The sequence below is a fragment of the Hypanus sabinus genome, unplaced genomic scaffold (genome assembly GCF_030144855.1).
Source record: "Hypanus sabinus isolate sHypSab1 unplaced genomic scaffold, sHypSab1.hap1 scaffold_93, whole genome shotgun sequence".
NCBI lineage: Eukaryota > Metazoa > Chordata > Chondrichthyes > Myliobatiformes > Dasyatidae > Hypanus > Hypanus sabinus.
In genome coordinates this window covers 717,791-861,969 of record NW_026781783.1, presented here as the reverse complement: position 1 = coordinate 861,969, position 144,179 = coordinate 717,791, and the positions used below count along the sequence as shown (strand labels likewise).

Here is a 144,179-nt window from a genome sequence, read left to right as displayed (position 1 = left end):
AAGGGAAGGTTTTTGATGAGGAAAAGACAAAGTGAGCTCTCTCAGGGTGCGGGATGGACGGTCTGAGGTGGGCAAAGTTCCAGTGGTCAGAGTCCACTGATGACAGGTTTGTTACAGGAAGGTATCAGAGCGAGAGTGATGGACTCTTGTCTGACGCAGAGGCAATGTCCAGTGTGGAGCCACAGGAAAGCAATGAACAACAGATGGAAACCAGTCTGAGGTGAGAGATGAAGCTGAGACAGGGAGGTGGGACATTCTGGTCTTACTCTCCTCTGAGATAATCCTGTCATTATTAATATGATTTATTGTGTCTCTCTCCTCTAGAGTTACATCATGGGACAGGGGAACACAGAACAGATCAGGAGCTTGACTGGGTCACCAGGCTTCTCAACCCTGGCCCACTTCTCAGATCGATCTGGGTGGTTTGCCCTGGCCTCAAGTCCTCTCCTAAGCTGGCTCCACAAAGCTCTCAAATTTCCATTCCTTCTCAGATTGATCCATCACGTTCAATAACTCCAGTGTTTACGATTCTGGATTTAACACAGTGAGAAGAAGTACTGATGTACATCACTTTTAAATGATCACACAACTTGTTTTTTGTCTCAAAAGACAATAGATGCAAGAGAAGCCATTCGGCCCTTTGAGCCAGCACCACCATTCAACGTGATCATAGCTGATCATCCACAATCAGTACCATGTTCCTGCCTTCTCCCCATGTCCCTTGACTCTGCTATCTGTAAGGGCCCTATTTAACTTTCCTGAAAGCATCTAGAGAAATGGCCTCCACTGCCTTCTGGGGCAGAGCATTCCATAGATCCACAAGATAGTGACACTTCACCTGTAAGTCTGTTGAGGTCATATACTGTGTTCAGCACACCCAGTATGACCCCCCTGTATATCGACGAGGCCTGGTCTATATTGGGAGACCGCTTCTCCAAGCATCGATGTTCCATCCGCCAGCACAAGCAGGATCTCCCAGTGACCACCCAATTGAATTTCACTTCCCATTCCCATTCTGATCTGTCCTTCCCAGGCCTTCTCCACTGTCGTGAAAAAGCCACAGTTTGGTTGGGGAGTGTTATGTACCCCTAGGGTTCACATTTTCTGTGGACAATCACTTTAAAAATGTCAGTAAAATGAGGCTGGCTTTTTGACACTGACCACCCCCCATGAACTGGTGCTGCTAACGAGACAGATGAAGAACAGAGGGGGAGGGGGAGTCATTCAACACAGATGGGAGAGAGAGAGAGAGAAGGATTAAAATGGATGATTTAGTATTATGGCTTCTTCACTAATTGTTGACTTTAATGCCAAGGACATTTGGCCTGTTTGTGTGGATCCCTGCTGACACAGCAGAGTGATGCCAGGTGCCTGCTGAGACAGGAGGGAGTGGCCAGTTTGATAGACATGGAGCTGATGGATGGCTGGTACCCCGTCAGGGGAGATAAAAGACGGGTCTGCTGACACACCGGCAGACACGCCACGAAACACTGTAAGAGTGTTGTGCACCCACAGGAAGGTGGAGGCTTGGAGGACCGAATTGGGAAATTGGTCACAAAGCTCACAGTGTGACGGCAGGACCGGTGGGGGCTTGTGGGTCTGTCCACTCATGCCAGAGTGACGAGCCCACCATGGAAGAACGGTCTAGCCGAGAACGGAGGGGTCATAACTGAATGACCACGTCAGTACAAGAAGACAATAGAAGGTTTGCCTGCTACAGCTGGTCACATCTAGCTCTCTCTCTCTCTCTCTCTCTCTCTCTCTCTCTCTCTCTCTCTCTCTCTCTCTCTCTCTCTCTCTCACTCTCACTCTCACTCTCACTCTCACTCTCACTCTCACTCTCTCTCTCTCTCTCTCTCTCTCTCTCTCTCTCTCTCTCTCTCTCTCTCTCTCTCTCTCTCTCTCTCTCTCTCTCTCTCTCTCTCTCTCTCTCTCTCTCTCTCTCACTCTCTCTCTCCCCCTCTCTCTCTCCCTCCCCGCTCTCTCTCTCCCTCTCTCTCTCTCTCCCTCTCTCTCCCCCTCTCTCTCTCTCTCCCTCTCTCTCTCTCTCTCTCTCTCTCTCTCTCTCTCTCTCTCTCTCTCTCTCACGTCACAACAGCAACTACCTCGCCTTAAACTGAACTGAACTCTGCATTATCTTAAGACTATCCATTTACCATTTACCCCTAGACTACTATAGAGCTTGGTTTTGATTCTTATTCCTACACTTCTGTATATATAATTGCTAACCTGTTTTATATGTATATTTGCATTTTTGTACTTTATTACTTAGTTTACTAATAAACACCTTTAGTCACAGTATCACCAGACTCCAACGTATCATTCCATTTCTGCTGGTTTGGTAACCCAGTTACAGGTAACAGGGAGAAAAATACTTTATATTCTGTTGGGTACCCTCCAAACTAATGGTATGAACATCGTTTTCTAAAATTCCCATAGTATCCCCTTCTCCCTTTCCCATCCCCTTTTTCCTCTCTCATGTAATTTCCTTGTCCACCCATCACCTCCAATTGGTGCTCCTCTCCCCTTTTTCTCTTTATTCCATGTAATGTCTCTTTCACCAAACAACTTCCTAGCTCTTTGACTCAACCCTCCCCTCCAAGTTTCAACTCTCCCCTGCCCCCACCTTTCTCCAGTCTAACAAAGCATTTCAGCCCAAAATGTTGACTGTGTTTATTTTGTCCTAAATGCTGCCTGGCCTCCTGCATTTTGAGTGTGTTGCTCAGAGATCCAGCCTCTGCAGGTTTTCTCTTGTTTGTGGTGTCAGTGTAATCTGTTCTATGTACAAAACACGAATGTCACTCAAGCACAAAGTAGTACAGCACAGGAACAGTCCATTTGACCCACAATATCTGTAATTACCACATTGCCAGTCTGATCTAATCCCAACTTCCTCTACAAAGTGCATATCTGACACTGTGCTGATGTGGAAGGATCAATCCTGCAGTCTGTCTCTCACTCTCTGTCCATTACAATCCTGTGTATGGTGTGACAGCATGGACACAGACATAGTTTGGGGCTGGATATATCCTGAGGAGGTAATTGATCATAGGTGAATTAAAGGTCTCAACCCAAAACATTAATTCTTCATTTCCCTCTGCAGATGCTGCCTGACCTGCTGAATGCCTCCACCATCTTGTATGTTGCTCCAGATTCCTGCCGTCCCTGGTGCCACATACTGATGTTGCGTTTGTGAATGGAAACCGACAGAGAATGAACGATGGACTTTCCATGTCAGACACAAAGACAACATCTGGTGAAAAACCACAGGACGACATTAATCAACAGTTGGAAACAAGGCCGAGGTGAGAGATGGAGCTGAGAAACAGAATCAGGTTTATTATCACTGACATCTGTTGTGAAAATAGCTTTGTGCTGACAGGAAAATGAAAGACATAATTTGCAAAATAAATAAATACTACCAGAGACAAATAATGAGGTAGTGGTCTTGAGACTGGGAGAAGGTTTAATTTCCTCTGATCTTACAGAGATATTTTTGTTCTCTCATTCCCCTCCACCCCCACCCCACTCTATGCTGCATTGAAATTCTCCAATGCAGTCCACCAAGACCCTCTGCTCTACAAAGACTTTACAAGACCCTTCCACCTCTACACACCAATAAAAATTAATAAGCAGAAAAGATGAAATATGGAAGTTAATTTGCCAGTAATATAAAACAGCATACCAAAAGCTTGTTCAGATATACAAATGTAAAAGGGAGGCAAGATTGGAAAATGACACTGGAGAGGTAGTAATGGGGGACAAAAAGAATAGAAAAACTCAATAAGTGTTTTGCATGAGTCTTCATTGTGAAAGACTCCATCAGTAGGTGAGAAATTGGTGTGCTGGGGCAGAAGTCCGTGTAGTTGCTATTTCTAAGGAGAAGGTGCTTGGGTAGCTGAAAGTAGATAAGTCACATGGACCAGTGGACTATGCCCCAGAGTTCTGAACGAGGTAGCTGAGAAGTTTGCAGAGGCATTGGTAGTGGTCCTTCAACAATCACTAGAATCTGGAATGGTTTCAGAGGAATGGTAAATTGCAAATGTCACTCCACTCTTTAAGAAGGGAGAGGGGCAAATGACAGTGAATTATAAGCTAGTTAGCCTGACTTCAATGTTCGGTAAAAAATTTCCAGTAATAAAAATAAAGTTTGGGGTACTAGGAGGCATGTGATAAATTAGGCTGCAGTTAGTAAGGTTTTCTTACCTGCTAAGTGTTAGAACTTAGTGAGGAAATGACAGGTAGGAAACACATAGGAGAGTCCATGGTTGTTGTTTCCTTACATTTTCAGAAGGCCCTTGACAAGGTGCTGCACAAGAGACTGCTTAACAAGATAAGAGCCCATGGTATTACAGGAAAGAGACCAGCATGAATGGAAGAATGCCTGACTGACAGGAATCAAGGGGGCCCTTTTCTGAATGCCAGCCAATGACTAGTTTTGCTTCACCCTGATCAGTGTTGAGATCATTTTTGTTTCACATAGCACTGTATCTCAATAGTCTGGATGACAGGATTGATAGATTCATGGATGATACAAAGATAAGTAGAGGGGAGATAGTGCCGAGCAAGCAGGGTGCCTGCAGAAGGACTTGCATAGGTCAGGAGACTGTGCAAAGTGTAGCAGATAGAATACGGTGTAGGGAAGTTTATAATCATGTTCTTTGGTAGAAGGATTAAAGGTGTAGACTGTTTTCTAAAAGAGAAAATTCAGAAGTCAGATTCAAAGGGATTTAAGAGTCCTCCTGCAGGATTCCCAAAGGTTAACCTGCTGTCTGAGTTGGTGGTCAGGAAGGCAAACGTGATGTTGGAATTCATTTTGAGAGGACGAGAATATAACAGCAAGGATGGAATGCTGAAGCTTTATAAGGCAGTTATCAGACTCCGTTTAGAGTATTGAGCAGCTTTGGAGCCCTTTTTGACGAAAGGGTGAGCTGGCATTGGAGAATATCCAGAGGAGGCTCACAGGAATGATCCTTTGAATGAAGGGGTTAATGTATGTAGAAAATTTGATGGTTCTGTGTAGGTATTTGCTGGAGTTTACCAGAATGAGAAGAATTTAATTGAAATCTATTGGCTACTGAAATCCCTGGACAGAGTGGACGTTGAGAGAATGTGTCCCATCGTGGTCAAGTCTAGGACTGAGGGTCATAGCCTCAGAATAGATGGGCGTCCATTTAAAACAGATGAAAAGGAATTTCATTAGCTAGTGAGGGGTCATTGGAATTCATTGCCAAAGATGGTTGTGGAGGCAAAGTCTGGCATATTTAAAAAAGAACTTTTTTTCCAAGTGACCTGTTTTTACAGATTCCTCCGAATTAATATAATATATCTCTGCAGTTACTGTATTTCAAATAGTAATACTGCATGTTTTAATCCAGTCTCTTTTTGACACCACATTTGCAACAGGAAACACACAGACTGAGAACAAGGGGCTGTTCATTTCACTCAGGCAGGTATCACATGTTGAAAACCACAAATGCAAATTCACCCACAGAGAGAGGTGATAGAGTTTCCTGGAAAATAGGGTGGTGATGTTGTACAGAGAGAGGTGACAGAGTTTCCTGGAAAATAGGGTGGTGATGTTGTACAGAGAGGGAAAGGGTCAGAGAGATACCATGCATTTTCTAGAGCTGAATATTCTATTTCCCTGCAAAACTTGCTAATTATTTACTCTTGCTTCTGTGGCCGATCCTGATCTAATAGGAATATCCCACTGGTTAATTCAGCCTGGTTCTGTTCTCCAGTTCGCCACTGAATGCAAACAGACTGAGAACAGACAGATTTCACATCATAGACATAGGTAACATTTGATGAAAGGTCACAGAACCTTTTATTTTTTGCTATAGAGCCCAAATTAGTGAGGAGATTAGTGGGGAGCAGTGGTGGACAGCCATCAAGAGATCTTGCCAGAGATGTTTAATCGGTTAAGGTCCAGAAACTGAATGGGATGAGGACATTAATTTTCTTCATTTGAAGCAACTTCATGATTGCTCTGGCATTGTACTTTGGGTTGTTGTCTCAATACAAGATGAACATTAAGCTTTCTGGCAGAGCTAGCAGGTTTTTACCCAGAATGCTGTGTTTAGCAGCATTCATCTTCCCAGCAATACTGACCAGATTTGCAGTCCCTGCTCTTGAAAATGATCCCCACAGCATGACGCTACCTCCACCAGTTTGTCTTTTGCACATTGGCTGTGTGTCAGTCTTTATTTGTATGTAGTTTTCATTGGTTCTATTGTATTTCTTTATAACACTATAAGCGTCTGCATGGAAATGAATCTCAGGGTTGTGTATGATGACACAGTATACTGTATGCATGTTGGTTATGAAATTACTTTGAACTTTGAAAACACTCTACTCATAAAACTGGTAGCACGTACAGGCCTTTTGGCCCTTCCAGACCACGCTGACCATCAAGTACCCATCTATACTAATCCCAACTGAAAACACTTCCTTCATCGCCTCCTACACCTTGTTGATTCCAGTGCTCATCTGGATTTGACGCTCTCAGGAGCTACATTCGAAACTCTGAAGAGCCCCTGGGTAACAACTGAATCCTGATATCCGCTGTGAACCTTTGACCACTGACTATGAAACTACACCCTCTGGTAATAACTATCTGGTCTGAGATGGCCACTGGTGACATCTGGGCATTGTGAAAGGTGAGGGAGATCAGCCAGAGATTATTGTTTAGCTTGGTCTTAATTTCACAGCAATGAGATGTTCCAGTGTCTGCTCTGCGAGTTGGGTTGATGATTAAAGAGCTGGATTTCCAAGTTTATGATCTCTGTTACATGCTCTGAATTTAGAAATATGAAGATTGGTCAGTGATTGCATGGCTAAAGTGATATTTCAGAGGAGCAGATCTCAATTCATGTTGCTTTTGGAAAAAGATATGGAGTTAGATTTTAAATTTGGAGGGGAGGGGTTGACATTGTATTATAATAAGACAGGAGCTAGCAAATCATAAACACGAGATTCTGCAGATGCTGGAATGCCAGAGAAATGTGTGTAAAATGCTCGAGAAACTCAACAGGTCAGGCAGCATCTATGGAAAGGAATAAACAGTTGACATTTCAGGCCTAAACCCGGGAGGGGGGGGGTGGGGGAGGGAAAAAATATCATTGCAGACAGGTTTTCTGGAGCTCTTGTAAAGGTTTAATGTACTTGGTCAGGGGAATGGAAACTCGAGTGATTGGGCTGAGGTGAGAAAGTTGATATACAAGTGTATGGCTGAGACAAAGGAAGGATAGTCAAATCATGTTTATTGTCATCAAAATACGTACATGTATACAGTCAAGGCAGACAAGATGACAAGATTTCTGTGGACCAGGGATAAAGCGCAGACGTACACATAACACACATACGAGGCACAATGACTTAGGAAAGTAAGAATAAAATCTCCAGATGAATCATGCATAAATACACAAAGTAAAATACATAAATTAAATATTGTTGGGTACAGAAACAATGAACTGGTGCCATTATGAATGTGAGGCTGCAGTGTTCAGAAAGCTAATGGCCCATGGGAAGACACTGTTTCCCATCCTGACTCTACTTGTTGTAATGCATCGGAGTCTCCTGCCTGGCAGTCGAAGGTCAAAGAGGATGCTGGATGGATGGGTGGGCTCCTAAGGGCTCGGTGTACACAGCACTTCTGATAAATGTCCCTGATGGATGGTAGTGAAACAGTCTATGATGATCTCCGCCATTCTCACTGCCTTTTGTAGAGATCTTGGATTCAATGCTCTGCTGCTCCCATACCAGACGGAGATGCAGCTTGTCAGGACTCCTGTAAAATGTCACTGATGCAGGGTGCTCACACACCTGAATATCCTTACAAAGTGGAGGCGCTGCTGTGCAGCCTCGTTCAGGGAGGTGATGTTGATGGACCAGGTGAGGTCATTCAGGATATGAACTCTCAGAAACTCGGTGCCCTTAAATCTCCAGAGAGGAGTCATGCTGCACAGGGAGGGATGGTCCATCTGCACCTTCCTAATATCCACAGCCATATCCTTGGTCTCATCCAAGTCAGAACTTGGGTCGCTGCTCTCACACTTCCACTCCACTTCATCTCTGTCCTCTGACTCATCATTACCATTAGCACTGTAGCATTATCCACAAACTGTATGACACAGTTTAAGCTGAATCCTGCGATACAGTGATGCATCAGCAGTGTGCTGAGCACACAGCCCTGGGGTGCACCAGTGTTCAGTGTAATGGAACTAGCAACGTTGCTGCCCACACGGACTGACTGTGACCTTACTGACATGAAGTCCAGGATCCAGTTGCAGATGGAGGTGTTCAGACCCAGCAAGGGCAGTTTCCCCACCTGTTTCTGGGATATAATGGTGTTAAATCAGTGGATTGATTCAAGTGATAAACAAGCTGGAAAGGGTCCAATGTAGCCAGAGAAAGGCTCTGATACAGTCTATGACCTGCCACTCAAATCATTCCATAATGGTTGATGGTAATGAAACTGGACGATAGTGATTTCGACTGGTTACTGTCACTTTCTTTTATCAGTGGGATGCCATTGCCATCTTAAAAACCGAGGGTAAAATGGACTGTTCCAGAGAAATGTTGAATATATCCTTCCGCACCTCAGTTAGCTGGGCTGCCCAGTCTTTCAGAACCCCACCTGGTATATTATCGGGCCCTGCAGATCTGGATGGGTTGACTCTGGCCAGGGTCGTCCTCACCTCAGCTTCAGCCAGACAGAGTATCTGCTCCCGTGGTGCCTTTCTCGACAGCACTCTGTACTGTGCATCAAACTGGACAAAAAGGCATTCTGCTTGACAGTGAGTGAAGCTTCCTTGTTATTGACGTGCTGGGTACATTTGCCTGTTCTCCTCTGAATTCCCTGCCACATGCAGTATCTCTGGTATCACAGGAGTGGTTCTATATACTCTGAGAATGCTCCTGTTTCACCTTCCTAATGGAGTGGGTAAGCACAGTTCTTATTTCCCTGAGAAGTGTCACGTCTCCAGATCTAAAAACAGAATCACAATCCCTCATACATTCACGTATATCTGCAGTAAGCCATGGCTTCAAATTTGCCCTCACATAGTTGTGATTTGTGATGGTAAAATTCTCAGAACATATCTCTGATCATAGAATCCACATATTCCTCGATGTGAATGTGGTTTCCCTGGGTAGCAGCCATTCTGAGCATACTCCAGTTCCTGTTTTCAAAGCCGTCCTGCAATGCTGAGATGACTCCCTCAGAACTGGTTTGTCCAGTTTGATCAGTGGTTTGAATGCTGCAATTAGCATAACAGATAAGTGATCTGGGAGCCCAGCCTGGGGCAGAGGTACTGCTGAATATGCACTTGGTATGTTAGTAGAAGCCAGGTTCAGTGGATTTTCACTACTGGTAGCAAACCAACATAGTACTTGAATTTAGGCAGGTGATAGGCTAAAATTGCAGTCAGTGGGATTGGATGAAGTTTGTCTTTGACCGAAATATTAGGTTTAACATTTTAACATTTTGGATGAGTGAGGATAAAGTAAAAAGGAAGGAGAGTGCAGGAGCGGTTACAAAAGTCTCCAGAATAAATAAAAAGACAGAAAAGCTTTTAAAGGGATATAAATTTAACTGATGCACAGTTACAAATTGACAGCTATGAATGACATGGTGGAACATACACAAAATGCTGGAGGAGCTCAGCAGGCCAGGCAGTAGCTATGGAAAAAAGTGCATTCAATGTTTTGAGCAGAAACCCTGTTCTTTCTAGCTGATGTTAGCAGTGAGAGAAGGGTTTTGCCTTAGTGATGAGGATTTTTGATGACTGATGTATTTCTCTACAGCCATGATTCATGCAGATGTGCTCAGTAGTTGTGTGGGTCTTACCCATGATCTCTTGGTGGAATTTTCTGCTCAAAGGCATTGATGTTCCCAGACCAGGCCGTAACGTAGCCAGTCAGGGCCTTTGAACCAAACGGCTACAGGACTTAACCAAGGATTTTGATAACATGCCAAATCTCTACAGACTCCTGAGGAAGTGGAGGTTCTGTCATGCTTCCTTCACAATTATCGTTCTATAATGGGTCCAGGACATGTCATCGAAGATAGAGACACACAGCAATTTAAAGTTACTGACGTGCTCCCCCTCTGATCCTCCGGTTAATTACTGGCTTATGGACCTCTGATTTCCCTCACCCGAAGTCTACTGTCAGTTCATTGGTCACGCTGACATGGTATGAGAGTTTGTTAGAACCATAGATCATTACAGCACAGAATCAGACCTTTTGGCCCTTCTTGGCTGTGCCGAACCATTTTTCTGTCTGGTCCCACTGACCTGCACCTGGGCCATATCCCTCCAAACCCCTGTCACCTGTCCAACCCGCATTCACCACTTTATCTGGCAGCTCATTCCACACTCCCACCACTTCCTGCACGAAGAAACCCCCACTTATTAATATCATTCCTGTAGTTAGGTGACCAAAACTGCTCAAAATACTCCAAATTCGGTCTCACCAATGTCTTATACAACCTCACCATTACATTCCAACTCTTATACTCAATACTTTGATTTATAAATGCCAATGTACCAAAAGCTCTCTTTACAACCCTATCTACTTGTGATGCCACTTTTAGGGAATTATGCATCTGTACTCCCAGATCCCTCTATTCTACTGCACTCCTCAGTGTCCCACCACTTACCTTGTATGTTCTACCTTGGTTTCACATTCCAAAGTGCAATACCTCACACTTGTCCACATTAAACTCCATCTGCCATTTTTCTGTCCACTACACCTCCAATCTTTGTATCATCAGCAAATTTGCTGATCCAATTTGCCACATTATCAACCAGATCATTGATATAGATGACAAATAACGATGGACCCAGCACTGATCCCTGTGGCACACCACTAGTCACAGGCTAGTGAAAGCAGGCTCAGAGAAGCAATCCTGCACCACCACTCTCTGGCTTCTTCCATTGAGCCAATTTCTAATCCAATTTGCTACCTCTCCATGTATACCTAGCGACTGAATCTTCCTAACTAACCTGCCATGCAGGACCTTGTCAAAGGGCTTACTGATTTCCATGTATACAACATCCACTGCCTTCCCTACATCCACTTTCCCGGTAACTTCCTTGCAAAACTCTAATGGATTGGTTAAACATGACCTACCACGCACAAAGCCATGCTGACTGTTTCTAATAAGTCCCTGTCTATCCCAAAACTTGTAAATCCTATCTCTTAGTATTCCTTCCAATAATTTACCTACTACCAATGTCAAACTTACTGGTCTATAATTTCCTGGCTTACTTTTTGAACCTTTTTTAAACAACGGAACTACATGAGCTATCCTCCAATCCTCCGCACCTAACCCATGGATATTGACCGGTGGTTATCTGACATCTAAACTTTATTCGCATACTATATCCAGGAAATATACTTCAGTACATTGCATTCTTTGCATTTATAACATTGTCCAAATAATAATCTCGTAGTTGCTTGGTTTTCACACAATCAGCGGTCACTGTATTAGGTAGAACTGTACATCTGTTCATTAATGCAAATATCTAAACAGCAAATCATGTGGCAGCAACTCAATGCAGACAAGGTTCATCGGTTCACTTGTTCAGACCAAACATCAGAATGGGGAAAAAAGTGATTGAAGTGATTTTGACCATGTAATGGTGCCGGATGGGGTGGTTTGAGTAAATCGGAAACTGCCAGGCCCTGAGATTTTTATGCACAACAATCATTTGAGTTTAGAGATAATGGTCTAAAAATAAAGTTCAGAGTACGTTTAATGTCAAAATGTGTATGTATTGTACATCCTTGGGATTCCTCCCCTAACAGGCAGCCCTGAAATAAAGTCCGAGCAGAACCTATAACAAAAGGTCATTGAACACCCGACGTTCAAAAAAACAAAAATCTTAAAAACAATAAACACAAGCAAACAGAGTTTTAACCTGACGTCCACAAAGAGTCCGTTCCCAGACCCTCAGTTCAGCACTGAGCAAAGTCAGTGTCGTGGAGCAGCAAGCTGAACAGGTCTGTTCCTCGCCTCAGGCCCCCAACCTTTTCAATCTGGCCTGGCGCCGAAGTCATCGTCTAAATCCTACGCCTCTCGTCAGCCTGTACCCAACTTTTCAAATAGGCATAGCACTTGAATTGTCATCCAAGCATCAGGTTTAGTCACCTCGTCCCATCGTGTGGCCTGGATCTGATACTTCCAACGAGCCCAGTACCTCTGTAGTTGTCTAAACTCTGGGTACTATCACCTTAATCTGCTCTGTGGTCTGGAAGCCACCGACTTAGAATCAATTTGTACCCCACCTTTCCAATGCAACCTGGTGCGAAAATCAATTGAATCTCAGGTCTGCTTCCCTTTTAATTCCTCTGTCTCCACCACTTCTGCTTTCTTGACGTGGCTTTTCATTCCAGAATGAAGGAGCTGTTCTTCTTCAAAGAAAGGGGCTTCCCTTCCTCCACTATCAATTCTGCCTTCAAATGTGTCTCTTCCGTTTCACACATGTCTACACTTAACCCATTCTCCTGACACCCTCCCAGGGATAGGGTTCCACTTGTCCTCACCTACCACCCCACTAGCCTTCATGTCCAGCACATAATGCTCTGAAACCTCTGCCACCTCGAAATGGATCCCACCACCAAACACATCTTTCCCTCTCACCACTTTCTGCTTTCCAAAGGGATTGCTCTCTGTATGACACCGTTGTCCATTTGTCCCTCCCTACTGATCTCCCTCCTGGCGCTTCTGCTTGCAAGCAGAACAAAAGCTACACCTGCTTCTACACTTCCTCCCTCACTACCATTCCAGGCCATTAACAGTCCTTCCAGGTGAGGCGACACTTCACCAGTCTACTGTGCTGTCTACTGTGTACAGTGCTCCCAGTGTGTCCTGCTGTATATCGATGAGACACGACCTAAATTGAGAGACTGCTTCTCCAAACGTGTATGCTCAGTCTGCCAGAACAAGCAGGATCTCCCCGAGGCCACCCAATTTAATTTCACTTCCCATTCACATTCCGATGTGTTCATCCATTACCTTTTCCAATGTCGTGATAAGGCCAAACTTCAGCAGGAGAAACAACAACTTATATTCTGTTTGGGTAGCGTCCAAACTGATGGGCTGAACATTGATTTCTCAAACTTCCAGTCATTCTAACCCTCTCCATTCCCAATCCCATTTCTCCTCTCTCATGTTATCTCCTTGCCTGCTTATCAGCTCCCTCTGTTGCTCCTTCCCACAACCCCCTTTCATACTTTCTTCCATGGCCTTCTGTCTATTTCACCAATCAACTTCCCAGCTCTTTGCTTCATCCCTCTCAGTCCAAGTTTCACCTCTCACCTTGTGTTTCTCTCTCTCTTACCCCACCTTTCAAATCTACTCCTCAGCTTTTTATCTCCAGTCCTGCCAAAGTGCTTTGGCCCAAAATGTTGACTGTGATTCCTCCTTAGATGCTGCCTGGTCTGCTTAGTTCCTTCAGCATTTTGTGCGCGTTGATCGGAAACCCAGCCTCTGCAGGTGTTCTCTTGTTTGTGGTGTCAGCATAATGCATTCTATGTACAAAGCATTAATGTCACTGAAGCACAAAGCAGTACAGTACAGCACAGGAACAGTCCATTTGGCCACAGTATCTGTAACTACCATGTTGCCAGTCTGATCTAATCCCACCTTCCTGCACAAAGTGCATATCTGACACTGTGCTGGTGTGGGAGGATCAATCCTGCAGTCTGTCTCTCACTCTCTGTCCATTACAATCCTGTGGACGGTGTGAGAGCATGGGCACAGACACAGTTTGGGGCAGGATTTATTCCGATAAGGTAATTGTTCATAGATAAGTTAAAGTTCTCGACCTGAAACATCGACTCTTCATTTCCCTCTGCAGAACACTTCCACCATCTTGTACATTGCTCTGGATTTCGGCCGAGTCTGATGCCACATACTGATGTTGTGTTTGTGATAGGAAACTGACAGAGGGAATGATGGACTCTCCGTGTCAGGCACAAAGACAACATCTGATGAAAATCCACAGGATGAAATTAAGCAACAGTTGGAAACAAGACCGAGGTAAGAGATTGACTGGGAAACAGAATCAGTTTTATTATCACTGGCATATGTTCTGAAAATTGTTTTGTGTGGCATAAAAATGCAAGACAGAGTGAGGTACCGGCCTTGAGACTGGAAAAAGGTTTAATTTCCTCTGATCTTACTGGGATATTTTTGTTCTTTCCTTCCTCCCCTCCCCAGCCTGCTCAATGCTGAATTGAAATCCTCCCATGTTGTCCACCAAGACCCTCTGCTCTACATGACTTCCCGGGACACATCTCTACACACCAATAAAAATCAAAGCAGGAAAGATGAAATATGAAAATCAAGTTGCCAGTAATATAAAAGAGCATACCAAAAGTTTGTTCAGATATACAAGTGTAAAAGGGAGGCAAGATTGGAAAATGACACTGGAGAGGTAGTAATGGGGGACAAAAAAAAATAGAAAAACTCAGTAAGTATTTTGCATCAGTCTTCATGCTGAAAGACACCATCAGTCGATCTGAAATTGGTGTGCTGGGGCAGAAATCAGTTTAGTTGCTATTTCTAAAGAGAAAGTGCTTGGGTAGCTGAAAGTAGATAAGTCACATGGACCAGTGGACTATACCCCAGAGTTCTGAAAGAGGTAGCTGAAAAGTTTGTAGAGGCATTGGTAGGGATCTTTTGACAATCACTAGAATGGATTCAGAGGAATGCAAAATTGCAAATGTCACTCCACTCTTTAAGAAGGGAGGGGGGAAAATTACAGTAAATTATAAGCTTCTTAGCCAATGGTTGGTAAGATTTCCAATATTAAATATTGTTTGGGGTACAGTACTAGGAGGCACATGATAAATTAGGCCATAGTCAGCAAGGTTTTCTTAACTGCCAAGTGTTGGAATTCATTGAGGAAATGACAGGTAGGGAACACAGAGGAGACTCCATGGTTGCTGTTTACTTGCATTTTCAGAAGGCCCTTGACAAGGTGCTGCACAAGAGGCTGCTTAACCAGATAAGAGCCCGTGGTATTACAGGAAAGTACCGGCATGAATGGAAGAATGCCTGTCTGACAGGAAGCTCAGAGCAGGAGTAAAGGGGCCCTTTTCTGAATGACTGCCAGTGACTAGTTGTCTTTCACCCTGATTGGTGCTGAGATAATTTCTTTTCACATAATACTGTATCTCAATAGTCCGGATGACAGGATTGATGGTTTTAAGGATGATACAAAGATAAGTAGATGGGAGGTAGCACTGAGCAAGCAAGGTGCCTAAAGAAGGACTTACATAGGTCAGGTGACTGTGCAAAGTTAAGCAGATAGAATACAGTGTGGGGAAATGACTGATCATGTACTTTGGTAGAAGGATTATAGGTGTAGACTGGTTTCTAAAAGAGGAGAAAATTCAGAAATCAGAAATTCAAAGGGATTTAGGAGTCCTCCTGCAGGATTCCCAAAGATGAACCTGCAGGCTGAGTTGTTCGTAAGGAAGGCAAATGCGATGTTAGAATTCACTTTGAGAGGACTAAAACTTACAATCAAGAATGGAAAGTTGCGGCTTTGTCAGGCAGTTGTTAGGCTGCCTATAGAGCACGGAGTAGTTTTGGTGCCCTTTTTGAATAAAGGGTGTGCTGGCATTAGAGAATGTCCAGAGGAGGCTCCACAGGAATGATCCTGCGAATGTAAGGGTTAATGTATGTAGAACATTTGCTGGTTCTGTAGATATTTACTGGAGCTTAACAGAATGAGGAGGATTTAATTGAGACCTATCAGAAACTGAAAGCCATGGACAGAGTGAATGTGTCCCATCATGGTGAAGTCTAGGACTGAGGGTCATAGCCTCAGAGTAGATGGACGTCTGTTTAAAATAGAGATGAAAAGGAATTTCTTTAGCAAGACAGCAGTAATTGGAATTCACCACCACAGATGGTTGTGAAGCCAAAGTCTGGTCTATTTAAAGAGAAACTTTTTTTCCAAGTGACTTGTTTTTGCAGATTCCTCCTATATATTTTAATGTCTCTGCAGTTACTGTATTTCAAATAGTAATACTGCATGTTTTAATCCTGTCTCTTTCTGACACCACATTTGCAACAGGAAACACACAGATTGAGAACAAAGGGTTGTTCATTTCACTCACGCAGGTATTACATGTTGAAAGCCACAAATGCAAATTCACCCACAGAGAGAGGTGACAGAGTTTCCTGGAAAATAGGGTGGTGATGTTGTACAGAGAGAGGAAGGGTCAGAGAGATACCATGCAGTTTCTAGAGCTGAATATTCTATTTCCCTGCAAAATTTACAAATTATTTACTCTTGCTTCTGTGGCCAATCCTGATCTAATAGGAATATCCCTCTGGTTAATTCAGCCTGGTTCTGTTCTCCAGTACACCACTGAATGCAAACAGACTGAGAACAGACGGATTTCACATCACAGACATAGGTAACACTTGACAAAAGGTCACAGAGCCTTTTATTTTTTGCTATAGAGCCCAAATCCAGGGAGAATTCGAAAGCATGAAAAACTAAAAACTCAAAAGTCAATAGTTTTCATTCCCATTTGCTCATTATTTAGTTGAATCTCTCAAAGCTATTACAGAGACTAATGTTTTAAATTAGTGTACTAAATTTGAACAATGTGATGGAGCAAGATTTGTTCATTCTTCCTTGCAAAATTGCTCAAGCTGTGCCGGATTAGTGGGGAGCAGTGGTGGACAGCCATCATGAGGTCTTGCCAGAGATGTTCGATCAGTTAAGGTCCAGAATCTGACTGGGACAGGGACATTTATTTTCTTCATTTGAAGCCACTTCATGATTGCTCTGGCATTGTGCTTTGGGTTGTTGTCTTCATACAAGATGAACATCAAGCTTTCTGGCAGAGTTAGCAGGTTTTTACCCAGATTCTCTGTGTTTAGCAGCATTCATCTTCCCAGCAATACTGACCAGATTTGCAGTCCCTGCTCATGATGCTACCTCCACCAGTTTGTCTTTTGCACAGTGGTTGTGTGTCGGTCTTTAGTTGTGCTTAGTTTTCATTGCTTCTATTGTATTTCTTTATAACACTATAAGCGTCTGCATGGAAATGAATCTCAGGGTTGTGTATGATGACGTACAGTATACTATATGCACGTTGGTTATGAAATTTGAAAACACTCTAGTCATAAAACTGGTAGCACGTACAGGCCTTTTAGCCCTTCTAGACCACGCTGACCATCAAGTACCCATCTATACTAATCCCAATTGAACACACTTCCTTCATCACCTCCTACACCTTGTTGATTCCAGTGCTCATCTGGATATGACACTCTCAGGAACTGCATTCCAAACTCTGAAGAGCCCCTGGGTAACAACTGAATCCTGATATCCGCTGTGAACCTTTGACCACTGACTGTGAAACTACACCCTCTGGTTATAACTATCTGGTCTGAGATGGCCACTGGTGACATCTGGGCATTGTGAAAGGTGAGGGAGATCAGCCAGAGATTATTGTTTAGCTTGGTCTTATTTCACAGCAATGAGATGTTGCGGTGTCTGCTCTGCGAGTTGAGTTGATGGTTAAAGAGCTGGATTTCCAAGTTTATGATCTCTGTTACATGCTTTGAGTTTAGAAATATGAGGATTGGTCAGTGATTGCATGGCTAAAATGATATTTCAGAGGAGCAGATCTTAATTCAAGTTGCTTTTGGAAAAAAAAGATTTCGATTTTAAATTTGGAGGAGAGGGCTAAGCATTGTGTTATAATAAGACTGGACCTGGCAAATCATAAACACGAGATTTGCAGATGCTGGAAAACCAAAGAAATGCATGTAAAATGCTGGAGGAACTCAACAGGTCAGGCAACATCTATAGAAAGGAATAAACTATTGACTTTTCAGACCTGAACCCAAGGGGGGACCAATATCATTGCAGATAGGTTTGCTGGAGCTCTTGTGGAGGTTTAAACTGCTTTGGCAGGGGAATGGAAACTCGAGTAATAGGGCTGAGGATAGGAAGTTGGTATACAAGTGAGTGGCTGAGTGTATGTCTGAGACAGTGAGGAAGGATAGTCAAAGCATGTTTATTGTCATCAAAATACATAGATGTATACCATCAAAGGAGACAAGATTTCTCTGGACCGGGGGTAATCCACGGATATGCACATAACACACATACGAGGCACAATAACTTGGGAAAGTAAGAAAAAATCTGCAAAGAATCATGCATAAATACACAAAGTAAAATGTATAAATTAAATACTGTTGGGTACAGAACCAATGAACTGGTGACATTATGAGTGTGATGCTGCAGTGAGTTCAGAAGGCTAATGGCCCAAGGGAAGAAATTGTTTCCATTCCTGACTCTACTAGTCTTATTGCATCGGAGTCTCCTGCCTGGCAGTAGAAAGTGAAAGCGGATGCTGGATGGATCCTAATGATGGGTGGGATCCTTAGGGCCCGGTGTACACAGCACTCCTGAAAAAATGTCCCTGATGGGTGGTAGGGAAACCGTCATTGATAATCTCCGCTGTACTCACAGTCATTTGTAGAGACCTTGGGTGCGATGCTCTGCTGCTCCCATACCAGATGGAGATGCCGCTTGTCAGGACTCCTGTAAAATATCACTGATGCAGGGTGCTCACGCACCTGAAAATCCTTACAAAGTGGAGGCGCTGCTGTGCAGCCTCACTCAGGGAGGTGAGGTTGATGGATCAGGTGAGGTCATTCAGGATATGAACTCTCAGAAACTCGGTGCACTTAAATCTCCACAGAGGAGCTATGTAGCACAAAGGGGGATGGTTCATCTCTACAATCCTAATATCCACAGCCATTCCCTTGGTCTTATCCAAGTTCAGACTTAGGTTGCTGTTCTCACACTTTTGCTCCACTTCCTTTCTGTACACTAACTTATCATCACCATAAGCATTGTAGTGTTATCCACAAACTGTATGACACAGTTTGAGATGAACCCTGCGATACAGTTGTGCATCAGCTGTGCGCAGAGCACAGAGCCCTGGGGTGCACCAGTGCTCAGTGTAATGGGACTAGAGATGTTGCTGCCCACACAGACTGACTGTGACCTTACCGTTATGAAGTCCAGCATCCAGTTACAGATGAGGTGTTCAGACCCAGTGAGGACAGTTTCCCCACCACTTTCCGGGGTATAATGGTGTTAAATCAGTGGATTGATTCAAGTGAAAAGCAGACTGATAATGCCACTTCATGACACTCATTTAGGTCCGTTATTCTCACTTTCTTAGGCATGAGATGACGTTGCCATCTTGAAAACCAAGGGTAAAATGGACTGATCCAGTGAGATGTTGAATATATCTGTCAGCAACTCAGTTAGCCCAATCTTTCAGAACCCCACCGGGTATATTATCGGGCCCTGCAGTTCTGGATGGGTTGACTCTGGCCAGGGTCTTCCTCACCTCAGCTTCAGCCAGACAGAGTATCTGCTCCCGTGGTGCCTTTCTCGACAGCACTCTGTTCCATGCATCAAACTGGGCAAAAAGGCATTCTGCTTGACAGTGAGTGAAGCGTCCTTGTTATTGACGTGCTGAGTACATTTGCCCGTTGTCCTCTGAATTCCCTGCCACATGCAGTATCTCTGGTATCACAGAAGTGGTTCTATGTACTCTGAGAATGCTCCTGTTTCACCTTCCTAATGGAGTGGGTAAGCACAGTTCTTATTTCCCTGAGAAGTGTCACGTCTCCAGATCTAAAAGCAGAATCACAAACCCTCATCCATGCACGTATATCTGCAGTAAGCCATGGCTTCTGATTTGTTCTCACATAGATGTGTTTTGTGATGGTACATTTCTCAGTACATGTCTCTGTGTTTGCTGGTCACAGAATCCACATATTCCTCGATGTGAATGTGGTTGCCCTGGGTAGCAGCCTTTCTGAGCATACTCCAGTTCGTGTTTTCAAAGCCATCCTGCAATGCTGAGATCACTCCCTCAGAACTGGTTTGTCCAGTTTGATCAGTGGTTTGAATGCTCAATTAGCATAACAGATAAGTGATCTGGGAGCCCAATGTGGGGCAGAGGAACTGCTGGATTTGCAGTTGGTATGTTAGTAGAAGCCAGGTTCAGTGGATTTTCATGACTGGTTGCAAAACCAACATAGTACTGGAATTTAGGCATGTGATAGGTTAAAATTGCAGTCAGTGGGATTGGATGAAGTTTGCCTTTGACCTATTTTGGATGAATGAGGATAAAGTTGTGGTGAATTACGTCTGCCTGTCTGGACATGCCTCTGCTGACTGCTCCTGTGGCTCCTCCCACAGGCCCCTGTATAAAGGCGATCTGAGGCCTGACGCTCGGCCTCAGTCTCCAGGACATAGTATGATGGTCACTCACTCCTGGTTCCTTCTTCCAGTCAATAAAAGCTGATATCTCGCCTTACGTCTCAGTGTGAGTTATTGATGGTGCATCAATTTTATTGACTGGAAGTATTAAAACATGGAAACCGTTTTGCGTCCGGAAAGGTTGGATTTGGACCCTCAAGACCCTGACGCAGCTCTCGCTTTTGAGCACTGGCTTGCATGCTTCCAATCGTACTTGGAGGAGGTTCGTGCAACTGAACCCGCCGTTATGCACAGAATTCTACTCTCGAGGGTCACCCGCAAAGTTTACTCCATTATCCGGGACCTGCCGACCTATGATGGGGCACTGGACGCCCTCAAAAGACAGTACCTGCGGCCGGTGAACACCGTCTACGCAAGACATCGTTTAGCTACCCGGCAACAGCGGCCTGGCGAATCGTGCGCTGGGTTTCTCCGAGCACTACAGACACTCGTCCGAGCTTGTGACTGCAAGACGCTCACGGCAGAACAGCATGCGGAGCTGCTGGTGTGAGACGCTTTTGTGACGGGACTGAGGTCAGTGTACGTGCGCCAGCGACTGCTGGAAAATGCCGACCTTACCTTAAGCTCGGCGATCGAGACGGGCAACGCTCTGGAAGCTGCTTTGCATATTGCTGACGCTGTCCAGTCGTGCGATTCCCCGCCGGTTCCGTGGACACATCAGACCCCACCGCCGGCTCCCGGGTGCGAATTCGCCAACGCCGCTGCCAGTCACGATTCCACGAGCTCCCCAACCCGACCAAAGCGGCAGCCCGTCAGAAGCCTGTGCTTTGTTATTTCTGTGGCCATAAAAAACACCCTCGACAACGCTGTCCAGCGCGAGAAGCGACCTGCTCCAGCTGTGGAAAGCGGGGCCATTTCGCCAAGGTCTGTAAGTCTCAACCTCGAGCGGAGTGCAGCGCTGCGGGTGAAACGTGGGGGCCGCCATCTTGCATGCCCGGATGTGAGCAGCCATCTTTGTCGGCGTCAGCACGCCCCGCCCCCGACCCGCCGATGCTTACCGGGTACCCCGGATGTGAGCAGCCATCTTTGTCGACGTCAGCATGCCCCGCCCCCGGCCCTCCGATGCTTACCGGGTACCCCGACAGCGACTCAACTCTGGCCACTGTAACTCTCGACCAAAGCGCCCCACACCAGCTTGCAAGGTCCATGATGGACATCCGGGTGGAGGGGCATAGGACTAGATGCCTGTTTGACCCGGGCAGCACTGGGAGTTTTATTCACCCGGACACAGTGCAACGCTGCGGACTTGCAACGCGGCCGGTAAGTCGGAGGTTCCATTTGGCTTCTGGGTCCGCAGACATCTGGGTGGGTTGTGTAGCGACATTGGTGGTGCAAGGCACAGAATATCGGAACTTTGAGCTACTGGTCATGCCTAATCTGTGCGCACCTGTGCTATTGGGGCTGGACTTCCAGAGCCACCTCGAAAGTGTGACTATGGTATATGACGGGCCCCTCCCACCACTCACTGTCCAGAATCCTCAGTTTTGTGCGACTTCTTCACATACCCCGCTACTGACCACACACACACACACACACGGGCACACACATCCCATCCAGAACCAGGCCGACAGCTGCGCTACCTACACCACTTGCAGCCTCTCCACACTCAAGGTCCCTCCCCCACCGCTGTTCGCCAACCTGACCCCTGACTGTAAGCCTGTGGCAACTAAAAGCAGGAGGTACAACGCGGGGGACAGGGCCTTCATTCAGTCGGAGGTGCAGCGGCTGCTCAGGGAGGGGATCATTGAGCCAAGCTCAAGCCCTTGGAGGGCCCAGGTGGTTGTTGTTCGGACTGTGCAGAAAAATAGGATGGTGGTGGACTATAGTCAAACCATCAATAGGTTCACGCAGCTTGACGCGTACCCCCTACCCCGCATCGCGGATATGGTCAACCAGATTGCTCAGTACAAGGTGTACTCGACAATAGATCTGAAATCCGCTTACCACCAGCTTCCCATCTGCCCAGAGGACCGCCCCTACACCGCCTTCGAGGCGGGTGGCAGGCTCGATCACTTCCTGCGCATCCCTTTCGGTGTCACGAATTGTGTCTCTGTCTTCCAGAGGGAAATGTACCGGATGGTGGACCAGTACAAACTGCAGGCCACATTTCCCTATCTGGATAACTTCACCATCTGTGGTCACGACAGGCCAGATCACGACACCAACCTCCAACGATTTCTCCAAGTGGCCGCAGCTCTGAACCTTACTTATAACAGGGACAAGTGTGTGTTCGGAACCACCCGCCTTGCTATCCTTGGGTATGTCGTGGAAAACGGGGTTATTGGCCCTGATCCTGACCGTATGCGCCCCCTGTTAGAACTCCCTCTTCCCACCACTCTCAAGGCCCTCAGACGGTGCCTGGGTTTTTTTTCCTATTACGCCCAATGGGTCCCCCATTACGCAGACAAGGCCCGCCCCCTGGTCAAGTCTACCACGTTTCCCTCTCTGCTGAGGCCCGGGCGGCTTTCAGCTGCATTAAAGAGGACATTGCTAAAGCTACGATGCATGCGGTGGACGAGACCATTCCCTTCCAAGTGGAGTGTGACGCCTCCGATTTTGCTCTGGCTGCTACCCTCAATCAGGAAGGCAGACCAGTAGCATTCTTTTCTCGCACCCTCCAAGGCTCCGAAATTCGGCACTCCGTGGTGGAGAAAGAAGCCCAGGCCATAGTGGAGGCTGTTAGGCACTGGAGGCACTACCTTGCTGGCAAAAGGTTCACCTTTCTGACCGACCAGCGCTCGGTTGTGTTCCTGTTCAGCAGCCAACAACGGGGCCATATCAAAAATGATAAGATTTTGCGGTGGAGAATAGAATTCTCCACCTACACCTATGATATCCTGTACCGGCCTGGCAGACTCAATGAGCCCCCTGATGCCATATCCCGGGGAACATGTGCTAGCACACAGCTTGACCAGCTGTACACCCTTCATGCACAACTTTGCCATCCGGGGGTCACCCGATTTTACCATTTTGTGAAAGCTTGGAACCTGCCATACTCCCTGGAGGACATCAGGACGATGGCCAGGGACTGCCAAATTTGCACTGAGTGCAAACTGCACTTCTACCGTCCTGACACGGCACAGCATGTCAAGGCCACCCGCCCTTTTGAACGACTGAGTGTTGACTTTAAGGGCCCCCTTCCCTCCACTGACCGCAATGTCTATTTTCTCAGTGTTATAGATGAGTACTCACGGTTCCCCTTTGCCATCCCCTGCCCCGACACCACTGCCACGTCCGTCATAAAAGCCCTGCGCCAGCTCTTCACTCTGTTCGGGTATCCCTGCTATATCCACAACGATAGAGGGTCCTCCTTTATGAGTGACGAGCTGCGCCAGTACCTGCTAGCTAGGGGCATTGCTACCAGTCGGACCACGAGTTATAATCCCCGGGGTAATGGCCAGGTGGAGCGGGAGAATGCCACAGTGTGGAAGGCCACACTTTTAGCCCTTAAGTCAAAAGGGTTGCCGGTCTCTCGATGGCAGGAGGTCCTCCCTGAGGCACTGCACTCTATCCGCTCTCTGTTATGTACGTCCTCCAATGCCACCCCTCACGAACGCCTATTCTCTTTTCCCAGGAAGTCTGTCACTGGGACCACCCTACCAGTTTGGCTGACGTCCCCGGGGCCAGTGCTGCTCCGGAAACATGTGAGGAGGAATAAATACTCCCCGCTGGTAGAGAGGGTTCACCTTCTACATGCGAACCCCCAGTATGCTTACATGGTCTTACCTGATGGGCGGGAGGACACGGTCTCCATCCGCGACCTGGCACCCGTAGGTGCAGCAGACCACTACCCTGAAGGCTCTCCGGTAACTATGAACCCTGCACCAGAGGTGACACCGTGCTCACCAGGCCCTACACAGACTCCTCACGACACTTATATACCGGGCGTTTCGTACGCATTTATACCAGGCGCCTCACACATGCGAGAGGGATCACCAGTGCCTAGTGGGCAGGAACAAGCGCAACCTCCGTCCCCTGTGCAATCACCAATGTCGCCGGCATCCATGCGATCACAGCCAGTGCTATGTAGATCGCAGCGACAGATTCGACCACCTGATAGACTTGACTTGTAAGAAACTTCGCCACATGGGGACACTTTTAAACAAAGGGGGGGTGAATGTGGTGAACTGCCTGTCTGGACATGCCCCCTGCTGACTGCTCCTGTGGCTCCTCCCACAGGCCCCTGTATAAAGGCGCTACCGTGGTCGGTGGTCGGAGGTCGGAGCGAAAACGCAGGTTTAGCAATCCTGCCCTTTAACTGGGACACCCCGACCTTCACATCAACTTCGTCCAGCCGTCTTTAAAGACAAACAAACATAATTCTTCTCAGCGATCAACTGACTGAATGGTTCCGGCTGCTAAGGGAAGGGTCGCCTCAACATTGTTAATTTATAGCCTGCAGGGTCGAGAGGTATTCTGTTGAAGAATAGACTGTGTATACACCCCGCTAGCAATTCTGTTATAGATTTGGATTCAGAATGAAAACCATGATTAATTGTGTTATACCGCTGAAATTATAAGGGATATCTATTAAGGTGTATTAAAACACAAGCTCTTCCCCCTCGTGACGTCACACCGGCACCCACACGCGCCTGACGTCATGCACACGGGCTCCCATAATCGGGATCTGTCACGTCTGCCGCCGTCACATGCGCCACACACGCGCTGAGACGGTTTAACGGCTGAGCAAACGATCACCTGACACTCCCGGGGGTCACCAGAGGATTTCGGATCTACGCTATTCCCATTAGCCCGAGGCGATGTCAGTCACTGGTTACATCCAATAACTGAGCCAGACCAGCCGAGAGGGCGTTATCTCCGTTGATTGTTCTTCTGCCCCACGAGCTAAAAGCTCCACAAACCCGAAAAAAAATCCGAAGGTATATGTCCGATTTATTTCCATTTTCCTCTGAGGAAAGTTGGGGGCGTTTGAGAAGTGTCTCCTGTGATCAGATTCTGATGTATCACAGAGAGGTGGGACAGACCAATCGGCCCATCTGCTTGATTCTGGCTCCCCGGGGACGGAGGGATCCCGGCAGACGAAAGAGGGAAAGGAGGGATTTTATTGAAAGCACAAAGATGGCATGAGAGGGGGCGGACAGAATGTGTGTCCCGGTCGGGACAGGAGGGTCACATCTCTGGAAGTGTCTAAACCCACGGTGATGGCGAGCAGAGGGATTTACCACATTGTGGGGCAAACACCAGCAGACTGTTGACCTGCTGCAATGGTCATGGCAAAGTGGGGATAAGAGGGATGTTGGGGGTCAACGATGGACAGGCCCGGATTCCTATTGAATGACAGGATGGGCTGGAGGGGCCCAGTGGCGCCTGTACTTGTTCCTGGTGTCTGTGTGTTTACCGAGAAGGAATAACCAGATCCTTCCCAGGCCTGCAGGATGACCGAGTCGGTATTGTCAGGACCGGGGCTTGGAGCCCACTGTTTCCCAAACTGAATCAACCATTTGGCTGAAATACAGAGAAACATATAAAATCTACAGTACAATACAGGCCCTTCGGCCCACAAAGTTGTGCCAAACATGTCCCTACCTTAGAAATTACCTAGCATTACCCAGCATTACCCATGGGCCTCTATTATTCTAAGCTCTATATAGCTATCTTGGAGTCTCTTAAAAGACTCCACCATCATTGCTGGAAGACCATTCCACGCACTCACCACTCTCTGCGTAAAAAAACTTACCCCTGACAAATTCTCTGTACCAGTACATTTCTGAGTCTGTTGTTGACAATTCATATTTATATGGAAAAATGATGGAAAATACATTTTTTTCATTTTGTGCGACACAGATCTGTACAATTTATCTAGTCTACATTTTGAAGTACAAGTTCAAAGTAAATTTATTATCAGAGTACGTATCCGCTGCCTTATACAAAGCTGAAATTCATCGTCTTGCGGGCATGCACAGTCAAACCAAGAGACACAATAGAAAGACAACACACAACAGGACTGACACAATGCAGAAGAGAGAACACACTGTTGAAATAAAAAAAAAGAAAGAAAATAATAATAATATATAAATAATTCAGCAAAAATGCCAGAAACATCAGGTGAAGTGTCTTTGAAGGTGGCTCCATGGATTGTGGGAACGGGTCAGTGATGGGGTGAGTGAAGTTATCTCCTTTGCTTCAAGTGTCCGATGGTTTGGGGGCAATAACAAGTCTGTGGTGCTGCTGCAAGTGAGTGTTTCACTGTGCCTGTGCCACCCTGTACTTGTGCACTTGGCAATTAAACTCACCTGAAAGTGAGAAAACCCCCTGAGGTTTGAGTAGTGATTATATCGTCAAGAGGCTTTAGGGTGACAAAGGGAAACGGAGTGAATGGGGACAGGTCAGCTGGCAAGGAGAGGTCACCTTGCAGGAGGCACAGAAACACTGAGTGTGTTTAAATGGTGAGGGACTGGTGTGCAGTGGTTGGGAGGGAGGTCAAAGTTATTTACTGGAGGAGTTACTGGGTATACAAGGGGTGATTGATAAGTTTATGGCCTAAGGCAGAAGGAGTCAATTTTTGAAAACCTATTACAATTATTTTTCAACATTGTCCCCAACCTACATTTACACCCTTAGTCCAGTGGTCTTGGAGCATACGGATCTTGGACCTCCAGAAAGTGTCCACAGATGGGTGATTGATAAGTTCATGGCCCAGGGTAGAATGAGAAGAGTTATTAACTTCAAACTCTCTGCCTAACACTCAAGGAGTTGACCTGCATGAGCTTGTAACAAGAGCTATATATCTCCTTCTACCTTAGGCCACAAACTTATCAATCACCCATCTGTGGACACTTTCTGGAGGTCCAAGATCTGTACGCTCCACGACCGCTGGACTAAGTGTGCAAATGTAGGAGGGGACTCTGTTGAAAAATAAATGAGATTGGTTTTCTGAAATTAACTCCTTCTACCTAGGCCACAAACTTATTAATCACCCCTCATAAGTGAAAATATCCTCACATTCTGTGAGCTTTGTTGGGATTGCACCTACAGTACTGTGTAAAATCCTGCTCTCTTTACTCAGAGGTTATTTGTGCAAAGAATGAACTACTGGAGCACCTCAGGCAACACGTGCAAAGCACTGGAGGAAATCAGCAGGGCCAGGCAGAATCTACAGATAAGGATAAGGAGTCAACATTCTGGGCTGAGGCCCTTCATCAGGACTGGACCTCAGTCACAAAGGCAGCATCTAGTGACAGAAATGGCCAGTCCAGGTTTTGGATCGATGACCTCGCTCTGGACTGTAAGCGGAGTGGAGATGACCAGAGAAAAAGGGCTGAGGTTTGGGCATTTGAAATGAACAATAGAGCGATAGCTGGGTCCAGTAGAGGGGAAGTGAGAAGTTGGAAGTAGTGGCAGGGTAATGGAGGTGACACACAGAGTCACACAGGGCTGGCACAGATGGAAATTAATTACACAGTAGTTTAAAAACAGGTTAGATAATATTTGTTATAGAGTGCAGAATGAAGACTCTGCACAGTGTTGTGGTCATCCCAGATGAAAGATGAAATGTGAGAACTGTTCCTTTTAGAGAATCGAGGACTGAAAGGTGAAAGGATTGAAATGCACAACATCATGAATGGTTGAAACAGGGGCCAGAGTCTCAGAAAAAGGGGTGGACTGTTCATGACTGGGAGGAGGAAAAATGTCTTCCGTCAGAGCATAGTGAATCACGAGACTCAAATGGCAGTGAAGACTCAGTCAGCCTCCTCACATTAAGCATAGGTCAGCACATCTGCAGAGTCTGCAGGAAGCACAAAATTGAGGATCAGGCAAAAATCTCACGCGGCATCTGTGGAGCGAAATGAACAGCTGGCATTTCAGGCTGAGACTGAGAGTCAGGGGACGGTGATAAGTACAGTGAGGGGAAGGGGTGGGGGCAAAGCTGGGAAGATTTAGGGAAGTGTGAGATAGATCCGGGTGTGGAGCGTGATGAAAGATGGAGAAGAGAAGGGTGGAGGTAGTGATTGTGTCCGGGAGATCAGTAAACAAATTTACTTTGAAGTATGAAATGAAATGACACACAGGTCACAATATACAACGCTGAGAGTTGTTTCCTTGTGGGCATACACATTAAATTGAAGAGCCAGAATAGAATCAATGAAGGACCGTCCCCAACAAGGTGGAGAAGCAAACACTGTGCTAAAGACAATTGTGCAAATAAAAATGTGAAAATAAAATATTAATAATGATGATAATAATAAAGACAAAAATGAGCAAAAATATCATCAGATAAAGAGTTCTTGAAAGTGAGTCAATAGATTCTGGTAACATTTCAGTGATGGCATGAGTGAAACTCATGAAGTTATCTCCTTTGATTCATTATCCTGATGGGTGAGAGGCAATAACTGTTCCTGAACCTGGTGGTGTGAGTCATGAGGGTCTTGTACCTTTTTCCTGATAGCAGGAGAGAGAGGAGAACACGAGCTGGGTTGTGGGGTCCATGATGTTGGATGCTGCTTTCCTGTGACATCTGTCTGTGTAGAGAGCTCAATAGTGGGGAAGGTTTTACTCGTAATGGACTGGGTTGTATCCACAATTCTTTGTAAGACTTTCCCTTAAAGGGCATTGGTGTTTCCCTCTCAGGCCATGATTCAGCCAGTCTATATACTCTCCACCACACATCTATAGAAATTTGTCAAAGTTTTACATGCCGAAGAATCTTCACAAACACCTCAGGGTGCACTTCTTCATAATTGCACGCACTTGCTGGGCCCATGCCAGGTCCTCTGAAATAATAAGAATTTAAAAGTGCCTGACCCTCTCCACCTCTGATCCCCCGATGAGGACTGGCTCATGGACGTCTGGGTTCCTCCTTCTGAAGTCAATAATCAGCTCCTGGTCTTGCCGACGTTGAGTGAGAAGTTGTTATTGTAGCAACACTTGGACAGGTTTTCAATTTCCTTCCTAAATGCAGATGTGTCACCTACAGCAGTGCTGTTGTCAGCAAACTTGAATATTTAATTGGAGCTCCGCTTAGCCACACAGTTAGAGGTGTAAAGCAGGGGGTTAAACACACAGTCTCATAGTGACCTGTGCTGATGAGGTTGTGGAGGAGATGTTGTTGCCAATCTGAACTGACTGGGAACAAACTTTTGTGGATCTGCACCATAATGAGCGGGTCCCCACCACAAGTAGGAGCAGAGGATTCCAGAGATTCAGGACTCCTTTGAGAGAAGAGACTTCTGCACACCTCGATTTTAACTGATTTGCCCCTTAATTTTAAAATGTCTCTCTCACTACTGAAACCATCTCAGAACATATGTTCTAAAGGACCCCTACATGATCAGTTACTTTTCGATAACTGAAATCGTGCAATGATTAACTAATAGCAATAACAATCGATATAAAACTGACTGGCGTCTGCAACGCAACAGCCGGAGTGTCCAGTTGCTGAAGGGGATATTGAGACCAAGTTTGAAACGTATTGTGGAGTACAAGTCTCTGGAGGCATTCAAGAGAGAGTTAGATAGAGCTCTTATAGATAGCGGGATCAAGGGATATGGGGAGAGGGCAGGAACAGGGTACTGATTGTGTATGATCAGCCATGATCGCAGTGAATGGCGGTGCTGGCTAGAAGAGCCGAATGGCCTACTCCCGCACCTATTGTCTATTGATTAGGTTTGAGGGGATGGTAGCATTGAATGCTGAGCTGCCGTCGATAAAGAGCATCCTGATGTTTGTACCTTTGCTGTCCAGATGCTCCACGGTTGAGTGAAGAGCCAGTGAAACCGCATCTGTTGCGCCGAGAAGCAGATTATCGCAGGTTTCATGTTGCGCATGCGCTTATCGCCGGTGGGCGGAGTTTCCTTCCGTCCGGAGTTTGGGGAAAGTTTTCACCCGTCGAGAGAGGCTCCCGGCTCACCGGTGAGTATTTGCGCCTGTCGCGGAGTGTTGCTGGTCTGATATCGGGCAGTGTCCCCAGTTCAATTCACCGAACGGAAAGAGCACTTTAAAACGGAGAAATTGTACTTTCCGGGCGCAGTTCCACTTGTAGGAGTTTCTGCCTTGGGCCGTTTCGGCAAGGCAATGAGACACAGATCCGACAGATCTGTGTGGACCGTCCGGTAGGAGGAGAAGCTATTTCCAATCGGCACGAACAGTGGTCTCCCAGTGAGGAAGTCAATCATCCAGTTTCAGAGAGAGGAACAAGAGATCAGGTTTTTGCAGCTTGTCGATTAGAACTGAGTGAATGTTTGTGTTGAACGTGAAGCTGTAATCGTCAAAAAAGCAGTCTGATGTAGGGTTTACTCTTGTAGTTCCGTCTGGCCAACGTCTCCCTCCTCTTCATACAAGGACGTTAATCTCAGATTCAGTATCCTCCACTCATTCTGTTTGACTACACATGGACACCCAGGTGTGAACGGTCACATTATATACAGACACACGTAAAATTTACTTCAGAGTACACAGTTTCCAGCCCTTGGAAGACTCGAGCCTGCTTTTGATATGCAATATGCATGTCCCACCAATGCATATGGCAAAAAGGACTTAATTATTCACAGACAGAATAGACAATAAACAATTCTCATTTGTACTGAACCCACAAGTGTTTTCATGACACTTGACGACAGCGTGAATCCTTTTCAAAGGGCAGGTTACATTATTCCCCTGTTGTAGAGTGTGGAACTCCGCAGCGACATGAAACCTCTCTTTACCATCACCATCCGTACCCAGTGTACTATTGGTTAGTTAGTTAAAAAGTTAAAGTCTGTCCCGAGCCATATAGGCTCATCAGGCCGGTGATTATGCCGGTTTCTGTGGGACTGTGTGGAAGGCGCTCCCTTTCGACAATGGGCAAGAACCTGGTCATCAGGTGTGAGGTGCTCTCAGGGCTGCTATACTTGGCGCAAGTGTGCCCCATCCCCCGCTCCTAAAGCTCGGAAGTCACTCGAGATGTCTTCAGATTTGTCTGGGGATCAAGGATGGAGCAGATCAGGCGGGCAGCCATGCAGAATTTTCTGGACAATGGGGGCAAAAACATTCCCAATGTCACCCTCATCCTGCTTCGTGTGTGGCTGCATCAGGTTATGTGTGGATCCCAGATACCTGGGCACTAACTACTAATAAGTGTCCAGGTACTAGTCACCCTGGCTACAAAGGGCGGGCCTGATCCCATTACCCCGCAACGCCACAGTCAGTTGGTCGTTGCCGCGCTTCCTGTCCTTCATGGAGAAGTTCTTCCAGGTCAACGCCTTTGACCACAGGGCGATCAGACAGTGGTCGGCACGTAACGTCCTGCTGGTCCTGCAGGAGAAGGACGTGATGGACACAGTGGGGTGGTTCCCAGTTCATCTGGCAAAATGCCTCATTGCCAGACCTCACCAACAGGCACCAAGACCCCGCCTGGCTGATGGCGGGAGGGGCCCTCCCAGTCAGATCCCTCCTGTATGCCCGGAACGTCGTCTCCACACCCTGCTGCCCAGGGGAGGGCTGCCGTGAGGAGGAGTTGGTGACCCACCACATTGCACACTGTGAGTTCACAGAGCAGGTGTGGAGGAGGATGGAAGGGACAGTGTCAAGATTCATCCCCAGCAACTAAGTAACAAAGGACTCTCTGATCTACGGGCTGTTCCCGGGGTCGAAAACGGACACCAGCATTCAGTGCTGTTGGCAGATCATCAGTTCGGTGAAAGACGCACTTTGGTCGGCCCGAAACGATGGTCTACCGGCACGTGTGAGAATGCTGCTGACTGGCACATTCCCGGCTGCAGGAGTACGTGCTGAGGGACACACTCAAACTTGGTGCAGCCACCGCAAGAGCCCGGTGAGGAAGGACCTCAGTCTAGGGTTCCTCACCCGCGGGAGTTGAAAGGGGTGTATACCTCTCAACGAGGGTATGTGAATACGGTCAGGGGAATATAGGTGGATATTAGAACCCTAGCGAATAACAATCACATTTGATTTCTAGGGTTGGGAGGTAGCCTAGGATGAAATCGAAGATGAGGACAATTTTGCAAACACGAGACCCCAACTTTTCTTGGCATGTCCCAGCATCCAGCCTTCCAACAGGAGTTCATCCCGTCGAATCGCACGGGCTGCGTTCCCTATTATACTCCACCCTTTCCCTTCATCCCTGCCGTCCGCACTCCCAATGGAACTCACCACTTCCCATTCAATCCCACCGTCCATACCGTTTCCCATTTACTCCCTCGTCCCAAACCTCAGTGGGCCCCAACCCTTCCCTTCACTCTCATCTTCTGCACTTTCAACGGGACTCAGCTCTTCCCATTCACTCCCACCGTCTGCTTCCCAATGGAACTCTTCCAGTATCCCAAAGGGGCTGGGATCCTGTAAGTTGGTGGGAACGCCTAAATTCCTCGTTTGACAGAACTCAGGGCTGCGTTTAGGAAATTTGACGAGAACGCCGACGGATTAATTAGTTACAAATAAAGTCCAGGGTGTGGATGTTGACGACTTTTTTAAACTTTTAATGCTCATCTGCTGGCGGAGACGGTGGATGTGACCGGACTGAAGGAACTTCGGCACACCTTCCTGAGGGTGGTGGGGGAGGGAGAATTATGTTTCCGTGTCCCCACGGCAGGTGATTGATTGTTCCTGGTTCTGGGTGTCTACACAGCACACAGTATGTTATTACAAGGCACAGTTCCCGGTTTCCATATCCCAAACCGGGAATTTTGCCAGGCACGGTTCCCGATCTCTGTCTCCACGCCAAGAGCATTACCGCGCACGGTGTTGGATCTCTGTATCGACACCGGGAATATTACCACACACAATTCCTGGTGTCTGTATTCTCCTCTCTCCACGATGGTTGGAATAATAACGTACAGGATCCGGGTTTTGGATCCTTGCGTTATTTATATTATTTCTGAAATTACAGAGATCCGTGAACTTTTACTGTTCGGATTGTCTCAGTTCAGAATGCCGCAGATCGGCTTATACAATTAAATTTAAATAATAATACTAAAGCCACAGATGATCGGATGTCGAGGTAAATTAAAATACTGGAAATTCACAAAGCCTGAATGCAATTTTAACAAGTTAACCTTCAGACTGCAGACACTGGGGAACATTTTTTTTCCTATAACATCCTGCTTTGACAGTTTTCTTCGTTAACAAAAATGTTTAAATACTGTATTAAATTAGCTTTGTTCACATTTGTATGTGAGGGCGGAATGTCCAACGGGTTTGTTTGCTTCCAGCCGTGAAGCCGCACCCCGCTCTGAGGAATGTCTGCATGTTGGAATCCGCACTGTGGACAGACAGCAGCTTGCGCACAGAAAACTGCGCTGTGAGTCTCACAGAACAGCAACCCGGCCCTTCCCCAGCTTCTGGTAACTAATCTTCGTCTGACTGTCTGAGATGAATTTGGAAGAAAACGACTTGAAAACATATCCACACGGAGACTGTACATTCTTGGTAAACTAAGGTGAGAATCATTCAGCTTCGATTTTGATTCCCGTTCTTTATTTCAAATCGATCCATATCTGTGTTTTGGATCAGTAATCAATGACTCGTTCGCTTCATTTTAATCCCCTTCCACAGATTATGTCAAATTTAAAAACAGTTCTGAAACAAGGGGTTACGATTTAAAAACAAGTGTACAAAAAAACTGTTCAGACAACACGTTGCAAAACTTGTAATTTCAGTTGAATGTGTGTTGTTTTTCTTTGAGACTGTTTTTTCTGGGTGGTTCGAACTAATATGCTCGACATCCTGTATAAACATAGATTTTGATTCTGTTCAAAGTCACAGCACACAGTATACAGAGGGTGTGTGGGCGGTGGTGGGAAAAGTCGGGGGGTGAACGGTTACAGAAAGAGACAGGTGGCATTGCGGAGTGGCCGATTTCTGCATGGTATATTTACGGTAAATGTCTGAGCTCCAGAGTTGCTGTGAAGCAAATTAAAAATTACGGAACATCACACACGTTAGTTACCCGTCGCTGAACCAAAAACGGACATTATAACCATATATACATATATCAGTTACAGCACGGAAACAGGCCATCTCGGCCCTTTTAGTCTGTGCCGAACGCTTAATCTCACCTCGTCCCACGACCTGCACTCAGCCCATATCCCTCCATTCCTTTTCTGTCCATATACTTGTCCAATTTTACTTTAAATGACAATATCGAACGTGACTCTACCACTTCTACTGGAAAATCGTTCTACACAGCTACCACTCTCTGGGTAAAGAAACTCCCCCTTGTGTTACCCCTAAACTTTTGCCGTCTAACTCTCAACTCGCGTCCTCTTGTTTGAATCTCCCATACACTCAATGGAAAAAGCCTATCCATGTCAACTCTATATATCCCTCATAATTTTAAATACCTCTATCAAGTCCCCTCTCAATCTTCTGCACTCCGAAGAATAAAGACCTAACTTGTTCAACCTTTCTCTGTAACTTAGGTGCTGAAACCCAGGTAACATTCTAGTAAATCTCCTCTGTACTCTCTTTATTTTGTTGACATATTTTCTGCAATTTGGTGAACAGAACTGTTCAGAATACTCCTAAATTTGGCCTCACCAATGCCTTGTACAATTTTAACATTACATCCCAGCTCCTCAACTCAATGCTCTGATTTATAAAGGCCAGCACAGCATAAGCTTTCTTCACCACCAAATCCACATGAAATTCTACCTTCAGGAAACTATGCACCATTATTACTAGATCACTCTGTTCTACTGCATTCCTCAATGCCGTACCATTTAACATGTATGTCCTATTTTGATTAGCCCTACCGAAATGTAGCAACTCACACTTAACAGCATTAAACTCCATCTGCCATCTTTCAGCCCACTCTTCTAACTGGCCTAAATCTCTCTGCAAGCTTTAAAAACCTACTTTATTATCCACAACGCCACCTATCTTAGTATCATCTGCATACTAACTAATCCAATTTACCAGCCCATCATCCAGATCATTAATGTATATGACAAACAACATTGGACCCAGTACAGTTCCCTGAGGCACACCGCTAGTCACCGGCCTCCAACCTGACAAACAGTTATCCAACACTACTGTCTGGCATCTCCCATCCAGCCACTGTTGAATCCATTCTACTATTTCCATATTATCTCTTAACGATTGATCCTTCCTAACTAAACTTCCATTTGTCAAAGGCCTTACTGAAGTTCATATAGACAACATTCACTGCTTTACCTTCGTCAACTGTCCTAGTAACGTCTTAAAACATTCAATGATTTGTCAAACATGACCTGACACGCACAAATCCATGTTGACTGTTCCTAATCAGACCCTGTCTATCCAGATAATTATATATATCATCTCTAAGTATACTTTCCATTAATTTACCCACCACTGACATCAAACCTGCAGGTTGATAATTGCAAGGTTTACTCTTAGAACCATTTTTAAACAATAGAACCACATGAGCGATATGTCAATACTCCGGCACCATCCCTGTTTCTAATGACATTTGAAATATTTCTGTCACCGCCCCTGCTGTTTCTACACTAACTTCCTTCAAGGTCCTAGGGAAAATCCAGTCAGAGCCTGGAGACTTATCCACTTTTATATTCCATAAAAGTGCCAGTACTTCCTCTTCTGCAATCATCTTTTTTTCCATAACTTCCCTACTTGTTTCCCTTACCTTACACAATTCAATATCCTTCTCCTTAGTGAATACTGAAGAAAAGAAATTGTTCAAAATCTCCCCCCTCTCTTTTTGGCTCCAGACATAATGGTCCACTCTGATTCTCTGAGGGACCTCACTATCCCTCACTATCCTTTTGCTATTAATTTAACTATGGAAACCCTTTGGATTCATTTTCACCTTCCTTACCAAAACAACTTCGTATCTTCTTTTAGATTTCCTAATTTCTTTCTTCAGATTCTTTTTACGTTCTTTATATTCCTCGAGCACCTCATTTACTTGGTGCTGTCTATATTTATTGTAGATATCCCTCTTTATCCGAACGAAGTTTTCAATATCCCTTGAAAACGATGGCTCTCTCAAACTTTTAACCTTTCCTTTCAATCTAACAGAAACATAAAGATTCTGTACTCTTAAAATTTCTCCTTTAAATTACCTCCATTTTTCTATTACATCCTTCCCATAAAGCAAATTGTCCCAATCCACTCCTTTTAAATCCTTTCACATCTCCTCAAAATTAGCCTTTCTCCAATCAAAAATCTCAACACTGTGTCCAGTCCTATCCTTCTCCATAATTATATTGAAACTAATGGTATTGTGATCACTGGACCCGAAGTGCTCCCCAGCACGTACCCCCATCACCTGATCTATCTCATTCCCTAACAAGAGATCCAACACGGCCCATTCTCCAGTTGTTACCTCTATCTATTGCTATCTAAAACTATCCTGCACACATTTTACCAACTTCAAACCATCCAGCCCTTTTACATTATAGGTTTCCATGTGTGGAAAATTAAAATCTTCCATAATCACAACCCTGTGCTTACGACAAATATATGCTGTCTCGTTACTAATTTGCTCCTTCATTTCTCGCTCCTCATTAGGTGGTCTATAATACACCTCTATAAGTGTTACTACACCTTTCCCATTCCTCAATTCCACCCAAATAGTCTCACTAGACGAGCCCTCTAATCTATCCTGCCAGATAGAACTGCTGTAATATTTTCTCGGACAAGTAATGCAACGTCTCCTCCTCTTGTCCCTCCGATTCTATCACATCTGAAGCAATGAAATCCAGGAATATTTAGTTGCCAATCACAGCCCTCCTGCAACCATGTTTCACTCATAGCTACTACATCATATTTCCAGGTATCCATCCATGCTCTAAGCTCATCCACCTTTCTTACAATGCTCCTAGCATTATGGAGATATAGCTGTAAAATGCCTGGGTCTGGGTGGTCATTGTTGCAGATCACACGAATGCTCTGAAAGAACAGCAGCTCAAAAGCAAAGAGGCGACATTGACGTTAAGTGAGGTTTCCGAGTGTTTTCAATGTTGATATAAAGATAGAAGTGATGCGAAGTGGGCGCGATTGTAAATCAATGTTAGCAGGGAAATCATGCTACGAAAAGAATGAACTCTAGAGAGTCTGCAAAAGATGGTTGAGATTAGGAACATTTCTCTAACCCAGTGTTACAATTGCAAAGCAAGCGTGTAAAGAGCTGTTTTGGCAACATGAGTTCCCTTTTAGAAATTTACTGTTTCAGATGAACGTATGTTGTTTTCTCTTTGAGACTGTGTTTATTGTGGGTTTTTCTGGGCTGATCTCCTGAAAGTCTTGTTGAAGCAAAGAGTTTGATTCTGTTCATGGCTTCGATACATCACAAATGGTTGGGGTGACCAGTTACTGAAAGCGGCAAACGGCATAGTGGAACGAAAGCCATGATTTCACTGTTTAGGGCAGAAAACTTGGTGGGCGAGAGGCAAATTTTTTCCCGGTATGTTTACTAGAAAAGCTGTGACTACTGCAAGATTCTAATCAATTTAATGAGGTCTTACCTAGGCAAATGGTAGCCTTAATAGTTTACTTTACTATTCTGAAAGCATCCTCTTCGAGTCCGGCGTGATAGTGGTTACAGAGATATGGCTGAAAGGTGACCGGGTTGGGTGCTCATTATTACAGCAGGTCAAAGGACAAGAGGCAGCGAAGATGTTAAGTGAGAAACCCGAATATTCTTCATTGTTGATACAGATGTAGCAGTAATGCAGAATGTGTGTGATTTTTAAATCTGACAATGGGAATAGTAAATGCAAGAGAGGCGGCAGAACTATTTGTTGGAAAAACCCAAAAGGTCAGACACCGTCTATGGAGAAGAATATCTCGACGCGAAACATCGAATGTTTATTCCTCTCCATAGATACTGCCTAACTTCCTAATTTGCTCCAGCATTTTGTGGTTGTTATGGAAACAGTGTCGATCGGACAAAGGTAAATAGCATTTGTAGGTGTGCATCTTCATATTGGCAGATGAGCAATTGCAAAAGCTATCACAAAGTTATAGACTCTGGAACATTACCTATTAAGCTGTCTATGACAAACCTACCAGGAAAGACGTTGTTTGCGTGTGCTTCTTTCTGTGTAACAAAGAAGAATTTCTGTGAAATATTGTGAATGCCTGTATGCTGTTGGGTGCGGGAGGTCCCTCAGCTTAGTTGGATACCTCTGGTCCATGGGCACTAAAGGGGAAGAGTCCATTATAAAGCCCCACACCTGAGATCGGACAGCATTCCTCTCAGTGTGGGTGTTTAAGCACTGGGGCACTGGCTAGAGGCTGGGCACTGCCAGTGGTCAAGGAATTCCCGGGATGTGGGTAAGGGATGTAGTTCGATGAATTCAGCTTGTTTATGTCCCAGTTGCTCTTGGAAGTTGCTGTGAGGGTAATCTCCGGAGCTTCTCCGTCTGATCTGCGAGCAGGTTGCTAACATCTTAAATTATATGGAAAAATATTTGGAAAAGAAGTAGACCAGCAAGGAATGTTTTACTTTCACTGCTCTGGGGAGAAACTATCCATGAAAGTTATGGAATGGGGGAAGAAATTGCTGCTGCACAATGCCCAGTGTCGGAGTCCGGGAGCTGATGACCCTGGGGCTGCTGGAGCACCGTCCAAACCGCAAGTGTCCTCTGAGTGCACTGGGATCGAGACTGTTTCCAAAAGGCTCGGATGTCCCTGTGAGCAGAGACACAAGTCGGCAGTGCCCAAAGTCCGGCTCCGTGGAAAGTGCAACAAAAGAGGTGGTCCCCATCACTGACGAGCATAACCGTGGCATTACTGCACCACGACAGCTGTTATTGGGTCCGGGGATGGAGATTGATCTTTGTCTGCCTATCTACGCAGTTTCTTATTGGGGAACACAAAGAAAAACACAGGAAGTGGCTCTTCGCACGATGGACAAAATCAAAAGTCATCCTGAAGAGCCAGTGTACTAGGTGTCATATTACAGAAAAAATGTCATAAATATTGTTGACTTTGCGGCAGCACCGTAATGAAAAACATAATAACCAAGAAAAAAAACTGTATTACAGTAAGCATATATTACTAAAATTTAAATGTAATAAGCATTGTGAAAAATGAACTTAATGAGGTAGGTTTATGGTTTCCATGTCCATACAGAAATCGGATGGCAGAAGGAACAGAGCTGTTCCTGGATCGTTGGATGTGTAACTTCAAACTCCTGTGCCTCCTTCCTGATGGTATCAAATGGGAGAGGGCATATTCTGCTAATGTGGTCTTTAATGATTGATGCCACCTTTTTGAGTCATCACTACATGTAGATGTCCTGGCTGCTACAAAGGCTGCTGCCCATGATGGAGCTGACAGAATTCTCAGCTTTCTGCAGTCTTTATCCAGCAGGTGCAGTCACTCCTACCATGTAGTCACCAACCATAGTAGAAGATAATGCAGCCATGTAGAATGCTGTGCACAATACATATATAGAAATCTGCAAGTCTTTGGTGACATTTCAAATCTCATCAGACTTCTAATGAAATATCGCCGCTGTCGTTCATTCTTCGAAGCTGCACTTTCCATTCTACACTCGCCGTCCATGCTGCTAACAGCTGTCCCCAGACCCTGGGGCAATGTTAAGAGCAAGTTAAGAGCAAGTTTAGGTGTAGTCCCCACCGTCTGCGGACCCACATCCTTCCCACCACTCACCCTACACCCACCCACACGTCCACCCATAACCGCTAACTACACATACAGATCAAATTTGCAGTCAACAGGGTGATTTGCAATAAAAAATTTGGAAAATAATCGACATTGGTGAATATAGAACTGAAGGTGTTATAGTATTAGACATAGAAAACCTACAGCACAATACAGGCCCTTAGGCCCACAATGCTGTACTAAACATTTCCTTACTTTAAAATTACAGTTGAAGTCATAAGTTTACATACACATTAGTCAAATCCATTTAAACTCAGTATTTCAAAAATCCTGTCATTTAATCCTAGAAAACATTCCCTGTCTTAGGTCAGCGAGGATCACTACTTTATTTTAAGAATGTGAAATGTCAGAATAATAATAGAGAGAATGATTTATTTCAGCTTTTATTTCTTTCATCACTTTCCCAATGGGTCAGAAGTTTACAAACACTTTGTTAGTATTTGGTAACATTGCATTTAAATTGTTAACTTGGGTCAAATGTTTTGGGTAGCCTTCCACAAGCTTCTCACAGTACGTTGCTGGAATTTTGTTCCATTCCTCCAGACAGAACTTATGTAACTGAGTCAGGTTTGTAGGTCTCCTTGCTCACACCAGCTTTTTTAGTTGTCAGGAATTGTGAAAAACTGAGTTTAAATGTATTTGGCTAAGGTGTATATAAACTTCTGACTTCAACTGTGGCTATTAAGATAGAAGATCTGCTGGAACTTTAGGGAAGCACCAAGTTGGATAAAACATCGGGATCGGACGAGATGTACCAAGGCTACTGTGGGAGGCGAGGAAGGTGATTGCGGAGCCTCTGGCGATGAAACTTGTATGATCAGTGGGGACGGAAGAGTTTCCTGAGGATGGGAGTGTTGCGGATGTCGTTCCCTTATTCAAGAAAGGAAGTAGAAATAGCCCAGGAAAATATAGACCAGTGATTGGTAAGTTGATTAAAAACATCCTGAGAGGCAGGATTTATAAACATTTGGCGAGGCATAATATGATTATGAATAGTCAACATGGCTTTGTCAAAAGCAAGTCGCGTTTTACGAGCCCAAATGAATTGTTTCACAATGTGACAAAACACATTGATTTAGGCAGAGCAGTCGATGTAGTGTGTGTGGATTTCAGCAAGGCTTTTGATAACGTATCTCATGCAAAGATTGTTGAGAAAGTAAGGAGACATGGGATCCAAGGGGATATTGATTTGTAGATCCAAGAATTAGCTTGCCCAGAAAAGGCAAAGAGTGGTTGTAGACGGGTCATATTTTGCACGAAGGTCAGTGACCAGCTGTGTGTCTCAGTGATCTGTTCTGAGACCCTTTCCCTTCATGATTTTTATAAACGATGTGGATGAGAAAGTGGAGGGGAGTGATAGGTTGGTATATTTGCTGATGACACAAATGTTGGGGGTGTTGTGGATAGTGTGGAGGGTCCTCAGACGTTACAGTGGGACATAGATAGGATGCTAATCCGGGCTGAGAGGTGGCAGATGGAGTTCAACCCAGATAAGTGTGAGAGGTTATTTCGGTAGTTCAAATATGATAGCAGAATATAGAATTAATGGTAAGACTCTTGGCAGAGTGGAAGAACAGAGGGATCTTCGTGTCCGAGTCCATAGGACACTTAAAGCTGCTACACAGATGCTCAAAGCTTTACTCTGTGGTTAAGCGATCATACTGTGCATTAGCCTTCAACAACTGTGGGATTGAGTTTCGGTGCTGAGAGGTAGCGTTGCAGCGATATAGGACAGTCAGACCTCACCTGGAGTACTGTGTTCAGTTTTGGTTACCTCACTGCAGGAAGGACGTGGAAACCATAGAAAGGGTGCAGAGGAGACTTACAAGGATGTTGCCTGGACTCGGGAGAATGCCTTATGGGAATTTGTTAAGCGAACTCGACCTTTTCTCTTTGGAGCACCAGAGGATGAGAGGTTTATAAGATGATGAGAGACATTGATTGTGTGGAGAGTCAGACGATTTTTCCCAGGGCTGAAATGGCTAACATGAGAGGGCACAGTTTTAAAGTGCTGGGAAGTGGGTACACAGGAGATGTCAAGGGTAAGTTTTTTATGCAGAGAGTGGTGAGTGCATGGAAAGGGCTGCCAGCGATGGTGGTGGAGGCAGATACGATAGGGTCTTCGAAGAGACTCTTGGATAGGGACATGGACCTTAGACAAATAGACGGCTATGGGTAACCCTAAGTAATTTCTAAAGGAAGTAGAGTTTCGGCACAGAATTGTTGGCCTGGGATATCACAGAGTCCTGGGATACACCAGTTTTAGATGCAAGTGCAATGGACCCGGGATCAAGCTGAGCAGGTTTATAAAGTGTTGAGCCAGTATTTATTTCCTAAGCTCAGATGTTTGCTTCTGGAGTTCTTTTTTATTCCAGGAAATGTGTTCAGTACAACTGTTGCTCTCATAGTTCACAAGAGTAATCTCAGGAATGAGAGGGTTTAGGTCTGACAAGCATTTGGTGACTCTGGGCCTGCACTCTATGGAGTTCAGAACTGTAGAGGTGGACGGGATCTTATTTAAACCTACTGAATGCTGAACAGCCTGGAAACAGTGGACATGGAGAGGATGATTCCTTCAGACGGAGAGTCTGTTATCTGAGAGGAGAGCCTCAGAATGAAGAAATTTCCCTTTAAACCTGAGATGAGTGAAACTGCATCAGCAAAAGAGTGGTCGGCCTGTGGAGTTTGTTGCAACAGATGGTGGTTGAGGCTGTCATTTGGTATAAAAATGGCAATATATTATTGATCGATAGAGTAGGAATCATGTTTTGTTAGCCAGAACTACTATACGATTAATTCAATACAGCATGAGGCATGGCTAAAAGCAGCCTTTACAATTTTAGATTCATCATTTCAGAATGGCTGCAGTGTTAACCTCTGTCACAATGTATCTCATAGTTTATGATGTTGAGTTTTTTATTTCCTTTTTCAGTTACTTTTGTTGAGCCACTTCCTCAGTTTCCACGGTAACAAACCACGAGAACTGCAAGAAGTGTTGCACAATTTTATCGTTCCATGTTCACTTCCTGTCAGCGTAAAGTCAGTAACCTCGGGAGCAAATGCAACAGAGTAATAGTGGGAGGACAGGATGTTGTGAGCATTGGCTGTGTCGAATGAACAAAGAAAACCTGCAAACCCTTCCGCCAACCCTGCTGTCCGAAACATGTACTTCCTTCAGAAATTCCCTCTGGTTACCCATTCCCCGTTATTTTTCTAAGATCCCTGTATATATCAAGATCCTGTTAAAATACCCTATTCTATCCGCCTCCACCACTGTCGCCGGCAGCCCATTCCACGTACGCACCACTTCTGTGTAAAAGGAAAAAAACATAGCCCTTGCATCACCTCGGCACCTAATTCCAAGCACCTTAAATCTGTGCCCTCTCGTGTTAGCCATTTCAGCCCTGAGAAAAAGCTACTGCTTATCCATAAGATCATTGCTTCAAAACTTTTTATACCCCTCTATCAGGTCACCTGTCCTCTTCCATCTCTCCAAGGAGAAATGACCAAGTTCACTCAACCTATACTCAGAAGGCTTACTCCCCAATCCAGGTAACACCCTTGTATATCCCCTCTGCACCCTTTCTATAGTTTTCACATCCTTCGGTTAGTGAGGTGACCAGAACTGAGCACAGTACTCAATGGTACTGTGATGGATCTAACCAGGGGCCTATATAGCTGTAACGTTAGCGCTCGGCTCTTAAACTCAATCCCATGGTTAATGAAGGCCAATGCACCGTAAGCCTTCCGAACCACAGAGCCAACCTACGCAGCAGCTTTGAGTGTCTTATGTACTCGGACCCCAGGATCACTGTGATGCTCCACACTGCCAAGAGTCTGACCATTAATACTATATTCTACCATCATATTTGACCTAGCAAAATGAACTACCTAACACTTATCTGGGCTGAACTGCATCTGTCACTTCTCAGCCCAGCTTTGCATCCTATCGATGTCCCGCTGTAACCTCTGACAGATCCTCCACAGTATCCACAATACCTCCAACCTAGGCGTCATTAGCAAATTTACTAACCTATCCCTCCACTTCCTCATCCAGGCCATTTCTAAAAATTGCTAAGAGAAGAGGTCCCAGAACAGATCACTGAGTCGCAGCATTAATCTTCGACTTGCATGCAGAATATTACCCGTCTACAACCACTGTTTGCCTTCTGTGGATAAGCCAATTCTGGATACACAACACAAGGTCTCCTTGGATTCCATGCCTCCTTAATTTCTCAATAAGCCTTGCATGGGGTACCTTATCAAATGCCTTGCTAAAATCCATATACACTACATGTAAGTCACGATCTTCCTTTGACAAACCCATGCCGACTATTCCTAATCATATTACACTTCCACAACTGCTCATAAATCAGGATCTTCCCGATCAACTTCCCAACCAGTGAAGTAAATATTGTTGGTGTATAATTTCCTGGGCACTCTCAATTCACTTTCTTGAATAAGGGAGCAACATCCGCGAACCTCTAATCAGTTAATATCTGTCCATTAAAAATAAACAAAAACTGCTCTTACAGGTAATTTAATGTAGAAAAGAGAGAATTCTGGAAACTTACAGCAGATCTGCAGCATCTTGGATAGCCCGAGATCTGTAACTGTGTCTTCACCATTTCTCCTTCACGGATGTACCCTGATGTACTGCGTTCCCAGCATTTTCTATTTTTTTAATTTTACATTGAGTTTCTGCTACCCTGAGGGAAACAGCACAGCCAACTGTGCTGTGCAAGATCACACACAGCAAGAAGATAGTGATCAAATGTGCTCAGTTTAGCTGCTGGAGACAAGCTGAAGTGTATCCGCATCCTCTCACAATCTACAGACCGGTGAACCATCCTGAGCAACAGCACAGGCAGAAGACCCTTAGGTTAGGTTCCCGTCCCACCTCGGTCTGTGTATCGAAAATGGCAGGAACACAACGGCAGATAGCCGGCAACAAGTTGTCTGTGTGTAGCTGATAATATAAATGGAGTCTCTCAGAATATAGAACTGACAGTTTACGGGCTTCAATCCAGGCTGGTAATTTTACAGCAGGGATTGGATTTTTTTCTGTCTGCAGTAAGGCTGAAGTCTCGGTGGTTCAACATTGGTTATGGAGAAATTTCCGTCTTCACCACCCAGTGGGACATCATATCTGTCAAGGATTCTGGAGATTTTTGAAGAGATAACTATGGAGATAGATGAGGTTGTGCAGTGATGCTGTCCATATGGATGTTGGTAAAGCCTCTAACAAGATCCTGCATTGTAGCTGATCTGGAAAGCTCGGTCACATGGGATTCACGGGAAGCATGTGAAGTGGATTCACTTCGGGCTCAATGACAAGAAGCAGAGGGAGATGAGTGAAGATGGATGTAGCGAATGGAGGCCTGTGACGAGTGGGACGCGCATGAAGTTATCGAGACTTCTGTAATTCATTATTCATGCTTTTGGCTTTTATATGAATGAGCATGGTACGGTTAGAAAGTTTGATTCTAACCTCGAGTCCTTTCCAGATCTCTCTCTGTCCTCATCTCCAGAGACAGGTTGTCAACCGACTTCTTTTATAAACCAACACGTACAAACAAACTGGAGGAGCTCAGCAGGTCGGGCAGCATCTGATGCTGCTCAAAGTGTACTTTGTGTCTTTTACAAACCTACTGATACCCTTGGTAATCTCGACCATACCTCTTCCCAACCTATCACTTGTAAAATGCTCTACCCTTTTCTCAGTTTCTTTGCTTCCGCTGCATCTGTTCCCAGGATGTGGCTGTCCTCCCTCCGCTATTGATGCTCACATTTACCATACGTCCGAGCTCACCCAACTTCCTACCACCGTAATATTGATAGAGTTCCTCTTGTCCTTTCCTACCATCCCATTAGCCTCTGCAACTTGCACCATTGCCAAAGAGATCTTACAACTATACATATTTTACGTTTGTCATCCTCTTCTTTCAACAGGGATCACTCCCTCCATAATTCCCTGTTTATTTCATCCCTCCTCACTAATATCCCTCCAGGCACTTATCTGTACAAGTGGCGTAAATGCTACACCTACCCATACACCTCCTCCCTCATCTCCATTAAGACGTAAAACATTCCGTCCAGGAACACTGCACCTGCGAATCTGCTGGGGTCGTGTGCTCCCGATGGGGCCTCCTTTACATTGGTGAGACCCGCCCTAAATTCTGAGACCGTTTTGTCAAGCATTTCTGTATCATCTGCCACAAGGGGGGGGACTTTGCAGTGGCCAGACATTCCCATTCTGACGATTCCCATTCCCATTCTCGATCAATGGCCTCCTCTTGTGCCAAGATAAACCCACCCTCAGGGTGGAGGAGCAAAACCTTATATTCTATCTGAGTGCTCTCCAACCTTATTGTATGAATATTGAATTTTCCTTCCAGTAAACAAATACCCCCCGCCCACTTCTCTGTTCCACACTCCCCACCCAGAGCTTTCATTTCTGCTCACCAGCCTAATACTTCCTCCTGTGCCCCCTTTCTCTTTCTCCCATTGACAACGCACCGATTCTTTCATCTCCAGCTCCTGAACAGCCCATCACTTGACTTCAGCTATCACCTTCCACCTCCACTCTTTCTACTTCCCCACCTTTTTATTCAGATCACTTCCCCCTCCTCCTCAGTAATGAAAAAGACTCGTGGCCCAAAATGTGTACTGTTTATTCTTTCCCATAGATACTGCCTGTTGTGCTGAATTCCAGCATTTTGTGTGTTGCTTTGGATTTCCAGCATTTGCAAGCTTTCTCGTCTTCGAGCGTGGTAATTACCATAACAATTATTTTGGCTTTGTTGAGATTGTACGTGGAATATGGTATAAAATCCTATTCCCCATACTAACTCGGGTTAGACAGACCAAAGAACAAACTGCTGGAGGAACTCAGTGGGTCCGGCAGCATCTGTGGAGGGAAATTGACCGTCAACATTTCGGGCCGACACCCTCCCTCTGGACTGAGAGTGGACGGGAAGTAGTCGGAGAAAAGAGGTGAAGGGTGGGGATGGGGCAAGAGCTGGGGAGTGAGAGGTGGATCCAGGTGAGGGGAGGTGGGAAGGTGGAAATAGTGACGGGGTTGGGAGGTGAGTGGTGGGGGCAACAGGGGGCTGCAGAAATGGAATTTAATTCCACGGAGGATGATCTAAGAAGTTAGAGAGTGTTTGTTTTAGAGATTCACCAGACTATTTCCTGCAGGACGAGGAAGTTTCAGTGATCATCCTTACATAAAAACAGAGAGCGGCAGATGTGTGGAGACGAAAGGGATACAGGAAATGGGGATTGGGCAGAAACGTGGCTGAGATTGAAGAGCTGCCTTCATCTTGTTGATGGTTTGAGGGGCTGAATGGCCACCCCCTCCTGTTTCTCACTTGATGTTTCAGTATTCCTGTCCAGTGAGGCTCCGGAGGAATGTGTATAAAAATTAGTGTTTATAAACATAGAAGTCCTTTCAATGAAACCTGCATAATTTCTGTTTGAGTAGGAATTGTGTATCAGATCGCGATGGCAATTGATCCCGTAACTCTGAGAACCAGGTGGTGGGAAGATGCAGAGGGAAAAATTAACAATGTAGCTGGTGTAAATACGAAATAAGGTGTAAAATGCGGCAGGTAGGTGGGGTGAGGAATGGAGTCAGCAGTTCAGGTGGGAGTCCCTCCACCAGTCACGTGATCCAGTTCCTCGCTCCCATTTCAAAAGCAGGTCTGCTGCATCTGCGGCTTTCGCTTCCGAAGCCCCGATGGGCAGTGGTTTCCTTTCCTTTCTCTGTTGAAGTGAATTGTCTGTGGGGAGCCTGGGGACCGATCGCTGTCTGCGTGACAAATTGATTATGTTCTGTCGGTTAGAATTGAGGCCGGTTACTTGAGGTGAACACGACCGACCATTTCCCATCGATGAGTACTGTGGCCGATCCTGGGGTGGAGATGTTGGGCAGAGAGTCCCATTAACTTCCTCGAACTGTCGGCCTCATTCCACTTCCAGGACACAACCCGCCGGGGTCAGTCCTTCACACTGAACCGCCTGAGATGAGCCGCCGCTCAGCCCCTGGTGTTCTGGTCCCAGGAGCGGGATGAGGTGGTGATGCCGAGACTGAACCCATTCATTAAGATGTACCTGGGGAACTTTACCTCCATCAGCCGGCCCGGTAGCGGATCCAAACTTCACCTGGATCGATGCCTGGGGTCGATAATTGTTTTACATGTTTCCAACACACTGGAAGCGGCCATTCGGCCTGTTGTGTTCTTGCAGACAGAGAGGGTTAAACAGAGTAATCACACCCTCGGAAGACTGCTCCACGTGTATGAGTAGTTTCATCTTTCCCCGTTCAGACAGGACAGTGAGATCCAGATCTCTCACGTCCTCTCGGAGGACTGCGAAGTTTATTTCCATCTTCTCTCCATTGCTACGACTGGCCGAAATGCTGACAGTGTTTCCCGATATCTGGCCCTATAAATGCGACAATTAAGTCCTTTTCACTTATCTGGGTTTCTCGGAAATGTGTACACTCCCTCCAGAATTTCCAAAGGAGCAACCCAGGCTGTCTAATATTTCCACACGATTGAAATTGAATTATTTTGTTTTCCACGTACAGAGGTAGAGTGAAAATCGTGTTTCGGTATTTGTCACACAGATAAATACATTGCAGCAATACACTGAGGTAAAACAAATCATTCTGGTTACAGAGAAAGTCCAGTGCAGGTAGATATGTGGTGCAAAGTCACATCGATTTAGATTGTGAGGTCAGGAGTCCACTCATCACGCTGTTTGCTTATAACAGCAGAATGGACACCGTCCTTGACCCGGGGGCATGTTTCTGTCTTATTTTATATTCGCCCCTATGGGAACATTAGAGTGAGAATGTTTAGGATTATGGGGATCTTTCATTATGCTGGCTGCTTTACTAAGGCAGTGGGAAGTATCGACAGAGTCCATGGAGAGGAGGTTGGTTTCTATGATGTACTCAGCTGTGTCCACAGTTCTCCGCTATTTCACTCAGTTAAAGGAAGAGCAGTAGCCGTATGAAGATATGAAGTATTGGGATGGGATACTTTGTGCGGAGCATTTTTGAAGCTTGTAGAGTGGAAAAGGGCACATACTGAAATGCCTATTGTTTGTTTTGGCTTTGTTATATTGGAATATGTTATCTAGTAATGCGTACTATTATTTCAATATCTGAGTATTACTGAATAACCATCAGAGAGTTTACATAGCGCCACCAGTGCTGTTGATTCCTATATATATCAATCGTCCTGTACAATCTCTGGCCAGCCTGTATCCCACCACCTGAATTATATATCTTAACCATGATGTTCAATTTTTGTCCAGCCTGCATCCAATCACCACAATGATATATATCAAACATCTTGTTCAACCTCTGTCCAGCCTGTATCCCAGCCTGCATGTCAGTGTCGAGAACTCGTTAATTCGTTATTCATGCCAATTATCTGTATATGAATGTATGTGGCAAGGTTAGAAAGTTTGATACTAAATTCGGGACTGTGATTGATATTGCAACAGGTTACAATGAATTTCAAAGACATCTTGGTTAGTTATGAAAATGAACTGAGAAATGGTGAATGGTTTTCAACTTGAACAAGTGAGAGTTGGTGCATTTGGACAGTCAGACATGGATAGGATAGTGAATAGCAGGGTACGGAGTGTTGTGGAACAAATTGAGGAACAAAACATCATCATTAATACGCAACAGAGAAAACAGTGCATTTAAAGAACAGATACATGACCCTTACACACAGGCTCAGCTCTGATACAGGTTCTTCCAACTGATATAATAACATACTCTTTGTCTTGTTGAATAATTCCAGCATTTTGTTTTATTTATGTCAGAGATTATTTTCCCAACTTGCTGTTTCGGATGTATGGCGGGTCTACGTTGTGCTTAACAAGGTACCATGTAACTATCTGATAATAGACAGGTGATATGTCCAAAGAAATATTGACCGAGTTTAGTGGATAATAATGGTCTTAACGTCCTGGCGGAGAAATTGTAGTGGTTCAGGACAAGGTGTGGTGATGCTATGGGTGAGATTGCATTGTTCAGGATGTTAGAGTGATTCTATATAGACTCAAAACATATATTGCCATAGGTGTCAACGCCAGGAGATGTAAAACTGAAAGGAGACGGTGAGAATCAGGTGTGACTTTGAAATCTGTATAATTCAGTGACGAGAGGAATGGATGCCCCATTGGTCAGCAGAAATGTGTTCAACCAACACTGCTGTAACAGCTGTCCATTACTCACCATAGCGCCACCAGTGGTAGGAGGGCCAAAGTATTGGGCGCTGTCTGCTCAACCTGTCTTGCCTTACCGTTTACAGATCACTCCTGGTCCAGGACACAAGATTGGTTCCTAAAAGGGAATTGCCTGCAACATAGCCAGTATATACCCTGGAGAATCCTGGCCCAGTGTACAATCCATGGAGAGATCGGAAATGGACATTGCGTGACTGTAGGTGGATGGGCGCAGGTGAACCAAGCCATGTCAAGGATTTAGTGGACAGGCCCAAGATATTTGTAAATGTTTGCCTAAGTTGAAAAACAAGTGTTCCCCTTTAAATCCCGAATAATGTTTGACCCTCATGTTATATGTTTTGTTACAGAGCAGCATAAACTGGGCACAGCTGTCCTCAAAATGGCTGAAGGTGCGAGCAGTGAAGGAGTTCCAGTGATGTCAACATCAGGAAAGGACGCAGGTATGTCAGCGAATTATTTTAATTTATAAATACTCAGCTGAATCTACGTCTGGGTTTAACTCAATACCGGTAATTCACAAAGTGTTTGTGAAAACTGAGCAGAGAGATGAGAGAGAGAATCAACATTTCTGGGAGAACACAGTCACTCGTGGAAGGAGTACAGTTTCCATCTGCTCCTGGTCCTCTAACAGATTGTGATGCCCATTAAAATAGCGGGTTACTCCAGAAGACAAGACATTCTGCAGATGCTGAAAGTTTTGGGCAATAAAAAGACACACAAAATATTAGCAGAATTCAGCCGGTCAGACAGCATCCATGGAGAGGAATAAACATTTGACATTTCGGATCAGGACCACGATGAATAGAAAGTAATGTGGCAAAATCTAGAATTTTGGTTCCCTCATTTCCAGTCTGAGGAAGGGTCTTGGCCCAACACATTGATTGCTTATTCTTCTCCCTAGATGCTACCTGATATGCTGAATACCTCCAGCATTTTGTGAGATATCCCAGAGATTTGCTGAGGAAAGGATTTGACCAGGCAGGCAGACAGAAACCCAGTGGTGATGGTCAGCACCAAGAGAGTGACAGTGCTGAATTACTATATTCTCAGGAATAAGCAGAGTCCTTTCCAAACAGAGAGGTGTATTCCCAGAGACACGAAAGAGCAGCCTTCAACAGATGGAACTATACCCCCTCTTACACCGCCGGCGTCCCCCAACTCCTGGCCCAAGACCATTCCTCCCCACCCCTCCACCCGTCCCAGTATATGTATTTCAGACTGTGATTGGTAATCTTTAGGTTCCAGAGAAAATGTAACTGTCCAGTATGAGGTCAGTAATTTCTTTAACGCTCCTCATTTTCCTTCACAGGGCCGAGCTCAGTGATCAGCGAGCTCCTGGCAAGCTGGGACGATTTCCAGCTGCTGACGGACTTCTACCGGGACAGGCTGGAGCAGGCGATGGAAGGAGGGGTTCACGGAGTGAGCCTGGCGTTAACGGCCGAGAATCAGTTCAGCGGAGAGGAACATCGGGTGAGTCGGAGGGAGAATGTGTTGAATTTTTGCACATCACATGACTAATGGGTGTTGAAACTCTTGACTCATCGGATTTTAAATTAGATAAATAACAACTGGGAAATAAATACTCTACATGCAATCTCAAACATGCAAATCTGAACCAGCGATAAAAAGAGGTGAAAAGACCCCGCGGACTGATGGGGAGCTGCTCAAAGTTCAGTGTAAGTTCTGTGGGCTTACAGCATTAAATGCAAATATGACAGGAAGTTTCAGTCTATGAAGAATGTACAGAGTGATGGGAGGATGTCACTGAGAACCGGGACATCATAAGTGAATGCCACAGGAGCTCAAGTGTGCTCTCTTCTGGGTGGATGTGATTCTGTTACAATCCGTAACTACAAACGTTTAGGATCGAGGAATACTGCCATGTTGTAATGTGTAATCACTGAATAAACCTCCGCTGGAAAAGGCAAAGGAAAGGTGTCAAATGTCAGTGAGTAATCCGTTATCATGTTGCACACTGGCGGACTGAGATGAATCATATCATCTTTTCTGCAACTTCTCTTAGACTGTTCAGTCTGTTATATACAAAAAAACCCTCCTGTTTTATTTCTTCCTCTGTGATTATTATTTTCTGAGTTCTGTTTTAGTTTGTCAAATCCAGTGAGGAATTATTTATGGATTTGGAGCCACGTCAATGAAGCGGTCACAGACCAGCCAGGATCTCATTGACTGGTGGACCAAGTTCACGGTGAATGTCCTTCCGTGTGCTCTGTACTCAGAATGTACAGTCCATGTCCAGACAGGTTCAGCACCCGTCCGGGTGACTGCTCAGTGTGATCCCGTTACACAGCACATCATTTACTTCTCATTCTCTGTGTGAATCTGTCAGTCCCCAATATGTTCACTGTTACTCTTCACAGAAAATCTCTGATCTCGCTGATAAGGGAGAGCGGGCGGACAGTTCTAAATTCCTCCTGAGCCTGGTGATGGAGAAAGGCTTCTGCGCCCAGAGGGTGATGTGGGAAACCTTTGTGAAAATGCGGAAAGATGTTCCAATGTTGGACAAAATACTGAAGGAAATACAGATATATGGTGAGAAAATATCAGAGATTAATTCAAATTTGGATTGAATGCAGCACACTTTAACATTTTACACATCATTCCCTCAATTTATTTAAATTCAAACAGGTCGTGATCCCTCCCAACAACCAATTCCTGCTCGACATTTACTAAAGGTTCTCAGTGAGCTGAAAGGTAAGTGAAAGTGAATTGAACATTGAAGATTATAATACAGGAATAAGCCATTGTCATATAATATTTTATGGAACCAGCTGAGAAGTAAATCAAACATACCCAAACTCTACTCTCTCCTTCCTACACCTAAAAGCTTCTAATAATTTGCCTCTACCACCTTACAGGGCAGTGTGTTCCAGGCAGCCACGGATCTCTGATTAAAAAAAAATAAAGCTATCCCTCACATCGCACTTCATTCTACACAGTCTCACCTTCAATATGTTCCCTCTGGTAATAGACTTCTTAACCGCGACAAACCAATTATTTCTGTCCACTCTATCTAACCCTCTCATAACCTTGTCAACCTGTGTCAGAGCTCCCCTCGGCCTCCGATGATCCAGAGAAAACAAACTAATTTTATCTGGCCTGTCATGATGGCACATGCCCTCTGAAACAGCCAGCATCCTGGTAAACCTCTTCTGCTCCCTGTCTAAAGCCTCAACACCCCTCCAGTAGTGGGGCGATTGGAGCGGTGCGCAATAGCCCTAATGAGGCCGAAGCAGAGTTCATCAAGTTGAAACTTGACCTCTGTTTCCAGCAACGGTTGTAATTTGTGCAGAGCCGCTAAGTAGTTGAGCCACGAGGATCTGACCAGGTACATGTTTGCACTGTGATAGAGAACACACTGAGACACAGGGGAGCATGTTTGCTAGAGGGAGAATTTTCAAAGGACATTTTGAGGAACAAGGCACAGAGCTGGTGAGTTTGAGGAAAGTGGTGACACTGCTCTGGGGCCTGCAACCACAGATCCTTCCACCAAAGTCTGAGTGGAGAACGGGGCAATCCAGAGAATGAAAAAAAACAACTTATATTTCTTCACACCAAAACGTCAAAACTTTCTTTTGCCAGCCACTGTCACCTCCTGAACAGCCTCCTCCTTAACCATTTTCTAAACCCCCCCACCAGATTCTGCAAATTATCTTTTCTTAGAATTGGGCATCCGCTGAAGTTCCAGTCACAAAATAGTAATAATAGCGTCACTTTAATTAGAAAATCAGTTAACATCCCAACTGGTGTGTACAACCACAGAGCAGCATATCAATAACACTGTGTTCACATCTGCACTCGCTAGTGCAAACACTGCTACAGTGTTAGTGAGGGTGAGATTGGGGGACATTTTCATAAGCACAGTCCACGGAAGCTGAAATTCCTGTCTGCCGGTGTTGTGTGGAAGGGTGAGAGATGGGAATTAGGACAGGGAAACCGAGGGTCGTGGGACCGCGGTAAGGAAGGTTCAAAGGACTGAAAATATATATAAACAATATTGCAATCAGTTAAATTATGACCGTCTGGATGGGAAGCTTACAACATCCATATGTCCATCATGTCTGTGGAAATGGAGCCCGGGGCAGTGCATGGGCTCAAGTGATTGTGAGGCTTCATCATCGCAGACTGAGTTGGATCTCTGACTGCACATTTAACAGAGGAAAGAGCATAGGAAAGACAAATATCAGAAAACTTATTAATATTGCATCAGCACGTTTTATCTGATTATTCGAAGCTCCTAACAGAAATATAAGGAATCTCGGCCGGAACCCTGGTTCAGTCTCTCTCATTTACAAGAACAATTCCCAAAGATGATAATTTAAACAATGGACCAGAGATAAATGAATCAGGACATTTAGAAACTACTCACGGCTCTGTCACCTCTGTTAATGCTGTTCCAGTCCACATCTGGTCAATGAAACCCCTTCACTTCCCCTAAACCATGGATTTGGTAAATCACTACAAGCTTGTTCTTCACTATTCCTCATTTGTTTGCTGAGGGGAACAGACACTACAGTGGAATTCCCACACCCATTTCTGAATATGCAACAGATACACTCCCTGATTATTGAAAAACATCATTTCTACCACCGTCATGTTCTCCAAAGTAAATATGTCCACTATTAATGTTTTCCTACGCTCCCTATCACAGCCAAACACATTGAATGAAGACTGACAGGGTCCTGACACACTGTGAGATCAGATCTTATCAGGGAAATTAATGTAAACAAATCCTTGGAGGCAGCTGGGGATTGCATAAAAGAAAAGGAAACGCAATATGATGTAGCAAAAGTGAGTGGGAAGTTATTTGATTGGTAAGCTTTTAAAATCTAACAAAAGGCAAAAAACAAACATAAAGAAGGGATGAAGGCAAAAGAATTGGAATTATAGGTTAACAAACAGAAAATGATGGAGAAACTCGGCAGACCAGGCGGCATCTATGGAGAAAGTACAGTCAACTTTTCAGGCCGACAACATTCGGTGGGACTGGAGCAAAAACACTGAAGAGTAGGTTTGAAAGGTGGAGGGCGGGACCGGGAGAGAAGGGAGAAACGCCAGGTGATAGGTGAAACTTGGAGGGGGAGGGATGAGCAAAGAGCTAGGAAGCTGGTTAGTGAAAGACACAGAAGGCCATGTACGAAAGCAAAAAGGGGATGGAGAGAGCACCAGAGGGAGGCGTAGATGATCTCTGTATGATCACTTGTTCATCGGTGAGACACGACGTTTCACCAAGCATCTGCACTGTGTCCGCCAGAACAAGCGGGATCTCCCAGTGACCACCCATTTTATTGCCACTTACCATTCCCATTCTGATACTTCAGTCCATGACATCCTCCACTGTCGGGGTAAGGCCACTCTCAGGTTGGAGGAACAATTCCTTATGTTGCGTCTGAGTAGCCTCCAAACCTGATGAGATGAATATCGATTTCTGAATCTTCCAGTAAAGCTTCCGCTCCCCCTTCACCCTTCCTAATACCCTCTTACTTCTCTCATGTTGTCTCCTTGCCTGTCTATTGCCTCCTTCTGGTGCAACCCTCCTCCCCACCCCTAACCTTTTTCTTTCTTCCAGGGCCTTCTGTATCTATCAAGAATCAACTTCCTAGCTCTTTGTTTCATCCCTTCTCCTCCAAGTTTCACCTGTCGCCTGGCATTTCTCTCCGCCCCCCCCCCCCCCACCCCACCTTTCAAATCTACTCATCAGCCTTTTGCCTCCAGTCCTGCCAAAGGATCTCGGACCGAAGCGTCAACTGATCCATAGATGCTGCCTGGCCTGCTGAGTTCCTCCAGTATTTTGTGTGTGTTGCTTGGATTTCCAGCATCTGCAGATTTTCTCATGTTTGTGAAATTATACGCTAATTAGCCTAACCTAAGTGATTGGGAAGCTGTTGGAGTCTATAAATTATTTTAAATTACTGGGATTTCACATTGCACTTTTAGATGCAGATATAATGTAAAGATTTTTCCTCCTCGTTTACGTGAAGGATGTAAAAAATAAACTCAATTCAATTAGTAATGTTCAGGTTTCGAGGCATTTGGAGCCTAATGATAAAATAAGTCAGAGTCAGCCTAGTTTGCATGAAGGGAAATCTTGCTTAACAAATTTGCTAGAGTTCATTGAGTAAGTACCAAGCAGCCTGAAAAAGGAGAGGTAGTGGATGTCACTTACTTGGATTTTCAGAAGGCGTTTGGTATGTTGCCAGACACAAGGCTGCTTAACAAGATAAAATCTGATGGTGTTACAGGAAAGATACTGGCCTGAATAGCGGAATGGCCGACAATCGGGAGTCAGGGTGTGGAAATAAAAGGAACATGTTCTGTTTGACTGCCGGTGACTGGTGTTTTTTTTTCCAGGGGTCATTATTGGGACGAGTTTTCACATTGTTCGTCAATGATTTAGATAATTGAATTGATGGCATTGTGACAAAGTTTACGGATGATACAAAGATAGGTGAAGGAGTAGTTATTGCTACAGAAGTAATGCGATTGCAGCAGGACTTAGTCAAATTGGAAGAGTGGGCAAAATATGGCAGATGGAACACAGTGTTGGAAAATGTATGGTAATGAATTGTGGTAAAAGGGACAATAGTGCAGACTGTTATCTAAATGGGCAGAATGTTTAAACATCCGAGTATAATGTGGCATTATGCTGGCACCAACGTTGTGGGCCGAAGGGCCTATTCCTGTGCTGTTCTATATTCGATGTAGGTCCAGTGAGCGATACAATTCTGCACCAGCTGCTACCGAAATTCCTCAATCTCTGCTCTCTTCTTCAGCACCCGACCTGTAATCAGCATGGTTTCAAACTTGTATCAAATTATAGACCAGAAGTAACTACCCTTTCTCCACTTTCCACAGATGTTGGCTGACCTGTACTCACATCTACACTCCTGTCCTTCTACAGCTGCGTTGCAGAGGGTATGCTAACATGGTGCATAACTGTGGCAGACTAGAAGATAGTGCGGTTTGTCAAAACTTCCCAACACATCACCGGCACACCCAGCCTACCTTCCATCAGGGTCATATGTACAGAAAGGTTCCGGAAAGGGTCTCCCTCTCTCATGAGGGAGGAAGCTACATAGCAGCCGCAGCAGGCCCACTAGACTAATAATCAGTTATTTCCTCAAGCAGTCTGTCACAACCACCTGAGGTCAGAGTGACTCCTGTATTGTATATATTAATATTTATTGTGTTTTTCATTGCGTTCTTTATCTGAGTTTTTTTTTGTGCTACATCAGAAACGGAATAACAATTATTTCCTTCTCCTTTACATTTGTTTATCTTGCATCTGTTGAGTATTTGCAGCACATACTCTTCAAGAGACAAGGAACTGTAGATCTGCCGTCTCAGATCATTTTCCGGAGGAACTCAGAGAGCTGAGCCTCATCTGTGATGATGGAAGGGGGCGGGGATTGTCTGTGTTGTGTGTCAAAATGCTGACTGTCTCAATCTCCTGAGCAAGACATTTTAAATCAGTGATGGTGAAAGGAGAGAGGGGAGCTGTGATTCTCCGACCAGTTCCTTTGACAGAATGCCCTTTACCCTTTTCTCTGTCTCCATATGTCATATGAACACTGCTTTGAAAGTTCTTCCACAGAAACAATGATAGCTGTGCTAGCAGTCGGAGGGTGTCCAGTACAGGACAGTCGGGGTCAGTAAACTGCCAGGAAAATTCTCACCTTCACAGCACATATTAATACGGAAATTCTGATGATCCGGGGTTTACCTTGCCCGAGCCTCTCTATCCAGTTTGAGGGTTTGGTAGTCGAATTTACTTCACTGTACGTACATCATTTGAGAAATTCAATTAATGCAATAGCCTTGAGCTATCTATTGTTTACTTAAATACTGAATTCTGAGTTGAAGCATCTAACAGTTTGTTCACTGTATGTTCCCATGGAAGAAGTTCAACAGAAACACAAGGAGACTCTGCGGGCACAAACTGAAACACTGAGAGTGAACACGATCCTGATGAGGGAGAAGGTGAAGGTTTTCCAACTGGTTGATCGATACGCTGAGCTCATGGTCATTTCTACTGTTCGAGATCAGAGACTGGTGGAACATGAGCTGCTGTCAAGAGGCAGAGACCACGAGGAGTGGAGAGAGAAGCATCTCCACGGAGAGCTGGAAAAAATCCAGTCTGATCAGTTGTTCCAGGGCAACTTTTCAGGGTGTAAATCCAAATCTGGCAGCTCGGCAGCAGTGGCTGGAGTCTCAGGGATCGGGAAAACAACAATGATACACAAGATCGTTCAGGACTGGGCCATGGGAAAAATATACCAACAGTTCCAGTTTGTGTTCAGCTTCCAATTCCGCAAATTAAGCACCATTAACTGTCAAATAAGCCTGACAGAACTGATTCTGGATCAGTATCCTAATTTTGGGAATATTCTGGGAGAGGTCTGGAAGAAGCCAGAGGGATTGCTGTTTATATTCGATGGTTTGGATGAATTCAATGAGAAAATTGATTTTGATGACAGTCAGAGAGACACAGAACCTCAGTACACATGCACAGATCCTGGCTCCAAGTGCAAGGTGTCCGACATTGTGTACAGTTTAATCCAGCACAAGCTGCTCCCAGGGTGTTCAGTGTTGGTGACCACACGTCCCGCTGGGCTACATATATTGGAAAAGGCTAAGATCAGTGTCTGGGCTGAAATCCTGGGATTTTCTAGTGAGGAACGGAAGGAATATTTCATCAGACATTTTGAAGATCAGACGGTGGCGGAAGCTGTTTTCAAACATGTGAAGGAGAACGAGATCCTGTACACCATGAGCTACAACCCCTCCTACTGCTGTATTCTCGCTCTGGCACTGGGCCCCTTCTTCACAAGAAGAGACAGGGACCCTCAGCGAATTCCCAAGACCATCACCCAACTCTATTCCTATTATATTTATAACATCTTGAAAAGCCACGGCCGTGAAGTTGAGAACCCTCGTGATGTGTTATTCAGAATTGGTCAGATGGCCTTCAGAGGAGTGTCCGAGAAGAAGATTGTTTTTACAGATGGGGATTTGATCAACTACAATCTGCAGCCTTCCCAGTTCCTGTCCGGGTTCCTGATGGAGCTTTTGGAGAGGGAGGATTCTGGCCGGTGTGTGGTGTACACATTCCCACACCTCACTATCCAAGAGTTTGTAGCTGCAGTCGCACAATTCCTGAATCCACATCCCGGGGATATCCAGAAATTCCTCACTGAAGCCCACAACAAAACAGATGGACGATTTGAGCTACTTCTCCGTTTTGTTGCTGGTCTTTCCAACCCAATGACAGCTCGGGGCCTGGAGGAGTTCCTCCGTCCATTTCCTCGTCAAACAACCTGCCGGGTGATTAACTGGGTGAAGGAGGAGGTTAAACGTAAGAGTGGAAACATGAGGAGTGAAGCTGGTAAAAGGAGCCTCCTGATCACATTGCACTACCTGTTTGAGTCTCAGAATCATGAACTGGCTCAGGCCACACTGCAGTCAGTGAAAAAACTTTCATTCAGTGGAATGACACTGACCCCGATTGACTGCGCGGTCCTGTCTCATGTCATCAGACACTGTGAAACAATAAAACACCTCGACCTGGACAACTGCCACATTCAGTGTGAAGGAATCCAGAGGCTGGAACCCGGGCTACATAAGTGCCAAGAGTTGAGGTAACTCGATTTATTTCTCACTCTGAACTGTGAAACCGTTCCATTGTCTTGTTTCAATGCAAAGGAATTAGGGTAAATCTGTATTAAATCAAATTGTGAAAAATTGTGACAAATGCTCAGGGAATCGTCAATAATTCCCCATGGCTGGGAGGGTTGCATGATTCCTTGTGAAGGGATATTGGAGACTTCATCAGTTCAGTGAACAATGGCGATTGGTTTATTGGTAATAAATCACAGGAATGGCCGTGTTTCTCGCTGCCTGTGACACGTCCATTGACAATGTTCCTTCTCACTGTTACTGACAACCAGACCAACCCTGACTGCAGCAGGTGGGTCAGAGCCTCACACCCACTTTTCGGTGAGGGACAAGAGACAGTCAGAAGGCGGTCTGAGTGAAAATGAAATAAATACCATTTTGAGATTGTCCTCTCTGCCCTTCCTCGTGTGTGACAATCACCATCAGTCCACCTGTGTGACTGTGCTCACTACCAGATACCCAGACCCTATGGGCAAATGTCTGCTCTCGAATATGATCCTCAGTTTAGAACCACTCCTCCAGTACAATCTAATACTGCATCATCTCATCTTGTAGGATTATCGTTTCCCCTCGGACCTTGCTGTAGGTCCTCTCCTCCACATTGCCTTTCCTTTCTTGGGGATCTCTTCCCCTTCCGCATTCCTCCTGTGGCCTCTCTAATAAACTTATCCATTCCTTTCTTGGGGTTCTCTCTTCATCGCCCTTTCGCCTTGTGGATCTCTGTTCCCCATCTCCGTTCCTCCTGTCCAAACTCTCTTCCCCATCCACCTTCCTCCTGTTGGATCTTTCTTCTCAATTCCCCTTCCTACTGTGGGATCTCCATTCCCCATCCCCCTTCCCCTTGAAGGTCGCCCTACCTCATCCCCCATCCTCCTGTGGGATCTCTCTTCCCCATCCCCATTCTTCCTGTGGGATCTCTCTTCCCCATCCCGCTTCCTCCTGTGGGATTCCCAACCCAACCCCCTTCCTTTTGTGGGATCTCTCTTACCCATATCCCTTCCTCCTCTGGGATCTCTCTTCCCCATCTCCCTTCCTCCTGTGGAACCACTCTTCCCCATCCCCTTCCTCCTGTGGGATCTCTCTTATCCATATCCCTTCCTCCTGTGGGATCTCTCTTCCCCATTCCCCTTCCTCCTGTGGGATCTCTCTTCCCCGCCCCATTCCTTCTGTGGGATCTCTCTTCCCCATCCCCCTTATTCCTGTGGGATCTCTCTTCCCCGTCCCCTTCCTCCTGTGGGATCTCTCTTCCCCATCCCCGTTCTTCCTGTTGGATCTCTCTTCCCCATCCCCCTTCCTCCTGTGGGATCTCTCTTCCACATCCACCTTCCTCCTGTGGGATCTCTCTTCTCCATCCCACTTCCTCCTGTGGAATCTCTCTTCCCCACCCCCTTCCTCCTGTGGGATCTCTCTTCCCCACCCCCTTCCTCCTGTGGGATCTCTCTTCCCCATCCCCGTTCTTCCTGTTGGATCTCTCTTCCCCATCCTGCTTCCTCCTGTGGGATTCCCAACCCAACCCTCTTCCTTTTGTGGGATCTCTCTTACCCATATCCCTTCCTCCTCTGGGATCTCTCTTCCCCATCCCCTTCCTCCTGTGGGATCTCTCTTCCCCATTCCCCTTCCTCCTGTGGGATCTCTCTTCCCCGTCCCCTTCCTCCCGTGGGATCTCTCTTCCCCATCCCCCTTCTTCCTGTGGGATCTCTCTTCCCCATTCCCCTTCCTCCTGTGGGATCTCTCTTCCCCACCCCCTTCCTCCTGTGGGATCTCTCTTCCCCACCCCCTTCCTCCTGTGGGATCTCTCTTCCACATCCCCCTTCCTCCTGTGGGATTTCTCTTCCCCATCCCACTTCCTCCTGTGGGATCTCTCTTCCCCACCCCCTTCCTCCTGTGGGATCTCTCTTCCCCACCCCCTTCCTCCTGTGGGATCTCTCTTCCCCATCCCCCTTCCTCCTGTGGGATCTCTCTTCCCCATCCCCCTTCCTCCTGTGGGATCTCTCTTCCACATCCCCCTTCCTCCTGTGGGATTTCTCTTCCCCATCCCACTTCCTCCTGTGGGATCTCTCTTCCACATCCCCCTTCCTCCTGAGTGATTTCTCTTCCCCATCCCACTTCCTCCTGTGGGATCTCTTTTCCCCTTTCCTCTTCCTCCTGTGGGATCTCTCTTCCCCATCCCCCTTTCTCCTGTGGGATCTCTCTTCCCCATCAACCTTCTTCCTGTGGGATCACTCTTCCCCATCCCCTTCCTCCTGTGGGATCTCTCTTCCCCATCCCGCTTCCTCCTGTGGGATTCCCAACCCAACCCCCTTCCTTTTGTGGGATCTCTCTTACCCATATCCCTTCCTCCTCTGGGATCTCTCTTCCCCATCCCCTTCCTCCTGTGGGATCTCTCTTCCCCATTCCCCTTCCTCCTGTGGGATCTCTCTTCCCCGTCCCCTTCCTCCTGTGGGATCTCTCTTCCCCATCCCCCTTCTTCCTGTGGGATCTCTCTTCCCCATTCCCCTTCCTCCTGTGGGATCTCTCTTCCCCACCCCCTTCCTCCTGTGGGATCTCTCTTCCCCATCCCCCTTCCTCCTGTGGGATCTCCCTTCCACATCCCCCTTCCTCCTGTGGAATTTTTCTTCCCCATCCCACTTCCTCCTGTGGGATCTCTCTTCCACATCCCCCTTCCTCCTGTGTGATTTCTCTTCCCCATCCCACTTCCTCCTGTGGGATCTCTTTTCCCCTTTCCTCTTCCTCCTGTGGGATCACTCTTCCCCATCCCCTTCCTCCTGTGGGATCTCTGTTCCCAATCCCCCTTCCTCCTGTGTGATCTCTCTTCCCCATCCCACTTCCTCCTGTGTGATCTCTCTTCCCCATCCCCCTTCCTCCTGTGTGATCTCTCTTCCCCGTCCCCCTTCCTCCTGTGTGATCTCTCTTCCCCATCCCCCTTCCTCCTGTGGGATCTCTCTTCTCCATCCACCTTCTTCCTGTGGGATTTTTCTTTCCCATCCCACTTCCTCCTGTGGGATCTCCATCCCCGACCCCCTTCCTCTTGTGGGATTCCCTACCCATCCCCCTTCCTCCTGTGTGATCTCTCTTCCCCATCCACCTTCTTCCTGTGGGATTTTTCTTTCCCATCCCACTTCCTCCTGTGGGATCTCCATCCCCGACTCCCCTTCATTTCTGACTTCCAGCGATTCTTCCTTTTCTTCAGGTGGTTCACGTCCACTATCTCCCATCGAAATTTATGCACTAACAACTCTTCCTCAGTGGTGGACTTTTTCTCATTTTTCAGCTCTGCTCCGTCATACCTTGTCTCATCCAAAATACTTTTCTGACCATTGTGGAAAGAACAAAAAATGGGGAGGTTACAGGATCACAACGGCAGATTAAATTACTGACATTCGGTGAATACCTTGGAGTTGGTCAGTGAGGGACATTGACAGTGATGGGAACTCCGATCAGTGATTTACTGTACGGTTTAAGGTTTCCTGAAATATTCGAAGAGAGAGAAATTTGTTGAGATCACCTGTTTGAATCAATTTGTTCATCAATTTGTCTGTTTGTGTTTAGCCTTGGGTTGAATGACCTGGGAGATTCAGGAGTGAAACTGGTGTCTGCGGGTCTGAGGAACCCGGAGTGTAAAATACAGAAACTGTGGTAAGTACCAGACTGTGGGAGATTGTGTTTACAGTCACTGATGACACTGAACATTAATGTGATCAGTTATAGTATTACTGATGAACACCAGGGATTTATAGCATCTCCTGTCTCTCTGTGTCTTTAACTCCCACATTCTCTCTCAACTCCAGGCTCTTCGGTGTCGGTCTCACTGCTAATGGTGCCAAGGACCTCATCTCCACTCTAGGTACGAACCAATCACTGACAGAGCTGAGTTTGAATGACAATAAACTGGGAGATTCGGGAGTAAAACTGGTGTCGGCCGCTCTGAGGGTCTCGGAGTGTAAATTACAGAAACTGTGGTAAGTACCAGACTGTGAGAAATTGTCTTTACAGTCACTGAGTGTCTGACACAGAACACTAATGTGATCACTAATTGTGTTTCTGATTAAAAAGGGGGATTTGCATTGTCTCATGACTCTCTATGTTCTTCCCCCTCACTCTCTCTCATCACCAGGCTGAGGGATGTCGGTCTCACAGATTCTGGTGCCGAGGATCTCGCCTCCACTCTCAGTACAAACCCAGCACTGACAGAGCTGGACTTGGGTGGTAATAAATTAAGAGATTCAGGAGTAAAACTGTTGTCTGCGGCTTTACGGAACGCAAAGTGTAAAATACAGAAACTGTGGCAAGTACCAAACTGTCGGATATTGTGTTTACAGTCACTGGATGTTGGACACTGAACATTAATGTGATCAGTAACTGTGTTACTGATGAACACTGGGGATTTGTACCATCTCCTGTCTCCCTGTGTCCTTCACACTCACTCTCTCTCTCATCTCCAGGCTCAGGGATGTCGGTCTCACTGCTAATGGTGCCAAGGACCTCAGCTCCATTCTAAATGTAAACCAATCACTGACAGAGCTGAGTTTGAATGACAATAAACTGGGAGATTCAGGAATAAAACTGGTGTCGGCTGCGCTTCGGGTCTCAGAGTGTAAAATACAGAAACTGTGGTAAGTATCAGACTGTGGTAGATTGTCTTTATAGTCACTGGGTGTCTGATACTGAACATTAACGTGATCGGAAATTGTGTAACTGATAAACACTGAGGATTTGTACTGTCTCCTGACTCTCTCTGTCCTTCACCCTCACTCTCTCTCATTGCCAGGCTGTGGAATGTCGGCCTCACAGATTCAGCTGCCGGAGATCTTGCTTCCGCACTTGGTAGAAAACCTTCGCTAATGGTACTCAGTCTGAATAATAATAAGCTGGGAGATGCAGGAGTGAAACTGGTGTCTGCGGCTCTGATGAAATCAGGATGTAAATTACAGGAACTGGGGTAAGTACCTGACTGTGGGAGATTGTTTTTACATCACTGGGTGTCTGACACTGAACATTAATGTGATCAGTAATTGTGTTACTGACAAACACTGGGAATTTGCACCATCTTCTGATCCTTAATCTCTCTCACCTCAAGGCTCTGTAACGTTGGTCTTACACATTCAGGTGCCGACGATCTTGCCTCTGCTCTCAGTACAAACAGTTAACTGACGGAGCTGAACATGAATGATACTAAGCTAGGAGATTCAGGAGTGAAACTCTGAGGAACTCAGAGTGTAAAATACAGAAGCTGTAGTAAATACCAGACTCTGAGAAATTGTCACTGGGTGTCTGAGACTGAACAATAAAGTGATGAGTAATTATGCTACTGATTAACACTATGGGTATGTACAGACTCGTGTCTCTCTGTATCCTTCACCCTCACGCTCTCTCATTTCCAGGCTGAGGGATGTCGGTCTCACAGATCGTGGTGCCGAGGATCTCGCCTTTGCTCTTGGTAAAAACCGATCACTGATGGAGCTGAACCTAGGTGCTAATACACTGGGAGATCCAGGAGTGAATCTGGTATCTGGGGCTATAAGGAATTCGGAGTGTAAAATACAGAAACTGTGGTAAGAACCAGATTGTGGAACATTGTGTTTACAGTCACTGGATGTCTGACACTGAACATCACTCTCTCTCGTCTCCAGGTTGAGGGATGTTGGTCTCACAGATTCTGGTGCGAAGGATCTCGGCTCTGCTCTCAGTACAAAACCATCACTGACAGAGCTGAGTTTGAATGATAATAAACTGGGAGATTCAGGAGTGAAACTAGTGTCTGTGGCTCTAAAGAACTCAAAGTGTAAAATACAGAAACTGTGGTAAGTACCAGATTGTTGATTATGTTTACAGACACTGGGTGTCTGACATTGAGCATTAAGGTTATGATTAATTGTGTTACTGGTAAACACTGGGGATTTGTATTGCCTCATGTCTCTCTGTGTCCTTCACCCTCACTCTCTCTCATCACCAGGCTCAGGGATGTCGGTCTCACAGATTCTGGTGCCGAGGATCTCGCCAGCACTCTCCGTAGAAACCCATCACTGACGGAGCTGAACCTGGGAGGTAATAAACTGGGAGATTCAGGAGTAAAACTGGTGTCTGCGGCTCTGAGGAACCCGGAGTGTAAAATACAGAAACTGTGGTAAGTACCAGACTGTGTGAGATTGTGTTTACAGTTACTGGGTGTCTGACTCTGAACATTAATGTGATCAGTAATTATGTTACTCATAAACACTGGGGATTTGTACTGTCTGCTGACTCTCTCTGTCCTTCACCTTCACTCTTTCTCATCATCAGGATGTGGAATGTCGGCCTCACAGATTCAGCTGCCGGAGATCTTGCCTCCGTCTTCGGTAGAAACGCTTCACTAATGGTGCTCAGTCTGAATAATAATAAGCTGGGAGATGCAGGAGTGAAACTGGTGTCTGCGGCTCTGATGAAATCAGGATGTAAATTACAGGAATTGGGGTAAGTACCAGACTCTGGGAGATTGTGTTTACATCACTGGGTGTCTGACACTGAACATTAAAATGATCAGTAATTGTGTTACTGGTGAACATAAGAACATAAGAGATAGGAGCAGGAGTAGGCCAATCGGCCCCTCAAGCCTGCTCCGCCATTCAGCAAGATTGTGGCTGAACCAATCTTAACTCTAGTTTTCACCGAATCCCACAAGGCAACAGTGCCAACCAACAGGGCACCATGCCGCCCATTTTATTTTATTATTCATCCCGCCCAAACCCATGTGATCACCCGGGGGAAAAAAAAATGATTTGCCAATTAAGGAGAAAATATCTGGAAAATTCCTCTCCGACCCATCCAGTCTATTGAAAACTGGTCCAGGAGATCACATGGCTGATCTAAACCTAGCCTCATGTCCACTTACCTACTCGCTCAACGTATCCCCTAATGCCATTTTTATCCAGGAAAATGTCTATCTCCGTTTTGAATTTATTGAGTGTAGCAGCTTCCACAGCTCTCTGGGGCAGTAAATTCCACAGCCCCACTGCCCTCTGAGTGAAGAAATTTCACCGCATCTCAGTCCTGGAACAGCATCCCATTATTTTAAGATTATGCCCCCTAGTCCTAGTTTCACCCATGATTGGGAACATTATCCCCGCATCCATCCGATCAAGCCCCTTCACAATCTTATATGTTTCAATAAGATCGCATCTCATTCTTCGGAACTCCAATGCGTAGAGTCCCAATCTACTCAACCTCTCATCATACATCAACCCACCTATCCCCAGAATTAACTGAGTGAACCTTCTCTGCACTGCCTCGAGAGCCAGTATGTCCTTTCTTAAATATGGATACCAGAACTGCATGCAGTACTCCAGGTGTGGTCTCACCAATACCCAGTACAACTGCAGTAAGACCTCCCTGTTCTTATACTCCATCCCCCTAGCAATAAAAGTCAGCATTCCATTGGCCTTCTTGACCACCTGCTGCACTTGCATACTAACATTTTGTGTTTCCTGCACCAGGACCCCCAGATCCCTTTGCACAGAAACACATTCCAGTTTCTCTCCATTTAGATAATAACTTGCTCTATTATTTTTCCTGCCAAAGTGCAAGACCTCACACTTGTCAGTATTATACTTCATCTGCCAAATGTCTGCCCAATTACTCAGCTTATCTATGTCCCCCTGCAGGGTTTCAATGTCCTCCGCACTCGTTACACTCCCTCCCATCTTTGTGTCATCAGCAAACTTCGATACGTTGCACTTAGTCCCTTTCTCCAAATCATTAATATAGATTGTAAAGAGTTGGGGTCCCAACACCGACCCCTGCGGAATACCACTAGTCACCAATTGTCAGTCTGAGAATAAACCATTTATCCCAACTCTCTGTTTTCTGTTAGAAAGCCAATCCTCCATTCATGCCAGAATATTATCCCCAATCCCATGATTTTTTACTTTAAGTAATTATCTTTGATGTGGCACCTTGTCAAATGCCTTTTGGAAGTCCAAATACACCACATCCACTGGTTCCCCTTTATCTCCCCTATATGTTATGTCCTCAAAGAACTCCAACAAATTTGTCAAACATGACTTCCCTTTTGTAAAGCCACGCTGACTTTGTCCTATTAAGCTATGTTTATCCAAATGCCCTGTTACTGTTTCCTTAATTATCGTCTCCAACATTTTGCCAACCACAGATGTTAGGCTAACTGGCCTATAATTCCCAGCCTACTGTCTATTGCCCTTTTCAAATAAAGGAGTTACATTAGCATTTCTCCAATCTGCCGGGACCATTGCCGAGTCCAGCGAGTTTTGAAAAATTATCACTAATGCATCCACAATCCCGACCGCCACTTCCCTTAAGACCCTAGGATGCAAGCCATCCGGTCCAGGGGATTTATCCACCTTCAGTCCCATTAATTTATCAAGTACCATTTCCTTGGTGATTTGAATCGTAGTTAGCTTCTCTCCCCCTAGAACCCCCGTTTATCCAGTGTTGGGATATTTTGAGTGTCCTCTACTGTAAAAACTGATACAAAATATTTGTTCAGCGTTTCCGCCATCTCCTTGTCCCCTACCATTAATTTCCCGGTCTCATCTTCTGGGGGACCAACATTTACTTTAGTCACCCTTTTTCTTTTTATGTAACTATAAAAACTCTTACTATCTGCTTTTATGTTTTTCGCCAATTTACTTTCATAATCTATCTGTCCCTTCTTAATCAATCTTTTTGTTATTTGCTGCTGATCTTTAAAAGCTTCTCAATCTTCAATCTTCCCACTAGATTTAGCTACCTTATATAACTTTCTTTTTAGTCGTATACTTTGCTTTATTTCTTTACTTAGCCACGGATAACTATTTTTTCTTTTACACCCTTTTTTTTCTGTAACCCCCTGGGTCGCCTGAGGCTCGCTCAGCTTATTCTCATCTAGGGGGAGCAGCCTTCGCCCCTGCCAAACTGGGTAATCAGCTGGTGTGGATGCTGTGTGATGTCCCTGCCACGCCCAAAAACAGACAGTACACCATATGCGATTAAATGAGTACAATTTATAAAGGTTACTATAACTAAGTGATTAATAACGATACAGTATATATGAAGAAGAAAAAATAAAGAAAAGGCGCCAAATTATCAAAGTCCAAACCACTTCGTGCACAACCATTGGATCTCAATTTCTGAAGTATTCTGGCCACCATTCGATCCCCTCCGAACTCCTCGACTCGCAGCACAGGACCCTCCGAACTCCTCGACTCGCAGCTCAGGACCCTCCGAACTCCTCGACTCGCAGCACAGGACCCTCTGAACTCCTTGACTTGCAGCTCAGGACCCTCTGAACTCCTCGACTCTCCAAACAGCTCAGGACCCTCCAAGTGGTCAACCAAGCACATCTAGCTTCATCCCCCCTCCTTGGAATACCTCCCGGCCTCGGAGCCCCGCTTGGGGTCCGATCGTTGCCGAATTTACAGCATTGTGTCCTCTCTCTCGACCCCCTCGCGCCGATCTGCCCAAAAGCCCGTCAACAAATGCTTACAGACTCAGAAGAAAGAACATTAATCCCCATTTGGTTTACAAAGGAATACCATTCTCATTATCGGTAAATTAGCATTCTTGCTAGTTAACAAAAAGAAGAAACCCTTTCCCAACAGTAACAAAGAAAAAAAAAGAAACCCCCTTTACACTTCAGTGGAATATATTTTTCTTGATAATTGTAAAATAACTCCTTAAATATACACCACTGATCAAGTACCGATCTACCCTTTAATCTATTTTCCCAATCCATCTTAAGCAATTCCACTCTCATACCATCATAGTCTCCTTTATTTAAGCTCAGTACGCTTGTTTGAGATCCAACCCTCTTATCCTCTAATTGAATATGGAATTCGACCATGTTATGGTCACTCATTCCAAGGGGATCCTTTACTAGGACATTTTTTATTAGTCCTGTCTCATTACACAGGACCAGATCTAAGACTGCTTGCCCCCTTGTCGGCTCAGTAACGTATTGTTCAAGGAACCCATCCCGAATACACTCAATAAACACTTCTTCAAGACTGCCAACTTGATTAGTCCAGTCAATATGAAAGTTAAAATCCCCCATAATTATAGCTGTTCCCTTATTAGAAGCCCCAACTATTTCCTTATTTATGCTCTGACCAACTGAGTTACAGATGTTTGGAGGCCTATAGACTACCCCCACCACTGCTTTTTTCCCTTTACTATTTCTTATTTCTACCCAAATTATTTCGTTATCCTGATCTTTTGAGCCAATATCATTTCGCTTTATTGCAGTGCATTTGTGCATTTGAACACTGTGCATTTGTACCATCTCCTGTCTCTCTGTGCCTTTCACCCTCACTCTATCTAATCTCCAGGTTGAGGGATGTTGGTCTCACAGATTCTGGTGCGAAGGATCTTGTCTCCGCTCTCAGTACAAACAAATCACTGACGGAGCTGAACCTGAATGATAATAAACTGGGAGATTTAGGAGTGAAGCTGGTGTCTGCGGCTCTAAGGAACCCGAAGCGTAAAATACAGAAACTGTGGTAAGTACTAGACTGTGGGAGATTGTGTTTACAGTCACTGGGTGTCTGACACTGAACATTAATGTGATCAGTAATTGCATTACTGATAAACACTGGGGATTTGTACCATCTCCTGCCTCTCTGTGTCCTTCAAACTTACTCTCTCTCGTCTCCAGGCTCAGGGATGTCGGTCTCACAGATTCTGGTGCCGAGGATCTCGCCTCCGCTCTCAATACAAACCCATCACTGACGGAGCTGAACCTGGGAGGTAATAAACTGGGAGATTCAGGAGTAAAACTGGTGTCTGCGGCTCTGAGGAACCCAGAGTGTAAAATACAGAAACTGTGGTAAGTACCAGACTGCGTGAGATTATGTTTACAGTGATTGGGTGTCTGGCACACTGAACATTAATGTGATCAGTAATTGTGCGACCGATAAACGCTGGAGATTTGTACCGTCTCCTGTCTCTCTGTGTCCTTCACCCTCACTCTCTCTTATCGCCAGGCTATGGAATGTCGGCCTCACAGATTCTGCTGCCGGAGATCTTGCCTCTGCTCTCAGTAGAAACCCTTCACTAATGGTGCTCAGTCTGAATGATAATAAGTTGGGAGATGCAGGAGTAAAACTGGTGTCTGCGGCTCTGTTGAAATCAGGGTGTAAATTACAGGAATTGGGGTAGGTACCAGACTCTGGGAGATTGTGTTTACACTCACTGGGTGCCTGAAACTGAATATTAATATGATCAGTACCGTAATTCTGCTACTGATAAACAAATAGGAAATGTATTGTCTCCTGTCTCTTTGTGCCCTTCAACCACACTCACTCTTAACTTCAGGCTGTGGAACGTCGGTCTCACAGATTCTGGTGCCAAGGATCTTGCCTCCGCTCTCAGCATGAACCCATCACTGACAGAGCTGAACCTGAATGATAATAAACTGGGAGATTCAGGAGTGAAACTGGTGTCTGCGGCTCTAAAGAACTCAAAGTGTAAAATACAGAAACTGTGGTCAGTATCAGACGGTGAGAGATTGTGTTTACAGTCACTGAGTGTCTGACAATGAACATTAATATAATCAGTAATTGTCCTATCTCCTGTCTCTCTGTGTCCTTCACCCTCACTCACTCTCATCTCCAGGCTGAGGAATGTTGGTCTCACAAGTTCTGGTGCCAAGGATCTTGCCACCACTCTCCGTAGAAACCCATCACTGATGGAACTGAACCTGGGTGGTAATAAACTGGGAGATTCAGGAGTGAAACTGGTGTCTGCGGCTCTGAGGAACTCGGGGTGTAAAATACAGAAGCTGTGGTTAGTACCAGACTGTGGAAAATGGAGTTGACAGTCACTGGGTGTCTGACAATGAACATTAATATGATCAGTATTTGTGTTACTGTTTAACACTGGGGATTTGTACCGTCTCCCGTCTCTCTGTGTCCTTCACCCTCACTCTTTCTCATATCCAGGCTGTATGATGTCGGTCTCACAGATTCTGGGGCCGAGGAGCTCGTCTCCGCTCTCAGTGCAAACCCATCACTGACGGAGCTGGACCTGAGTAATAATAAACTGGGAGATTCAGGAGTAGAACTGGTGTCTGCGGCTCTTAGGAACCAGGAGTGTAAAATACAGAAACTGTGGTAAGTACCAGACTGTGGGAGATTGTGTTTACAATTACTGGGTGTCTGACACTGAACATTAATGTGATCAGTAATTGTCTTACTGATCAACACTGGGGATTTCTCTTCCCCATCCCCCTTCCTCCTGTGTGATCTCTCTTTCGCATTCCCCTTCCTCCTGTGGGATCACTCTTCCCCGTCCCCTTCCTCCTGTGGGATCTCTCTTCCCCATCCACCTTCTTCCTGTGGGATTTTTCTTTCCCATCCCACTTCCTCCTGTGGGATCTCTCTTCCCCATCTCCCTTCCTCCTGTGGGATCTCTCTTCCCTGTCCCCCTTCCTCCTGTGGGATCTCTCTTCCCCATCCCCCTTCCTCCTGTGTGATTTCTCTTCCCCATCCCCCTTCTTCCTGTGGGATCTCTCTTCCCTATCCCCCTTCCATCTGTGGGATCTCTCTTCCCCATCCACCTTCTTCCTGTGGGATTTTTCTTTCCCATCCCCCTTCCTCCTGTGGGATCTCCATCCCCGACCCCCTTCCTCCTATGGGATTCCCTACCCATCCCCCTTCCTCCTGTGTGATCTCTCTTCCCCACCCACCTTCTTCCTGTGGGATTTTTCTTTCCCATCCCACTTCCTCCTGTGTGATCTCTCTTCCCCATCCACCTTCTTCCTGTGGGATTTTTCTTTCCCATCCCACTTCCTCCTGTATGATCTCTCTTCCCCATCCACCTTCTTTCTGTGGGATTTTTCTTTCCCATCCCACTTCCTCCTGTGGGATCTCCATCCCCGACCCCCCTTCATTTCTGACTTCCAGCGATTCTTCCTTTTCTTCAGGTGGTTCTCGTCCACTATCTCCCATCGACATTTATGCACTAACAACTCTTCCTCAGTGGTGGACTTTTTCTCATTTTTCAGCTCTGCTCTGTCCAACCTTGTCTCATCCGAAATCTAATGCGCGTGACTGTGAGTGAGCCAGAAGCAACTTATTTATTCCCGCACGTCAGCATCTCACACATTGTTTAATTTTTTATGTCCTGATGAAATCAATAAATGGCAGTAACTTCCTATTTTGGTGTCGGACGGAGCTCCTCACAGTGTCAGCAGCGTCTCAGCTCCAGGTTGAGGGAGGTCGGACTGGCAGAGTCTGGGTGCCCAACCCAACTAACATCCTGCCTAACTGACCCCCTCCTGCGACCCCGCAGACTGTTAAAATCAACTATAATATCTGACCTGAGTCCACTAAGGTCCCGACTACGAAAGGGGATTGGGGATGGTATACCGGCGTTAAACACGGAGTGAAGTTCCCTCCACACTGTCCCATCAAACACTCCTGACGTCAGACACAGACTGAAACTCCCTCGATATCGTCCCATCACACACTCCCAGAGTGAGACACAGAGAGAAGCTTCCTTCATACCATCCCATCACACACACACAGGGCCAGGCACAGAATGAAGCCTCCTATGCGCTATCCAATCACGCCCTCTCGTGCCCGGACATGGAGAAACAGTCTCTGGTAAGATATATCAGCTAAATACTCGAGTTGAAGTGGATTAGAGTGAACATTCTCAGGTTGAAGCTGTAGCACAAGGACCCACCCCCCGACACATACACACAAAGTTGAATGTCTGTAGAAGAGTTCAAAGAGACCGCGACGTATACAGGGTCCAGGGAGTGGGCGAGCGTGGAAGGGGTCACAAATGGGCAGGGGAGTACAGGTGGTTATTAGAACCCTAGCGGTTAACAGTCACATTTGATTTCTAGGGTCGAGAAGTAGACCAGGATGAAATCGAAGATGACGATAATTTTGCAAAAACGGGACCCCAATATTTGATCCTCCACATCAACCCAGCACGGTGGAGAACACACTCCACAACGATCTGTCACCAGATCGAACTCGGGAACTTCCCGAGCCCGGTGCCGAAACATACGTTCTTAAGTGTTTTATATGCATAGAAAAGGAAAATATACAGTATATACTAAGACAAACGTTTGACTAATTGACACTAAATAATAAAGTATGAACCTGTTCTGACTTACTTAGTAAGAGAACTTATGATTTTTTTCAATCCCGATGCACAATAACTCATGCACATGTATACTTTAAATCATCTCTAGATTACTTATAATACCAAATACAATGTAAATGCTATGTAAAATAGTTGTTATACTGCATTGTTTAGGGAATCATGACAAGAAAAAAAGTCTGTACATGCTCGAACAACAAGTGCAGGAAGAGCACTGACCAGTTTTCGCGGAGCGCGGTTGGTTGAATTTGTGCATGCAGAATCCACAGATAAGGAGGGCCGACTATACTTGTTGATTAATACTTAATGAGAGTGCACTCTATCAAGTGGGATGTAGTATCTGTACCAAGAATCAAACTTATGATACCCCTGGATCACTAAATGGAACTTATAGGGTTTGTGGAAATAGGTCCTATCCCTGGCTGCCAGGAGAAAGAACAGGACAGTGGCATGGAACCACACCCTACCAGATGGGTTTTCGAGGGAAGGATGAGGGTCGGAGTGGTTGTTGCTACTTGGCCAACCTTGTGCCACACTTGAGGATCCTGGCTCAGCCTCAGGATCACCCATTGCAATAGGCAATGAAGGGGTATAACGGAATCTGAGAGATTTTGGATGATTGCCTTTCCCTCCTATAGGGTAGCCAGAAATTCCAGGGAAATAATTAATTTAGCAGCCGCTCTAGGAGAATTGGCCAATAATACAGTTGGAGCACTGACTGTCACTCAAGCACAGGTAACTGAGATGATTGCAGTTTGCCAAATGGTGCAACAGAATCGGAAGCCCAAGACTTTATGTTAGCAGAAATAGGAGGGACCTGTGCTATCAAAGGTAAGGAATGCTGTACTTATCTCCCTGATGGATCTTCCAATATTACTGACTTGTCTAAACACATAATCCAAGAGATTCAGAAAATACAAGATGTTGGCAGTAAGCTGCACAATTTTGGGACCAGTAAGGCAGAGAGGGTGGCCCTGGCCCTTCAATATATTCGGGGACTTCTGGTGATTGCTTTTGCATTTCAGAAGTCTGATTACATTAATTTTCATTATTGTCTGTATCCTACTGAGCCCTTGGACATGTTTTGTATCATGTTGTAGAAGCAACAATCTGTTCTGAAAGGTTATCATGTAATAATAAAAAGGAGGAATGATGAAGTTTTAAGGGTATTGGAGGACATAGGAAATGATTCTTGGACTCTTGTAAATAATGGGTTAAAATTAAGTGCAAAATTATGTGTGCTCTGTTCTGGATAGTGTGCAAATTTGTCCCTTACTGAGGAATCTACAGGCAGCATGTTTAGATTAACGACTCAGAGATGTCTCTTGGGAACGTGATGTGGAGTTGAGTTCTCATGAGACACGAATTGAACTGAGTTCACTTCTTTCTCTAACGAAGCAGAATATCTGTTAAGGATTGGACAGAACATTCACTTCTAATTAAAACCCTGATTTAGTGGACTCTCTAATCTAAGAAATTAAGTTTTGCTCCGACAGACTTGCTGGGAGTACCGTTTGAACTAAAGTGCTCTTTGTTTCCTAGTTCTATAAACTGTAACACTTCTGCATGTTACACAGAGGTTCATCACGAGCCGCCAGAGGGAGAGGAATTCTGTCTCTCTGATGCTTGGCTCCGAGCTTCTCACCGGCTGAGTTCGAACAAATAAACTGGTCGTAAGGATAAAGTAAAGAACTGCTTGTGATGTGGTTATTGGTCCGGTGAATTTAAGTTTACACCATTAAAAAGTATCCCATCCGGATACATCACACCTTTGTATGGCTACTCTCTTTTGTTGACTTCAAGAAATAGCAGAGAACTGTGGACTTCGCTGAGCACATCATGGAAACAAGCCTCCCCTCCATGGACTCGCTTTATACTTCCTGCTGCCTCAGTAAATCAGGCAACATAGTGAAAGATTCCCGGAAATCCAGACCGGACATTCTCAATTCTCAATCACCCATCGGGTGCAAGATAAAAGAAAACAATAAACAGAAAATGTACCACCAGGCCTAGGGACATTTTCCATTCTACTGTTATAAGCAAACTGAATATTCCTCAGCATTATAAGATGGACTCTTGACTTCACAATGTAACTTGATGGGACCTTGCACCATATGTCCACCTGCAATGCATTTTCTCTGTAACCATAATGCTTTGTTACACTCTGTTAATGTTTTACCATCATCTACTGTTGTAATGTGTTGATCTGAGAGGATGGTATGCAAGAGAATATTTTCACTGAACCTCGGTACATGACAATAATAAACAATTCCCCACTTTAACTGTGTGGAAATATTAGACAGACTGAGCTTCCCCACTGGAATTTCTGGAGGGAGATTTCACTGAAGTGTACAAATGTTTGAGAAGCCCAGAAAAACAGAAAAGGCTTCCTTCTTGCATTAATCGGGGTATATACCTCGAAACATTGGCTGCACTTCGGCAATTTGTAACAGTGGAATGGAGTCAATGAAAAAGATGCCCACCCACAATGAGATGACGTGACAGATCTGGATCTCACTCCCTTGTCCGAACGGAAGAAAGATTAAACTGCACAACCACGAGAAACAAACCTGCAGACGTAAGGAACCGCACATGTGATGTCAGACCCCGGTGTAGCAAACCCATGCATGACATCATGTTTGTGGAGGGGGGAGGGAATAGGGTTTTTGGTTCCATGGCTCTCTTCCAGTGAAGGGACCACAAGAAGAGGAGGTTCTTGGGAATCTGAAGGCAGATAAGTCACCTGGACCAAATGGTTTGCACCCACAGTTCTGAATGAGATGGCCGGAGAGATTGTGGAGGCATTAATAATTATCCTTCAAGAATCACTCAATTCAGAAATGGTTCTGGAAGACTGGAAAATTACAAAAGTCACTCCACTCTTCAAGAAGGGAGAGAGGCAGAAGAAGGGAAACTATAGGCCACTAGGTCTGACAGTGATTTGAAAGATGTTGGAGTCGATTGTTAAGGATGTGAATCTGGGACACTTGGAGGCACAAGATAAAATAGGCCAGAGTCAGCATTGTTTCCTCAAGGGAAAACCTTGCCTGATCAATTTGTTGGAATGCTTTGAGAAATAATAAGCAGGGTAGACAAAGGAGAATTGGTTGATGTTGTGTACTTGGATTTTCAGACCTTTGACAAGGTGCCACGCACGAGGCTTCTTAACTGAGCCTGGTTGGGCAGCGATGAGGAAGGATCTGATTTCAGGTTTGTGTAAGTCGAAGGTTGGCTTCAGTGGGAAAGGGCCGGGACCGAGCCAGACGGCTGGACAGTCTGGGACAGGAATGTAGGATCAGTTAGTTCTGGTTCCCCAAGCGGTGAGAGTGGATGTCGGTGATGAGGATCTGTCTACATGTATCGGTGTGGGATAAATGGTGGGAAAGTTGTGGGGATACTGACGGGGTGGAAGGAGGTTGGGGATGTAGGTTATCAGACACAGTGTGACCCAGGAGGATGGGTCCTAGGGCAGATTTAGTTGTACGCAGAGGAGGATCTGGTCCATTGCTTCAGTCAGCTTTGATGAAACAACAAATCTTTCTTTATATTAATCAGTCTAATTTTGCTGCTGACATCGTGATTGTCACAGAGCCCAGAGTCTGGGAACAGCTCGATGGTAGGAAGCAGATGGTGATGATGGGAGGCTGTTTATTGGAGTCAAGGCCCGTGCCTCCTGGAGCTCCCCAGGGTGACACCCATTGCTACGTCATCTATGTCAATAATATGGTTGATAATGTACAGGGTATGGGTCGTGAGTCTGCAGCAAGTAATTACTTCTTTTTGCAAGATAGTAAATTGTGTACAATTCTGGTCACCGAATTATAGGAAAGATATCAATAAATTAGAGAGTGTGCAGAGACGATTTACTAGGATGTTACCTGGGTTTCAGCACTTAAGTTACAGAGAAAGGTTGAACAATTTAGGTCTCTATTCATTGGAGCGTAGAACGTTGAGGGGGGATTTGATTGAGGTATTTCAAATTTTGAGAGGGATAGATAGAGTTGACGTGAATAGGCTGTTTCCATTGAGAGTAGGGGAGATTCAAACGAGAGGTCATTATTTGAGAGTTAGTGGGCAGAAGTTTAAGGGAAACACGAGGGGGTATTTCTTTACTCAGAGAGTGATAGCTGTGTGGAATGAGCTTCCTGTAGAAGTAGTAGAGGTCAGTTCAGTTGTGTCATTTAAGGTAAAATTGGATAGGTATATAGACAGGAAAGGAGTGGAGGGTTATGGGCTGAGTGTGGGTAGGTGGGACTAGGTGAGGGTAAGAGTTTGGAATGGACTAGGAGGGCCGAGATGGCCTGTTTCTGTGCTGTGATTGTTATATGGTTATAAACACCCCTCTTTCCATCTCCAAACTCTGAACCGACCAAAAGCTACTTCAGAAGATGCAAGATCTTCAAATGAGCAAACACCAAGGGAATGTGAGTGACTTTAAAGAGCTGGAATATTGACAGTACATTACAGGCCTGGAGTGATTGCAACTGGGTCTGACAGACTTAACTGATCCATGCATTCTCACCTCAACTATTTCCTACTTTATTTTGTACAGTATATAATGTCTAAAGGACCAGTGTTTGAGTAAATGAGACTCACCAAACTTACTCCTGACTAAATCAATGGAAATCCTGAGTCAAAAGGGTTTCTCTCCAGTCGGTGCTCTCAGACCTTGGGCTGGTTCACTTGCTGCTGTTCCCTCATCTTCAGTCACGGTTTGCTTCCAGTTGTGGGCTTTTATTCAGATAAATCTCTTACCACAGGTCTAACTTTACCATGAGAGATGATGAAGCATGTTAACACTACAAAGCTGAACAAAATAACAAAATATTCCTGCTCACTGAAATCTAAACAGTGAAGACAAATATAACAATCTCAGTGAACAAATCTGTAATTGTCCTCGCACGTCACAAATCCTAATATAGTATAGGAAGGAGTCATCATTCAGTCACGGTCAGATATAAGATGCAGGGACAGAATTAGGTGATTTGATCCGTCCAGTCTGCTCCACCACTGCACCATGGCTGAGATTTATTCCAACGCCATATTCCTGCCTTCCTCTTGTAACCCTGAAACTACTTAGCAATCATGAGTATATTAATCTCTGTCATAAATATACCCAAATGGCAGCCTCGACCAACATCTGTGGCAACAAATTCCACAGATCAGACATCCTTTGGCTTTAGAAATTTTTTCTTGTTTCAGTTTTCAAGGGAAACATCTTTATTCTGAGACTGTGCTGTCAGATCACACTCCCTCCGTCTAATGGAAACATCCTCTCCATGTCCACTGTATCCAGGCTTTTTCAGCATTCGGTAGGTTTACTTAACCACCCCTTCCCCTTTCACCTCTGTCTGAACTCTATTGAGCACAGTACCATAACCATCAAATGCCCTTCGTACATAAAGCTGATCATTCCTGCGATTATTCATGTGGACCTTGTTAGTAACAACTGCACTGAACACATTCCAAAGTATAACAGACAATCAGGAAATTTAAACCATTCCAGAGTGAATGGAATAAAAAGAAACTGGAATCACCAGAATCGCTCAAAAGGTAAGGAACTGCTGTGGGGAGAGCAACAAATTTAACGATTCAGGTTCACAATCTTTTGTCAGAATGGATTGAGAATTTTTCATTTTTAGTGCAGATCTCCAGCACCTTGAGTTTCTGTTTGATTTCCATTGTCTGACAGACAGGTGACAGCAAGGAGAAATTTCCAGACACAGTTCGAACTCTGAACCCACCCAGGTCTACTTCAACTGGTGCAAACACAGAACTGCCGATTTATTCCCAGCCTACCCTTGTGAGGGATGTCATACAAACTCATTCTCTCCTCTGATTAGCAGCATTGTTTCAAAGGAACTCCAGAAACAAACATTATATCTCAGACCAGAAATACTCGCTCAACACCTCATAAACCTGGGCCGCTTGATCCCCGGGTCCATTTTACTTGGATCTAAACAGGGGTCCGGAGCTCACCGGAGCACCACTCCAGCACCTCTGTAAAAAAACACTAGATCCCAGACCAGAAATACTCGCTCAACAGCTCATAAACCGGGGCATCTTGATCCCCGGGTCCATTTTACTTGGATCTAAACAGGGGTGCAGAGCACCTCCGGAGCTCACCGGAGCACCACTCCAGCACTTCTGTGTAAAAAAAATCAAAATAAACAAGCGGGGAATTTAACAGCGGCTGCATATTACGGAAGCAGGGTTCGGTGACTGGTGGGGAAAACATTAGGATAGGATGTTTGATTGGTTTTGGTGAAGTCCTGGAGCTGTGTGTTTTTTATTTAGTTATTTGTGAAATTCGTCTTGCTCGACCCGTTGTTTTTGCAGCATACCCTGCTGTAGCCTCCTGCCATTTCACAGATCCTCAGTCTCTCTGCAGCCGAGGAATGACTGTACACAAGTGAGAGCATTTTTCCACTCTTTCCAATGGGTACCACTGGATTCCAGGTTGGAGCTATATTAAGCAAGGAAGGAACATTGAAACCCAAGGTTAAAAGTCGAAAATAATGAAAGAAAAATTCACTGCTCACTTATCTTCGGCCTGACTTTGATGTAATATTCAAGGCAATTATCCAAAATCCTCTTCTACACCTACATGAAGAGAATTTTTTTTTACAAGCCAAATGGAAAAAAAAAGCATTTCTAGGCTAGTTTTATGTCATTTCAACTATCATTAATAGCGGATCAATCCCTTGCCCTAGTTCCACCAACTGTAATTGATTGGAAAGAGGCTTTGTGTTGATAGGAAAAGGAGTAACTTAGTGAGGCAATGAACGAGACAAAACGCATTTCCATACCTCCCGAATGGTTGCTCTCCTCCCGTTAACATTTGCCACTTCCAAAATACGATATTTTTTATTCGTATCGATACAATAATTAGTTATGTAAAGATTCAAGTTCCTTTAACTGTTAATATATTTAAAGACTAAACAGGATCTGTATAGGTCTAACCATGTAATACTCGGCATGTGAGATTTGGCAACCTTCCGCTTTTGAGACTAATATTCAGCAATATTCGTCGCTTTAGCAGTAGTTCATTAGACATTCTTTTCTCATACTTGATTCCAACGGGTTCCAGTTTAGGTGGCCAGAAGTATAAAAAACTTATTTGTTTTATTTCTGATATTTTTATACCTGCTTAGGAACACTGCTAAGCACTGCTGTCTGCTCTGACTCAGCTGTGATTAGTAAGGCCACATCTGTGGTAGTCCGTGGAGGACTCGCTAATACATAAGTAAATTTGCTCACTAACAACCTTATGGCTACAACCAAACAATGTTAACTTCTTTCGTTTGTAATTAAGATGAGGAGTGTAACAAGAATAACATACAAGAGACTGATCATGGTGAAAGTGACAAAAGCTGTGTTTCGCCTGCCTCTAAGTCAAATTTTCTAACCGGGTCCAAACGCAGTTCTGAAAGTCAGGCTTGTGTCCCTGTTCGGATAACTGATAGGCTAGAATCTTTTTAATGTCTTAACTATCACTATAGTCCTGTGGAGCTCTGGAATTCATATACAGAATTTCTTTCATCTTGTGTTAGTGTTTTGACATTATAAGAAGCCCTGTTCATATATGGCACACCCAATTTGTGTACCTGCTCATGACATGAATGGGGCAAGGAAGTTGCCCAGTACATGAAATCAGCAGGTACACTAATTAGGGGTCACCTACACGGGGTGATTGATAAGTTTGTGGCCTAAAATGGAAGGAGTCAATTTTAGAAAAACTAGCAATTTTCAATTATCTGAAATAGAATTGCCACAAAAGTTATTAACTTCAAACTTTCTGCATAATCACTCAAAGAGTTGAACTGCATGTGCAGTTAACAAGAGCTGTAAAACCTTAGGTCACGGACTTATCAATCACCTTCATACAGCTTCGGCACTGCAACCCCGCCCACAGTCCGGGCTCGGGGGTAAAACTAAAATCGGTAAACCGCAGTCAATGAAAACAAGATTGCAGTAAGATTAACCATTTACTGTTCACTCTTCCTCATTAAGGTTATGTTAGAAGGGCAACTGACACCAATGATGATAGATACTGGAGCCACGTACACTTGTGTACAGCCACAGTATGCCCTTCACCTTCCCGTGTCAGGAAAGTTTATTAAGATGGTACGGTTCTCGGGGAAAACACTGTTGACACAGGGCACGGCTCCAGTGCGTTTGAGAATGGGAAATAAAGGAATTGTTTTGCTGGTTATAGTATTTAAAGGAACTCCGATTAATTTGTTAGGCAGAAATGCCTTATTGAAACTGGAATTAAAATTAGAATGCACCAGAAATGGGCTGAGTGTGGAAAGAGCAGGGGCTCAATTGATAGTGCGAGAAGACAAGAAGGCTAATGTCTTTTGGATAGGAGACGTCGCAGATCAGATTCAGGAAACCTGGGAAAAATGGAAAAAGGGTGTGCAGGCTACATTACCTAGGGCTGTAATGCCCAAATCTGAGCTACATTGTACAGTGATTTTTGACGAGACTCAGAACAGGGAATTAGAGGAGATGGCACCTGGAGGCATGTACCCAACAGCACCTGGAACGGGAAGCTGTGATATTTGGAAAGCAAGGGGCAGCTTTACAAGTTAAGTGGAACACCTTTTTACAGGATACCGGAGGCTGAGCCCCACGTAACGTTGTTGGTAAACATGGGATATCAGTCTAAAGACTTAGGACCCTTAGTTAAGAGTGCTGAAACTGTTACAGTGTGGAGGAAAATCACGCCAGAGGTGTGGATATCAGAAGACAACAATTGCATTAAAATAATGGTAAGTGTAGATATGGTAGGGACAGTGAGAGAGGTCGAAATAACTCCCCAACCACACCTGCCCTTACTGGGAAAGGAAAGAGGCCAGCAGAAAGATAGAAGGTTAGATGAGTTGCCATCTATTCTGTGGTCACAGCATGACACGGACGTAGGGAAAATAAAAACAGCTAGTCCGGTGGAAATAAGGCTGAATATGGGAGCAATTCCACCCAGGAGACCACGATACCCTCTAAGACCAGAAGCAGAAGAGGGAATAGCATCGACAGTGCAGCGGTTGCTTAAAATAGGAGTGCTTAAAAGAACAAACAGTCCATGCAATACCCCGTTGCTGCCGGTCTTAAACGCAGATAAATCTAAGTGGAGATTGGTGTATGATTTGCAAGCGGTAAATGATGTGGTAGAGGACTGGCCAGCGGTAGTCCCCAACCCACACACGCTTTTGACTAATTGATTCATGTTCGGTGTTCTTCAGCATTCCTCTGGCCGACCAGCGTCAGGATCTGTTTGCACTTACTTACAGAGGTACTCAGTATACCTATACCAGAATGCCACAAGGGTTTAAACATTCACCACATGTTTTTAATCAGGTATTGAAGGCAGACCTAGAGGGCATGCCATTGGAAAGTACATTGTTACAGTATGTGGATGACCTGTTCATTTGCTCCCACAGCAAGGAACAGTGTGAGCAGGACACTATATCTCTGTTAGAGAAGCTGCTGCACGGAGGACATAAAGTATCCAAAAAGAAACTGTAATTTTGTACGCAGCAAGTGGAATATTTAGGCAGGGTAATATCTAAGGGAGAGAAGGCAATAGCACCAGATCAGATTGAGGCAATAACTAAGGCCCTAAAACCCCAGACTGTAGGGCAGATGATGACGTTTTTGAGAATGGCAAGTTACAGCTCAGATTGGATAGGAGAATATGCTGAGATTGTGGCACCTTTGAGAAAGATAATGAAAGAAGCAGGACATACAAAATAGAAGAACGGCTTACAGTTGAATGGAGAGGCGGAGATAGCTTTCAATACTATTTAGCGGGAATTGCAGTCAGCACCAGCGTTAGCTTTGCCTGACTACGAGAAGGTTTTTCATTTGTATGTATCCAACCAAAAGGAGGGTTATGTCACAGCGGTTCTAACACAAGAGATAGGCACAGGAAAAGCAAAGCAGCCGATAGCATACTACAGTACGAGACTAGATGAGGTGGTTCAGGGGTATCCACCCTGTTATCAGGGATTCGAGGCGCTGTACTACGCATATGGAAAGGCATCATCTGTAACCCTGGGCTATCCTGTGACTCTGTACACACACCACAAAGTAGCAGAATTGCTGGAAAGAGGGAAATTTGGGTTGACACCAGCCAGGATAGCAGCATATTAGATGCTATTGATATTTCCAGATATAACTATACAGAGATGCACTGCCAGTAATACAGCTGATTTTGTCCCTTTGGGCTATGAAGGAGAACCCCATGATTGTGTAGGGAAGATGATGACATTTGCCAAATTGAGAGCAGATTTACGGTCAGAACCACTAGAGGATGCAGATTAAAAGGTTCTGCTCGTAGATGGCTCTTGTTATAGGGACTATGATGGATATCATGCAGGGTTCTCAGAAGTGCAGCATGATCAGTCGAGCTATAACATTATTAGGATAGAGTCCTGTCCCAAACCGTGTTCCGCCTAACTAGCGGAAATCAAAGCCCTGACAGCTGCGTGTGAAATGATGGAAGGTGAAAATGTAGACATCTATACTGATTCGGCATATGCCCATGGAGTATGCCATTTGTTCGGGGCAGTGTGGTAGCAGAGAGGTTTTAAGAAAAGTAATGGAGATCCCATACAACATTGTCAGCAAATTCTAGACTTAATAAAAGCCACAATAAAACCTGAAGCATTGGCTATAGTAAAATGCCAGGCATATAAAAAGGGAAATGATGCAATAACAAATGGACGATGTAGCCAGAAAAGCGTCTGGATGTACTTCAACTGTCATTGCCCTCCAGGTAAGCCTAACTCCAGAACCTGAGGTAGAGGACCTAATTGAAATACAAGGTAAGGCAACTTTGGCAGAACAGACAATGTGGAGAAAAAGGGGGGTCAAGCAGAACCCGGAAGGCTTGTGGAGCATGAAAGATGGTTTGTTGGTAGCGCCCACCCCTCTACTGATGATTCTGATTTCAGAAGTGCATGGGATTGACTGTTGTGCAAGGGGGGAAGTGATAAAGAAAATAAAGAAGGATGGTTTTTGGTCACCTTATTTACAGGCTTCAGTGGACTTTGTCTTGTCACAGTGTGAAGTATGAGCACAGAATAATGTTCAGAAAGGAATTACAACCCCAATAGGTCACATTCCTGTACCTGAAGGACCATTTAAACATCTAGTGATCGATTATGTAGACATGATACAGACAGTGAGAGGAAAAAGATACAAGCTGGTAGTAATTGATCGATTTAGCAGATGGGTGGAGGCGGTACCTTCAAGAGATCAAGGGGCAAAGACAGTGGTAAAATTTCTGACAAATAAAGTGATCCCAAGGTTAGGAATACCTACAGAAGTTTGCTCAGACAATGGTTCAGCTTTTATCCAGAAAGTGGTCAAATTAGTATTACAAGCGCTAAGGATAAAGCAAAGATTTGGATGTGTATACCACTCTCAGTCGCAGAGCATGGTAGAGAGAATTAATGGAACCCTGAAAGCATTGGACTGGCTGTTGGCAGAAAAAGGAGGAGGTTGTGTGATGTTTGGAGAGAAGTGCTGTATTTTTATACCAAATAACTGTAGTCCAGAAGGATCGTTTACTAAGGCAATGTATAAGTTGAAAAGTCTAAGAAAGTAAGTTAAACAGAATGCAGGGTCCGGACATCAGTTATTTGACTGGCTAGAAAGTAGACTCGGAGGACAGGGAGCATGGCTGACTAAAATGGCAAAAACTGTCAGTATTGTACTGTTGAGCTGTGTGCTTGTGCTGTGCTGCTTTCTTCCTTGTCTCAAATCTCTTGCAGTGCGTGCTGCAACCAAACAATTTCCAGTGCTATGGGCAATTACTGAAGCAAGCTTAGTGGAGAAAGAAACACCGAAAATATATCGTTACAGCCTACAACACCTGCAGGATGAACAAGAGCAAAACGACAGTGTGGGAGTAGATTGTAAGGGCTTATGAGTCTTTTTCCTTGTCTCAGGTACAGAGGGACAGGTTTTTGGCTCAGCGGCCCAGGAGAGAATACCTTGAGGACTTGGCGCAGAAAATGATAGTTTAACCCGAGATTTGGGGATAAGTGCTTGAGTTTATTGGGGCTTTTGTGCGCAGACTCTTAGTCTTTTCTCTGTGTGAGACCCTCTGGTCTCAAAGGGGGGTTATATTGGAGTATAAAAGTTGCATTGTTTACTGTGTAACCAAAACTATGCAGTCAGCTTTGAGCTTGCTATTTGCTATGCATGTATCCAATTTAGTAGGAGAATGAAATCTTAAGAATGTAGAAGAAGATAATGGGGCGTTAATGAGAGGCTAGCTAAGAGATGTAGATTATAATGATGTGTTAATGAGAGGTAGCTAAGAGATGTAGATTAGAACATGATTAAATCAATGGGTAGAAACAATAGTGGCGGATGTACTTGTGAGACGCAACTATAGACCGTTTGGATATGCTAATACAACTAAACCAGGAGATTGCTATAAAACATGCTATGTGCAAGGATCGGTGGGCAATCAGCGACCAGCTCACAGACTGTCTCAGCTTTGATTTGCAAGTTAAAGTTTAATACTACTTGAAGAATCTTCTGCGTCTCCTGGTCACTTGCACGAGAAACCACGACAAAAGAGAGCCTGCAGCCGTTCAGCAGAGCTCCGTCCCGACCCTTTCCCATTGCGATCGACCCTCGAATTACACAAACCCAAGATCAGACCTCACCCCCGCCCGACCCGGAACACCACCGAACACGACTGGGGTCGGCACTGCGGCTGCGCTGAACAGGAGTTCGCCACAGCGCCATCCATGCTCGGAGGTCGCCATATCGACAACAGTGGCCGGAAGTCGCCGCAGCGCCGCCAATGGCCAGAGGTCGCCACGGCGCTACCGTGGTCGGTGGTCGGAGGTCGGAGCGAAAACGCAGGTTTAGCAATCCTGCCCTTTAACTGGGACACCCCGACCTTCACATCAACTTCGTCCAGCCGTCTTTAAAGACAAACAAACATTAATTCTTCTCAGCGATCAACTGACTGAATGGTTCCGGCTGCTAAGGGAAGGGTCGCCTCAACATTGACAACATTGTTAATTTACCAGGATTATTAATTTATAGTCTGCAGGGTCGAGAGGTATTCTGTTGAAGAATAGACTGTGTATACACCCCGCTAGCAATTCTGTTATAGATTTGGATTCAGAATGAAAACCATGATTAATTGTGTTATACCGCTGAAATTATAAGGGATATCTATTAAGGTGTATTAAAACACAAGCTCTTCCCCCCTCGTGACGTCACAACGGCACTCACACGCGCCTGACGTCATGTACACGGACTCCCATAATCGGGATCTGTTACGTCTGCCGCCGTCACATGCGCCCACACACGCGCTAAGATGGTTTAACTGCTGAGCAAACGATCACCTGACACCCCCGGGGGTCACCAGTGGATTTCGAATCTACGCTATTCCCATTGGCCCGAGGCGATGTCAGTCACTGGTTATATCCAATAGCTGAGCCAGACCAGCCGACAGGGCGTTATCTCCGTTGATGTTTCTTCTGCCCTTGAGCTGAACGCTCCACAAACCCGAACAAATCCCAAGGTAAATGTCTGATTTATTTCCATTTTCCTGTGAGGAAAGTTGGGGGCGTTTGAGAAGTGTCTCCTGTGATCAAATTCTGATGTATCACAGAGAGGTGGGACAGACCGCTCGGCCCATCGGCTTGATTCTGGATTCCCGGGGACGGAGGGATCCCGGCAGACGAAAGAGTTAAAGGGGGGGGGGGGATTTTATTGAAAGCACAAAGATGGCATGAGAGGGGGCGGACAGAATGTGTGTCCCGGTCGGGACAGGAGGGTCTCATCTGTGAAAATGTCTAAGCCAACGGTGATGGCAAGCAGAGGGATTTACCACATTGTGGGGCAAACACCGGCAGACTGTTGACCTGCTACAATGGTCATGGCAAAGTGGGGATAAGAGGGGTGTTGGGGGTCAACGATGGACAGGCCTGGATCCTTATTGAATGACAGGACGGGCTGGAGGGGCCCAGTGGCCTGTTCTTGTTCCTGGTGTCTGTGTGTTTACCGAGAAGGGATAACCAGATCCTTCCCAGGCCTGCAGGATGACCAATTCGGTGTTGTCAGGACCGGGGCTTGGAGCCCACTGTTTCCCAAACTGAATCAACCATTTGGCTGAAATACAGAGAAACATAGAAAATCTACAGTACAATACAGGCCCTTCAGCCCACAAAGTTGTGCCAAACATGTCCCTACCTTAGAAATTACCTAACTTTACCCAGCATTACCCATGGGCCTCTATTATTCTAAGCTCTATATACCTATCCTGGAGTCTCTTAAAAGACCCTATTGTATTCTCCTCCACCATTGTTGCCGAAAGACCATTCCACGCACTCACCACTCTCTCCATAAAAAACCTTACCCCTGACATCTCCTCTGTACCAGTACATTTCTGAGTCTGTTGTTGACAGACAATTTATATTTATATGGCAAAATGATGGAAAATTCATTTTTTTTTTCATTTTGTGTATCACAGATCTGTACAATTTATCTGGTCTACATTTAAAAGTACAAGTTCAAAGTAAATTTATTATCAGAGTACGTATACGCTGCCTTATACAAAGCTGAGATTCATTGTCTTGCGGGCATGCGCAGTCAATCCAAGAGACACAATGGAAAGCCAACACACAACGGACTGACACAATGTAAAAGAGAGAACACACTGTGCAAATAAAAAAAATAATTATCGTATATGAATAATGCAGCAAAAATGCCAGAAACATCAGGTGAAGTGTCTTTGAAGGTGGCTCCATGGATTGTGGGAACGGGTCAGTGATGGGGTGAGTGAAGTTATCTCCTTTGCTTCAAGTGTCCGATGGTTTGGGGGTAATAACAAGTCTGTGGTGCTGCTGCAAGTGAGTGTTTCACTGTGCCTGTGCCACCCTGTACTTGTGCACTTGGCAATTAAACTCACCTGAAAGTGAGAAAACCCCCTGAGGTTTGAGTAGTGATTATATCGTCAAGAGGCTTCAGGGTGACAAAGGGAAACGGAGTGAATGGGGACAGGTCAGCTGGCAAGGAGAGGTCACCTTGCAGGAGGCACAGAAACACTGAGTGTGTTTAAATGGTGAGGGACTGGTGTGCAGTGGTTGGGAGGGAGGTCAAAGTTATTTACTGGAGGAGTTACTGGGTATACAAGGGGTGATTGATAAGTTTATGGCCTAAGGCAGAAGGAGTCAATTTTTGAAAACCTATTACAATTATTTTTCAACATTGTCCCCAACCTACATTTACACCCTTAGTCCAGTGGTCTTGGAGCATACGGATCTTGGACCTCCAGAAAGTGTCCACAGATGGGTGATTGATAAGTTCATGGCCCAGGGTAGAATGAGAAGAGTTATTAACTTCAAACTCTCTGCCTAACACTCAAGGAGTTGACCTGCATGAGCTTGTAACAAGAGCTATATATCTCCTTCTACCTTAGGCCACAAACTTATCAATCACCCATCTGTGGACACTTTCTGGAGGTCCAAGATCTGTACGCTCCACGACCGCTGGACTAAGTGTGCAAATGTAGGAGGGGACTCTGTTGAAAAATAAATGAGATTGGTTTTCTGAAATTAACTCCTTCTACCTAGGCCACAAACTTATTAATCACCCCTCATAAGTGAAAATATCCTCACATTCTGTGAGCTTTGTTGGGATTGCACCTACAGTACTGTGTAAAATCCTGCTCTCTTTACTCACAGAGGTTATTTGTGCAAAGAATGAACTACTGGAGCACCTCAGGCAACACGTGCAAAGCACTGGAGGAAATCAGCAGGGCCAGGCAGAATCTACAGATAAGGATAAGGAGTCAACATTCTGGGCTGAGGCCCTTCATCAGGACTGGACCTCAGTCACAAAGGCAGCATCTAGTGACAGAAATGGCCAGTCCAGGTTTTGGATCGATGACCTCGCTCTGGACTGTAAGCGGAGTGGAGATGACCAGAGAAAAAGGGCTGAGGTTTGGGCATTTGAAATGAACAATAGAGCGATAGCTGGGTCCAGTAGAGGGGAAGTGAGAAGTTGGAAGTAGTGGCAGGGTAATGGAGGTGACACACAGAGTCACACAGGGCTGGCACAGATGGAAATTAATTACACAGTAGTTTAAAAACAGGTTAGATAATATTTGTTATAGAGTGCAGAATGAAGACTCTGCACAGTGATCTCAGAGTGTTGTGGTCATCCCAGATGAAAGATGAAATGTGAGAACTGTTCCTTTTAGAGAATCGAGGACTGAAAGGTGAAAGGATTGAATGCACAACATCATGAATGGTTGAAACAGGAGCCAGAGTCTCAGAAAAAGGGGTGGACTGTTCATGACTGGGAGGAGGAAAAATGTCTTCCGTCAGAGCATAGTGAATCACGAGACTCAAATGGCAGTGAAGACTCAGTCAGCCTCCTCACATTAAGCATAGGTCAGCACATCTGCAGAGTCTGCAGGAAGCACAAAATTGAGGATCAGGCAAAAATCTCACGCGGCATCTGTGGAGCGAAATGAACAGCTGGCATTTCAGGCTGAGACTGAGAGTCAGGGGACGGTGATAAGTACAGTGAGGGGAAGGGGTGGGGGCAAAGCTGGGAAGATTTAGGGAAGTGTGAGATAGATCCGGGTGTGGAGCGTGATGAAAGATGGAGAAGAGAAGGGTGGAGGTAGTGATTGTGTCCGGGAGATCAGTAAACAAATTTACTTTGAAGTATGAAATGAAATGACACACAGGTCACAATATACAACGCTGAGAGTTGTTTCCTTGTGGGCATACACATTAAATTGAAGAGCCAGAATAGAATCAATGAAGGACCGTCCCCAACAAGGTGGAGAAGCAAACACTGTGCTAAAGACAATTGTGCAAATAAAAATGTGAAAATAAAATATTAATAATGATGATAATAATAAAGACAAAAATGAGCAAAAATATCATCAGATAAAGAGTTCTTGAAAGTGAGTCAATAGATTCTGGTAACATTTCAGTGATGGCATGAGTGAAACTCATGAAGTTATCTCCTTTGATTCATTATCCTGATGGGTGAGAGGCAATAACTGTTCCTGAACCTGGTGGTGTGAGTCATGAGGGTCTTGTACCTTTTTCCTGATAGCAGGAGAGAGAGGAGAACACGAGCTGGGTTGTGGGGTCCATGATGTTGGATGCTGCTTTCCTGTGACATCTGTCTGTGTAGAGAGCTCAATAGTGGGGAAGGTTTTACTCGTAATGGACTGGGTTGTATCCACAATTCTTTGTAAGACTTTCCCTTAAAGGGCATTGGTGTTTCCCTCTCAGGCCATGATTCAGCCAGTCTATATACTCTCCACCACACATCTATAGAAATTTGTCAAAGTTTTACATGCCGAAGAATCTTCACAAACACCTCAGGGTGCACTTCTTCATAATTGCACGCACTTGCTGGGCCCATGCCAGGTCCTCTGAAATAATAAGAATTTAAAAGTGCCTGACCCTCTCCACCTCTGATCCCCCGATGAGGACTGGCTCATGGATGTCTGGGTTCCTCCTTCTGAAGTCAATAATCAGCTCCTGGTCTTGCCGACGTTGAGTGAGAAGTTGTTATTGTAGCAACACTTGGACAGGTTTTCAATTTCCTTCCTAAATGCAGATGTGTCACCTACAGCAGTGCTGTTGTCAGCAAACTTGAATATTTAATTGGAGCTCCGCTTAGCCACACAGTTAGAGGTGTAAAGCAGGGGGTTAAACACACAGTCTCATAGTGACCTGTGCTGATGAGGTTGTGGAGGAGATGTTGTTGCCAATCTGAACTGACTGGGAACAAACTTTTGTGGATCTGCACCATAATGAGCGGGTCCCCACCACAAGTAGGAGCAGAGGATTCCAGAGATTCAGGACTCCTTTGAGAGAAGAGACTTCTGCACACCTCGATTTTAACTGATTTGCCCCTTAATTTTAAAATGTCTCTCTCACTACTGAAACCATCTCAGAACATATGTTCTAAAGGACCCCTACATGATCAGTTACTTTTCGATAACTGAAATCGTGCAATGATTAACTAATAGCAATAACAATCGATATAAAACTGACTGGCGTCTGCAACGCAACAGCCGGAGTGTCCAGTTGCTGAAGGGGATATTGAGACCAAGTTTGAAACGTATTGTGGAGTACAAGTCTCTGGAGGCATTCAAGAGAGAGTTAGATAGAGCTCTTATAGATAGCGGGATCAAGGGATATGGGGAGAGGGCAGGAACGGGGTACTGATTGTGTATGATCAGCCATGATCGCAGTGAATGGCGGTGCTGGCTAGAAGAGCCGAATGGCCTACTCCCGCACCTATTGTCTATTGATTAGGTTTGAGAGGATGGTAGCATTGAATGCTGAGCTGCCGTCGATAAAGAGCATCCTGATGTTTGTACCTTTGCTGTCCAGATGCTCCACGGTTGAGTGAAGAGCCAGTGAAACCGCATCTGTTGCGCCGAGAAGCAGATTATCGCAGGTTTCATGCTGCGCATGCGCTTATCGCCGGTGGGCGGAGTTTCCTTCCGTCCGGAGTTTGGGGAAAGTTTTCACCAGTTGAGAGAGGCTCCCGGCTCACCGGTGAGTATTTGCGACTGTCGCGGAGTGTTGCTGGTCTGATATCGGGCAGTGTCCCCAGTTCAATTCACCGAACGGAAAGAGCACTTTAAAACGGAGAAATTGTACTTTCCGGGCGCAGTTCCACTTGTAGGAGTTTCTGCCTTGGGCCGTTTCGGCAAGGCAATGAGGCACAGATCCGACAGATCTGTGTGGACCGTCCGGTAGGAGGAGAAGCTATTTCCAATCGGCACGAACAGTGGTCTCCCAGTGAGGAAGTCAATCATCCAGTTTCAGAGAGAGGAACAAGAGATCAGGTTTTTGCAGCTTGTCGATTAGAACTGAGTGAATGTTTGTGTTGAACGTGAAGCTGTAATCGTCAAAAAAGCAGTCTGATGTAGGGTTTACTCTTGTAGTTCCGTCTGGCCAACGTCTCCCTCCTCTTCATACAAGGACGTTAATCTCAGATTCACTATCCTCCACTCATTCTGTTTGACTACACATGGACACCCAGGTGTGAACGGTCACATTATATACAGACACACGTAAAATTTACTTCAGAGTACACCGTTTCCAGCCCTTGGAAGACTCAAGCCTGCTGTTGATACGCAATATGCATGTCCCACCAATGCATATGGCATAAAGACTTAATTATTCACAGACGAAACAGAAAATAAACAATTCTCATTAGTATTGAACCTGCAAGTGTTCACATGTCACTTGACAACAATGTCAATCCTTTTCAAAGGGCAGGTTACATTATTCCCCTGTTGTAGAGTGTGGAACTCCGCAGCAACATGAAACCTCTCTTTACCATCACCATCCGTACCCAGTGTACTATTGGTTAGTTAGTTAAAAAGGTAAAGTCTGTCCCGAGCCATTTAGGCTCATCAGGCCGGTGATAATGCCGGTTTCTGTGGCATGAAGTAACTGAGAGTACGTGACTTCCCGCCCGAGAGGACGCCAGTCTACTGCGAGGTTAACCCCAGCATTTTGCTGGTACCCATTTTCAGTTGGATAGACTGCAGCAAAGTGTGGTTAAGTGCCTTGCTGAAGGAAACAACACACTGCCTCGGCTGGGGATCAAACTCATGACCTTCAGATCACTAGTCCAACGCCTTAGCCATTTGGCCGCATGCCATGCATTATGGGTTAGTGTAAGACTTGTAATGTGACATAAGGGTACCTTGTCTTCAAGCCATTCTTTTATCTGCCTGCCTGTGTTACGTATTCAGGCAACAATAAATATATGAGTTCGACAAGGGTTTCTTATAACAAACAACACGTTTATTAAACACAGAAAACAAACCCCCCAAAAGTAAACAAACACTACCGTAACCGGAAACCGCTGCTGAGCGGCTGTTCAAACAGTTCGTAAAGTGATATTCCAAAACAGTTCTTAAAGTGATATTCCAAAACAGTTCTTAAAGTGATATTGCCAAAAGTTCAATATGCTCACAGTCCATTTAAAAGGAGAGACTTTACAGGACGATTTAAGTTCTCTTTCACGTCGCTTGCTTCGATTCCCGACGTCGAAATTCCCACGAAGAATTTACGAAACAGAACGGCTTAAAGGCACTGACCTTTCCTTCTCCACTACCTTCAATCCTTTCTAGGTAAACCTAGGGATTAACACGAAGATAGTCAACGAAATCCTTCCAAATAAGGATCAAACAAAGGTCGCCCCCGTTTCACCGTAGAAAGCGATTCTCCTCGATCTTTAACTTCCAACCTTGAATCTTCACTCTCCTTTAATTCTCAAACTAACAGAATCATAAAGAACCTGTTGACATTAACCTTTTAAACTTTAGGCATTAAATAAAAACTTCATCCTTCAACTAAACTGCGTCATCACTTCAAACACGCAGTGGCATGAAGTCAACTTGGCAAATCCAGCCACGAACTGCCCCTCCTCACAGGGTGGGGTCTACCTTTTATAATCTGTTAAAAAAAACCCGTCACATGATCTCTACTGGCGGGAAAATGACGTCATTCCACCATCACAAGACCATCACCTCAAGTCCAGTACAGCTTCAACCCCAGTCACATGACAAGGGCTCCACTGTCATGTGTCACGAGTACGTAACACCTCCCTCCAAAAAAACATTTTTGGTCTGACAAGAACAAAAATTTTTAACAATTGCTTACAAGAAAAACAAAGGTATAAATTTTATAACATACACAATACACAACACCATCATATAACAGCTTATAAGTCACAATACAATAGGAGTGTTACAATTGAAAAAAAAACCACTCCATAAAAAAAATTACAATGTACATTCAACATCGAGATAGACAATCAGCAACCACATTATCTTCACCTTTAATATGAGTTATCACAATATTGTACTCTTGTAACATCAAACTCCAATTTAATAACCTTCTGTTTTTGTTTTTCATCTTACTCAGAAAAACTAACGGATTATGATCAGTGTAAACAATAAGTGGTTTCTGAGTTGTACTAACATATACCTCAAAATATTCCAAAGCTAAAACAAGAGATAACAATTCTTTCTCTATTGTCGAATAATTTCTTTGATGCTTATTAAATTTCTTAGAAAAGTAAGCTACTGGATGATCAAGCTCATTCCCCTCATTCCTTTGCATTAATACTGCTCCTGCAGCCTCATCACTAGCATCCACAGCCAATGAAAAAGGTTTTCCAAAGTCAGGTGCCTTAAGCACAGGTTGTTGACATATCATTGTTTTCAATTTTTCAAATGCTTCTTGACAAGGCACCGTCCATACAAACTTCTCATTCTTCCGCAGAAGGTTAGTTAATGGAAGGGCAACATTAGCAAAATTCTTACAAAATTTCCGATAATATCCTACCATTCCCAAAAACCTTCTGAGAGTCTTTTTCCCCGTTGGAGTGGGAATCTCTAAAATTGCCTGAACTTTTGCCTGAACAGGAGCTACCTTACCTTGACCCACAACATAACCAAGGTAAGTCACAGTGGCATGTCCAAATTCACTCTTAGCTAAATTAATAGTTAAGTTAGCTTTTGAAAGCCTTTCAAACAATTTCTCCATCGCAATAATGTGTGCTTCCCAAGTATCATTTCCTGTCACTAAATCATCAATATAAGCATCAGTATCTTTCAATCCCTGAATCACAAAGTTAATCATCCTCTGGAAAGTACCTGGGGCATTCTTCATCCCAAATGGAAGAACATTATACTCATATAACCCAGATGGAGTTACAAATGCAGAAATCTCTCTACCTCTGTCAGTTAATGGAATACACCAATACCCTTTCAATAAATCAATCTTTGTAAGGAACTTTGCCTTTCCAACTTTATCTACACAATCATCTACTCTGGGAATTGGATATGCATCTGTTTTCGTTACAGCATTCACCTTCCTATAATCCGTACAAAACCTAATACTACCATCTGGCTTTGGCACCATAACACATGGCGAACTCCAATTCGAGTTAGAATGTCTAATGATATTATTCTCTAACATATATTCAATTTCTTTCTCAGCAAGTTCACATTTTTCCATGTTCATCCTATATGGATGTTGTTTAATAGGTTTGGCATCCCCAACATCTACATCATGTGAAGCTATAGAAGTCCTTCTCGGAACATCTGGAAACAACTCCCTATATTTAAAAATCAACTCCTTCATCTGTTGTCTCTGCTCTAACTGTAAATGTGCTAATTTTTCATCAATATTTTCCAGAATGGTTGAATTTGGTAACCTAACAGAAACAATGTTGGATTTAGAATGAAAGTCAGATGAATCATCTATCATGTTCCTAGTTAAATCAAACTCATTCTCACTAACCACAACAGTCACAGTATCAGATTGTTTCTCAAAATATGGTTTCAACATATTTATATGGCAAAGTTGTGTTGACCTTCTACGATCTGGAGTTTTTACCACGTAATCCACATCATTAATTTTAGACACAATTTCATAAGGACCATGAAATCTAGCTTGTAAAGGATTTGTCTGCACTGGGAAAAGAACCAACACCTTATCTCCAGGCTTAAACATCCTCATCCTAGCGTCTTTATCAATTTCACTATCTAGTAAAACCTGCTCTTTTAATTTTATAATCTCAGAATCTCTATTCTGCTCTGCTATCATCTCCTTCCGAGACAAAGATAAATCTTTATAGTCAGACTTACTCCCAGAATCTTGTTCAAACAACGAAGATAAGAAAGTCTCTGACACATCCTCAAAACTCGAATCCTGAGTTGAACAGTCCTGAATAACAACCTCATTCTGCGCATCAATCTTTTTAGCCATAGCTCTAGTCACAACACAGGAAGAATCTGTGTTAGAATTCAACTCTGGTTCCTCTGACTCCATTGTCAAATGCACTTCAGGAAAAACTTGTCCACCTGCCAAGTCATTACCTAACAATAAAGAAATACCCTTCACAGGTAAGCTATGCTGTAATCCTACTTTAACAAATCCAGTAACTAACCCTGATTTTAAATTTACTTTATGTAAATGTACAGGCATAAAATCACTTCCAACACCTCTTATGTAATTTACCTCACCAGTATCAAACTCTTCATTAAACTTCAACACACTGTCTAACATCAGTGACTGAGAAGCACCAGTATCCCTAAGGATTTTTATTGGCACCAGAGTAGATCCTTCCTTCAAGGATACAAACCCTTCAGTTACAAAATGATCATATCCCTTTCTAACTTGGTCAGACTCTAACAAAGCCTCATTTGTTTTTATCAAACCCTGTAACTTTACAGGTTCTTCAGTATGTTGCACACAAGCATCTGGAACTGCTTCCTTCTCTTTCTTTTTCAATTTGAAACAGTTAGCTATTACATGGCCAGGCTTCTTACAATAGTTACAAGTAAGACCAAACTGTCTTTCCTTCACAGGCTTTCCTTTCTCATTAACTTTCTCATTAACCTCCGATTTAATTTCAGATTTACCTGGAGTCTCCATGTTATTTTTCCTCTTAAAAATTCTGCCCTGAGGAAATTTGTTCTTGTGGATCAAAACATACTCATCAGCTAATCTAGCACAGTCCTGCAATTTATCAGTATCCTTCTCATTTAAGTAGATCCTTACTTCAACAGGAATGCTTCTTTTAAATTCCTCCATTAAAATCAGCTCTCTCAATGTATCATAGTCCCCATTTACATTTTTAGAAGAAACCCATCTCTCAAAACACATAGCTTTATCATAGGCAAATTCCACATAAGTTTTTTCCACAGACTTTTTCAAACTTCTGAATCTTTCCCTATATGTTTCTGGGACTAACTCATATGCGTTTAAAATATGACTCTTTACAATATCATAATCAAGAGCTTGTGCAGCTGTTAAAGCTGTGTAAACTTGTTGTGCTTTGCCTTTAATTACACTCTGTAACAACACTGACCATTTATCTTTCGGCCACTCTGACATCAGAGCAATAGTTTCAAAATGTTGAAAATACCTTTCCACTTCTGTTTCACTAAATGGAGGGACCAATTTAATTTCTTGACTAGCAACAAACGTTTTTTTAGAACCAGAAGACTGATTTCCAGTCCTTAATTCCTCCATTGCATATGCAAATTCTCTCTTCTTTTGTTCTGCCTCCAATTTACACCTCTCCAATTTCATTTGTTCGATTTGCAACTGCATCTCCAGATTACTTATTTGAAACGACTCTAAAATCGATTCATCAAAAACACCCGAATCCACATAGTGTGACGCAATTTTCCTCTGTATCACAGCCTTAGAAGTAGTCTGCAAAATACCTTTAAGTCGCAATCTACTAGCTATCTCAAACACCTCAGTTTTTCTCGCCTTCGCCAACACCTCCGCAGCTGGCGAAGCCAGAAACTCATCAATATTCATTGCTGCCGAATACCACAACAAGCCAAACAAAAGAACCGAGTAATCCCCGTTTCCAAAACACCGATTTAAAAGTTAGCAAGCATGTAAACTCAAAAAATTCAATCCCGACGCAGCCCCCATATTTAATGTTACGTATTCAGGCAACAATAAATATATGAGTTCGACAAGGGTTTCTTATAACAAACAACACGTTTATTAAACACAGAAAACAAACCCCCCAAAAGTAAACAAACACTACCGTAACCGGAAACCGCTGCTGAGCGGCTGTTCAAACAGTTCGTAAAGTGATATTCCAAAACAGTTCTTAAAGTGATATTCCAAAACAGTTCTTAAAGTGATATTGCCAAAAGTTCAATATGCTCACAGTCCATTTAAAAGGAGAGACTTTACAGGACGATTTAAGTTCTCTTTCACGTCGCTTGCTTCGATTCCCGACGTCGAAATTCCCACGAAGAATTTACGAAACAGAACGGCTTAAAGGCACTGACCTTTCCTTCTCCACTACCTTCAATCCTTTCTAGGTAAACCTAGGGATTAACACGAAGATAGTCAACGAAATCCTTCCAAATAAGGATCAAACAAAGGTCGCCCCCGTTTCACCGTAGAAAGCGATTCTCCTCGATCTTTAACTTCCAACCTTGAATCTTCACTCTCCTTTAATTCTCAAACTAACAGAATCATAAAGAACCTGTTGACATTAACCTTTTAAACTTTAGGCATTAAATAAAAACTTCATCCTTCAACTAAACTGCGTCATCACTTCAAACACGCAGTGGCATGAAGTCAACTTGGCAAATCCAGCCACGAACTGCCCCTCCTCACAGGGTGGGGTCTACCTTTTATAATCTGTTAAAAAAAACCCGTCACATGATCTCTACTGGCGGGAAAATGACGTCATTCCACCATCACAAGACCATCACCTCAAGTCCAGTACAGCTTCAACCCCAGTCACATGACAAGGGCTCCACTGTCATGTGTCACGAGTACGTAACACCTGATACCCAGTTTGATACTTGATATGGATCAAGTTGTAATAAATCTGCTATTAATCATGCAGACTGTGTGGCAGAAATCTCAGTCTTCTGTGTTTCCTTTATAGTTGAGTCTGTATGGTCAATAATCAGGTATGTTCTAGCTTGAAGGGGCTTCACTGCATCTAGAGTCACCTGGGATACATCACAAAAATTTGATTAATCTGGTAACCTTCTCCAGTAATATCCTGTATTTTCTACTGAACAGACTGTATCTAGCTCTAAAATTCGGCTATACTTAAGGTATTGACAGTGAGTATACCTGAGTGATAACCTGATCCCACTCATTCTAATAGTCCCCGTTTCCTTCTATCTTGGACAGTTTTAACATCTGTCCTCCTTTGTTGCCTTCCAAGAAGGTGAGTAAATAACTGTCTCATTGTAGGCGAGCACCATTATTTTGGTTTGATTTTAAAACTACCTGTAGGAGCTGGTATCCTGTACCAAAGTGACAAATTAGCTCACATCTTCTAACACTAATCCCAACCCCTCTGTGTTACCCTGGACTCTGGTATCATTTCACTTACCTCAGGGTAACATAGAAACATAGAAAATAGGTGCACGAGTAGGCCATTCGGCCCTTCGAGTCTGCACCGCCATTCAGTATAATCATGGCTGATCATCCAACTCAGAACCCTGTACCTGCTTTCTCTCCATACCCCGATCCCTTTAGCCACAAGGATCATATTTAACACCCTCTTAAATATTGCCAATGAGCTGGCCTCAACAGTTTCCTGTGGCAGAGAATTCCACATATTCACAACTCTCTGTGTGAAGAAGTTTTTCCACATCTCCTCGGTCCTAAAAGGCTTCCCCTTTATCCTTAAACTGTGACTCCTCATTCTGGACTCCCCCAACATTGGAAAGAATCTTCCTGCATCTAGCCTGTCCAATCCCTTTAGAATTTTATACGTTTCAATAAGATCCCCCCTCAATTTTCTAAATTCCAGTGAGTATAAGCCTAGTTGATCCAGTCTTTCTTCATATAAAATTCCTGCCATCCCAGGAATCAATCTGGTGAACCTTCCTTGTACTCCCTCTATGGCAAGAATATAGTTCCTCAGATTAGGGGACCAAAATTGCACACAATACTCCAGCTGTGGTCTCACCAAGGCCCTGTATGCTGGCTTTTGGTATGCTGGCCTTTATAAATCAGAGCATTGAGTATAGGAGTTGGGATGCAATGTTAAAGTTGTACAAGGCATTGGTAAGACCGAATTTAGAGTATTGTGTACAGTTCTGGTCACTGAATTAAAGGACGGATGTCAACAAAATAGAGAGAGTACAGAGAAGATTTACTAGAATGTTACCTGGGTTTCAGCACCTAAGTTACAGGGCAAGATTGAACAAGTTAGATCTTTATTCTTGAGAGCGTAGAAGTTTGAGGGGGTACTTGAGAGAGGTATTTAAAATTTATGAGGGGGATAGATAGAGTTGAAGTGGATAGTCTTTTTCCATTCAGAGTAGGGGAGATTCAAACAAGAGGGCATGAGTTGAGAGTAGGGGCAAAAGTTTAAGGGTAACTCGAGGGGGAATTTCTTTACTCAGAGAGTGGTAGCTGTGTAGAACGAGCTTCCAGTAGAAGTTCAGTATTGTCATTTAAAGTCAAATTGGATAGGTATATGGACAGGAAAGAAATGGAGGGTTATGGGCTGAGTGCGGACCAGTGGGACTCGGTGAGAGTAAGCGTTTGGCACGGGCTAGAAGGGCAGAAATGGTCTGTTTCTGTGCTGTAATTGTTAAATGGTTATATGGTTAAAAATCACTACATCTGAAGTCCTGAGTAACATATTTTATGTTCTGTAAAAAGAAGGCAGTCTTGTGAGTAAAAGCAGCTTTTAAGATTGCTCCCCAAAATTACACTCTTCCCGATTATTTTCTTAAAATTCCTTATTTAACTGTCTACCCATGAGCAATTCCCCTCTGAAATGAGGGCATCTGATATCTGGAATAGAGGTGTATAAATTTCCATTACTTTAACCTGGTTTCCACATGGCCAGTGTGGAATCTGGGTCTCTCTGTGCAACTGTTTCATGGAAAAACGCATAAAGAAACACTGAACAAAAAGAAAGATAGGACAGAACAAAAATCCATGCTTGTAATTTTCTTCTTTCAATACCTTCGTAACTAACTGCAACCATTAGAATGAACAGTTAATTCCCACCGTGGAAAACCTCAACATTTCTTTTGGCACCATGTCGGTGTGTATCGGCATTCCTAGGTCCCTTTGTTCTATCGCAGACCTCAGTCCCCTAACACTCACTGTGTAAGTTTTAGCCTGGCTTGTCTTGTCAAAATGCCGCACCTTGCAATTGTCTATGTGAAACTCCACTAGTTATTTTTAAGCCCATTTTCCCAGCTGGTTCAGATCAGTTTACAAGCCTTGGTTGGTTTCTGCACTGTCCACTCCACCCATAATCTTGATGTCATCCGCAGGTTTTTGATTCTGTTTGCCCTGTTACTATTTCATCATTCAAATAGGTGCTAAACAACAACAGACCCAGCACCGATGCCTGCAGAACATGGGACTAATGACTGGCACTATTTGCTGGCTCTTCCCACTAAGCCCACATTGAATCCAGTGGACTGCTTCATCCTGAATGCCAAATAACGTATCCCTTTTGGGCCAACTTCCATGGAGTATTTTGTCGTAGATCATACAGACAACTTTCAGCTTCTCCTTCATCAAACTGCTTGGTAACAGCTTCAAAAACACCTATAAAATTCACTGGATGTGATCTGCTACAGGCAAAGCCATGTTGAGTATCCCCAATTAGTCCCTGTTTCCCCAAACACTTATATATGATGTCCATTATAGTACCTTCCAATAAACAAGAAAAATACTGGATTCCAGTCAGTCTATGTATGTCTATTAAATAGTTCAGTTGATAAATCTGTAGCTTAAAAAAAAACAAATTAAAATGTAGTGAGGCTCAGTGCCATTCGGGAATTGGATAGTAGAAGGGAAGAACATGTACAAACAAGCTGGGTGAACTCAGCAGGTCGGGCAGCATCGATTGAAATGAGCAGTCAACATTTTGGGCCGAGACCCTTCGTCAGGAGGGGGCAGGGGCCCTATAAAGAAGGTGAGGGGAGTATGGGAGGAGCCAGGTGTAAAACCAATCAGAAGAAAGATCGAGGGGGTGGTGGAGGGGATAGGCAGAGGGGAAGAAACTGTTCCTGAATCACTGAATGTGTGCCTTCAGAATCAGTACTTTCTTCCTGATGACAAGAATGTGAAAGAGACAGGTCCTGGGTGACAAGTTTCCTTAATACTATGGAGGCTAGTGCCCATGATAGAGCTGATTAAACTTACAAGTATCTGCAACTTATTTTCATCCTGTGCAGTGTACCCACCCCCCCCCCCCCCCCATAGCAGCCAGTGGTGCAGCATGCTCTTCACGGTGCATTTGTAGAAGTTTTCGTGTGTTTTGGGTGATAAACCAAATTTCAAGCTCTGAATGAAATATAGCCACTGACTTGCCTTCTCTGTAGCTGCATCGATATGTTGCATCCAGATTCGAATATGTGGTTCTTTTTTAAAGACAGGATACTTACACTGAATGATGTAGACCAAGCTATTTCACTAGGAACAAGGAAACAGAAAAACAATCAACTTGCCTCATCAAAGGGGACTGTGTTGTGGGATGATGCCACTCATGTTCTTTACATTCATTTATCTTGAACAGCAAATACTTGTTCGAATTTTCAGAGTTTATAAAAAATAAACATCTTCAACGAGTTGAGAGATTTGTAAAACAATAACGAAATCTAATGCATCATCAAGGAAAGAACTAGCACTGAGATACACAAACTGAAATGTGAACATTACTCTTGTCAGCTAGAGGACAGATTTAGCCTGTTGTAGAACTGCAGTTGTTACCTTGAAGTTTGTCTCAGGAGAGCAAGTTCATGGGCCTGCTGAACAACATTCCTTAAATGGAATAATCAGGAGCAGACTTGCTTCATCACGTTCTTGTTGCCAAGTTCAGCACAGATACAAAGTAAACATGTACAATCACTATCTGTGGAAAATAACAAGAGAAAAACAATTGAATACTTAGCAAGCAGTGCGTGTTATATTAGTGTCTGGCGGCCAGTGATGTTACAGAAACTCCTGCCCCTATCAACTGGAGTTTGCTGTGGGTAATAAACGAGCTGTGTTGTGTCGTATAATGTGACTGAGGCTTAATATCGTATCGGGCCTGAGCTCGCTGCACTTCCTCTGAAGCACAGATAGAAGGGCCAAGCGAAACATAGTCAGTGTTACTGGACATGGACATAAGAAAAGTGAACACATACAAACTTGCTGGATGAACTCAGCAGGTCGGGCAGTATCCGTTGAAATGAGCAGACAATGTTTCGGGCCGAGACCCTTCGTCAGGACTGAAGAAGGAGGGAGCAGGGGCCCCATAAAGAAGGTGGGAGGAGGGTGGAAAACCAATCAGAGGAAAGATCAAGGGGTGGGGGAGGGGAAGCTGGGAAGGGATCGGATAGGAAATGTTGACAGCTCATTTCAACAGATGCTGCCTGTCCTGCTGAGTTCATCCAACTTGTTTGTACGTGTTGATTTGACCACAGCATCTGCAGTGTACTTTGTGTTTAGAAAAGTGAGTAAATTGCAAAATTTACTTCAAAAGTCCAAGTTGCAGTGAACAGCTTGATTCCAAGCAATCACTGAGCCTAGGAGGTAGATGTGAGCTTGGTTAATGTTTATCAAACGGAACTGAAATTTCCTCAGTGCTTGCTAATTTACCTCTGCAACCATAATGTTGACTTTCTGGGTTCAGAATCAGGAGGGTACACACCAAGTAATATACTGACAGAAGTCATCCACCGTGTTCATCTCAATCACTGTCCACTCACACTATCAAGACACTGAACAGTAATTGAACAATAATGCTCAGAAATTACTAAATTATCAAATGGACAATGGATATGTGACATATTGATTCTTAACTGAATTAGCAGTGTTCTTCCACGATTATAATTAACAAAGCTGCTTAGTATATATTCCTCCCGCACCCACTGCTGTTGGGAAGATTAATGAAATTGTCCCCCTTCCATTGCAGTTCTGAACATTGAGCCAGAGATACAGATTTTTAAGGACAGTGCAGCCCAGACCATCTCCACACACCTGTGCTTCCAGTGGCAGGAGGTTGGTTCACCCCTCTGCACTGATCTCAGTTTCTGAGATTACTGAGACCGGGGCCCAGGAGGGTGGCAGCAGCCGGGAATTTGTTTCATTTATACATTTGTGCAATGTGGCATTGTGTGCAAGATCAGCCTCATTTCCTGTTTCTAAATACCCTTGTATTAAATGTAAAACTAAGCCATTTCTCGGAGGACCATATAAATCATCTCCAATGCCGGGGTTTCTTGATGGATATTTGGAGAGGAGGTTCCCTTCTTGAAAGGACAGCCGCCAGCATATTATTTAATTACTTGTCCTTCATTATCACCAGTATAGGGAGGGTACATGACAATGCTATGTATCGTTACCTGCACTGTGGTCAAGATTAGCTCTGTCAAGGCACATAGTTACTGTTCCATCATAATCCTCATACAGTGAGCATAATATACGTAAGCACAATGATGTGGCCATTTGACCATTTGATGCTCCATTGGAGTATGGTGGGTCTACCTGACTGGCAGATGGCAGTTTCTGCAGCTTGAGAGCTGTGATTCAGACGTGGCTATGAGCAGCACTGTGCCCCACGGGGGACTATATTGGACTATCCTGTTTACCCTGTACCTAGCTCAGACCTTACATACAACACTGAGCCATGTCATCTGCAGACATTCTCTGATGTCTCAGCAATAGGTGGATAAAGGGAAGATGGTAGGATGAGTACAGGGCCCTGGTGGAGGACTTTGTCAAATGGTGCAAGCTGTATCATCAGTAAAACAAAGGAAATGGTGATAGACTTCAGGAAGACTAAGCCTGCACTGCTCCCTGTTACTGTTGGTGGTGAGGACGTGGATGTGGTGAGGATCTACCACTACCTGGGGTGCACCTGAATGACAGGCTTGAGTGGATCACCAACACAGAGGCTGAGTACGAGGAGAGCTAGAGACACCTCTCCTTCCTCTGGAGACTGAGGTCCTTTGGAGTGTGCAGGTCCCTCCTTCACATATTCTATCAGTCTGGTGTTGACAGTACAGTTTTCTATGTGGTGATGTGCTGAGGCAATGGCATGAAACAGGCTCAATGAGCTGATTCGAAAGTCTGGCTCTGTTATATGAGTCCAAGTGGACAAACTGGAAGTTGAGATAGGAAGGCAGACTGAAATTCCTCCTGAATTGTGGGGTGATCAACCGAACAGTAACATTTGGGTCCGATTTTTGAATTCCCTAACAAGTCAGAGGACAAGTGTTTCTTTGCCGATAGACACTGCTCCAAGAGGCAATGTTGTCTCCATGGGTCCAGGATAGTGAGCGGCTGCAGGACATTCAGAAGCTGCGATTGCAGTCCAAATGGTTACCTAGGACATAAATGGATAGAGCAGTGAAAACCTGCTGGTGTAACCTAGAGAACACGGAATGATGTTATAAAATGCCAGTTCAAAGTGACTACTCTCTGATTTACCGACCATGTTGTACATGGTTGTGTAGGGAAGTGGGAAGTTGGAGCAGATTACTGAGTGGCTGTAGAATAAGGGTGTTGAGAATTATCTACCACAAACTGCTGTAGAGTTGGAGTCATTGAATAATTTCAAGGTGGAAGGCTTGAAATACCGAAGAATCTGGTGGTGCCGGGGAGAATTATATGTGGTCATCAGTGTTTTGGATTATCATGGATTGTATTGACATCATTGCAGACATGGTGCTCTGCTCCCAAACATGGTTCTGCCTTATGTCTGAGAGTAGCAAATCTAACGACATTCCAATTTAAAAGGTTGGGAATGAGACAATTAACAATATGGTAAAGCAACAGCATGAGAATGCTGTGACACGGACCTGTGAAGGTGAAGCACTCATTGTATTTCCTCACGTTCTCAAAGTGGTGACGTGGACTTCCAGCTGGTAATTGATTCTAACTTCTTCCGGAAATCCATGGGTAGGTTGATGTTTCACCACCGGTTGCTACATTGCTGTTAGGCATTGGTAGTCACGACGAGCTGCTGCAAGGACTGTGGTTTTCTCTGTTGTAATTAAATATAATGGGATGTAATCTGAGTGACTAAAATCTTGACTGACACTGACCTCCCAGTACCTTTGGTGTGATCTTTTCACATTCTTCATTTGGGTTTACACATTCTCCATATGTCTTCCCAAAACATGTTGGTTGTTTAATTTTTCACCACAATTGCTACAGTGCCATTAGGTATTGGGACATCATCTGAGTGAGCAAAATCTTGATTGACAGGAAGACAATTGAGGAACAGAACTTTTGAATGCTTATTGAAATGGCAAAGGACCAGGTAACGATCTTGCCAGAATGGACCTGAGTGTTCCAGTGCACACAACACTTGCAAATACTGCAGGCAATGAGGGTTCAATCATAGAGAGCTTTCAATCAGATCACATCTCAAGTGTGGAGTGAATTCTGATATTATTTTCTCAAAAAGACAATACCCTGCAGATCAGAAGATGATGTAATGAAAAAATTGGAGTTTAATTACCGGAAGTCGCGTCAGTGTATTGTGAGAGATTAAATGGGCTGAATGTTTAGAAGCTGGAAGGGGCCTCATTAAAATGTTTATACATTTTGAAGTCCCGCACTGGAGCACATCTGCTGAATGCTTCGCTGGGCAGTCCAGTTGCAAGTCAGACACTGAACAGCCTGTGAGCGTTTTAGCAACAAAATGAGGAGAAATTTCTTCACTCAGATGATAGAGATACTGTGGAGCTATCTTCCGTGGCAGGTACGCAAAGGCTCAGGCATAGATCTCATTTAAAACAATGACATTTTTTGGGGGAAGTAAAATATCCCAGTTTGTAGCAAGGGTGAGGAAACATAGAGGAAGCCTGACCCAAAAGAAGGGCAGCAGAGACGATTAGCGGTGAATTATAACTTTAATACTAGAGTGTAACATAACAAGCCACACAGCCACAAAACAAGAGGGAACAGAAACTGAACAGAGCAGGCTGCAGGATAAACTTTAGGGAAGGAGAGTGAAAACTCAGGCAGCCAGTTGAGATCGGCTGGATAGATGAGTTGTTAACAATTGTGGGGTTACATAGGCAGAATAACACTATCATCCGGGTTGAGACAGGGACGTGCCTGCACGTCTCCAGAGGAAAGTGTAGACCTGATGGGAAGAAATGGGAAAACAAGTTGTGGAGGGAAATTCCATACAAGCTTTCTGAAGGTTGTGTGGGTGAATGATGCGGATTAACTTACCACTGCCTCAGTGTTTTTACATTTATACTCCAATGCATGACGAGGTGGGGGGAGCGGGGAGGCAATCGCTGAAATAGGTTACATTTTAAAAACAACAAGTATGAAAGGTGATGTATTTGAATTGTTTACATACTATAGGAGCCGTTGAGATCAGGAGCTGGGCCTATGATTCTTTCTGCATGATGTGAGGAGAATATTCCTCTGGAGACTTGCATGGGCTCTGGGATGGGAGGGGTGTGGGTGAGGTCAGACAATCTGTGATCAGCTAGATTGTGATCCAGAAAGGATGGATCCCAGGAGATTGGACAGTGTGTAGCCCACTAGGGCTGTGCTCCAGGGGATTTGAAAGTGTTTGAATGGGCAAAGAGTAGATGAAATGAGCGTAGGAGTTTTCAGGACAATGCTTTTCTTCTCATAATAATTTCCTTATCATCCTCTTAATATTCCATCCATTACAGAGCACCCGGAATTGGAACGCTGATCTCCATCATGGATGATGTTGCAAAGATGAGAGAGGATCTTGAGATATCAACAAGGACGGAGAAGGGTGTGTTACTAATGTTTTGCAAATATTATTGTGCCTCCTGACAACTGAGCAGCATCTGGCTTGCAAAAACGCATTTTTACAGTGAAGATAAATAACCTGAACTGAGGGAAGGGTAGAGCACAATTACAGCTACAGGGGGAACAGGAACATTTGAGTAGTTGTCATTAGCTGGTCTGTCTAATTTTTGAAAAGATATGAGGAGAAGGCAGGAGATTGGAGCTGAGGGAAAATAGATCAGCCATAATGAAATGCCAGAGCAGAGCTGATGGGCCAAATGCTCCAATATCTTATTGTTTTATTAAAACAGGAGACCACTCAGAATGAAATGGCTGTGAATGGCAGGTTAGACACGTTAGTTGGAGCATGAGAGCAATGAGATTAGCTGGAAGAATCGGCCAGTTAGTCTGACGTTAGAGTTTGGGACGATGTTGGAGTTGATTGTTAAGCTTGAGGTCTCAGGGTACTAGGAGGCATATGATAAAATAGGCTGTAGTCAGCCTGGTTTCCTTAAGGGAAAATCGTGACTGGTGGAATTCTTTGAAGTAATAAAAAGCAGGATGGAGAAAGTAGTTGATGTTGTGTTGGATTTTCAGAAGGCCTTTGACAAGGTGCCACAAAAGAGGTTGCTTATAAGCCACGAGCCCATGTTATTGCAGTTAAAGATTCTGGCATGTATAACGCAGTGGCTGATTGTCAGGTGGCAAAATGTTGGATTACAGGGTGGTTTTTCTCGTCTGCTGCCGATGACTAGTGGTGTAACACAGGGTTATGTGTTGGGACTGTTTTTTTGTGTTATATGTCATTGGTTTTGATGATGTGCACTTGCAACACTGTGTGTAAGACAGAGCAATCAGCAGCACTGGGGCTCCACAGTGGACTGTCCTGTCTCCCTTTCTCTTCACCATCTACACCTCGGACTTCAACTACTGCACAGAGTCTTGCCATCTTCTGAAGTTTTCTGATGACTCTGCAGACATTATGAAGATAGGTGGAGGGGTACGCAGTTTTCAGATAGTAGAGAAGCTTCACAACGACAGTCAGATTTGCAGAATGGGCAAAGAAATCACGATGGAATATAGTGTCAGGAAAAGATACAGGGAAAACCCAGGAGTTTGGAACTGAGAGAAATAAACTGGATGAGCCATGAAGAAAATGCAGAGGACTCGATGGACATCATTACGCATGATGTAATTTTGCTCCTGTATCTTACGGTCCTATGTCTGCTCCGGGGAGAAATGAAAAGACCAGCAGTTGAAACCAATTCTAAAAATGGAAGCTGGTGGGAAAGTAAGTGTTAGTGTTTAGTGTGAAAAACAACTGAGGTGGAATGTCCTGCTCCTCTGCTCAGTCTATGGACAGAATTATCTATTTTTAAAACAGATATTTAGTTATTCTGATAGATGTGAGTTTCTGAGGAATAGTTATTAATGGTGGTATTGGTAATTGAGCATTGTAAGTACTAAATCTAATTTATCAGATGTCAGTGGCGCAAGTAAGGCAGTTATTGTCTGTGTAATTGTAACGTTGATAACTTCTGATCAGATGGTCAGATGTGATCCCGTATCCAAAGGAGGAAGCCCAGTATCCATAGGGACGGGCTTGGAAGGATGAGAAAATGACAGACAGACAGACGTACTTTATTGATCCTGAGGGAAATTTGGTTTTGTTACAATCGCACCAATCAAGAACAGTGTAAAAATATTGCAATTTAAAACCATAAATAATTAAATAATAAGTAAATTATGCCAAGTGGTAATAAGTCCAGGACCAGCCTATTGGCTCAGGGTGTCTGACACTCAGAGGGAGGAGTTGTAAAGTTTGATGGCCACAGGCAGGAATGATTTCCTTTGACGATCAGTGTTGCATCTCGGTGGAATGAGTCTCTTGGCTGAATGTACTCCTGTGCCTAACCAGTGCATTATGGAGTGGATGGGAGACATTGTCCAAGATGGCATGCAACTTGGACAGCATCCTCTTTTCAGACTCCACCGTCAGAGAGTCCAGTTCCACCACCACAACATCACTGGGCTTACGAATAAGTTTGTTGATTCTGTTGATGTCTGCTACACTCAGCCTGCTGCCCCAGCACACAACAGCAAACATGATAGCACTGGCCACCACAGACTCGCAGAACATCCTCAGCATCATCCAGCAGATGTTAAAGGGCCTCAGTCTCCTCAGGAAGTGGAGACGGTTCTGATCCTTCTTGTAGACAGTCTCAGTGTTCTTTGACCAGTCCAGCTTATTGCCAATTCATATCCCCAGGTATTTGTAATCCTCCACCATGTCCACACTGACCCCTTGGATGGAAACAGGGGTCACCGGTACGTTAGCCTTCCTCAGATCCACCACCAGCTCCTTAGTCTTTTTCACATTAAGCTGCAGATGATTCTGCTCACACCATGTGACGAAGTTTCCCACCGTAGCCCTGTACTCAGCCTCATCTCCCTTGCTGATGCATCAAACTATGGCAGAGTCATCAGAAAACTTCTGAAGATGGCAAGACTCTGTGCAGTAGTTGAAGTCCGAGGTGTAGATGGTGAAGAGAAAGGGAGACAGGACAGTCCACTGTGGAGCCCCAGTGCTGCTGATTGCTCTGTCTGACACACAGTGTTGCAAGCATACGTACTGTGGTCTGCCAGTCAGGTAATCCATAATCGATGACACCAGGGAAGTATCCACCTGCATCACTGTCAGCTTCTCACCCAGCACAGCAGAGATGGGGAGGCTGGGCCGGTGATATCGGAGAGTTGGCATGTGAGAACGAGCAATATTGTGTCAGCTCTGAGTCTGGGGTGCAGTGGCATCAATGGAGGGAGAAGTAGAATAATTTATTTGGTCTTTGCTGCATCTTTGGATTCAGAACTAGACTGTGAGCTGAGATTTTGGTGAGCAGTCTCCGGAGTGGCCAATGTTAACGAATGCCAACTGGGCCGGCTATGTGGTGCTCATGTCGAGGGAACAGTCATGGCTCTTGTTTTAATTCACCCTTCGTATTCACAGGTCCTATGACTACAATCTCTAAGCACACCTCACAGTGGAATGAGGAACAACTGTTTCAGCTGTCAAAATTCTACCGGGAAAGACTGAAACAGGCAATTGAAGAACGTGTGGAAGAACTCACTGAAATGCTGAGACTGGAAGGACACATCAGTGATCAAGAGCAGGAGGTGAGCGGGAAAAATGTGGTGATGTCTGCTGGTTCTAACATCACGGAACTGAAGGTATCCAATGGGAAAAAAAACAAATTGTCTCTTCTCCCAGGTCTGCAGCTGTTTGATGTCATATTAACACTGATCTCTGAACATTGTTTTGACAGATCTGGCATCAGCACTGGAAACTTTGAGCTGGGCTGCTGGGAACTGGCTTCTGGCTGATCTTTCATTATCATGTTATAGTCAGGGTTTTATAGCTTTGTTAAATATGCAGAAAAGGGAATCTCAGGTAGTATGTGATGAGATATATGTGCTCTGATTATAAACTTTCCTTTGAACTGTAGAGTTAGGGAAACCCATTCTTTCCAAACATAACATGCTTATCACAGTGGCAAGTGAGCAGTGGGAATGTATCATGCCTGGTGAACAGCTGAGTTAAAAATTAGATCCAATCGTTCTACAAAGCTGCTGTTTAAGTTCAGTCAGTCAACTCAACCTCAATAAAAGATAGACCTTGCAGATGGTGACTCAAGACAGGTTGAATCACGGCCGTCTTTTCCCAGTTAACTAAAATTGACGATCATCCCAGCCCTGACCATCGCCGTATCAGTTCCTCCTGTAGTGTGAGAGGCACGAGCTTCTCCAGATGCTTAATCAGTGATCGTTCTGCCATCAGGGGCTCCAGGTGGGGTGTCTGGGTGGGGGTGATGATGGCTGTCTATTAAACAAAGTTCTGTTTATGACTCGTCTGCACATGTGGCAAGATATAAACAGCCCTCAGCCCGGGCTGTGCGCAAATGCATTGTTAGCGGTGACAATTTGCAATAAACAAGGGTGTGTTCACATTCCCTTGACATGCCATGACCTCAGCTCACCATTAGCACCCTGGAAGACAGAATTTGCAGTTAATAGCACCAGTTTACCTTGTTCACTGTATGAACCCATTCCACCTGAATCCATCTGAAAATTTCAGTGGAATGATCCAACCTCCCCACAACAAAAACCACATCAACCGTAATACCGTAAGCAAAGGATTTAGTTACATCTTTAAAAATACTCAATTAGTATAGTCATACAAAGATAAAGAAGGGAGGAAGAGAAAAGAGAGGAGATTACAGGCCAGTTAGACTTACCTCAGTAGTTGGGAAAGTGTTGGAGTCCATTATTAAGGATGAGGTTTCGAGGGACTTGGAGACAAATGATTAAAAACAAAGTCATATGGTTTCTGTAAAGGACAATTTTGCCTGAAAATTCTTTCAGGATTCTTCAAGGAAGTGTGAAGCACAGTGGACAAAAGGGAGGCAGTAGATGTCACTGGCTTAGAGTTTCAGAAGGCATTTGATAAGGTGTTACAAGAAATATACTGGCATGGATAGAGGAATGGCTAACAGCCAGGAGGCAGCAAGTGGAAATGAAAGGGACATTTTCGAGTTGGCTGACAGTGACTAGTGGTGTTCATCGGGGGTCAGTATTGGGACTGCTGCTTTTCACATTGTTTGTCAGTGATTTAGTGGAATTGATGGCTTGTGGCAAAGTTTATGGATGATCTGAAGATACGTGAAGGGGCAGGTAGTGCTGAGGAAGCAATGCATTTACAACAAGACTTAGACAAATTGGAAGAATGGGCAACAAATGGCAGATGGAATACAGTGTTGGAAAATGTATGATCATCTATTTTGGTAAAAGTAACAACAGTTATTATTATCTAAAACGGGAGAAGATTCAAACATGAGAATTACAAAGGGACTTAGGGGCCCTCGTGCAAGACTCCCAGAAGGTTAATTTACAGGTTGAGGCTGTGGTAAAGAAGGCAAATACAATGTTTGCATTTATCTGAAGGGGATTAGAATATAGTAAACAAGGAGAAAATGCTGAATCCTTATAAGACACCAATCAGGCGGCACGGAGTATTGTCAACTGTTTTGAGCCCCTTATCACAGAAGGGATGTATTGCCATTGGAGAGAGGCCAGAGCAGGTTCACGAGGATGATTCCAGGGATAAAGAGGTTAAAGTATCAGGAGAATTTGGCAGCACTGGTCTTGTACTCACTGGAATTTAGAAGAATGCATCGGGATCTCATTGGAACCTACAGAACTTCGGAAGTACTGGATAAAGTGGATGTGGAGAGAATGTTTTCTGTGGTGCAGAATCCAGAACGAGATTTGAGGTGTGACCTGTTAAAACAGAAGTAAGGAGGAATGTTTTTACCCAAAGAGTGCTGCATCTGTGGATTGCTCTGCCAGTGTCTGCGCTGGAGGCCGTCCATGGGTATATTGAAATTGGAAGTTGATAGATTCCTGATTGGTTGGGGCATCGGAGGATCTGGTGGGAAGGCAGGTGTATGGGATTGAGTGGGATCTGGGGTCAGCCATGATGGAATGGTCTAATTCAGCTCCTATGTATTATGGTCTTATAGACAAGTGTAAGCACAACGGGCCCACAGATGCTGGAAATCCAGAGCAACACAAACAGAATACTGAAGGAAGTCTGGAAGAGAATGCACATTTGTGGCTTTGGGCCGAGATATCATCAGGATGGGAAACAGACGGACATACTTTAGTGATCCCGAGGGAAATTGAGGAAAAGGAAGTGTGAAGAAGCCATCAAAAGAAGATTGTGCTGGGGTGAAGTCGTAAACTGTGGTGGATGATAGCTGAAACAAGTTTGTGGGGAGGTTGGTGGGGAGGTGATAGGTGGTAAAGACAAATGGCAGAAGATGGAAGCTGATAGGAGAGGGGCCGTGTGAGAAAGGGAAGGACGAGGAGCAGCAGATGGAAGTGATGGACAGTCGAGGAGAAGAGAACAAGTGATTGAGGATCCATAATCAGGACTAATTAAAAAGGAGAAAGGGGGAGGAGAAGAAATTATTGGAGGTTAGAGAAGTGAATTTTCTGCCATCAGGGTAGAGGCTACACAGACAAGATATGAGGTGTTGCTCCCAAAACCTGAGCGTGGCCTCATGGTGGCAGTAGAGGAGGGCTTGGTCCCAGTTTCTCATGCTGGCTTCTCATCCCTTCCTTTCCAGTCCTGATGAAGGATCTCGGCCCCAAATGTCATTTGTTAATTTCCCTCCAGAGATCCTGCAGTACCTGCTGAGGTCATCCAGCATTTTGCCATGTTGCTCATGAACCAGTTCATGTTGGCTCTACTTGATCACGAACTGTCTTTCCAAATGAAGATTAATCCTGCTTCTCTCATCAGTTTCTAATAATCACCAAGCCAGTGAGATTAGTCAAGAGGCATATAATCACATGTTTTATCTCTGCTCTCCTAGAATAACGTGAAAAAAGGGGTTTTCTGTTTTTCAGTTACATAATGGCTGGCTAATGAAAGTTTCATTCACCAGATATCAGAATCAAATTTCAGGTTTCATATCGGTTTGCACATGTCGTGAAATTTGTTAAATTTACAACAGCAGTACAATGCAATGTTTCTAAACAGTTATTGAACACATACCTCACTGCAATTTTCATATTTTGCACTACCCATTTCAACTTAGTAGTGCAAAGAAAAGAAAAATTGCAGTGAGGTAGTTTACAGGTTCAATATCCATTTAGAAATGAGATGACAGAGGAAAAGAAGCTGTTCCTGAAGTGCTGAATCTGTGCCTTCTGACTTCTGTACCTCCTTCCTGATGGTAGAAATGAGAACAGGTCATACTTTCTGAGTATGGAGTTTAGTAATGATGGATGCTGACTTCTTGAGGCACTGTTGCTTAAAGATGTCTTGGATACTACAGAGGCTAGTGCCCATGATGGAGGTGACTAATTTTACAAGTTTCTGCAACTTACTTCGATCATATGCAATAGCCCACTCACCTCCCCCAGCCCCACATCCGTTGTCTCATTCGAGAGACTGCTGCCGCCAATCAGAATGTTTCATGCTACTTTGTGAAAGTTTTTGAGTATCTTGGAAGATAATGGAGATAATGAAGATAATGGCTGATTAATATCCTTCCTCATGTCAAATAGCAGCCCAGTTTAATTCACATCACTGAGGTACGTCTAATCTGTCCAATTTCGCCTTGTTTGAAGAACCTTCTGAGGCATCCTCCCTCGGTTTTGCAGTGAAGGCCTCGCAGATTAATAATGCATTGCTTCCATCTTGCATTCCCCACAATTATCAAGCTTGAAGCTTCTTTATTGATAAATCTGTATAAAGTTGGATATTGAATGACACAGGAACTGATCACATTAAATCTGCATAGATCATTCCCCACTCTGCTACAACTAGTGAATTCAGAGTTTTATTAATTTTCATTTCCTGTTTTACTGCTGACCACTTGATCCAAGGATCGCAGAACGAGAGACGAGCCCGTCTAGTGACTGTACCTTGGCTGCCGAGACATCCCATAACTGGGCAGTGACCTTCCTCGTGTGCTTCGTCAGTACGCTCCTCAATATATTTGTTTTTGTTAATTATAGAAAGTTTCTGAACTTGTGGGGAAGCGAACCCGGCCGGAGGCTTCGAAGGTATTCTTCAGCCTGGTGATGGGGAAAGGCTCCCGAGCCCGGAGGGTGATGTGGGAAGCATTTGTGAAAATGCGAAATGAATTACCGAAGTTGGACAGAATATTGAAGGAAATCCAGGAGCTCGGTACAGTAAAACAACACATTGAACTCAAAATTGACAATAAAAAACATTGTAGCTGGAGCAATATAATTCAATTTTAATTTATTGATTTAAACAGGGGCTGACATACCGGAATACATGAACATCAGTCAAGGGTTAACCGAACTCCCACCTCAGTTAAAAGGTAAGAGATTTCACTTTCTGACACCGCTCACTTGCCAGAATCAATGTGAGCCTCAGATGCTTGTTCCGAGGGTTGAACCGTCTGGGAGACAGAGAGAAAATAAATTGTTTGATTCAGAAGGAATGATTGCGGAATTCAACACCAGTCACTCAGCTGTTTGCAGTTTAAATTTTTAATTATCGATTCTCTGCCAAATATTGAAAATGTTACGATGAATTATGTTGACCGATCCATCTGTTTAGCGCTGACGGGCCCTGAACACCTTGCACATTCTGTGACAACCATAGACCAGTGTTCAGATCCTGATGAGCCGCTGAGCCTCATTAACTCCTACAATGGTTCTGATGTACTGCGAAACTCCCACACACGTTACACACGTGACACCATCGTGATTGAGCTCAGGAGCAATGAGATGCCGTAATATTGGGGCTGTTTAAAACTCTGGTAGGGCCACACATAGAAGGTTGTGTTCAATTCTGGTTGACTCCTTATTGGGTAGATGCAGAAACTTTAAAGAAAATTCAAAGGAGATTTGCCAGGATACTGCCCATATTAGATTACATATTCTGGAGCTATCTAGGACTTCCCTCCTTTGTGTGAAGGAGGATGAGAGGCAACTTCATACAGGTGATAAAAGGCAGAGTTAGAACCTACAGCCATCACCCTTTCTCCCCAGGTGGCAATGGCTAATACCAGAGAACATACATTTATTGTGATTGGAGGAATGTGTAACGAGGAATATGTTTTGCCGAAGCAGATTTCCGGATTCGGCAAGAATGTAGGTGTAGCATTCTTCACCAGTGACAGCACGTAGGTTGAACTTCTCTGTGAGCAGGTATTCAAAAGTCATCCTCCTGCAAGGCAACAATTCATATGGACATAATTACGATCAATATTCAGATCAGGGCTCAAACTGTGTGCTTGAGCATGGTGGCATCTTGTTAGCTAGTGTCTCCATAACAAAGGCCAGGACAGGGTGGCTGTATCACACCGGGGAAAAGGTCTTGCGATGCAGAGTAGAGGCCTTCTACCACTGCTTGCCAGCTGGCCATCTGGTTCAACAGGATGCTGCCTAGATTACTTGGAATGAACTCTAGGGAGAGTTCAGATAAACGTGGCTCGTTTTCTCTGGATTGGTGTGGTCAGAGGGCGGAACTGATAGAGGTTTATAAGACACTGATAGCTAGAGTTGACAGCTAGTATCTTGTTCCACAGGTTTGAGATGATTAGTGCCGGGAGGCATGTGTTTAAGGTGAGAGGGGGATGCTCTGAAGGAGATGTGTCGGGACACAGAGTGATCGGAACCTGGAGTGTCTAGCCAGGGTTGGTGATGGAGAAGTGGTGGACAGGAACACTTAACGGACTGTTAGACACGTAAAAAATGAAAGGAGGGGAGGATGTGGATGGAACAGGCAGAAGGGACAGAGTTTAATTTAGCATTGTGGCTGCCCATTCTTTATAAACCTCATTTTCCTCTGCAATTGAAGATATTCAGATTTTCTAAGGGCTTCATTAGGACAGTGATCTGAAAGGCTAATACTGCTGTCTTCTACACATGTGGTGACTGTTTTGATAAGTTCTTCCAGTAAATATTTTAACTTGACAAAACGTCGCCTGTCAATATGAAGATATTATAGATTCCGGCATTGCTCACGTGTCCAGGCAGCATCTACAGAGGGAAGTGAACAGTCGAAATTTCAGACTGAGACCCTTAATCATGTGGATTTTCAAACATTATCCTAAAAATAAAGTACTTGGAGATTAAAGGATCTTGAGTTGGTCAATGCAGGCAGTTGCAGTGGAGTAGTAGAGGCATGTTCACCTTCACAGCAGACTGTGCTGTGAAGATTCAATTTTTAAAAATAGTTTTGCATATTGGCTACAGGCCAAACAGCTGTGTGTTGGTGGAACTTCACTTTGAGCAGTAACAAACATGACACTTTTGAGTTAACTGTTGACTTTCTAGTGATTTGAATTTTGCATGTATCCCTATTAAGTTGAGAATTTAACTGTGTCAGTTTTCTTTCTGTTCACATGGAAGATGTTCATGAGAAACATAAGAAAACACTGCAGGAAGAAACTGAAGAGCTCAGAGTGAACACGATTTTGTTGAGGGAGAAGGTGAAGGTTTCCAAGCTTGTTGATCGATACGCTGAGCTGACGGTCATTTCTTCTGTTCGAGAACGGAGGTTTGTGGAACACGAGCTGCTGGCAAGAGGCCGAGACCATGAGGAGTGGAGAGAGAAACACCTTCGGGGAGAGTTGGAAAAAATCCGTTCCGATCAGTTGCTTCAAAGCAGCTTTTCCCATAGTGTGACTTACTGGCAGCAAATAAAGAGATTCTTCGGATTTGACTCCATGACTCCGACATCAGTGAACAGAGTAAAACCTGGGAATTCAGCAGCAGTGGCCGGTGTCCCGGGGATCGGAAAAACAACAATGATTCAGAAGATTGTTTATGACTGGGCCAACGGGAATATATACCAACACTTCCATTTTGTGTTCAGTTTCAAATTCAGGGATTTAAACACCATTCTCTGTAAAATAAGCCTGAGGGAACTGATTCTGAAACAGTATCCTTACTTTGAGAATGGTCTGGGAGAAGTATGGAAGAACCCAGAGGGATTGCTGTTTATATTTGATGGTTTGGATGAACTAAAGGATGCAATTGATTTTACTGAGAGTCAAAGAGACGCAGACTCTCAACGACGCGGTGCAGACCCAGAATTCCGGTGCCATGTGTCGGACATCGTGTACAATTTAATCCAGCACAAGCTACTCCCAGGGTGTTCAGTGCTGGTGACCACCCGCCCCACTGCATTACATTTATTAGAAAAGGCAGAGATTAGTGTCTGGGCGGAAATCCTGGGATTTGTTGGTGAGGAACGGAAAGAATATTTCATCAGACATTTTGATGATCAGGCGGTGGCAGAAGCCGTTTTCAAACACGTGAAGGAGAACGAGATCCTGTACACAATGAGCTACAACCCCTCCTACTGCTGGATCCTCGCTCTGGCACTAGGCCCCTTCTTCACGCAAAGAGACAGGGACCCTCAGCAAGTTCCCAAGACAATCACCCAACTGTACTCCTACTATATTTACAATATCCTGAAAAACCATGGTCGTGAGATTGAGAACGTTCATGATGTGTTACTCAGGGTTGGTCAGATGGCCTTCGTGGGAGTGTCTGAGAGGAAGATTGTTTTTACAGATGAAGATTTGAATAAGTACAATCTGCAGCCTTCTCAGTTCCTGTCCGGGTTCCTGATGGAGCTTTTGGAGAGAGAGGATTCTGCCCACAGCGTGGTGTACACATTCCCACACCTCACCGTCCAAGAGTTTCTAGCTGCAGTCGCACAATTCCTGGAACTACATCCCGGGGATATCCTGACATTCCCCACTGAAGCCCACAAAATGACAGATGGGCGGTTTGATGTATTTCTCCGTTTTGTTGCTGGTCTCTCCTCCGGGTCAGCCTGGCGCTGGAAGGAGTTTCTGGGTCCTTTTCCTGCCGATACAGCCCGTCGGGTAATTGACTTTGTGAAGAGGGAGATCAAACGTCTGAGTGGCAACACAAAGAGTGAAGATGGTAAAAGGAGCCTCCTGAACACATTGCACTATCTGTTTGAGTCTCAGAATCGTGTACTGGCTCAGGACTCACTGGGATCTGTGGAAAAACTTTCACTCAGTGGACTGCGACTGACACCGATTGACTGCGCCGTCCTGTCTCATGTCATTGGGTTCTGTGATACAGTAAAGCACCTCGACCTAGATCACTGCTATATTCAGTGTGAAGGACTCCAAAGACTGGCACCCTATCTTCACAGATGCCAAGAGCTGGGGTAATTCTAAATATTTAGATTTTCTAACAGTGAAAATTAAAGATTTAATGTTAAAAATCTTTAGACAAATAGTAAGCCCTGTGTCATTGTTTGATCGGTTTGCCGGTGACTAAATGTCTAAAGTTTGTCATTAGCAAAGACTAACAGTAACTGATCTCTTCTCCTAGACAACGGCAGTGACTATCACCATGTGCTGCACAGGGAGCAACCACATCTCCATTCACTGCCAAAGATCTGAGCACAGCTTTGTTGTCAGTGGGTGATCTGAGCTTCTTCAGGTGGCCAGATGTTAGCTTAACTTAATAATGACACAGTCCTTTGCACTTCTCAACCACCTGCATCCCTTCACCCATTTCTAACCTTCTGCCTCTCTGGGCCGGGCAGTCCAAGTGCAGGCACAACACCCACAATCTTCATTGTCCAGTCGGTGATACCCTGAAGTTTATAGCAGCCAGCAAATAGTTCCAATATACCGGCTGCAGCAATTATCCTGAGAATAGAGACATAATCGGACCAATTTTCTGGCTACCCTCACACCACACATTAACTGCGAAGTTGTAAAGTGGTATGATCTGTTTGCTGATTATTGCTCTGCTTGAGACAGGGGCTACAGAAGTTCCTCAAGAATATTTGGGTTTGAAATGAAAGGCATTAATAAAGGGCATTGATACTTTGAAAAATTGCATCTCCAGAACTTCTGCCTGTCCAGAAAAATGCCTGGAAGGGTTTCCCAGCTGCTTTTCATTCTTATCGAGATCATACTGGAATATTGCGCATGGCAGATCGAGATTATATTTAATTTTATGGAATGTGGACCTTCCTCTGTGAAATCTGGGATTTCATGCGCATTGTAAACTATGCAGGATCACAAATATGAACTACATTATAACATCAAAATAATTCACAAAGCAAAACTGGACAGAGATAAGTTTAGATAGAGTAACTAAAGAAACCTTGAAAACAACTGGGATAAAACATATTGGGATTTATTCTTAGAGCAAGAACAGATTGGCTGAGAACTTCTTCACTACTTTGAAATGTTTATTCGAAATGTCAGAATGGCAAAATGGCAGAATGGCATTCCAGGTCAGGTCTAATTCAGTTTGAGACTCGCAGCTCTCTCTCTCCCTTCAGATTGGCAAACAATGAATTGGGTGAGGGTGATTCAGCGGTGAAACTGATCTCTGTAGTTCTGACTGACCAGGGCTGTAAAATACAAAAACTGCGTTAAGTGCCATGCTATGAAAGTCTGATTCTCTGATTATATATTGAACAGAACAGAATTAACATAACTACTGGTAAAATCTGGTGATCTATATTGAGTCGTTTCCTCTGAGGTCTCAGTCTCCCTTTCATCTTTTCATTACCGACGCTAGATTGGGCAATAACGGTATCACAGACTCTCAGACAGCAATCCTCACCTCTGCTCTCGTTAAAAACAGCTCACTGATGGACCTCGATATGAAAGACAATAGACTGGGAAATACAGGTGTAAAACAGCTGTTAAGAGTTCTGAATAACTCGGAATGTAAAATACAGAAACTGGGGTAAGTAGTGGAGAATGGTAGATACTGTTTCTAATTGTTGTTGTATGACATTAACTTTATTATCAGGAACACAGATTGAATGGTGTACTGATGTTCTCTCTGTCTCTCCCCAACTCTCCCCATCTCCCACCCCACTCTCTCTCTCGCCCCACCCCTCAATCCTCCGCTCTATTATACTCATTCGTTTCTGCTCTCACTCCGATTCTCCTGGTTACAAGGCTGAAGAACAATAGTTTCACAGCCTCCTGTGCCAAGAATCTTGCCTGCATTCTCAGAGCAAATCAATCTTTGATCAAACTGGAACAGGATAACAATAAGCTGGAGGATTCAGGAGTCAAACTGCTGTCTGAGGCTCTGCGGAACCATAACTGTAAAATATAGGAACTGCGGTAAGTACGAGACTGAGAATTTGTATTCACAACTTGAAGCCTAATGTAGAATGTATCTGTTTACAATTTGACTTCAGATTGAATGATGTTGACAAATATGCATTGGGTTGCACTTGCTCTTTTTGAACTGCAGGCTATGTAGAAACGGTCTCACAGCAACTGGTGCAGACTATCTCGCCTCCGTTCTAGTTACTAGCCCATCACTGACAGATCTTGCCCTGGACTATAATAATTTGGGTGATTCAGGGGTGAAGCTGATATTTGGACCTCTGATCAGCCCAGAGTGTAAAATACAGAAACTACGGTAAGTATCGTCGAAGGAGAGGTCATATTTTACATTTACAATGTGTCTGAAATTTAATAACATTCAATAGAGTGGATCAGTGTTACTATCAATAATATGCAGTCTACAATAAGATATGGAGTGTATTGGAAGTGAAATTAAAACCTTCTTACATACTGAAATGTATTCATTTCCATCTTTGTCTCTGGCCCTCAGATTATGGGATGTTTCTCTCACAGATTCGTTCTGTGAGGACCTCGCTATCGCTCTCAAAACAAACTGCTCCCTGAAGCTTCTGTCACTGGGTGATAACAATATCGGAGATTCAGGGGTGACACGTCTGTCTAAGGAGCTGGTGAAGCTCCAATGTCAACTGCAGGAACTAGAGTAAGTCGTAATGTGAAAAGATTTGTTCCTAACTTTTAATGCGCAGTGAATAACATTCTCAATGTGGTAAAAATGGCACATAGACGACTGGACATTATTCGAGACATTGATTATAATGACCCAACTAATGAGAAGTTTATCTTCAACTTCTTCAAATATTGTTCAGATCCCAGCTGGAGCTCATGCAGTTCTGGTCATCGTGTGAAAGGGAGAAAGTCTGAGCACTGGAGATGGTGCAGGGAAACTTGATGGGATGCTGGTCCGTATTTAGTGTGCCAATCAGAAATGGCAACTATGCCACCACAGACTATGCATGGCCATCTCAGGCCTCCAGTTGTTCGTGGTGTTCTCCATATTCCAGTATCTACAGGAAAGTGCCCTTGCTGGTGTGATGCCTAGAGTAAAAGCCTCGGGAATCTCAATGAGTTTTCCATGGAACAGAAGAGGTACAGAGTGGCTAATTGGATATTGAAAAGTAAGGTCTAGATAAATACTGCAAGACAGTTCTTCCTACATAAAATGGCAGAGTTTCCTGGAAATAGTTATAGATTTTCAAGCTATTACGTACCCCGTAACTGAGTGTCTTACCGGCAAAGTTAGAAGTATCCGTTGGAGTCTGGTACTATTTTCAAAATAGTGTTTATTAGTAAAATATATGAATCAATATCAGCAATGCAAATATACAGATAATACACTTTAGCAATAATTCAACCTAAATGTGTGGATATAATAATAATCAATAATAAACAAGCTCTATCGATGTCTAGGGGATAATGAATTGTCATATGCGAATTTAAAGTTCAGTTCAGTTCATACGTGCTGAGGTAGTTCTTGGTCGATGAGTTGAAATTGTTGGAGAGAGAGAGAGAGAGAGAGAGAGAGAGAGAGAGAGAGCGCGAGAGAACAAACTATGACAACCAGTCAAACCTTCCTTTACGTTCTTGATCCGTCGATGTGTTGTAGTGGCCATTCAGGTATGAGCCCTCTGTCCTTCAGCTAGACCGTTCTTCTCTGGTGGACTCGTCACCCAGGCAAGGGTGGACACACACACAAGCCCCCACCGGCCTCACTATAAACACTGTGAGTTATAATTGACCGATCCTTCGTTCATTCTCCGATACCCCAAACTTTTCTCGTGGGTTCCAACACATAAGCAGTGCTCACTAGTGTGTCTCTTGGTGCGTCTCCTGGTGTGTCTTAGGGGTGTCTCCCCAGGTCTCACTTTTATCCCTACTCATGGGGTCTCAGGTGTCAATCAGTTTTGAATGGCTTAGTCCATCAAACCAGCCCACTCCGGCTGTCCACTTTGGAATTTTAATGAAAAGAATAATACCAAGTAAACAGCCCTCTCCGGAGCCATAAGTCTTACAGGAGTCCTAATATGGTCTCTCTCCCCCCGTGTTATCTCGCCCTTGTCTGAAGCAAATGTTCCAGTCCCAATATGTTTTTGTTCCATCTCTTTCTCTCTCATTAGCAGCCTGGCAACAGTAACGGTTTGTAATTCTCCCAGGGCAGGGGGACATGGGCAACCCTGCACCCTTCTGCCCATTAGAGCTGTTCATCCTTCGTAACACCCCCATCCTTCTAGGAATTTTCACCAAATGGGAAAATAACTAGTACAGCGTTTTGCAGGATTACAGAGTTTAGCAAAAATACAGAAGTGTTCTTAACTATAAAGCAATACAGATATACCTTCAACTTAGCATCTAGATAACCAGTTTGAGATTACATTGTCACTTCCTTTAATATATTGTATCTTAAAAACTTAATAAATTCCTGTAGCATCACACTCCAATTTAATAACCAAATATTTTATTCCTTTTTGTCAGGAAAAAAACTAAAGGGTTGCGATCTTAGCTTAAGTGTATATTACAAAATGTGAAATAATACATGTGTGATTATTCTGTAGTGCATTATAAAAGTTTATGCAAATACTAATCTATATTTTACTTTTAAACTTAACAGTCAATCTTCCATGATATTTTAATCTTTCACATGCTTTGTCAAAATCCCTCAAAACCAGATCCTGTTATTCAAAGTGGCGTTTTTGTCAACCTTTGCCCCTTTTCCACTTAACTTTCATATGGTTAGCTTGCTCACCAGTGTGGAATAGACCTTCACATATACTGTTCATAGGAGTTATCTTATCACCAATGTTTTCCAAACTTAGCCCATTTTCTGAACTTCCACACAATTCTTTATTTTTGAGCAACTCATTAATTCTATCATCAGGACCCTTCATTCTGTTAGTTTTCAGTTTAACATCTGCAAGTTATTTACCTTTAAATTCCAAAACAATCTATAATTGATTCACAGGCACCTTGTTAACAAGCCATTGTTCCTTCAACCTGGTTGCTGCTTCTAAAACCAATTCAGACTTTAAATTTTCTTTATTCAATTTGGGAAGAACACCTTTCCCTTCTCCTTCAATAATATTCACATCACCACCTTTCATTTCCTCACTAACTTTTAACACAAACAACTGAGAATTCTCACTCTCCACTGGTACCAAGGTTAACACTTTCTTCACTGATCCAAGTCCATCTGACCCAACAGGACTGCAATCCTTTTTAACTAAATTAGATATCTCAGACTATTCCTGAGTTTCAATACTACGTTCAGTACCATGTGACTCCACACCCTTCACACCCTGAACACACTCAAATGGGAATCTGTCTTTTCCAGGCTTTCCATACCAGTCCCTTTTTCAAATTCTGAGTCCCCCTGATCCTCCCAGTTACTCTCTGGGCAACTCCCATCCAGAGTAAACTCAACCCTACGGGTTAAAGAAGCTTCATCTGCTAACCCAGCAGACTCCATCAAGGTAATGGCATCCTTTTCATCTAGGACTGCCCTTATATCGTTATTGAGAACACATTTAAATTCTTCAACTTCAAACTGCTCTGTCAAGCCAGACAGATCATCCATGTCCAACACTGGACCTTCGAACTGCCTTATCTGTTTCTCATCCTTACTCTTTTTCATCTCCCTGTTCTCCGCTTCACCATCCCCTAACTCCTCTTGGTACAGGGTCGGTAAAATCGTCTCAGCCAAATCAACACTGGACTCATTTAAACTGTCTTCTTTCTCAACCGCCTTTCTGGACATGCTGCGAGTGATTACGCATGCGGGATAGATCTTAGAATCCAGCGGCGGATCCTCAGCACACACAGGCTTGCTCGTCAATTTCACTGCTGCACACACGTCACCACTTGCTAAATCATTACCAAAAAGGACGTCCACACTGTCTGTCGGCAATTCTGACCGCACCCCTACTTCGACTGGTCCAGATACCAGGTCAAAATTTATAATGATCCCATGCAAAGGCACAGCTTCTGTCCCTTTTCCTGTCTCCTTCTTCGGAGCAAAGCACTTAGATGCAATATGACCAACCTTTCCACAATTATAACAGGTCAAGCCAGGAACCTTCCTGCCAGCCTACTTGTCCTCCCCCTTACCTTTTCCACTAACCCCTGGCGTATTCTCGACCTTAGCCGGTGGACTTTCTCTTCCGTCCCTACTGCCTTTCTGATAACTCTTATTCGAGGAAAACCTTGACAGGTGGGTTAGGGCACATTCATTCTGAACCTGGTAAATTCCAATATAGACTTATTCGGCTTCTCGTTCAGATACATCCTGATATTATCCGAAACACAACCTTTAAATTCTTCAATCAGAATTAACTCTCTGAAACGATGGAAATCTTCCTCCACCTTTTCTGCAGCACACCAACGATCCAAGAGCACACCCTTTTCATAGGCAAACTCTGCATACGTCTGATTCCACAGTTTCTTTAAACCTCTGAACTTTTGTCTATATGCCTCAGGTACCAACTAATAGGCCCGAAGGAGAGCCTGTTTTATTTCCACAGATCGTCCATGGACAATGCTGCATATGCCCGTTGAGCCTTCCCTTTTAACGCACTTTGTAACAATGCCACCCATTGATCTCTGGGCCACTTCTGATTCACTGCCACCTTTTCAAAATGCAAGAAGTAACTATCAACATCTGTCTCCTCGAACAGAGGTACTAACCTAAACTCTCTACTAAATTAAACTTCTCCTGTTGGTCTGCCCTGCTACCCACATGTTGCCATTTCCTCCTATCGAACTGCCGTTGTTTTTCAGCTTCCTCCATTCTCCTTTCAGCTTCCAGCTGTTTTAACATAAGCTCATGCTCACTCTGCTTCTCCTTCTCAACCAACTCAGCTCTTTCTTTCTCCCTTTTCGCCCCCAACTCCTTTAGCAGGATCTCATACTCCCTTTTCTTCTGTTCCACGTCCAACCTTAATTTTTCCAACTCTAACTGAATCACCCCAACAACTGATTTCTTTTCAGGGATAAGTTCCAATTCCCCCGGCGTCAACACATCATCGGATATATAATACTGGCCTATGGCCCTCTGTATCTCGCACTTTTTCATTGAAGACTTCACCTCTGCGAGATTTAATCCTTTCGCAATATTCATCGTCCATCTTTTTGCACTCCCTAGCGCCTTCAAATTCGGGTTTTCTATTAATTCGTCTACATCCATCTTTGATGCATTCCTGTCTGGCTACCCACGTAACCAGAACAATTAATAGACTCATAGCCCGATTCACTGGCCTCCCAATTTATGATCAAATCCCGGACGAGCCCCCAATTTGTACGTACCCCGTAACTGGGTGTCTTACCAGCAAAGTTAGAAGTATCCGTTGGAGTCTGGTACTATTTTAAAAACAGAGCTTATTAGTAAATATACGAATCAATATCAACAATGCAAATATACAGACAATGCACGTTAGCAATAACTAAACCTAAAAGTGTGGATATAAAAATAATCATTAAGAAACAGGCTCTATCGTGTCTAGGGGATAATGAAGCATCATGGGAAAGTAAAAAGTTCAGTTCATACAGGCTGAGGTAGTTATTGGTCGATGTGTTGAAATTGTTAGAGAGAGAGAGAGAGATATCAAATAGTGAGAGCCAGTCAAACCTTCCTTTACGTCCTTGATCCGTCGATGTGTTGTTGTGGCCATTCAGGTATGACCCCTCTGAACTTTAGCTATACCGTTCTTCTATGGTGAACTCGACACCCAGGCAAGCGTGGACACACACACAAACCCCCACCGGCCTCGCTATAAACCCTGTGAGTTAAAATTGACCGATCCTTCGTTCAGTCTCCGATGCCCCAAACTTTTCTCGTGGTTTCCAACACATAAGCAGTGCTCACTAGTGTCTCTCTTGGTGCGTCTCCTGGTGTGTCTGAGGGGTGTCCCCCCAGGTCTCACTTTTATCCCTACTCATGGGGTCTCAGGTGTCAATCAGTTTTGAATGGCTTAGTCCATCAAACCAGCCCACTCCAGCTGTCCACTGAAGAATTTTAATGAACAGAATGGTACCAAGTAAACAGCCCTTCCGGAGCCGTGAGTCTTCTTTCTTTCTTTTTCAATCTTTTTATTATTATTATTAATATCAACAAAATAAAATTGATACATAGGTAATGGGATTACATACATACACTTTTCAACTGAACATGAAAGACTACCTAAGCAATGGTTACAGTATAAATGAGTATTCCCAAATCATGGACGATACAAGTAACAAATAAACAAGGCAAGCCTAGGTATATCATAACATATATTAAAAAAAACAGGAAAAAGAAAACATAAATTATGCAAAGAAAATCTAATAATCTAATAACTAATAAGGAAAATAAAATTAAAAAGGAAAAACGAGAAAAAGAAAAAGGGCTGTTTATACTATCTCATGAAAATACAAAATCATCAGTGTTGTCAACTCCGATCCTCTCAACATATATAAAATGGAAACTGGAAAAACAAATAGGCTTGGATCAGGTTCATAATACATCATATGAAAATATTGAATTAATGGTCTCCATTTCTTTTCAAATTTAATAGAAGTATCAAATACAACACTTCTAATTTTTTCTGAATTTAGACGTAAAATAGCTTGAGAAAACCAATGAAATAAGGTAGGAGGACTAATTTCTTTCCCATTCAACAAAATGGATCTTCTAGCCATTAATGTAAGAAATGCAATTATTCGACAAGCAGAAGAGGATAAATGGAGTGAGTCCATCACTGGCATACCAAAATTTGCAGTAATAGGATGAGGTTGTCAATCAGTGTTCAGTACCGTAGAAATAATATCAAAAATGTATTTGCAATATTTTTTCAAAAGCGGACACAACCAGAACATTTTAGCTAAAGACGAGATCTCAGAATGACATCTGTCACAAATAGGATTTATATAGGAATAAAAATGAGGCAATTTATCCTTGGACATATGAGCCCTATGCAAAACCTTAAACTGTATGAATGAATATTTAGCACATATAGATGACATATTAACTAATTGAAGAATTTTATCCCAATTCTCAATAGGGATAGTAAGGTTATGTTCTCTTTCCCAATCATTTTTAATCTTATAGAAGGGATCCGAACGTATCTTCATAATTATATTGTAAAGTTTTGATATTAGCCCTTTCTGAGGAGGATTTAATTCAAACAATTTCTCCAAAATACCGGAAGTCACAAAATTTGGAAAAGTAAGAAGTACAGTATTTAAGAAATTCCTGATATGTAAATATCTAAAAAAATGAAATCTAGGAAAATTTTATTTATTAGATAATTTTTCAAAAGACATAAAACAATTATCCAAAAATAAATCGGAAAGACGTAGTAATCCTTTAATCTTCCAAGCTGAATAAGCTTGGTCTGTAATAGAAGGATAAAAAAAGCAATTGGATACAATAGGAATATTTAAGACAAACTGAGTCAACACAAAAAATTTCCGAAATTGAAACCATATCCGTAAAGTATGTTTAACTATCGGGTTGTCAGTTCATTTCGGCAATTTAGAAAGAGCAAAGGGAAGAGAAGTCCCTAAAATAGAACCCAATGAAAATCCTTGTACAGATTTAATTTCCAGGTTCACCCAATGAGGGCTAAAAGATATATCCCAATCTTTTAACCAACTTATCAAATATTGGATCTTAACTGCCCAATAATAAAATCTAAAATTAGGCAATGCCAATCCACCTTCCTTCCTTGCCTTCTGTAAATATGTTTTACCTAAACTAGGATTATTATTCTGCCATTATATATGTGGAAATTTTTGAATCAACATTAGCAAAAAAAGATTTCGGAATTAAAATTGGTACCGCTTGAAATATATATAAAAACTTGGGTAAAATATCCATATTAATAGCATTAATCCGAACTATCAGAGATACTGGTGAACATTTAGTAAACAAACATTTAATCTGATCGATTAGGGGTAAAAAAATTAACCTTAAATAAGTCCTTATAGTTTTTTGTGATTTTAATCCCTAAGTAAGTAAAAGAGTCATTAACTAATTTAAAAGGTAAATTTTCATAAATTGGAAACTGTCTATTTAAAGGAAACAATTCACTCTTATACCCAGAAATATTACTAAATTGAGCCAACAATGATATAACTGCAGGATTGGATTTCTCAGGATCAGAAATAAATAGTAATAAATCATCTGCATATAATGATAGCTTATACATATATCTGTCCCACGATTAATGCCAAAAATGGTCTGTGATTCTCTGATAGCAATTGCCAAGGGTTCTAAAGCAATATCAAATAATAATGGACTAAGATGACAGCCTTGTCTAGTAACCCGAAATAAACGAAAAAAGGGAGATCTTTGATTGTTAATAAGCACCGACGCTACTGGAGTATGATATAACAGTTTAATCCAGGAAATCAATGTCGGACTAAAATTAAACTTCTCAAGTACAGTAAATAAGTATGGCCATTCAACTCTATCGAATGCTTTCTCCGCATCTAATGGAATGACACAATCTGAAGTGCTATGTGAAGGAGTATAAACAATATCAATTAATTTCCTAACATTGAAAAAAGAATAGCGAATTTTAATAAAACCAGTTTGATCTTCCTAAATAATCTGGGGTAATACCTTCTCCAGCCTGGATGCCAGTAACTTGGAAAAAATCTTGAAATCTACATTCCATAAAGATATTGGTCTATAGGATGCACAGTCAGTAGGGTCCTTATCTTTCTTCAATATTAAAGAAATGGAAGCTCTATAAAAAGATTGTGGCAGATTACCCAATCTAATTGCTTCTTCAAAAACCCTGCATAACCAAGGAGAAAGAGTAGCGGATAAACATTTAAAAATATCTACTGTATACCCATCTGGACATGGTGCTTTCCCAGAATTCATAGAGGAAATAACCCCTTTAATTTCTGCATCTGTAATAGGAGTTTCTAATATTGAAAGATTATCTGATGATAATTTTGGAAAATTCAATTACCCTAGAAAAAACACTCATGGTATTATGATAAAGAGGGATTTCGGAATGATGCAGGGAGGTATAAGAATCTTGAAATGATTTGTTTATCTCATCATGGTTAACTGTCAGATCCCCATTCTGCTGATCAATCTTATTAATTTGACGCTTAACCAAAGCATTCTTCAATTGACTAGCTAACAGTTTACCCGATTTATCACTATGTATATAAATATCAGATCTGGTTTTTATTAAGTGATTTTCAATCGAAGATGTAAGTAATGAACTATGTTCCGTTTGAAGTTCAACCCTTTGTAAAGCTCCTTACTAGGAGTAGTCGAATCTTTCTTGTCAATCTCTTTAATTTTATCAGCCAATAAAAGAGTTTCCTGCTTAATGCGTTTTTTCAAGACCAACAGAGTAGGAGATAATCTGTCCACGTATGTATGCTTTAAAAGTGTCCCAAAGTGTTCCGCAAGAAATATCATCCATGGAATTAGTTGAAAAGAAGAACTCGATCTGTTCCTACATAAATTTAATAAAATCCGGATCTTGCAATAAGGTAGAATCAAATCGCTATTGTCTAGCACTAGAAGCTGTATCTGTAAATGTAATAGAAAGTTTTCATGGAGCATGGTCAGAGCTGGCTATAATATCATAAGTACAATCAATTACCGATGTAATAAAACAAGAGTCAATAAAAAATAATCAATTCTCGAGTAAGAATGATAAACCTGTCTGAAAAATGAAAACTCTTTGTCCTTAGAATGCCGAAATCTCCAAATATCAAAAATTCCATTATCAGTCAAAAAAGAGTTAATATAAGTGGCCACCGTATTAGGTAAAGTCTGAGTAAATATAGATTTATCCAACAAAGGATTTAAACAACAATTAAAGTCACCACCCATTATTAACTTATATTCATTTAGATTAGGTAGAGAAGTAAATAGGGACTTAAAAAAATCGGGACAATCCACATTTGGAGCATAAAGATTAACCATAGCAAACTTTTTGTTAAAATTATCAAAAATCTACCATTCGGATCCAAAAAGATATCGTGTTGGACAAATGCAATAGAGGAGTCAATAAAAATTGAAACTCCCTTTACTTTAGCACTCGAATTCGAATGGTACTGTTGATCTCACCAAAACCAAAAAAAGTGATAAATGCCCTCTTTCCTCACATGAGTTTCTTGTACAAATATAATATGAGCATTAAGTCTTTGGAATACTTTGATAATCTTTTTCCGTTTAATCAGATGGTTTGAGCCATTAGTATTCCAAGAGACAAAATTAATGGTCTGAGCCATATTTCTGAAATGAACCCTGTGGCATATAAAGAGTTAACCAATTTATGAACTAATGCACCGGAAGAGGAACAAAAATAAGGGGAGGACCCGGAAGTGACTACATCCCGGACATTTTAGTAGTTTAAAATCAGCCCAATTGAAGAAACTAATAAAAACTGATGTAAAAAAACGTAAGATTTAGAAAGAAAAAACACCCCCCACCCAAGAGGAAAAGGCTGGGAAAAAGAAGAAATGAAACTAAATCTACCCCATATCAGCTGAAGACAACTCCGTATATAAAGGATAAAAAAGATCCACCCAAACTCTAAAGAAATAATAATCACTATACTGAAAACAAACTTCGTAATATAATTGGTAGTAAAAAAAACAACAAAAAGAATATGATCACTAGTAACTTATAAATCGGGTTAAAATCCAAACAAACCAAAAAAAAAAAAAAATAACTGTGATAAGAAATGCATTATAGGAAGAAGACGAGAGAAAAAAAAGGGGAAATCAAATAAAAAGCCAAAAATATTTTAAAGAAACCCCCATCTTAGTAAAACAAAAATTCGCCTTCGAAGGATTAATAATAATGACCAAAGATAAAGTACAGTGGTTGAAGTAAGTAAAATAAAAATATTAGTATGTCGAAAAAAAACTTTAATTAGAGTATAAAATATAGAGTAAACCTACACCAATAGCCAGAAACAAAATCTGGTTTTGGAAACAAAAGCCATCTTGCACGATCAAAATCACTCATTTATTGGAGATGAGAATCCGTAGCAGGAGGGAAGTTATTCAGAAAGCTTCTCACTTCAGATGTAGAAAAGAAAACACGCCATTGTGCATTCGGAGGCAAGATTCTGAGCTTCGCAGGGTATAAGAGCGCAGGTTTTAGATTTTTCTCATAACATTGGGACATCAGAGGTTTAAAAAGAAGCCTTGCCTTCATAACTTCTGGACTAAAATCTTCCACTAATTGAAAATTGAATTCTTGAAATTTGACCAACCCTACACGCCGAGCCACACGAATAAGTTGCTCTTTAACATGCACATAATGAGATCGGACAATTACAACCGGTGGTTTAGCTGAAGCACTTGGTGATCGACGCATAATTCTGTGAGCGCGATCAAGTAACGGAGGACTGTCTGGGAATACAGAAGGGAACGCATCCTTTAAAAGTTTGAGCAAAGTACTTTGAGGGGACCCCTTTTTCAATACCTTCTGGGAGACCAAGTATGCGTAAGTTTTGCCTTCTGGACCGATTCTCAAAATTGACACTCTTGGCTTTTAAGTGTTTCCATCTGTTTAATCATCGAAAGTAATTTCTGCTCCAGTTTTTCAATTATCAAGTCTCGCTTCCGAGCGTCCTCTTGCAAAGTTGCGATTATAACTTGCTGCTGGTTAACTACTGAATCCGTCTTATCCATATAATTTTGAATTGCCTTTATAACTTGTTTGAAAATTTGTCGTTGTTCTTCAAATTTTTCATTTAAAACCTCCAATAATATTTCATGTCCATATTTCAGTGCGCTTAGGATCAGTCTTTTTCTTCTTCCCGTTCCCGTTAGCATCCTTTCCAGGTTCTCGCCTTTTAGATCTAAGAGCCACTTCTGTATTCATTTCTTCAAAAATTCACAATAAACTCTTAAAGATAAGTCCAAAAATGGAGCAAGAATCTATTGGTGTAGGTAAAAGTAAGTTAGATAAGGGTGATCATAGGTTAAAAAAAGTAAAGGTTATGGAGCGATTCTGAAACAGTGCTCACTCCATGAGCGTCTCCTGCTGACTCCTAGAGCAATGAATCTTATAGGAGTCATAATATGGTCTCTCTCCCCCGGTGTTATCTCGCCCTTGTCTAAAGCAAATGTTCCAGTCCCAACATGTTTTTGTTCCATCTCTTTCTCTCTCATTAGCAGCCTGGCAACAGTAACGGTTTGTAATTCTCCCAGGGGAGGGGGACATGGGCAACCTTGCACCCTTCTGCCCATCAGAGCTGTTCATCCTTCGTAACAAAGCTGAGAATGGTGCTTACCAGCAAGACACTGCTCGGGGGAGTTTTGGAAAAGGTCTTGACAAAGTGAGAAGACACGGAGTTGTGGAAAGAATGGTCTGTTTCACTTTTTGTGGTGCCATGACCCAAGACTCACTAACTCTATCATACATATTAGTTTCAGTGTGAATATATATAAAAGCACACACACGGTTAATCTGACTCTTCTTCTTAATCTCTCTGATCCCCAGTCTGTACAATAACGGTTTGAGTGATTCCTGCACGGAGTCCCTGTGCTTCGTTCTCAACAAAATGAGTTCACTGAAAATTTTGGACCTTGGAGGAAACTCCTTCACAGACAAATCCACCGACTCCTTCCGCAAGCTGATACTACGACGCAAGAGTTTGAGGCACATCACGTGAGTATCAATATTAATGTTTAATGTCATAGAAATTCACTGGGTTTCCTGGCGATATTTCATGTTGTTATTGACACTGTATTACATCCTCTGTATTTTTACATCTGTTTCAGGCTGAGGGGCAATCGATTCACTGCAGATGGGCAGAATCATCTGTTGTCATTACGGGGAAGCAGACGTGGTCTTAATGTTACTGTGTGAGTCATTCAAATGTAGAATTTTATCTCCTGACAGAATAGCATTCGTCGATTTCACTATGGCACTAGATTTAAAACCTAAACATCTACAGTTCTAGATGAGTGTGTGCCTCCACACACCATCAGTGGCCCCAGTGCAGTTTTGGGTGTCATAGCTGCAGGGTCGCTTGCCCGATCTCTCAGTGTCTGACATCTGAGCTCTATGGAAATGCCCAGACAAAAGTGACCAAACACGAAGAAATCTGCAAATGCTGGAAATTCAAGCAACACACACCAAACAATGCTGGAAGAATGCAGCAGGCCGGGCAGCATCTATAGGAAGACGTACAGTCAAGATAATAAGAGATTACAATTTTTTTTCAGTTAGTCCTGATGAAGGGTCTCAATACAAAGCATCGACTGTACTTCTTCCTATAGATGCTGCCCGGAGTGCTGCGTTCCACCAGCATTTTTGGAAATGGCCAAAGATGGGCTCCAGCTATACTGCAAAGCGATAGGAGGAATCCAAGTCGTTCAATCTAGATTTAAATTCATCTGGGTATTACTTTGTTTTATTGTGTTGTGGATTTTCTGAGAAGAAAGCACGACATCGCCCCCACTTCCTCAGGATCCTGCAGAGGATGGATCATGGATCATGCCATTGAAAATCTTGACAAGCCTCAATAGATGGATGGTGAAAAGTGTGCTGACTGCCTGCATTCCAGCCTGGTATGGAAACTCCGCCTTTCAGTGGGAAATCCTGCAAAATGTACTGGATTTGGCCCAGTATATCACAGGTGAAACCCTCTCAAGCATTGAGCACATCGACATGAATCATTGCAGTGGAAAAGCAGCATCCATCATCAAAGATCCTCACCACCCAGGTCATGGTCTTTTCTTGCTGCTGCCATCACGCGTACGGTACCAGAGCCTCAGGACTCGCACCACCGGGTCTAAGAACAGTTACTACCCATCAATCATCGGGAACTTGAGGAAAAGGGAATTGCTACTCTCATTTAAGGACTCTGTTGTATTGTTACTTTAAGCTTGTTATTTATTGCTCTTTATTTATAACTGCAGTTGTACAGTTTGTTAACTGTTCCTAATGATTGCAGTTTATCGTGTTACTTGCAAAGTATGCCCACTGGAAAAAAAAAGTCAGGGTTGTATGTGGTGATATGTTTGTATTCTGATAATAAATTTTACTTTGAATTTTGAACTTCCGAACTTTGTAGATTTTAGCTTCGATAGAAAATTATCAGTATGGCAAAGGCAGTGAAAGTAGTCAAAATCCCAGCTGCAGCGAGGCACAGTTAGTCAGGACGCTCGCTTGGTGCCAGGTCACAAATGTATTATGAATTTTGGGCACTTCTCTATATACCTTGCACATTCTCACTATGACCACAAGGATTCCTTCACTTTTTTTTCCTGTATCAAAAAGGCACGAAGGTCAGTTGTATTAATTGCCAGCTGTCCGTTTTCTCCAGTGTGTCAATGTTTAATGTGCGAGGCACAGTCGTTGTGTGAATTAATTCAATTTTCCCTTTGCCACCCCCCAAAAAAATCAGTGTACCCAAGAAAGTGAGGGCAAGAGGAGAAAATGGAAATAGATGCATTAATTCACTACACCCTAAACCATTATGATAAGTGCAGAGAGGTAAGAGTGTGCAGGGTGGGGAGAGAAGAAGGGAAAGACGTGTTTGTGTGTGTGTGTGTGTGTGTGTGTGTGTGTGTGTGTGTGTGTTTGTGTGTGTGTGTGATGTTAACAGATGGTTGGTCTATCAGGGACCAATCACATGATAAATTGACAGCGTTCCTCTAGCTCTGAAACATTTGAGAAGTTTTACTGCTATTCTGCTCTTCACAAATTCCATCCATCCCGTACAGAGGCAGGTGGCGGGTGCTTTGGGTGGCTGGAGGATGCAGAAAGAACTTAAGCAGCTTGTCGACACTGACTGCACCGGCGGCGTTCAGTTTTTAATACGCCACACGACAGTGCCAGCTGATGCTATAAGTTATAACAGCATCCGAGAAATACTAATTGTATAAATTGATCCGTGATCTGACCAGTAACACCAAAGATAACAGACATACCGCAGCATAAGTTATTTACCTATAGTGCTTTATGCCATGGATCTGTTGTAATGTGGAAAGGTTTACACACATTGCAAGCTTGATCGGGGTATGTGTCATTTTTATGTGGAATTGGATTCACTGTGTGAAGGAAATAGAACACATTTCACAGAAAATCTGTGTGTGACACTCTCTTTCATGCATCCCGCCAGACTGTAATGGTGTAGACAAATGTCCACTTTACAAATCAATCACATCAGGGAAATTAACCAAATATTGCATAATATCATGTTATAGTCATTTGATTTATAATCAAAAGGTAAATTTTTGTTTCAGTGCATTGGGACACCAATAAAGAAATGGTTCTGCTTAGTTTGAGTGTTGGCTCTTATTAGTCAATGCTTGAAAATACCAGGCTTTGCTTCAAACCGAGCCCCTCTTTGTCACTTTGTAGATATCTCGTGTCTCCTTGTCTGAAAGGAGCAACATTTGGATTGTCAGATGCTCGCTTTGAAGACTGTGATAAAACATTACTGCTCACAGCTTCACACAGAACAGGACTTTGGCCTGACTTTCCATAACTTCAAACACCAGGGCGACCATCCTGCCATCGCAGGTGACGTCTTGTTTCCAATGTTATTGCCCTATCAGTCCTGATACTGACTATCCGATCTCCGTGAAGTCCTCACTGAACTGTTAATGTGATGATGCAATCCTGTTGTTCGCGATGATTGCCACACTTTAAAACACAATATCCGTTTACCTGTCTGACGTGAGTCAAATATCTTGCTGGTTGTGACATCGGGGTGTCGCGTCTCTGAGATGGCGGCTGCTGTGCCCCCGATAGAACATGAACACTTTGTTCAAACATTGACGAGATAATCGTGAACTAACATTGGAAATGATGTCACTCATGTACTGTTCCGACCGGTGATACAACAGTGAGACTGGGGAATAATGCTGCTTATCATTGTCTACACTGATTGCCAATGACGATTCACTGGCTCTAATCTAAGTACTGCTGCTGTACATTGAGTCCCTCCCAAGCTGCAGGATGACAGAGAATTCTCTGTTTAAGTTTACAACATTCCTAAATGGAAGGGTGAATAGACAGTGATTATGATCCACATTGGAACCAATGCCATTGGCAGGAAAAGTGGCGTGAACCCGGCACCCAAGAGGACATAGGGTGCTTTCTGGTTTGTTTTTCGCTCAGGTAAGTCAACTGATGACACCACGGCCTCTGCCCTTCACTTCGTCCTGCACCGCCTGGAAAATGGTATCTCATATGACAGGATGTTATTTATCGACTTTCTCTCAGCATTATCTCACAATAATCTCTGAGGCTGATATCCTCGTTGGTTCCTAACACTTCTCCCTGTAACTGCAGTTTGGAGTTTTAAAAACAAAGACCACAGTCATCACTTGTGACAAAAACATCCCTAACTTCATCAGGGTGAGCGCTGGCCTTCCCAGGGTTGTGTGCTCAGCCCACGGCTGATGCACGACTCTACTGCTCGATCCAGTTCAAACCAAATCACCAGGCTCCCCGATGACACAACAGTGGATTGACTCATCAGCAATGAAAATGCGATGATGTACAGAGAGGAGAGAGAGCGGATAGTGCGATAGAATAGTGCGATCACAGCTCCTTGAGCCGCAATGTTCAAACTGACTGCTACTTGCAGCACATGAGCGGCTCATCAGCCAAGACAGGGGACTACGTTTCTGAGCGTGAAGCTAACAGACAATTTCTCCTGGTCTCTCAATCCCACCTCTTTTATCAGGGTATCATAACTTCTCCATTTGCTGAGTAGAGGCAAGCAGGGAGGGCTCTCTTCCCCACCCCTCTCCACCCCGCACCACCAATCTAAATAATTTTACTTGAGTACCATCAAGAGTGGCCTGACAAGTTGCATCACCATCTGGTACAGGAATTGCAAAGTGTCTGACTGAAAGACCTAACGAAGGATTGATGTGATCAGCTGGACCTCCCTTCCACTCGACTGAGATCCGTATTAGGTGTGGAGGGAATGCAGGCCCTTCGCATCGTCAATGACCCTTCCTGTCTGTCCAACAATCTCTATGACCCCTTAATATTAGACAGGATTTACCGTAGCAATGAGAAAAACCGTGAGAATGGGAAACAGTTTCTTCCCCAGGCAATGAGAATATTGTACCCCATGCCACCAGTCGCTTACCCTTTAACTTGTGTCGTAAGTTAGAAAGTTTATACCGGAAGACCATAAAATATCGGATCAGAATAGGTCATTTTGTCTATTGATTCTGTGCTGCAATTCATCATATTTGATCCATCTATCCTCTCAGCCTGCCTTCTGCCCGTATCCCTTCATGTTCCGACCACTCAAGAATATATCAATCGCTGCTTTAGATATACAGAAAGATTTGACCTCCAAAGCTGCTTGTGGCAAGAATTGCACGGAATTATTCCTCTCTGGATAGAGAAATTCCTCCTCATTTCTGTACAAAAATGGTGCCGCTGTATTCTGAAGCTATGACCTCTGTTCCGAGACTCTGCACAACAGCGAACACCTCCTCTGTGTCCGCTCTATCACGACCTTTCATAATTTGATAGGTATATATTCTCATTCTTCCAAATTCTAGTGAATACAGTCCCAGTGCCACCAGGCGCTCTTCATGTAACAAGACATTCAATAATGTTTTCGTGAGCCGACTTTGAACCTTCTCCCGTTTCAACACATCCTCTAACGATTAACGGCCCAAACCTACTCGCAATACTCCACGTGAGTCCACTTCAGTGCTTTATAGAGTCTCAGCATTACTTCATTGCACTTATATCCCAGTTGTCTTGAAATGAATGCTAGTGTTGCATTTGCCTCTCGTGGCATAGATTAAAGCGGCAAATTAACTTTTAGAGAATCCTGCACAAGGTCTTTCATCCAGTTTCACTACTTTTTTTTGTATTTTCTCTCCATTTCGAGAGCAGTCAACTCTTTCATTTCCTCTACCAAAGTGCAGGACCATACGCTTCCTGGCACTGTATTCACTCTGCCATTTAGTTTACCCATTCACCTAATCTGTGCGACCTTCTGTAGCCACTCTACTTCCTCAAAACAACCTGCTCCTCCTTCAGGTTTTATACTGCCTGCAAACTTTGCAACAAAGACATCAATTCCGTCATCAAACTCATTGACATATATCCTTAAAAGAATCGGTCTCAACACAGGCTCTATGGAGTACCTCCTGTCACCGGCGGCCAAACAGAAAATGCTCCCTTTTCGGCACTCTTCGACTCCTGTCAATCAGCCGTTGCGTTATCCATGCTGTCATCTTTCCTATAGTACCATGGGCTCATAGCTTGTTAAGCAGTCTTATTTGGCACAACTTGCCAAATGCCTTCTAAAAAATCAACTACGGTCATCAACAGATTCTCCTTTATCTATCCTACTTGTTATTTCTTGAATGATTTCTTCAACGATTGTAAAGGCAAGATTTTCCCTTGCAGAAATCATGCGGAGTATGGCCTGTTATTTTTTCATGTTCCTCCAAGTCCCATGAGACTTCATCCTTATTATTCGACTACAACATCTGTTCAATCACTGATACCAAACTATCTGGCCCGTACTTTCTGGCTCTCTCCCTTCCTGAAGAGTGGAGTGACTTTTGCAATTTTCCAGTCTTCCAGAACCAGTCCGGAACCTAGTGCTACTTAGAAGATCATCGCCAATGCCTCCACGATCTCCCCCACAGTTTCCGAAGAACATTCTCTCTAGTTATGGTACCTTTACAAACTCCATGACCCCTGACACCTTCAACTGCCGCTATACAGTTCCTGTCTTCCTCCGTGAAGACTCAGGAAAAATATTATTTAGCTCATCTCCAGTTACTACCTCTTCAGCTTCTTTTTCCAGCAGTCTGACAGTCACTCTCGCCCTTTTTCAGATTCTATGTATCTGAAGAGACGTTTGGAATCCTCCTTAATCGCATTGGCTGGTTTAGTTTTGTATTAAATCTTTACTTTCTTAATGATTTAGTTGCTGCCTGTTGATTTTTTAAAAGCTTCCCAATCCTCTAACCTTCCACTAATATTCGCTCCACTGCATGCCTCCTCTTTGGCTTTTATGTTCTCTTTGACTTCCCTTATTAGCCACCGTTGTGTCATCTTTCCTTCAGAATTCTTCTTCCTCTTTGGGATGTATATAGCCTCTGCCTTCCAGCTTACTTCCAGAAATTACAGCCATTGATACCCTTCTTTTCCAATTAATTCCGACCAACTTCACTCACATGACTCTGTAGTTCCCTTGACTCCACTGAAATTCTGAAACGTCCGATTCTAGCTTCTCCGTTTTAAAGTTCGGTGCGAACTCCTTGATACTGTGATCACTTGCCTCTAAGGGATCTTTTACCTGAAGCTGTCTAATCAATTATGGTCCATTGCTCAACACCCAATCTGGAATATCTGAATCCATAGCGGCTCTAAACAGCTACTTCATAGGGACTTTGGAAATTTCCCCTCGTGGAATCAAGCACCAAACTGATTTTTCCATTCTAACTGCATATTACAATGGCCACTGTAATCTTACCCATTTGGCAAGCATTTTCCATCTCCCGTTGAAGTTTGGAGGCCAAACCCGTACTACTGTTTTAGAGCTTGTATACAACTCCCATCAGTGTCATTTTACCCTTGAAGTTCCTCACCTTTATCAGCATCTTCCAGTCCCATGTCTCCACTTCCGAATAATTTGATTTTTTTTTTTACCAGCAGATCAACGCCACCCACTCTACCTTGCTGCCTGGCTTTTCGATACACCGTGTATCCTTGGATACGAAGCTCCAGGCTGTTTATTTTTTCTTTCAGCCACTATTCATTTCTGCCCTGAACCCCACCCCCCACCCCGCGCCTATATTTTTCAGAAATGCCTTTAACATCATTCTGATTTGCAATTGTGCTGCAGGTTCATCTGTCTCAGTCTGTATACTGCCCCATTCAAATATAACATCTTCAGTTCTGTATGCACCCTTTTCGATATTGTCCACCATTTATATTGCATCTTGTTGACTTTAATTTTGCCCCATCGACAGCCCCTCCTCACTACATTTTGTCCCAGTCTACCAACCAGCTCCCTCATCTTCAGCTCGTTTATCCAACTTTCCTACCATATTTCTTCTATTGAAATACATGCAGCTCGGGTCAGTAGTCACACCATGTTCAACCTGAGATTCCTAGATACGTCTGTAGTCTTTCCAGCATCTCCTTCCACAACTCAACATTAACTGTTCTGGCATTCTGGTTTCCATGTCCCTGTAAAATAATGCAGTGTATTGTGGCTAAGGATATCTTGGATAAGTCGCTCATCTGGGTCTTCCACTGGATACAATTCAGTTGCACCGGCGCTGCATCTAGAAAGGGGGCCCTGTCACAACCATGGATTCGACAGGCAGCAGAGACGGCAATCACGCTCATGAAGATGTACGTTATTATTATTTCCTTGTTATAATATTTAACTCTGTTCTTTCTGTCGTAGACTTGAACCCAGTACAAAAATGCCTCGCTCCCTGATTGGTTTCGGCTTAGCCTGGGAAATTGGGCTGTTCACGAAAACTGACTCCGTGTATACATTTTATATTTAGTTACTACTTTCAGCCGCAGTGTCGGCTTCATTTTCCATTTGAGAGTTTTATTTAATGGCCCTGTTTGGCTTAGTGCTTATTTTCTTTTCTCTCTAACTCTGTTCGCATAGTCCGTGGACTATCGACTAGCTTCAGTGTCTCTCCCTCTGCACTCGGGCCACATCTGAACCTTGTGACAAGTGTCGACCACACAAAGATGGACCCATCAGAGCGAGCGAGCGAGAGAGAGAGAGAGAGAGAGAGAGAGAGAGAGAGGAGAGAGACAGAGAGAGAGAGAGAGAGAGAGAGAGAGAGAGAGAGAGAGAGAGAGAGAGAGAGAGAGAGAGAGAGGAGAGAGAGAGAGAGAGAGAGAGAGAGAGAGAGAGAGAGAGAGAGAGAGAGAGAGAGAGAGAGAGAGAGAGAGAGAGAGAGAGAGAGAGAGAGAGAGAGAGAGAGAGAGAGAGAGAGAGAGAGAGCAGCTGAGCATAGCCTGGGATTCATTGGTCAGGTAAGATACAAACTACAGTCAATGGAATCTGTTCTGAGTGAAGTTACTGAGGCGATGGGGCAGATAATCTCCTGCCGACACGCCCCGTCTCATCTGGAAGAACAGGTATCGACCCCAGCCGCAATAGTTGAACAGCTCACGGCTGTCAGTCGGACTCAGATGTCAACGATCAGGCTCTCACAGCCGCCATCGACGAATTTACTGTAGACAGCCAGCATCAGCTGACAGCCATTAACTTTATCTCCAATGCAATTCAGAAACCTCTGGCTGTCTCAGTCCCACTCCTAGCATCTAATAAGCCCTTCTTTTCGGCTGCTCCGACAATCTCCGCTCACACGCCCGGACCTGAACTGACTCTGGCCTTCGGACCTCCACAGACACCCGCGTCCTTTCCAGATTAATCTGGCTATTCCAGTTGACGACCGGGTAAACGACTGGCTCCTCTCTCGTCACACAGCATCAGGTCCACGGAGGTGCAGCTGCAGTTAGGGCGCATGCTCCTGTCTCAAGAGGAACGAGAGTGGCGCAGGTAGACCGGTTCCCGACTCTATTGTGGTGATCAGGACACTTCTGGGCGGCAAGTTCCAAGCGTCCCGTAAAAGAGAATACCCGTCAGCAGGGAGGGGAATCCCGACGGATTGATTCTCTCAGCAGTCAGCTTTCTGGTAGTGGAGGTGTCAGACCCGCCGACTGTGGTGCAGCTGGGAATCTCATGGACACCTCTCCAGCTCAAAGATGGGAAGTTCCGATTCAGGAATGAAGAGAAAAAAATCAACGTCAAGGCGCTGCACGTTTGATCTCTGTGCACCGGCCATATCAAACTTTCCCCCAATCCCTCCAACGGAGAGGTAAATCACAAACACGACAATGTCTGCAGATGCTGGAAACCCAGAGCAACACGCATGAAATGCTGAAGGAACTAAGCAGGCCTGGCAGCTTCTATCGAAAAGAGTCGACAGTGGACGTTTCCAGTTGAACCCTCCTTCAGGACTGAGATGGAATGGGGGAAATATCTGAAAATAATCGGGGCGGGCGTGGAAATGAGTTGATGGGTGAAGCCAGGTAGGTGGGAAAGCTCAAGAGCAGAAGAAAATAGAATCTAATAGGAGAGGAGAGTGGAGAATCGGAGCAGTGGGCCCAGAGAGACGTGATAAGCACGTGAGAG

The 144,179-nt window shown here is 43.9% G+C and overlaps 1 protein-coding gene across 1 annotated transcript; it reads left to right on the top strand.

Moving 5' to 3' along the window:
• Positions 1 to 30,074: 30,074 nt before the first annotated feature.
• Positions 30,075 to 136,037, top strand: LOC132390500 (uncharacterized). The gene is made up of 33 exons (XM_059963114.1): positions 30,075 to 30,221; positions 33,518 to 33,744; positions 50,561 to 50,653; positions 51,523 to 51,683; positions 52,592 to 52,763; positions 52,860 to 52,925; positions 58,132 to 59,869; positions 63,456 to 63,542; positions 63,695 to 63,865; positions 64,021 to 64,191; positions 64,349 to 64,519; positions 64,675 to 64,845; positions 65,288 to 65,458; positions 65,537 to 65,707; positions 65,860 to 66,030; positions 66,186 to 66,356; positions 70,223 to 70,393; positions 70,549 to 70,719; positions 70,877 to 71,047; positions 71,208 to 71,378; positions 71,508 to 71,678; positions 71,834 to 72,001; positions 108,229 to 108,317; positions 111,321 to 111,487; positions 115,898 to 116,069; positions 116,164 to 116,229; positions 118,271 to 120,071; positions 121,448 to 121,618; positions 121,837 to 121,988; positions 122,128 to 122,311; positions 122,507 to 122,677; positions 134,498 to 134,665; positions 134,779 to 136,037. The coding sequence occupies exons 3-33, from the start codon at positions 50,593 to 50,595 to the stop codon at positions 134,864 to 134,866; spliced, it is 7,905 nt and encodes a 2,634-aa protein (XP_059819097.1). The 5' UTR covers positions 30,075 to 30,221; positions 33,518 to 33,744; positions 50,561 to 50,592; the 3' UTR covers positions 134,867 to 136,037.
• The last annotated feature ends 8,142 nt before the right edge of the window (positions 136,038 to 144,179 follow it).

What these genes read in the sequence shown, in the direction of transcription:
- LOC132390500 (XM_059963114.1), top strand. Translation starts at nt 50,593, where the DNA reads ATGGCTGAAGGTGCGAGCAGTGAAGGAGTTCCAGTGATGTCAACATCA. An exon ending in TGTAAAATACAGAAACTGTG is followed by an intron (nt 64,192 to 64,348) that starts GCAAGTACCAAA and finishes TCTCATCTCCAG; the next exon opens with GCTCAGGGATGTCGGTCTCA. An exon ending in ATCAACAAGGACGGAGAAGG is followed by an intron (nt 108,318 to 111,320) that starts GTGTGTTACTAA and finishes TCGTATTCACAG; the next exon opens with GTCCTATGACTACAATCTCT.